General features: G+C 56.1%; 7 protein-coding genes and 1 pseudogene across 12 annotated transcripts in view; 5 read left to right on the forward strand and 3 right to left on the reverse strand.

The window, feature by feature from the left end:
* The first annotated feature begins 3,942 nt into the window (after window positions 1-3,942).
* Window positions 3,943-21,206, forward strand: COL1A1 (collagen type I alpha 1 chain). Its single transcript, XM_079724921.1, has 51 exons — window positions 3,943-4,120; window positions 5,604-5,798; window positions 5,926-5,960; window positions 6,060-6,095; window positions 6,184-6,285; window positions 7,147-7,215; window positions 7,450-7,494; window positions 7,654-7,707; window positions 7,889-7,942; window positions 8,461-8,514; window positions 8,632-8,685; window positions 9,015-9,068; window positions 9,156-9,200; window positions 9,317-9,370; window positions 9,486-9,530; window positions 9,682-9,735; window positions 9,985-10,083; window positions 10,171-10,215; window positions 10,313-10,411; window positions 10,541-10,594; window positions 10,739-10,846; window positions 10,925-10,978; window positions 11,246-11,344; window positions 11,502-11,555; window positions 11,642-11,740; window positions 12,350-12,403; window positions 12,594-12,647; window positions 12,765-12,818; window positions 12,918-12,971; window positions 13,417-13,461; window positions 13,553-13,651; window positions 13,925-14,032; window positions 14,467-14,574; window positions 14,782-14,835; window positions 15,047-15,100; window positions 15,327-15,434; window positions 15,522-15,575; window positions 15,695-15,748; window positions 15,888-16,049; window positions 16,138-16,245; window positions 16,375-16,482; window positions 16,589-16,642; window positions 16,741-16,848; window positions 17,273-17,326; window positions 17,441-17,548; window positions 17,883-17,936; window positions 18,228-18,335; window positions 18,427-18,709; window positions 18,816-19,006; window positions 19,293-19,535; window positions 19,651-21,206. The coding sequence occupies exons 1-51, from the start codon at window positions 4,018-4,020 to the stop codon at window positions 19,795-19,797; spliced, it is 4,392 nt and encodes a 1,463-aa protein (XP_079581047.1). The 5' UTR covers window positions 3,943-4,017; the 3' UTR covers window positions 19,798-21,206.
* Window positions 21,207-29,839: 8,633 nt separating this feature from the next.
* SGCA (sarcoglycan alpha) lies at window positions 29,840-38,768 on the reverse strand (the record flags this gene model as incomplete). The annotated part of the gene is made up of 10 exons (XM_079724619.1): window positions 29,840-29,939; window positions 30,244-30,436; window positions 34,720-34,746; window positions 34,947-35,155; window positions 36,059-36,221; window positions 36,651-36,849; window positions 37,193-37,265; window positions 37,453-37,607; window positions 37,711-37,833; window positions 38,732-38,768. The coding sequence occupies 9 exons, from the start codon at window positions 38,766-38,768 to the stop codon at window positions 30,256-30,258; spliced, it is 1,167 nt and encodes a 388-aa protein (XP_079580745.1). The 3' UTR covers window positions 29,840-29,939; window positions 30,244-30,255.
* Window positions 33,466-33,984, forward strand: LOC307067369 (histone H1.9-like; the record flags this gene model as incomplete). Its single annotated transcript, XM_079724857.1, has 1 exon — window positions 33,466-33,984. One exon carries the CDS (start codon window positions 33,466-33,468, stop codon window positions 33,982-33,984), a length of 519 nt encoding a protein of 172 aa, XP_079580983.1.
* Window positions 38,769-43,179: 4,411 nt separating the features above from the next.
* Window positions 43,180-49,828, forward strand: LOC307067467 (small ribosomal subunit protein eS17-like; annotated as a pseudogene). Its single transcript has 2 exons — window positions 43,180-43,594; window positions 49,737-49,828. The product of its transcript is annotated as a small ribosomal subunit protein eS17-like (transcript).
* Window positions 49,829-51,746: 1,918 nt separating this feature from the next.
* Window positions 51,747-66,940, forward strand: PPP1R9B (protein phosphatase 1 regulatory subunit 9B). Its single transcript, XM_079726320.1, has 10 exons — window positions 51,747-53,815; window positions 57,763-57,895; window positions 59,204-59,324; window positions 61,212-61,316; window positions 62,354-62,489; window positions 63,077-63,229; window positions 63,340-63,393; window positions 65,916-66,145; window positions 66,480-66,576; window positions 66,780-66,940. Exons 1-10 carry the CDS (start codon window positions 52,442-52,444, stop codon window positions 66,831-66,833), a joined length of 2,457 nt encoding a protein of 818 aa, XP_079582446.1. The 5' UTR covers window positions 51,747-52,441; the 3' UTR covers window positions 66,834-66,940.
* Window positions 66,941-76,106: 9,166 nt separating this feature from the next.
* On the forward strand, window positions 76,107-85,578 carry SAMD14 (sterile alpha motif domain containing 14; the record flags this gene model as incomplete). 4 transcript variants are annotated; one of them, XM_079726322.1, is made up of 9 exons in its annotated part: window positions 76,107-76,149; window positions 80,684-80,856; window positions 81,281-81,569; window positions 82,282-82,369; window positions 82,462-82,536; window positions 82,643-82,802; window positions 84,014-84,133; window positions 84,221-84,376; window positions 85,221-85,578. In XM_079726322.1, the coding sequence occupies 9 exons, from the start codon at window positions 76,107-76,109 to the stop codon at window positions 85,374-85,376; spliced, it is 1,260 nt and encodes a 419-aa protein (XP_079582448.1). In that variant the 3' UTR covers window positions 85,377-85,578. The 4 variants fall into 4 exon arrangements, with proteins under 4 accessions (XP_079582448.1, XP_079582449.1, XP_079582450.1 ...); XM_079726323.1 differs by having other exon boundaries at window positions 80,684-80,850; XM_079726324.1 differs by having other exon boundaries at window positions 80,684-80,850; window positions 81,284-81,569.
* Window positions 81,819-103,353, reverse strand: PDK2 (pyruvate dehydrogenase kinase 2; the record flags this gene model as incomplete). Of its 2 annotated transcripts, XM_079726326.1 has the most annotated exons (12): window positions 81,819-81,969; window positions 88,064-88,266; window positions 88,859-88,972; window positions 89,643-89,750; window positions 89,922-90,020; window positions 90,111-90,187; window positions 92,799-92,876; window positions 93,081-93,170; window positions 93,630-93,814; window positions 94,163-94,234; window positions 101,259-101,400; window positions 103,227-103,353. In XM_079726326.1, the coding sequence occupies 11 exons, from the start codon at window positions 103,342-103,344 to the stop codon at window positions 88,126-88,128; spliced, it is 1,224 nt and encodes a 407-aa protein (XP_079582452.1). In that variant the 3' UTR covers window positions 81,819-81,969; window positions 88,064-88,125. The 2 variants fall into 2 exon arrangements, with proteins under 2 accessions (XP_079582452.1, XP_079582451.1); XM_079726325.1 differs by lacking the exon at window positions 81,819-81,969 and having other exon boundaries at window positions 86,864-88,266; window positions 93,597-93,814; window positions 103,227-103,344.
* A 5,061-nt stretch (window positions 103,354-108,414) lies between these two features.
* ITGA3 (integrin subunit alpha 3) overlaps window positions 108,415-137,016 on the reverse strand; it is a gene marked incomplete at its 5' end in the record, with an annotated part of 31,051 nt that continues 2,449 nt past the window's right edge. The window contains 24 exons of the mRNA XM_079725804.1: window positions 108,415-108,669; window positions 109,936-110,061; window positions 113,693-113,791; window positions 114,752-114,865; window positions 115,606-115,728; window positions 115,911-116,093; window positions 116,200-116,302; window positions 120,093-120,170; window positions 120,280-120,359; window positions 120,976-121,056; window positions 121,326-121,473; window positions 121,773-121,870; window positions 121,962-122,111; window positions 122,708-122,844; window positions 122,920-122,987; window positions 123,933-124,019; window positions 124,186-124,322; window positions 124,449-124,537; window positions 126,203-126,399; window positions 126,849-127,056; window positions 127,418-127,504; window positions 129,033-129,282; window positions 131,263-131,342; window positions 131,663-131,790. Of these exons, the coding sequence (XP_079581930.1) occupies window positions 108,514-108,669; window positions 109,936-110,061; window positions 113,693-113,791; window positions 114,752-114,865; window positions 115,606-115,728; window positions 115,911-116,093; window positions 116,200-116,302; window positions 120,093-120,170; window positions 120,280-120,359; window positions 120,976-121,056; window positions 121,326-121,473; window positions 121,773-121,870; window positions 121,962-122,111; window positions 122,708-122,844; window positions 122,920-122,987; window positions 123,933-124,019; window positions 124,186-124,322; window positions 124,449-124,537; window positions 126,203-126,399; window positions 126,849-127,056; window positions 127,418-127,504; window positions 129,033-129,282; window positions 131,263-131,342; window positions 131,663-131,790 (3,007 nt within the window). The 3' untranslated portion in view covers window positions 108,415-108,513. The remainder of the gene's footprint in view (window positions 108,670-109,935; window positions 110,062-113,692; window positions 113,792-114,751; window positions 114,866-115,605; window positions 115,729-115,910; window positions 116,094-116,199; window positions 116,303-120,092; window positions 120,171-120,279; window positions 120,360-120,975; window positions 121,057-121,325; window positions 121,474-121,772; window positions 121,871-121,961; window positions 122,112-122,707; window positions 122,845-122,919; window positions 122,988-123,932; window positions 124,020-124,185; window positions 124,323-124,448; window positions 124,538-126,202; window positions 126,400-126,848; window positions 127,057-127,417; window positions 127,505-129,032; window positions 129,283-131,262; window positions 131,343-131,662; window positions 131,791-137,016) is intronic.

Consider the following 137,016-nt stretch of genomic DNA (forward strand, 5'->3'; position numbering starts at 1 on the left):
AGCTAAACTCCTCCCCTGAGCTGTCTGCACTCTGACCCCGTTTCCGGGCCTCCCACTCACTCCTCAGCCGGCTCCAGTCCAGCCAGGTTCCTCGTCCGTCACTCCACCAAAACAGCTCACACTTAGGGCACCGATCACTGCCATGTTGCTTAACGCAGTGACCAAATTACTCCCTATCATACTAAGTCTCTCTGCAACATACAGCTCTCCCTCCTTCTAGAACAATCTCCCCCCCGCATACAGGACACCCCCAGTCCTCTCCTCCTGGCCCTCCTACTTCTCCCACTCTCGTCCTGTCTCCTGTGCAGGCTCCTCCTTCCCTTCCCAACCCTTAAACCCTGAGGGTCCTCAAGGCTCAGTCCTAGCCCTTCATATCCCCCGCCCACCCCGCTCCGTACTTTCTCGGGAGATAACTCCGTCCACACCATCACCCTATGGAGGCGGGGGTCCCACATGTGTCTCTCCTCTGGACTCCAGACTCAGATACCTAAGGGTTCCCTCCATGTGTCTGACTGGGTGTCTCATAGGCACCTAACACTCAGCACGGACAAACTTAATTCATCATCTTCCCTCTAAACCTGGAAAGGATGAAGAGATGAAGGGAAATCTCAGGCCAAAGGACTTGGGTTGAGGCTGAGGCATAGAAAGCTGTGCCTGGAATCTAAGGACCCAACGACCCAGAGAGTGCAATGCTGAGGAAAAGGAAGAAGAGAGAACCCCCCACGCCTGGGGTCTGTCCCCAGCTCTGCCTGCAGGGGTCCTCAATACAAACCGTGCGGGCTCCCTGATGGGGACACATGGAGACCAAGTTCTCTACTGCAGCCTCACTCTTACACCTCCTCCCCTTCCCTGTCCTCAACCCCTCTCCCAGGGACCCTCCCAGTCTGGGGCAGGGCATTCTGAAGGGTCAGATCAGGGAAGGAGGGCAACGGAACCTCAGCAGGGGGACCAGAGAGCTGGAAAGGGCTGACCAAACTGCTCACCAGGTACACCAACACCTGGGCTGCCTCTTCTCTTTTACCAGACACCATGCAGTCCAGACTGGGACTTGAGGGGCTCCGGGGGGAGGGGGAGCTGGGGAGCACAGGCGCATTGAGGGAGGGCACTTGGGGAAATTTGGAGAAGGAGCGAACTCAGAGCTCAGCACTTTCTTCCTTCTGTTTTTCTTCTTGAGGAATTTTTTTTTCCCTAAGTGCTGATGACTTTACCATTTCTTGGGGGTGGGGGGGAGGAGATTTTGGCTTTTCCTCCCCCCACTCCAAATGCCAGACAAAGTCTTACATTCCACAAGAAGCCAGAGCTTCAGAGTTTCCTAAAGATGAGGTGGCGTCTCCTCCCGCTCCGGCCTCAGCTCCTGCTCTCCCTCCTCCCCCACCAAGTCTCAAGCCCTCAGTTCTGGCCAAGGAGGCCCAGCCAGGCTGGGAGGAGACCCCAAGCACATTCTTCCTCTCACTGTCATGCTGCAGAAATTAAAGACACATCTTGGGGCTGGGTGCCCGCCAAGCGTTTCAAGTCGAAAAGTGGCAGAGGAAGCCCTGGGCCTCAGCTCTATGCCACGTGTAAAGGATGCTTGGAAACCTTCTGCCCACAACCCCTGGGATGGGGGTCTGAAACTGGACATTGGGGTGGTGGCTATCGCACACCATGCGCACAAAGCCCACCCCCCAATCCTAGGGGTCCCCAAACATTCTTCAGAACCACAGGCCCGTGATGTAGCAAGTCCCAGTCCACGTCTCTGAGTCTTAACCTCCTTTAAGGTGGTCAAGTGAGCACGGCCTGAACAGGGAGCATGTGGGGAGGGGGCTGTAGGTGGGAGTACTTCTGGCTGCAAAAACACAGCAAGCAGGGAGGTGGGCAGGTCGCAGCAACCCTCACCTCCAGCCTGCGACTCTCCACCCCAGACAGCCATTCCAAAGGGGTGACCACTCTGAGGGGCAGGGCCCGTGTCCCCCGTTAGGGAGGGGGCGCTCCTTGTCCCTGACCCACACTGGAGGGGGCAGGAACTGCCATCTCAGCACCTCAGCCCCCAGTCCTGCCCTGCAGTAGCTGGCACCAGACGGGGGCAGATCCTGGGCCACAAGTTGCTGCCACATGGTGGGGATAATTGATGAAGGCCTGTCGCTCCATTGCTGTCTCCAGCCCTGCCTCTCTGGAAACTCTATATTTTCCCTTTAATTATAGCCCCTGCAGTCTCCCTCTGCTGCCCCACCCGCACGGCTCATCCTGGCTGCCCACGGCCAGCCGGCAAGCCGACGTGGCTCCCTCCCCTTCTGTTCTCTTGGTCTTTTTTTTTCCTTTGCCTTCGTTGCACAAAAGCAGCTGCGGGAGGGCGTGGAGAGGGGCAGGGGGAGGCAATGGAATCTTGGATGGTTTGGGGGAGGCGGGACTCCCCACTTCCACGTTTGCAGCTCTGGAGTGGTGGGGGTGGGGCTCTGCAAAGGGATCCTCATTGCCTTCTCTTGGGTCCACAGATTTTGGCAGGATCAGCGGCCTGGATAGGTTGGGGTTGGGGTCGAGCATGGGTAGGAGGCTGGGACATGGAGAAGGGAGGACACTGGCTTCTGGAGGCATCTCCTCCAAATATAGCCTGTTGATGTTGGGGTCCCCACTGCCTTTCAGGGTGTAGATGATTCTCTCCTGGTTCCAGGGACAAAGAGCAATGCCCTGGATTTTCAGGAAAAAGGTGAGGCTGTGGGAAACATCCTCTAAAATAAGGTCACTCACCTGCAGTCCCATCTCATACTCCCAAGGCAAGTCTCCCCCAGACACCCAGATTCTCCCATATGTTCCCAACCCTGAGTCCAGGTACAGACAGAGACAGAGCTTTAGGCAGCCCCCAGAAGGAGAACCCTCTCTCTGGCCAAGTGCTCTCCAGCACAGTTCTCTCCCATTTGGCTGTGCCGGGTAGAAGGGTCTCTAACCAGGGCCTGGCCACTGGCCATGACAGACCCTAACACAAGACCCTTTTCTAAGTCGCCAGTGACCACAGCCCTCCCCATGCACACGTACTCCCCCCCACCCCGGGGTGGACGAGTTTTAGCAATTTCCCCGCCACCACACCGCTGCCCCATCACTCAACACCAAAGCTTCCTTCTGGAGAGACCGCGGAGTCACATTTCTCAGCCAGTGCCTCAGCCTCCCCACCCCATCTCTCTCAATCATGCTGAGGTCTGGGGAGAGCATTTCACTTCATCGTGGAGCCTCGGGCATGGCCGAAGAACTGACATCCTCAAATAAAAACCCTCTTGCTAGCACCCATCCCCAAGTATCTGATCCTTAACGTCTACAAATGAGTCCCTAACTTGTTCCCCCAATATTCCTAAGTTCCATACCCCAGCCACACCAGAAGACACCCCTAAACAGGCACATCTTTTTTTTAGGTTCTCCTGCTTTAGAGGGGTGCCCGGCTGGCCTCTTCATGCCCATCCCCTAGCTCTTGCCAACGGTGTCAGGAGGGTGAATGAGGCATGGCCAGCAGGACTCCCTCCCAATCACCCCCAATCCTTCCATCTTTGAAAGGTTCCCTAACCAGCTCCCCAATTCCAGTTCCGCCCCCCAGGTCGGGGGTCCCAGGAAGAAAGCCGAAGAGGCGCCCCTACCCACTCTTTAGCCCACACTATATTGAGGACCTAGCCGCATCCCAGCGGCATCATCTCCGGCCCTGGCTGGGCTGGGGGGCTGGGGAGGCAGAGCTGCGAAGGGGGGGAGATGTGCGGTGGACTCCCTTCCCTTCCCTTCCCTCCTCCTCCCCCTCGCCGTTCTCACTCCCAAATTGGGGGCCGGGCCAGGCAACTCTGATTGGCTGGGGGACGGGCAGCCGGCTCCCCCTCTCCCAGGGGCAGGGTTCCTCCCCGCTCTCCATCAGGATGGTATAAAAGGGGCCCGGGCCGGTGGTCGGAGCAGACGGGAGTTTCTCCTCGGGGTCGGAGCAGGAGGCACGCTGAGTGTGAGGCCACGCATGAGCGGACGCTAACCCCCACCCCAGCCGCAAAGAGTCTACATGTCTAGGGTCTAGACATGTTCAGCTTTGTGGACCTCCGGCTCCTGCTCCTCTTAGCGGCCACCGCCCTCCTGACGCACGGCCAAGAGGAGGGCCAAGAAGAAGGCCAAGAAGAAGACAGTAAGTCCCAAACTTTTGGGAGTCTAGGGCTGCTTGGTATCTTGCCCTGCGTTTGGTCCCAGGGGTCCGCGACTTAAACTGAGACTCGGGATGCTCCGGAGGCTCAGGAATGGAAGGAAGTTGGTGAGGGCTCGTCCTCGGCGCCCTGGGATAGAAGGGACCGCACTCTGGGTCAGGGTGTAGATGAACGCCCCCCAGGAGTGAGAGGGGAGGATGCTGCACGGCGCGAGTTGGCACAGGAGGAGTTCTGAGCGCGCACTGTGAAGTACTGCGGGGAAAATGGGGTCTGGACGCCGGGTGGGGGGAAAGGACGTCGAAGATGGGATGGGGGCGCCGAGTTGGGAGTTTGGAGCCCAAGCTATGAGTGATTAGAAGGGCTATGAGATGATTCATAAGGAAAGATTGTTTACCCTCTCTGCAGGCTAGACAATGTTCCTGGGGCCGCGGAGGTGCTGGGCGGAGCGGGGGAGGGGGCGCGGAGCGTGGGCGGGTTGAAGGAAGAGAGTCTTCGGCGCGGACTTGGTCAGGCAGAGTCCTTGCGCCCTCTGCTGACCTACACTGGGCAGTGCGCCTCCTTATCCAGCGCTTCCCCGCGCAGGAGCCGGAGCGGGAAGACCGGGATTGTTGCCCGGTGTGGACCCCACCTCTAGACCCGGAAAATAAAGTTGGAGATAGGGTAGCCCCGTCTCTAGAAGAAGTAGCCAGTCGGGGGAAATTGCTTAGTGTCGCCCGCCACCTAGTGGCCGTCTGGGTAGACGATCCGCGGTGGGCGTGGTTAACTAACTTCATTTACTATTTGCGGACTTTCTGGTTCTTTGGCTAAGGAGTGACCCAGAGGCACTGGCTGGCTTTGGGAAACGGGGGTTGTCACTGAGAGAGGCCTTTTGAGATGTCTGGGCGCTGGAGGTTAGGGCATATCCTACTTTTACGGTACGCTTCAAGTCTCTGGGCGGGATCCCACGCCAATCAGCCCCTCCCCCATCCTCCTAGCCCCGCCCACGCCATCCCACCTGCGCCGGGAATGGGGCGGGATCCGGGCTAGACCTCTTGTCTCTCCTGCCGTCCCCTCCTCCTGTCTCCACCCAAACCACGCCCCACAAGCCTGCCCTCTGGTTGGGGAGCCTCTCTTCCCACTCCTCCACCCCCCACTCTCCCACCCAATGGCTTTTTATTTCACTTGGCTTCAGCGCAAATGGTCTGGGGTTGGAGTTGGAAGCAACCCCGGCCTAAAGCTCTGTTCAAATTCCTGAGAACTGGAAGAGTTATAGCCGCCCTGGCCAGGCGCCTCGGCCCTGTCACTGGCGCTGATGAGGAGCAGATGGGCGTTTACGGATCGGGGGAAAGGGAAGGAGAGGCGGGAAAGGGAAAACCTAAACGTGCCTCTAAGACCGAGGGGAAGGGACGGTGGGGTTGGGGTACCTGGAGCCCCGAGGGGGGGGACTCGCGCGCCGCTGACAGCCCCCATCTCCCCCTCTTGCCCCAGTCCCACCAGTCACCTGCGTTCAGAACGGCCTCAGGTACCATGACCGAGACGTGTGGAAGCCCGTGCCCTGCCAGATCTGTGTCTGCGACAATGGCAACGTGTTGTGCGATGACGTGATCTGCGACGAAATCAAGAACTGTCCCAACGCCAAAGTCCCCGCGGGCGAGTGCTGCCCCGTCTGCCCGGAAGGCGAGGGTATAGCTCGGGGCCTGGGCCGGGGCGGGGGCGGGGGCTCTCCCTTGCCCCGCGCAGGGGAGGCGTCTGTTGCCGGAAGCACCTAGAGCAAACCTTGCCTCTAAGCCGCGTCTCTTCCCCCCCCTAGCGTCACCCACGGACCAAGAAACCACTGGAGTCGAGGTAATCCTCTGCCCTCGACTTTCGCCACCCCGCCCAGGACTCTGCACGGTTCTCCTTCTCTAACCCGCTTCTCTTGTTTCTTCTGCCCCAACCCCATAGGGACCCAAAGGAGACACTGGCCCCCGAGGCCCAAGGGTAAGCGGTGCCCTCTCCCGGCTGTTGGGGCTGGAGGTGGGCGTGGCTCCTGGCCTGCGCTCACCCGGCCCGCCCTCTCCCGCTGCAGGGACCCTCTGGCCCCCCTGGCCGAGATGGCATTCCTGGACAACCTGGACTTCCCGGACCCCCCGGACCCCCAGGACCTCCCGGACCCCCTGGCCTCGGAGGAGTAAGTGGAGAGTCGAGGCGTTCGTGGAAGGCCTTACGTCACCTCACCCCCACCCCCACCCCCCCACCGTGGGGTTTTTAGTTTGTTGGGGTTTGTTTGTTTGTTTGTTTTGGCAGATGGCATACTTCATAGTATGAAATAACTTCAAACTTACAGGGAAAAAAAGAGAGAAAAGTTGCAAAAATAATGCAAAGAACTTTAACATATCCTTCACGATTTGTCACATTTGCTTTATCAGTTTCTATGTATAAATATAATTATCTGGGGTTTGTTTTTTTTTCTAAACCATTTGAGAGTAAGTTGCTGGCATTATGTCCCTTTGCTCCTAAATACTTTAGCATGTCTTTTCTGAGAGCAAGAACATTCTCTTAACATGAGCATTGCACAATGACTACATTTTGGAAATTTAACATTGATACAGTACTATTTATTATCTAACATGCAGTCCATATTCAAACTTCACCAATATTCCCAATAATGTCCTTTATAGCTTTTTTTTTTTTTTTTCCCTGTTCCAGGATCCAAGCCAGGATCGTGAATTGCATTTAATTGTCATGTCTCTTTAGTTTCCTTTCACCTGGAACATTCCTCAGACTTTCTTTGTCTTTTATGACACTGAAATTTTTTGAAGAGGCCTGTTGTTCTGTAGACTATCCCTTAAATTGGGTTTGTTGGATGTGTCTTCATGATTACATTCCAGTGATATGTCTTGGGCAGGGCTATGCCACACGTCATGTTGTTGTCCTGCATAGCGCGTCACATCAGGAGGCACATGATATCAGTTTGTCCCATTACTGGTGATATCTTCTGCCTTTCAACTCACTGCCCTGACCCTGCTTTCTCATGCACTCTCTCTTCTAGAACTTTGCTCCCCAGATGTCTTACGGCTATGATGAGAAATCAACAGGAATTTCTGTGCCTGGCCCCATGGTGAGTCACCAGCGAGGGATGTAGAGGACAGGAGAAGAGCAGATGAGGATCCAGACAAGATAGGCCAGGGAAGGGCTATGGGGTGGTGTAGATAACTTAGGAGCTCAAGAAGACCTTTGGGACCTCAGAATCCAGAGAGGATGCCAGGCAACTGGGTGGTCTGAACGGGAACCATGGGAGATAACCTTTCCTACAGAGGCTTCATTATGGCCTCCCTTTCTTTTTCTTCTGTAGGGTCCTTCTGGTCCTCGTGGTCTCCCTGGCCCCCCTGGCGCACCTGTGAGTATCCAGGATGTCTACACCGCTTTGGGCTCTGGGCTTTTGGAAAGAGGCTTGGCATGAGGGCAGGGAAGGTGCTCAGAGATCTCTTGGTGAGATGGGGGACAGGTTGGCAGGTACCTACTCTTCTAACCCTACTCCTCTCTCCCTGTCTGCCAGGGTCCCCAAGGTTTCCAAGGCCCCCCTGGTGAGCCTGGCGAGCCTGGAGCCTCAGTAAGTGATCCCCAACTTGTACTCTCTATGCAAATACACACTCCCTCTACAAATACATGGATTCTCCTATTGAAGGACCACCATCTGGGGTCTTTCTTACCTCCTTCTTCCAATGCTAGCCTTCCCCTTCTTTTTTCCTTATCCTGGCCATTCTAACATCCTCTCTTCCTGTCTCCTCTAGGGTCCCATGGGTCCCCGTGGTCCCCCTGGCCCCCCTGGCAAGAACGGAGATGATGTAAGTAGCCCTGGTAAAGAGATACCATCTGACCCCCACCACCTCTCCATGTGTTAGGTCCCTGTAATCTCTACCCCAGTGCCCCCACCACCTTTGGGGGTGATACCCAGAGAAAGGAGGGCATGTTCTCCTTGATGCGTGGGACTGCCCTTGAACAAGGAGCCTCCTGGGATGTTTCCCCATCTTCCTAACAGAGGTGGCTGTCTCTACCCTCACCCCAGTCACCTTAAAGCAGTCCCCAACCCCATCCCCTGATGTGAATGGCTTCCCTAGGCTTAACCACTCTGGGTACCTCAGATTCTCACTCCACGTGGTGAGATTAAGATGCTGGTGACAGAAATAAACAGAAATTCCTTTGGAGGGAAGCAAAATTCAAGCAAGGGTTGCATGGTAGATTTAAACTGAGATAAGATTCTGGGCCCCTAAGCCTGACCCTCAACAACCCAGGAAGACCCAGGCCTTCCATACTTTTCCAACTCAGGGGGCACGGGCACGATGGCCTTTTCTCTTTCTCTCAGGGTGAAGCTGGAAAGCCTGGTCGTCCTGGTGAGCGCGGGCCTCCTGGACCTCAGGTGAGCAGGATGGTGTGGCTGCCTCCAGGCTTTGCTGCATTTGGGCTTCATTTGGGAGCTGTGTCCACAGTGGTGTCTTCTAACAGCCCTGCCTTTGTCCTTTTCTTTTCTCTCCAGGGTGCTCGAGGATTGCCCGGAACAGCTGGCCTCCCTGGAATGAAGGGACACAGAGTGAGTCCCCTTTGTGTCATCTAAGTTCCCAAAGTCCCAGAATCTCATTCCAGCCCTTTCCCCAAAGGATCCTGGTGTGCGTCGTGGTGGGTGGCAGCTATATAAGTTCCAAGGGATAGAGAGTAGACATCAAAGAGAACTTCCCTCCATTGGGAAAGAAATCCCAATAAAGGGATGCAGTGAGATCTTGGGCCAGTTGGGGTTTAGTCTAGCTCAGACACAGGGAGATAGCTGTGATGACCTCCTGAGGCTCCTCCTCAGGTCTGGGTGGCTGTCAAGGTTGTCCACAGTCTCCACAAGGTCTCATTTTGGCCATCTTCCTATCTTAGGGTTTCAGTGGTTTGGATGGTGCCAAGGGAGATGCTGGTCCTGCTGGTCCCAAGGTAAGTGGCTGTGTGACTGTCATGGTCCTCCACCTCCCCTGCAGTCCCACCATGAATGAATTTCTAACTCTATTCTCTGCTCTGTAGGGTGAGCCTGGTAGCCCTGGTGAAAATGGAGCTCCTGGTCAGATGGTGAGTGTGTCCAGGTGTAGAAGGAAGAGAGGGAACAGGACGTAGGGGCAAGATGGGGGCTTGGGGAGAGGGGTGTGTCTCCTGTCTAACTTGGCTTCTCTTGGTTTTGTTGTCAGGGCCCCCGTGGTCTGCCTGGTGAGAGAGGTCGCCCTGGAGCCCCTGGCCCTGCTGTAAGTACTCCTGGCCCCTTGGGGGACTCCAGGTTCTGGAAGGGGTTCCCCAGGAGCTAAAGGGACTGACCAGTGCTCAGTGAGTGTAACCGGGGCTTTCCCCTCTCTCCTGCAGGGTGCTCGTGGAAATGATGGTGCTACTGGTGCTGCTGGACCCCCTGTGAGTCCCAGCCCTTAGACCTCAGTGCCTGGGATTGCGGAGGGGTCTCAGTGTCAGCTCTTGGGTCTGATAGCAGGGGCAGGACTGAACCCCAGGGTGTGACTTGCAGCTGCCATCTTCCTTCTCGCTAACATCTCCCTTTCATTCACAGGGTTCCACTGGCCCCGCTGGTCCTCCTGGTTTCCCTGGTGCTGTTGGTGCTAAGGTGAGACCCCCACCCTCCAATGAGCAGAGCTCCCGCAGGCCAAGGGGTGGGCATCTCCCTGCTCCCCAAACCAGAGGGACCCAGAATCAAGAGAGAAGCCCAGTCCCCAACACCTTTGTCCTGGGGTCCCCTTCTCTGATCTTGGAGTCCTGACTCTTGGCCTCCTGTCATGGCCCTTCACCCCCTGCCATCCAGACATGAGGGTGGACTCCCAGGGTGGCTCCTGACATGTTCTTTCTTCCAATCCAGGGTGAAGCTGGTCCCCAAGGATCCCGAGGCTCTGAAGGTCCCCAAGGTGTGCGTGGCGAGCCCGGCCCCCCTGGCCCTGCTGGTGCTTCTGGCCCTGCTGTAAGTGTCACCTCCTCAGTACCCCCCGTGCCTCTCCCTAACTCAGAGTCCTTGCCTGTCACTCACCCACCTCTCTCTGTGTCACAGGGAAACCCTGGTACTGATGGACAGCCTGGTGCTAAAGGTGCCAATGTAAGTATCCTGCAGGTTTCAGAGCCGCCCCTGGTACGCACCTTCCACCCACCCTGTGCCCTCCACTCCTGGACTCAACTTGTTCTGCCTCCCACAGGGCTCTCCTGGTATTGCTGGTGCTCCTGGCTTCCCGGGTGCCCGAGGCCCCTCTGGACCCCAGGGTCCCAGTGGCGCCCCTGGTCCCAAGGGTAACAGCGTAAGTACTGCTCTCTCTTTCCTGCTCCACCCCACGAGCTGCCTCACGTGGCCCTTGTCTGGGAAGTAAGAAGATCCAGGCCAACCGAGCATCCCCACTCTCCACTCATCTTCCTCTCCTCCCACTCAGGGTGAACCTGGTGCCCCTGGCAACAAAGGAGACACTGGCGCCAAGGGAGAGCCCGTAAGTCCCCCAGCAGCCCCTTGGGGGAGGTCCAAGGAGCAATGGGAGCCCCTGGTGCTGGACACCCAGCCTCAAGCCCGCTCTGGAGCTGGTACCAGGACAGCCCCTCACCACAGGCCGCCCCCTCCTCTCTGCCCTCTCCAGGGCCCCACTGGTATTCAAGGTCCCCCTGGCCCTGCTGGGGAAGAAGGAAAGCGAGGAGCCCGAGGTGAACCCGGACCTGCTGGCCTGCCTGGACCCCCTGGCGAGCGTGTAAGTGCCCCCTTCTCAGCCCCAGTGCCGGCCTGGTGCCCACGTGTCTGAGCTCACTGACCTCCTCTCTGCCCACAGGGTGGACCTGGTAGCCGCGGTTTCCCTGGCGCAGATGGTGTTTCTGGTCCCAAGGTAATCTCTCTTCATGGGTGGGAGGCTCGCCCTGCTGCTCCCTGGACGTGACCTTCCTCTCCCAGATGTGGTCAACCGCCTCCCACTCCCACCGCCCAGTCGTTAGTGCCCATACTGGGGCTGCAGACCTCTCTCTTCACACTTAGCCTCACCTTGACCTTCCTACCACCACCAATGCCTCTCAAAGCACCCCCCACAGCCCAGGAGGAAGCAGAGGGCAGCCCGCGATAAAGAGACCCTAATTGTCGCTGTGACTCCCCCAACCAGGGTCCCGCTGGCGAACGCGGTTCTCCTGGCCCCGCTGGCCCCAAAGGTTCTCCCGGTGAAGCCGGTCGACCTGGTGAAGCTGGTCTGCCTGGTGCCAAGGTGAGACCCCGGCCCTCTGCCCAGCTTGGCCCATGACCCTGCCCATCCTGTGAGGGTTCTGGAGCAGGACCACAGATCCACCTTCTAGAATGTCCTCCACCCCAGCCTCCACTCTCCTTCTCCCCCTCCCCACTCACGCCTCTCTGCCTCCCCCTAGGGTCTGACTGGAAGCCCTGGAAGCCCTGGTCCTGATGGCAAAACTGGCCCCCCTGTAAGTATCACTCCCCCAGGCCCACATCGGTCTCCTGACCTCTCACCCGCTGTCCTCACCTCCGCTTTTGTACCTTCCATCCTCAGGGTCCTGCTGGTCAAGATGGCCGCCCCGGACCCCCAGGCCCTCCTGGTAGCCGTGGTCAGGCCGGTGTGATGGGTTTCCCTGGGCCTAAAGGTGCTGCTGTGAGTATTCAGTGAGGCGTATCACAGGGACAGACACACTTGGGGCGAGGGTGGGGGTGGGGGGAAGAGTCCTCGCTGTGGGGCCAGCTCTGCCTCTGACTTGCTGTGTGGCCTCAAGCCACTCATTGCCCCTCTCTGGGCCTCAGTCTCCCTATTCCATAAAATGAGAGACCTCTCCTGGCTTTACTACCATTGCTCTATCCCTGGAAATAAGTATCGTTGGTGCGCGCACACACACACACACACACACACACACACACACACACACACACACGATGGGCCTTTTGCATGATAGTCAGCCCCAAATCTTGGTGGGTTCTTTGAGGTTCAAAAGGAGATATCAGAAGAGATGAAAGCCCTTTGCAGCTCAGGTCACCAAAGGCATACAGTGGAGAGAGGGGCCTAAGGGGCAGGTCGTCTGGGAGGAGAGGGCTCAGGGAGAGGCCAAGAGATGGAGCAGTCGAAGCCAGCAAAGGCCTTCCTCAGGGGCCAGAGCTGATTGATAGATTAAAAAGCTCCTCAAAAATTCCACCAAAGTAAACGGGAGGGACCCAGGAGGCCCAGGTTTTCCACTTCAGCTTCCTCAACCCTAACTCTCTCTCCCCACAGGGAGAGCCCGGCAAGGCTGGAGAACGAGGCGTTCCTGGACCCCCCGGCGCTGCTGTAAGTATCTCCTTTTGGTCCCTGTCCCCTCCCTGCCTCCGCCCATGTCTCGTCCCTACATCCTGCAGGAGGCTCCAGCCCATCCCCAGGGCGTCAGGACCCCCAGCCCTCAGGCCCCCTACCTGTGCTCTCTTCCTCAGCTGCCTGCCCACCTCACCACCCTGGCCTCTTTTTCACTCTCTCCCCATAGGGTCCTGCTGGCAAAGACGGAGAAGCTGGGGCTCAGGGACCTCCCGGACCTGCTGTGAGTGTCCCTGACGGGGAGGCCTGGGGAGGGGGTGCTGTGGGGCAGGAAAGGGGAGATAGCCCCCGTCCCTCTTCTCCTGAGCTTTCCCATGACCGCAGCATTTCCCCCGTGCAGGGCCCTGCTGGTGAGAGAGGTGAACAAGGCCCTGCTGGCTCCCCCGGATTCCAGGTGAGGCCTCACGGCTGTCAGGTGTTGGGAGAGGGGCATGAGGAACACCTCTTCCAGATTCTAATCCCTCGCTTCCCACCCCCCACTTCCCACCTACAGGGTCTCCCTGGCCCTTCTGGTCCTCCCGGTGAAGCAGGCAAACCCGGTGAACAGGTAAGAGGTAGCAGCCAGCTGAAGAGATGGGGAGTGCAGGGAATACAGAGGGAGAGTCCAGCCCCCCCTAGCGAATCAGACTACCTTCAACTAGAGGGATCAAGGTTAGACTTGAGGAAGGACTTCCCATCATGAAGGGTGCTACACAGAGGGGAGCAAAGAGCTGCACCTCTGCATGAGAGGATCTGGAAGGAGCTGCGTGGCTGCTGGTCTGGATGACTTCTTTTTAGAGCTGCTGGAATACTCTGGCTTTCCCTCAACCCCACGTTTGGAGAGGGTGACGCATTCACGCAGAGGAGCAGAGGGATAATCCCGGTTCAGTGCTGAGGAGGGATTGGTCTCCAGTCACAGACCCCAAGGGCTAGCCCCCAGGGGGACACGTATTCTTTCTAGTTGGGAGGACCAAGGTGGGCTCTGCTCACTGGTGTCCCTCCCTCCCGCTCAGGGTGCTCCTGGAGACGTTGGTGCCCCCGGCCCCTCTGGAGCAAGAGTAAGTAGAGCCTCTTGCTGCTTCCACCAACATGCCCCGTGCTTGGCCCCGTCTCTGCAGCCACCTCATGGGCCCTGTCCTTCCCCTCCAGGGCGAGAGAGGTTTCCCCGGCGAGCGTGGTGTGCAAGGGCCCGCCGGTCCTGCAGGTCCCCGTGGGTCCAACGGTGCCCCTGGCAATGATGGTGCTAAGGTAAGGGCAGCACAGGGACCAGGTCTCACCCTTCCTGTGATGGGGGATGCCTGGCTGTGACCAAAGCCAGCTGGATGTTGGGGAGGGATGGGGGGACAAGACTGGGGTGGGGTCCATGTGCAGCCTGCATTTCTGGGCTGTGAGCCTTTCCTCTTAGCTAGTACCTGTCTTTGGCCTCGGAACCAAGCCTGGGAGAAATTCAGAGGGGGCTCAAAGCTGTGACCCACTTCCGAGACCCCAAGCCTCACTCGAGTCTTCTTGGTTGTCATACAGGGCGATGCTGGTGCCCCTGGAGCCCCTGGTAACCAGGGCGCCCCTGGCCTTCAAGGAATGCCTGGTGAACGAGGTGCAGCAGGTCTCCCAGGCGCTAAGGGTGACAGAGTAAGTTGAACTCCCCCTCCCTCGAACCCTGTGTGGTTCCCATCTCTCGCTGCTTCAGATCCATCAGCATCTCTTTCTACTCCCTTGGGTCTCTCCCTCTTCTCCTTAATCCTCCCTTCTTCTTCTCTGGCCTCTTGGTTGATGAATCCTTACCTGTAGTCCAGGCCCTACCCTTCCCATGTGTTACCATGGCAACAAGAGGTGGTGGTGGGGTGCCTCCTGGACGAGGAATCCCTCTACACAAAGCAGGAGCTTCTTAATCTAAGTTCCCCGGAATCCCCACACAGACACCTTTCCCCTGAAAGATCTTGAGTCCTTGGCACACATGGGGGCAGGGCAGACACAAACTGGGGAGGGGTCCCAGACACAAGTGGGATGCTCTAGGTCACCTCCTTGCCCCACACTGGAAGTCTCAGGCTTTCCTATGTCTTTAGGGCGATGCTGGTCCCAAAGGTGCTGATGGTGCTCCTGGCAAAGATGGCGTCCGTGGTCTGACTGGTCCCATTGGTCCTCCTGGCCCCGCTGGTGCCCCTGGTGACAAGGTGAGATGGCTGCCTCCCCACCTTCTTCCCTAACACACAGCTTCCCCAGCAAGCCTGGGCACAGCTCTGCAGGGGAGGCAGCTTCTGCCATTCCAAGCTGGTGCTCCAAAGGTGGGGGGCCAGGAGGGAGGAGGACTCTCCTGGGTTATCTGTCAGGAGTATTCAGCATGGGCCCCTGACCCTGAGCCTCTTGTCCCTCCCTCTCAGGGTGAAACTGGTCCTAGCGGCCCTGCTGGTCCCACTGGAGCTCGTGGTGCCCCCGTAAGTACAGAAGACCCGGTTAAGGCTCCATGCTCCACCCTTCTCTCCCTCCATACTACCCCTGGCCCTCTTTCTGGCCCTCCACCTTGGCTCCCACCTGCTCTGGTCCCTGTGGAGTGCTCCTCAGGCCCTCCTTCCCCACCCTCCAGCCCATCCCACCCCACCTTCCCCCAGATCAGGGCATCTCTCCATGTGCCTCCTTTTCTTCTAGGGAGACCGTGGTGAGCCTGGTCCCCCCGGCCCTGCTGGCTTCGCTGGCCCCCCTGTGAGTACCAAGATCCCTTTCATCTTCCATCTCCAGCTAGGCCCTGGGGCCTTGAGTGACCGGATGAGGACAGAGGCATTGGCCTGATTCAGAGAAGGAGGGTGGGGCCGGGGGGGATTGTCTCCCATTCAAGCATCTTCCTGCCTGGACTTCCTGTCCTTCCTCAGCTGACTTCCTAGGCTGGCACAGCCCTCTCCTCCACTCACCACACTCCCTCCTCCCCCAGGGTGCTGATGGCCAACCTGGTGCTAAAGGCGAACCTGGTGATGCTGGTGCTAAAGGCGATGCTGGTGCCCCCGGCGCTGCTGGCCCCACTGGACCTCCTGGCCCCATTGTGAGTATCTCGCCATCTAGGCCCCGAGCTGCCAGCAGGCTGGATCCAGGACTGGCCCAGCCGTGACGCCTCTGTGCTCTCCTACAGGGTAATGTTGGTGCTCCCGGACCCAAAGGTGCTCGTGGCAGCGCTGGTCCCCCTGTGAGTACCTCACTCTGATTCTCTGCCGAGGCTCTCCCCAGCCTGTGCTTGGAGGGGGGGCAGCTGGGCCAGGTGAGGGGCTCTTCTCCGTCTGATTGCTTCTTCGTCCTCTTCTCCAGGGTGCTACTGGTTTCCCTGGTGCTGCTGGCCGAGTCGGTCCCCCTGGGCCCTCTGTAAGTGTCTGTGGTGGAGACTCCACCGGTCTGGGAGGGTCTGGGGCACAGGCCGTCAGGAGCGCGGTGGGCCCGACTACGGCTCCCGTAATGCTCCAGAATCCGATGGATTCTGACAGCCCCAATTCTCCCCAACCAGGGAAATACTGGACCCCCTGGACCTTCTGGCCCTGCTGGCAAAGAAGGCAGCAAAGGGCCCCGTGGTGAGACTGGCCCTGCTGGGCGTGCTGGTGAAGTCGGTCCTCCCGGTCCCCCTGGCCCCGCTGGTGAGAAAGGATCCCCTGGTGCTGATGGACCTGCTGTAAGTGCACTACGCTCCAGAGGGGTCCAGAGTGCGGGCAGCATCCCTGGCCACCGGAAGTCACCTCACCCCCACCTGTCCCCCACAGGGCGCTCCCGGCACTCCCGGACCTCAGGGTATTGCTGGACAGCGTGGCGTGGTCGGCCTGCCCGGTCAGCGAGGAGAAAGAGGCTTCCCTGGTCTTCCTGGCCCCTCTGTGAGTGCCCCCTCACCTTGAGGATCCCGAGAAGAACGGTCGCAGGACTTGGAGGGCGCAGGATAGGGGTGGCGGGTCCTAAGGCCCTCGCACACCCCATCCCTGGCCTGACTGTTTCTTCTCCCTCAGGGTGAACCCGGCAAACAAGGTCCTTCTGGAGCAAGTGGTGAGCGTGGCCCCCCCGGTCCCATGGGCCCCCCCGGATTGGCTGGACCCCCTGGCGAGTCTGGACGTGAGGTAAGCGGTTGCCGGCCCCATGCCAGTGCCCTCAGTGTGGTCATCTTGGCCTTGGCCTGAGCCTCCCTCCCCTTGGCTGGCGCTCACCTTCCCCCGCTCTCTGCAGGGAGCCCCTGGTGCTGAAGGATCCCCTGGACGAGATGGTTCTCCGGGCCCCAAGGTAAGACGGCTGCACCCTGGGGCCACAGCCCCACCTGCCGCTCCACCTGGCCCTCTCAGCTAGGGCCGACCCGGATCCCCCTCCTCTTCCCCTCTCAGGGTGACCGTGGTGAGACCGGCCCTGCTGGACCCCCTGGCGCTCCTGGTGCCCCTGGTGCCCCCGGCCCCGTTGGCCCTGCCGGCAAGAGCGGCGATCGTGGCGAGACTGTAAGTAGCTGGGCTCTGGCTTCACCGTTTCTGCTCAGGCCAGGGGCTCTCCAGGCGGGCCGAGGGGTCTGCAGATGGACACCTGACTTCACCTAAGCAGGGGGGAAGAGGAGGCCTTGCAAGATGTCTGGGCCCTTGGCCTCCCTGAAAACACTGAGCCACAGCTCAGCCTCGAGACCCCTCCTCCAGACAGTCCCGTTTCCCCCGAGGAATGGGGTTTGTTCCCAGCGGCTCGCCCCAGCTTACGTGAGGCCTGAATTTACATGAAGATTCACCTGGGGTCAGGAGAGAGTGGATATGGTAGGAAAAGATGAGAGGAAAGAGGGATTTGGCCAAGGGGAGGCCTCACCTGCAGCTCAGGCCGTGCCAGCCCTCAGCCGGGCTCTCCCTGACCAGGATCTAATGCTCTCTTTGCTCTCCCCAGGGTCCTGCTGGTCCTGCCGGTCCCATTGGCCCCGCTGGTGCCCGCGGCCCCACTGTAAGTGCCCTGCTCTGGCCGTTGTGTCCTCAGAACCCTTGTCCAGATGTGGACTGCACCCCCTCAGTGCTAACAGAACTTCCACCTGACAGCCTGTCCCCACCTCTCTTCTAGGGACCCCAAGGCCCCCGCGGTGACAAGGGTGAGACAGGCGAACAGGGCGACAGAGGCATTAAGGGTCACCGTGGCTTCTCTGGTCTCCAGGGTCCCCCTGGCCCTCCCGTGAGTATGCCCAGCCCCTCCCCAGCCCCCAGCTGCCATCTTGTCTTCTTTTATCGTCTCCCCAAGTCCTGCTGTGTGATGGGGGGACACTTTGCCTCGGTTTCCCTCTCTGGACCGTCCTTCTCCTCCCTGGTGGGGACTGGGGTCTGAAGACTAATGGGTATTTCCCAGTAGCCCCTGAGACAGTGAGGGGTGCACAGCGAGGGGTCGTGGGAGGGGCCTCAGCCTATGGACACCCTGGGGCTAGACTTCCAGAATAACAAGGTGGCCGGCAGCGGGGCCGTGGCTGGCCCCATTTGACCTACACTCGGCTGTCTTCGCATCTCTCCTTCAGGGCTCTCCTGGTGAGCAAGGTCCCTCCGGAGCTTCTGGTCCTGCTGGTCCCCGCGTGAGTTGTGTCTTCCATTTATCTGCTCTTCCTGGGTCCCTCGCCTCTCTGGAGAAGGGTCTGGGGCAGGGGATGAAAGAAGGGAAGGGGGTTCTGGACAACCTTACGCAGCCCTCGCCTCCCCCTCCCCACTGCTTCCTCCCACAAAATTTCCTGGCCCAGCTGTGGGAGTGAGCCATGATGAGGCTGAGGAACCAGAGCCAGGCAGAGTGGGTTGTGGGCTTCTCTGCCAGAGCTGGGGTGGGCCCGTGCTTTCTGGCAGGCTTTCTCCAACCAGCTTCCTCTCTGCAGGGTCCCCCTGGCTCTGCTGGTACTCCTGGCAAAGACGGACTCAACGGTCTCCCAGGCCCCATCGGTCCCCCTGGTCCTCGTGGTCGCACTGGTGATGCTGGTCCTGCTGTATGTGGTCCCCCACCTTGTCTGCCCATGGCCCTCCAGCCCTGAAAGCACTGAACCCCGGTAATCCCCCCTCTCCTCCCTCTCTGCGCAGGGTCCCCCCGGCCCTCCCGGACCCCCTGGTCCCCCTGGTCCTCCCAGCGGTGGTTACGACTTCAGCTTCCTGCCCCAGCCACCTCAAGAGAAGGCTCAGGATGGTGGCCGCTACTACCGGGCCGATGATGCCAATGTGGTCCGTGACCGTGACCTCGAGGTGGACACCACTCTCAAGAGCCTGAGCCAGCAGATCGAGAACATCCGGAGCCCTGAAGGCAGCCGCAAGAACCCTGCCCGCACCTGCCGTGACCTCAAGATGTGCCACTCCGACTGGAAGAGCGGTAAGGGCTGGCCCAGCCGTGCCTCCTCCTGCCGCGACGGGGCTGAGCCCTGAGGTGCCCACATCCCGTACCTCCCCTGACGCCATCTCACCCTGCCCCACTGCAGGAGAATACTGGATTGACCCCAACCAAGGCTGCAACCTGGACGCCATCAAGGTCTTCTGCAACATGGAGACAGGTGAGACCTGCGTGTATCCCACTCAGCCCAGCGTGGCCCAGAAGAACTGGTACATCAGCAAGAACCCCAAGGACAAGAGGCACGTCTGGTACGGCGAGAGCATGACCGGCGGATTCCAGGTGCGTGAGCTCGACCCTGTAGCCACTCTTAGGAGATGGGCTGGCCCAGGGCTCAGAAGGGCCCGAGGGTAGGTCCTGGGTGGACCAGACCTCTGCTAAGTGTGATCAGCTGGGAGGCAGGAGACCTGGGTCCTGGATACGGCGTCAAACACAGGGTGCCTGGGGGCAAGGGGTGCCACCTCTGGATGTAAGGTTCACTAGGATGCTCTCAGGGGACCCCAGGGAGGGAGGCCAGGACTGGAGGCTCCAACACAGCCGCTCACTCCTCGCTCTTCCGCTCCTACAGTTCGAGTACGGCGGCCAGGGCTCCGATCCTGCCGATGTGGCCATCCAGCTGACTTTCCTGCGCTTAATGTCCACCGAGGCTGCCCAGAACATCACCTACCACTGCAAGAACAGCGTGGCCTATATGGACCAGCAGACCGGCAACCTCAAGAAGGCCGTGCTCCTCCAGGGCTCCAACGAGATCGAGATCCGGGCCGAGGGCAACAGCCGCTTCACCTACAGCGTCACCTACGACGGCTGCACGGTGAGTCCAGCAGGGCCCCCGCTCTGGGCTTTGGCTTTCCGGGCAGACCCAGTCCCCCCACCCCCTCACTGCTGCTGGGTGACACCCCTCTCCCATTGTCTCCCTTTCACCCCAGAGTCACACCGGAGCCTGGGGCAAGACAGTGATCGAATACAAAACCACCAAGACCTCCCGCCTGCCCATCATCGATGTGGCCCCCTTGGACGTTGGCGCCCCAGACCAGGAATTCGGCATCGACGTTGGCCCTGTCTGCTTCCTGTAAACTCCCTCCACCCCAACCTGGCTCCCTCCCACCCAACCCACTTGCCCCTGACTCTGGAAACAGACAAAGAACCCAAACTGAACCCCCCAAAAAGCCAAAAAAATGGGAGACAATTTCACATGGACTTTGGAAAATATTTTTTTCCTTTGCATTCATCTCTCAAACTTAGTTTTTATCTTTGACCAACTGAATATGACCAAAAACCAAAACTGCATTCAACCTTACCAAAAAAAAAAAAAGAATAAATAAATAACTTTTTAAAAAAGGAAGCTTGGTCCACTTGCTTGAAGACCCACGTGGGGGTAAGTCCTTTTCTGCCCGTTGGGCTTATGACACCCCAACGCTGCCCTTTCTGCTCCTTTCTCCATGCCTTCCTGGGGCCTCCCCTCCACTGCTCCCCAAATCTAAGTCTCCCCAAAAGACACAGGAAACAATGCATTGTCTGCCCAGCAACCAAAGGCAATGTTGAAACACCCAAGTGGCCCCCACACTCCCAGCCCACTCCCTTCACCCAGAACCCCCAAGCCCTGGGGGGACCCGGAGTTCTCAGACTGCCAACGAAGCCTTACCATCTGGCATCCCTGTTGCCCCGGCAACATAACCCTCTTTGTTTTTGAGGGGCGCGTGCCAGGGGCACCACTGGCCCTTCACCACCGGGTTTGGAGAAAAGTCAGGAGGGGCCAAGACAGAGCAGAAACGTCGGATTTGAGAAACGTGCCAATCCCCCCGCGCTGCCCGGCTGGGTGGGAGAGACTGCTCTGTTCCTTGTGTAATTGTGTTGCTGAAAGACTACCTCGTTCTCGTCTTTACCGGGGCAACTGCATGGGGGGCGGGATGGGGGCAGGGTGGAAGGGGCTCCCCATTTTATATCAAAGGTGCTACATCTCTGTGATGGGGTGGGGTGGGGAGGGAATCACTGGTGCTATGGAAGTGGAAACGCACCCCCCCCTTAGGCCAGCAAATGTTCCTTTTTGTTCAAAGTCTTTTTTTATTCTTTGTTTTTTTTTTTTTTTTCTTCTTGTGGATGGGGACTCGTGAATTTTCTAAAGGTGCTATTTAATGTGGGGGAGAGAGTGCCGGCTCCAGACAGGGTCACTTGCTCTCCACCCTCTCTTCATCCCCCTCAGCGCCTCTCACCACCTCAGGCCTCTCTCCTCTCTCTCCCCACCTCTCCCTCCTCTGAAACCCTCTCCTCAGCTGCATCCCGTCCTCACGGCCTGTCTTTTACTCTGTTCTGCGTTTCTCTCTCGCTGGGTTTCAGAGCACAATTTCCCAAAGCACAAAGCAGTTTTTCCCCCTAGGGGTGGGAGGAAACAAGAGACTCTGTACCTATTTTGTATGTGTATAATAATTTGAGATGTTTTTAATTATTTTGATTGCTGGAATAAAGCATGTGGAAATGACCCAAACCTATCTGCAGTGGCCTCCTAATTTCCTTCCTTGGAGTTGGTGGAGGGGCGTCCTGGGGAGGGAGCTTTGGGCGGTGGGCGGGCTCTCCCTCAGTGTCCGCCCCTTCCCTCCCCCTGTTCCTCCAGCCCCTGGATGGACCCTCCCCCTCCCTCTTGCCTTTCTTAGGCCTTTACCCATTCTCTTAACTCTCTCCTTCCATCTTCCTTGCATGTCTCCCATACCCTCTTGTCCCTTACAGTGCCAGACAGGCAACCCACTTGTGCATCAACACACACACACACACACACACACACACACACACACACACCCCTCCCTGCAGATCCTGCCCTGCCCAAACCTCATGCCCATGCCCATCAGTGCCATCAACTCTCGCTGCTCCCCCCTACTGCTGGGGGCATCCTGCAGGGTTGGGGGGCTGTGGTCAGGGCTCTGGGAGGCCCGTGGTTGGGGGAGGGAGGTGGGACGGGGGGTGGTCCCTGGGAGCCCCCCTGGGCAAATGCCTAGGGTCATCTGGCCTCTTCTCCGTCCTAGCCCCCTCTGAGCTCCTCCAAGGGAGCAATCAGCAGTACAATGTGAGACAGGGTCGCTGAGCCTGCCCTGAGGGCCAGAGGAGACCTGGAGAAAGCATGGCTTCCTTCTCCTTCTTCTGGTCTCCCCCGGGAGGGAAGGAGGGAACCACCAGCCCTCAGGAAAACCTCCCCAGGGCCTTGGAGAGCTGCAGTCCAGGTACTTACCAGCTGCAACCAGGAAGGTGACAGGCCTTCCTGACCATCCCTCTCGGCCTTCTAAGTCCCCCAAACATGACCCCTGGGTGTGTGGTGGCCTGGGGAGGTCATTTTGCCCAGCCCCTGCCTCCTGCCCTTTCCTTCTGTTTTAGAAATTCTTGCTTCCTCTTCCTCCTTTCTCTCCCTCCCTTCCTTTTTCCCTCACCCTCTGCCTACCCCTGCCTGCTGACCTGAGAGCCTGAGGCCCCCACAAGGAAGGTGACTGGTCAGCTCCCCAATCTCAGGGAAGAGGGACAGCCGTGTGCCGTCCGTGGGCACATAGAGGATCCAGGGAGTCAGAACTCCGGAGCAGACCAGGCGCCCAGACACCTAGAGACGGGGAGAAGTTGACAGCTGTCCCATTCCTGCCCCCCTCCCAAGGTCTCAGGACCTAAACCTTTGGGCAGGAAGGGCCCTCATCCCTCCCTCAGGTGCACAGAGAGATGGAGCAGTCCTCAGAGGCCATTGCCTGCAATACTAAAACCTTGGCTGTCCTTCAGTAGTCATGACTGTTAATTATGGCCTTTAATAATTCATCATTAACACTTCTTCCACATTCAGGAGAGTGTAGTACTGGAATTAGCCTAAAGAGGGCAAGAAATTGTGGCTTGTAAACAAAAGTTTATTCAATATGCAAATTACCCCAAGTTACCTCGGGATCCTTTGATCAATCCATGGAATGATTGATTGCTGATGCCTGCCTGACACCAGCCTAGGCAACTCCCACCCACCTGGACCTCCTGCCCCCTGAGGCCCTTGGCTGTCGTGGTCCCATTCCTATCTGCCCCCACAGGGGTTTCAGAAGCAAGTCAAGCCTGACATCCAAGCTTTACCTGGCCGCTACCCACCTGTTCATTCTCACTCTCTCCTGCCCTGCCCACACCTGTCGCACCGGCAGGTTCACCACGCTTCTCAATTTCCAGGCCTTTCTTTTTTTTTCTTTTTTTGCAGTACGTGGGCCTCTCACTGTTGTGGCCTCTCCCGTTGCGGAGCACAGGCTCCGGACGCGCAGGCTCAGCGGCCGTGGCTCACGGGCCCAGCCGCTCCGTGGCATGTGGGATCTTCCCGGACCGGGGCACGAACCCCCGTCCCCTGCATCGGCAGGCGGACTCCCAACCACTGCGCCACCAGGGGAGCCCCAGGCCTTTCTTATGTTTCAAATGTCTCATTGTCCCCTCATTCTCCTGCCCAACCCAGGCTGAGTTTGACTTGAGTGTCCAAAGCTCTCCATGTCTGTGGAATTCATCTCAGCCTTAAGACCAGACATTGTTGCCACTGTCATGCTGTCATGTTTTCACCCTGTTATTCTTTCCAAGCCAAGAGGAGCTGGCTGAGGCCGGAAGCCAGGGGCTGAGACACAGGGCTGGGTGCAGGTCTGGGTGTAGATGCCCGGGAGACTAAAGAGAGAGACCATGAGGTTAAGAGGTGGCCTTTCTAGGTGAGCGTGTGGAGTGTGACATCGCTGTGAACAGGAGTGAGCAAGTGTGAGAGGAGGAGCACGTACAGACCAGGCCCCGTGTGCGAGCAGCCAGCGGTGGAAGGCTGTAGGCTTGGGCTTGCTGCAATGAGAAACTAATTCTCTATCTGCTGTCCAGTACGGTAGCCACTAGCCACCGTGGCTGGAGAGCACTTGACATGTGGACAGTGCCACCGAAGGACTCCATTTTAAATTTTATTGTAATTAATTTTATTTTTATTTATTTTTGTGGTACGTGGGCCTCTCACTGTTGCGGCCTCTCCCGTTGCGGAGCACAGTCTCCGGACACGCAGGCTCAGCGGCCATGGCTCACGGGCCCAGCCTCTCCGCGGCACGTGGGATCTTCCCGGACCGGGGCACGAACCCGTGTCCCCTGCATCGGCAGGCAGACTCTCAACCACTGCGCCCCCAGGGAAGCCCTGTAATTAATTTTAAAAGCCACCTGTGGCTCATGGCTACCGTACTGGGAAGTACGGTAAAGGAGGGCCTATGCCTCTCACTACATATGCTCAACTCTACACGTGGGTACGTGTGTGCACGTGCCATGTGTGCACACGCACGTATGAGGGCACGCCAGGTGACGCCGAGTGTCAGGGCGGTGGTGGTGGCAGAGCCCCGCTGTGCAGCCCCGCCTGTGTCATGTGGTTTGGGGCCAGAATGTGGTTCCCAGAGTGTGTGCAGGACAGGAGGGGAGGGGGACAAAGGGGCCATTGTATCACATTCCCAACTCGAGCCCTCCTCCCCGCTGACATCACAGCTGCCCTAAATACAGCTGCCCAGACCCTCTCCCCCAGACCCGCTGCCTGCACGGAGGCACAGCGTGGACTTCCCACCCTGCTGCTCCGTGGGCTCACATTTGCTTCTCTGTGAGGGACTGGGTCATGCTCCTGCAGCTGATTTTTCAGTCAAATCCAGACCGAAAATTCTAGACAGAGGAGGCTTCATTTGGATTTTTTACCTGTTTGCTCTCTCTCTCGGAATCGTGGGTCCATTTCGGGCTCGCCCCCGTCTCCTGGCAGGATTCTCTAGAACCGAAACGTGGCGGATTTTCCCTCTTTTTTTTCCAGCTCCTTAACTGTCAGCTGCCCAGGTGCCTCCAAGACATTCCTAGACAGAGCTGGCTGAGGTTGAGAGGGGCTTCCCTGTTGAGCGTGGGCACCTCGGGCCAGGGGCACACAAGGCCCGGTGGGGCTGAATGTGGGGCTCTCAAAGCCAAGACCCCCAGGAAGAGGGAGGGCCAGGTGGGCTCCCCCGGCCTCCCCTGAGCGGATGAGAATGCGCCCACCCACCGAGGAGTAAACTGCGTCGGTGTCCAAAGGGGCCCTGTACCTGGGCGGGGTTGGGGGGGGACGGTGGGGGGTATGTGTACGTGCGGACTGCTTCCACACACAGATGGCGACCTGAGGGACGGGCCTAGGTGTTTGAGACGTGTGTACATAGGCATGACAGAGGGCACAGGAGAGTCTGTGTGACGAGGATGAAAGGGGGGCAGTAGAGCAGAGAGGAGTGTGGGGGGGGATGAGGAGAGGCTGGAGGGGTGGGGCACCACCCTCAAGTCCAGGGCCGCAGGGCTCTAGTGCGGGTGAGCAGCTGTGTCTCTGTGTCTCCTCCCAGGTGTGTGATCCGGAGGGTACCAAATAGGGCTGAGAGGTGTCCGTGGATCAGGAAGCAAGACCCTGGAAGAAGGATGGCTCTTGTCTCGGAGGGTAGTCAGGCCCTTACACACACAGAGGTCCAGTGCTTTGCAGAGGATGTGCATGGCAAGGCCCGGAGGGAGGTGAGTTTGGTGCACGTGGGTGCTGGAGAGAGTGGGGTTTTTTCTGCATAAGACAGCGGAGGAAAAGGAAAATGGGGGAGGGTGGGGACCAGAGCACATTTTATTTTATTTTATTTTATTTTATTTATTTATTTTGCGGTACGCAGGCCTCTCACTGCTGTGGCCTCTCCCATTGTGGAGCACAGGCTCCGGACGCGCAGGCTCAGCGGCCATGGCTCACAGGCCCAGCCGCTCTGCGGCATGTGGGATCTTCCCGGACCGGGGCACGAACCCGTGTCCCCTGCATCGGCAGGCGGACTCTCAACCACTGCGCCTCCAGGGAATCCCCAGAGCACATTTTAGAACAAGGAGGCCACATATTCAAGTGCTAGGTGACTTCACTGCTGTGAGGCAAACGCCTCCCACTCCTCAAGGCTTCTGAAAACTCTGACACATGCAGAGGCCTGGTGTGAGGAGGTGTTCTGGAAAGTGCCTGAGTTCTGGGTTTGGGTCGATCTGAAGTGGAGATACAGGAAGGACCATGAAAACAGCACTGTGGTGGTGGGATGAATTGGGAGATTGAGATTGACATATATACACTAATATGTATAAAATATTAACTAATAAGAACCTGCTGTATAAAAAAATTAATTTAATTTAATTTAAAAATTAAAAAAAGAAAAAAAGCACTGCCCGATACAAATACAAAGTGAGGCACACATGTGATTTTTCATTTTCTAGCAGCCATATTAAAAATATAAAAAGAAACAGGGGGGGCTTCCCTGGTGGCGCAGTGGTTGAGAGTCCGCCTGCCAATGCCGGACACACGGGTTCGAGCCCTGGTCTGGGAAGATCCCACATGCCACGGAGCAGCTGGTCCCGTGAGCCACAATTACTGAGCCTGCGCGTCTGGAGCCTGTGCTCCAACAAGAGAGGCCGCGATAGTGAGAGGCCCGCGCACCGCGATGAAGAGTGGCCCCCGCTTGCCACAACTAGAGAAAGCCCTCGCACAGAAACGAAGACCCAACACAGCCATAAAAAAAAAAAAAGAGCTGGTGACACGTACGTGCGCCGAGACAGCGCGAATTGGAGAAAAAAAAAAAAAAAAAAGAAACAGGGGATGTTAATTTTAATAAGATATTTTATTTCACCTAATATAATCCCCAATATTATCGTTTCATCAGTACATTTGCAGCACATCTCAGTTTGGAAGCCACATTTCAAATGCTCAGTGGCCACAGGTGGCCAGCAGCTGCCTTACCAGACAGAGCGGGATTGGACAGCAGGTCAGAGCCAATGAGCAGGCGAATTTCAAGCTCCACCCTAATTCACAGGGAGAGCTTGAACTTTTCGTAGAATGGAAATTGAGTCCATTTAATCCGGATCTTAGGGGACAGGGAGATCTCACAGACCTCTGGTTTTGGGGTGACCATGTGAGTGTTTGTATGTCATAAAGTCTCCGTTCTTGGGAGCTGCCAGATGCCAGGCGCTCACCTAGTTCTCCCAAATTCTCACAAAAGCCTCAAGACAGTTATAATTAATATCTATGCATAAAATGTCAGAGCTGTGATTGGAACCCTGCTGTCTCTGGCTCCAAATCCCAGCAGATACACCATGGGAGCCCTCTATAACACGGGGTCTAAGTGTGTGCGTGCATGTATCTCAAGAATAAGGAAGAAGTGTGCAGGTGGGGGCTGAGGCCAGCTGTAGGGGTCCCTGTGTGCCCACGTCTGGCAGAGGGCCTTCTCGCCAATTTGAGAGAGAGGTGGTGAGCTACCATCTGGAGTCAAGCCATGCGCGAGGGCTGTGTCTAGGATACAGGTGGAGACACTGGGTCCTGTGGGCATTGTGGGTGTGGCACTGGAGAGGATCAAGTCTCAGGGTGGAGGGGAACACAGTGGCTATTTGTCCTCGGCGTGAGGGGCTGGGGTGTGACTGCCAGGCGGAGTCTTGCCCCCTCGCCCTCCCCGCGAGCTGCCAGGATGGCTGGGAGCTGCTCCGCAGTCACGCCATGCCCCCAGCCCCTGTCTGGGCCACTTCCTCCCAGCCAGCAGCCAGGCTCCCGTGTGCTCCTGGTAGCTGAGCTGGGAGGGAGGCGCTGCCAAGATCCCAAGGCAAAGTCGCGCAGCAAAGGGAAGTGTGGCGCGGGCCTCGGACTCTCCCATCCTGGCCAGCACAGGAAGAGCGCCTAGGCCAAGGGTGGGAGCATGAGACTCGGAGAGGGCGGTCCCCTCCTCACGGGGTGGGGGTCAGGGATCAGGGAGGAGCCACCCCAGACAGCCGGCTGACCGAGTGGAGCTTCCAATCTGAGCGGATTCTGTGCAGCTCCAGGTTTCAGCCAGATGAGGGGCCCCGGGGAAAGGAAATTGCACATGAGAAGTCAGAAGGCTCATGTGGTTGGGGGTTGTTACCTACAGAGTTCTTCAGCCAACAAACGTTTACTGAGCACATACGCTGTGCGAGCTCGGGGCGCCTTCCTGCCTCCACAGACGCTTCTGGGATTAACTAACTAACTAATGGGTGTGGGGTGGCCAGCAGGGAAGGGGGAGGCACCCACAAGATCATGGTAGAAGCTTTGGCAATGGCCTTGCTCACCTCCCCGCCTTTGCCCAGAGAGGAGGAGAAACCTCCGTTAAGAGCTCGGAGTGGCCCAGACCTGATGGCTTCCCTTCACGTTCCTTCGGAGCAACCTTCCCGAGTGCCTACTGTGTGCGGGCACTGCACCCCCTGGGGGCACACGGAATCTTGCCCTCCTGGAGCTTACATTCTAGGGCCAAAGCGGACCCCAACAAGGTGCTCATACAGGGCACATCCTATGGGAGAGCAAGGAGGCTGGGCAGAGGGCTCTCTCTGAGCAGGGGAAAGCCCTCTGTAAAGACCTGCCATTTGGGCAGAGGCCAAAATGACTGCACCAAGGGGAAGTTGTGTGGACATGGGGGCTGGGGATTCCCGACCAAGGGAAGAGCGGGTCAAAGGCCCTGAAACAGGGGTGTGTTAGGAGGTAGCGCGGCTGGAGCACGCAAGCAGGAGGAAGGGTGGTGATGAGGTCAGAGGGGTGGACGGGGTCTCTACGCCTGGCCAAGAGTGTGGATTTACTCTCGGTGTCACGGGAAGGCAGAGGAGAGTTGACAGCAGAGGGGCGAGACTCCCTGATTTCTCTTCTTAAAGGCTGGGCCCAACTGGTGTTGGAGGCGAGACTGAAGGGGCACAGAGGGGGCAGGGAGGCTGTGTGGGGGTCCGGGGTGAGATCCTGGAGCTGGCCTGGGAAGGCCGTTGTGGAAGCCGTGAGATGTGGAGGGATTCAGGGCAGTTTCTGAAGGTGGGGATTCTGGGAAGTGAGAGAAAGGAGAGGGTGTCCAGGAGCCCCCTGGGGTCCTCATGAGCCCCGTGCCTATACGTGTCTGAAGAGCGGGATGCAGTGTTCAGAAACTCGGCCCTCCTCTGGGGTCCTTGGCTCTGGGGGCACCACCGTTATACTGGGGGCTGCTCTGGCTGTTTCAGCCTCCCCTCAGCCCCCAGGTTGGGCCCTTGCCTCCAGGTGAGAGAAAACTCCCATGCATCCCCCCTACCTTCCCCCTCCACACACACACACACACACACACACACACACACACACACACACGGGGAAAAGGGGTGATTAAGCATCAGCTCCAGGACAGTGGGTGGGGCCCAGGCCTAGTGTGAGGGGCTTAGAAAGGGGTGGAGAGGCCTCAGGGTGGGCTTGTCTGAATTCTCTTGGAGCTGCTCCCGGGGTCAGGGGCCTGGGCCAAAAGGCCCTGCTTCTCCCTCCCCCTCCTTAACTGGGTCCCCTCTGGGGCTTAGTCTCTGGCCTGTCCTCCCCAGGGAGCATGAGATGTGAGACTGGATGGGCCCTGGATGGTAGGGGCTGGGGTGGAGCCGGCCTGCTTTGGTTGCAGCCGCCTGAGAAGAACAAGCTGTGTCTGCTTCTTGGTCAGCCAATCTCTCCAGGGCTCACGTGGGGACCAAGCTAAGCTGGTGACACCAAGCTCAACGAGGGCTGTGCAGTGTCCTGCGGACCTCGACCCTGTCCCTGAGGAGCGCACCGGGAGGGGTCGCTGATCCGGGTCACTGATCCGGGTCACTGATTCAGGGTCCTGCACCCCAACTCCCTCTCCATATCTAGGTTATGACTCCCAAAGGGGCCTCCCCCCAGGAGATCTAGATGGGTGAGAGCCTGGATCTCCTGCTTCCAGAACCCCTCAACCCTCCAGAAGGCAGCGTGGAGGTGGACATGCCAGGTTTGAATCCAAGCTCTGCCACTTGCCTGCTCTGTGACCTTGGGTAAGTCACTCATTCTCTCTCGGACTCAGTGTCCTTGTCTATAAAATGGGGATAGTGATCCAGTTATCCCTATTAGGCTCATGTGAGGATTAATATCAGGGCTGCATATGCAGGTCCTTACCTCTTACTTTCAGAGAATTTGAGAAACGGTAAAATGCCAAGAGTCCAGAGGGCAAGCTGGCAGCTCCTGGCTACCTCTAAGGGCTCCCACAAGGCAGAAAGGGAGACAGGGGCAATGAGGGTTGGGAAGGAGGCTGCTGAGACGAGTGCACAGCAATAGACGAGCAGAACAGCAGGTTTTATTCTGGGTGTCCTGATCCCAGATCACCCTCATCCCATCCCATCCTCATCTCTCTGCTTATTCCAAGCCGGGGGTCCACTGGGACAGGAGCTGGAGTCAGAAGGAAAGATGTGGCCATGGGTCGTGGCTGCTCTGTGAGTGGGGAGAGAAGGGAGGATGAGGCCAGTGCTGGAACTGGAGCAGCAAAGAGAAGAGAGAGTGGGGGTCTGCGAGGACCAGGCCCCGGTTCTCCTGCCTTCCCCACCCTGACCCTCTGACTCCGAGTGCTTGGCACTGGGGGCCACACACCTGGCACTGCTGAGCACCCCCACCACTGCCTCGGAGGGGCAGACAGGTCTGTGTGCCCTTTCCCATCCGCCCCCCTCACTGCCCCAGCCTTGAGATGGAGGCCACCTTACTCCCAGAAAAGAGGCTGGCACTGCCCAGCCGGACCCACCTGTGTGGGCCCTCAGTGCTGGTCCAGGATGAGAGGCACCCGGGCGCTGTCCACTTGCGGGGGCAGCCGCTCGCCTGTGCGCACGTTGAACATGGGCAGGGTAGAGAGTGGCCGGGGCACCTCTCGGCTGGCTGCCATGTGTCGCAGCTCCTCTGTATTCCCGCGGATGGTGCAATGGTGGACCATCTGGATACTGGGGGCACAGGGCCAGCAGAATCATCAGCTCTGGGAGTCAGCACCCACTTTGGGGTCCAGCCTGGCACTACCTCTGAGCCACCCTGCAGTCTTCCCCACCTACAGTGTGTGGGGAGACACACGCGGGATGGGTGGGGGAGGACAAACAGGAAGTTCTATGGTGTCAGCTTAGTGTCCAGTGACTGAGGCATGGGGTCTGGGTGCAGACATCCTGAATTCAAAGCTATGTGTCCTTTGCAAGTTGCTTAACCACTCTGTGCTTCAGTTTCCTCAACTGTAAAATGGGGATAATAATAGAACCTACTTCCTAGGATTGTTATGGAGATTAAATGGGAAAATGCAGGCTGGGTGTTTAGAAAAGCATCTGGCACGTGGTAAGGGCTCCTGAGATGCTAAGACATGAACAGATACCTACAGTGGTATTTATTACCAGAAGCCAGTGTTTGCTGGGCTCTATATTGTTTTTATATTCTGATGATGATCCCCCGTGTCCCTTCTAGCAATCAGTTCCCTCTTCTAATACTCTCTCCCAGCACCGAACATCCATCCCCTCCCCATCATCCCCATCTTAGTCGGGCAAATCTACCTCCTCCACCTTTTCCTAGCTTTTGCCCAAGTTCTTTCCTGCTGGGCTTTGACTGCCTATATTTTGGATCCTCAGACCTGGGCTCCACTCCCTCTGTAACTTGACCCCCTCCCACCCTGCCCCAGGTTGTCCCCAGCATTGCTTAGCTCCAGACACACACACAGTCTTGCTTCCTGTCTGTGTTTCGAACCAAGGCTCCTTGAGGCTGGAATGAGGCCCCACCCTCACCAGGCTAGAAGCTCCAGCAGCGCCCAAAGGACTGACTACCACACCCTTTAGTAAGTCCTACCTGAGCTCTAGCTCCAGTTTCCCCTAAGAAGGCTGAGCCTCGTTCTCATCTGACATTCTCATGGGCTTGCTTTCTGCTATGCAGGAGCAACTTTAGTTCATTTTGAGAAGCAGGGTAGCACAGTGGTTAAGCATGAGAACCTGCTTTGGGTCTGAGTGTGAGTTCCACTGCTTACTGGCTGTGTTACCCTGTGTAAGTTACTTAACCTCTCTGTGTCACCGTTTCCTCGACTGTAATGCAGTTGTTGTATAAATTAAGTGAGTTGATGCAGAAAAAACATTTACATCTACTGGTCAGCATGCAGCAAAAGATAGCTATTATTGTGGGGATAAACTTGGCCTCCAGTGGAAGGATGTTTCCGAGCCCTTTTACATGAACACACCCACATTTGTGGGCTCCGCCTGGAGACCTTTTCCCAGACTACCTGGTTGCTGGGTCAGACAAACAACAGGGACTTTTCAGTACAGACAATAAGAACTGGTTTTCTTAAAGGGGTGGGGCCCCCAGGCAGGGTGGAAGCAATCCTACTTACTGCTGGATTACTGATCAAATCCGGGAGGGGGAAATGATCCCCACCCATGCCCATGTCTCAAGTAGTGGACACAGACTCCAGCTAGAGCCTGAGAGATCAGACTACAGAAAAGATTTTCTAGCTTCCTACTGAATGTGCTGGGGAGGGTCAAGATGAGCTATTGAGTCTGGAATTTGGCAAGCAGAGTTGTCCAAAACACAAGTTTCCATTAGCAGGCAAGGGGAGGCTGAGAGGGGAAGGGAGCAGGAAGCGTGTGGCAGTGGAGGCAGCCGGGCAGGTAATGATCCCTCGGGTGGGGGAGGCCTTAGCTGATGGGCCTCCTCCCCACTCCCAGCCCCACATCTGGGTCTCATTACTCTAGTAACACACACAGGTGGAAAAATGTTCTGTGGACATTTTTCCAGAGCAGGAGCAGAAGTCAGACCCGTGGTGCCCTCCTCCGCAGTCCTTCCACATCAGCACTTGGGCAGAAAAACCAACTGGCAGACATTCTCACACACACACACACACACACGCGCGCGCGCACACACAGCCCCTTGAGCCCTGATTCTGACACACAGATCACAGGAGAGTGTCGTTGGGCTGGAGGTTGGGCTAGAGGATGTTCTGACCAATAAAATCTGACGTAGGTGAAAAACAGGCAGCAGAATCACAATTTTGGATCATTTGAAAAGTGAACCTGAACAAGCAGAAAGAAAAAAAAATAGGATTTTGTAGAAAAAAATCAACACAAAATCCAAACCAACAAGGGCTAATATCGCGCACACACACAGGGTAAAGTTGGTTATTGACTCGAAATTGATGGAGGAAGCATAGTTTCCTGACACCAGCAGAGCTAGAAAGTTGACCCAGGAAAGGCAGACCTGGTGGAAGTAACTGGCCAGAAGAGAATACCCGCAGTGGCAGGAGACGACACTCATCAAATTTGGCACAGGCCCCCAAATTGAGGAATAAAATCCTCCTTGTAAAATTTACATAGAAAATCACTGATCCCAGTGGGGGAAAATTCTACCAAATAAAAATGAAAGCAGAAAAAAAAGCAAATCTTTTTCATTGCCTTGTATTAAAAGTTGATCAAGGAATTCAATCGACTTAGATAGATCAAGGAATTACATTTTATGTTCACTCTGGAACATTTATTCCCCATAAAAATTCAAAAATGTTGGTATAATTCTGATTCTAAAAATGTTTGTATTGTTTAACCCAATAGATTTATATGGTGGGGTCAAAATGGTGGGTTTAAGGCACCCTAACACCAGCTGGCGAGAACATACGCACCACGTGGGTCCACCTGCTCGGCTCACTCAGCCACAGCCCTTCTTCCAGGCTCCCTGGCATGTCAGATGCCCACACTACCTGCCCCACCCAGGGGGGAACAATGGGGCTACTGTGACCCTCACAAGATTCTGGTGGCCTCACGATGTTCCCCTGAGGTCACCACAGGTATATAACCTGACCACCCCCTGCACCTGAGGCACAGCTCTGCTGAGGCCAGAGCCCTACAAGGAAGCCTCTGAGGGAACCAGGAACTGGGACGCACCTCCCCCAACTCGGGGGAGACTTCCAGCCGCCATCCTGGAGGTCCTCGCACCCAGTTCCCTTCACCCACCCCAGGAAGAGATGCAGGAAGACACTTCGCTGCCAACCCCATCTGGGCCCTTGGCCTCAAACACTGCCCTGGATGCAGTCCAGCGGGCCAGCACGTCCGGACTCCCGAGCAAGAGAGGGACTGGGTGCCATGCCTCCTCCGAAGACCACGGGAAGCCCAGCATATCCAAGGTGATCCTGGGGGTCATGGAGAACAAGGGGGCGCGCAACCACGTGTCCCTCGTTACCCTGAGGAAGGCCGTTGCCACCAGTGGCTACAACATGACCCGCAGCACCTGGCACTTCAAGCGAGCGCTCAAGGGGCTGGTGGACAAGGGCATGCTCAAGCACGTGACAGGCAAAGGGGCCGCAGGCTCCATCACCATGGGCAAGAAGCATGCCTCCAAGTTCAAGCTCAAGGCAAAGAGATGGCAACAGCAGCAGCAGCGGCAGTCTGGGCAGCAGCGGCAGTCTGGACAGCGCCGGTTGCCCATGGGCTCCAAGCAGGGGCCCAAGAGGCTCACCAAGGGGGTTCGCGGGGTGGCCAAATGATGCCGCAGTTAACCAGGCAGGCTGGGCAAGCAGGGAGGGGTGCCATGCCCGCCACAGGCTCAGGGCAGTGGGAATAAAAGGAGCTAACTTACTTCACACCTGCCTCCTGGAATCTCTGGGGTTCAAGGGAGAGGGAGAGAAAGAGGTCTGGGGGCACAGAGGAAAGGTAAGGCCATGGGTGGGGAAAACCTGGGCAAACTAAGAGTGAGATAGATTTGGGAAGGGCTGGAGGAATTGAAAGCATCCAGATATTAGCTGGTCCAACCGCATCATCTTGCAGGTGAAGAAACTGAGGCCAGAAAGAGTCACAGTAATTGTGTGGCAGAAAGCAGCCTAGAACCCAAGTGTCTGACTCACAGCGAATCGTGGTTGTGTGCGTGTGTGTGTGTGTGTGTGTGTGCGAGCGTGCACGTGCACGCACTGGAAGCCTTTTAAGTTGCTTTGTAAAGTTGCTTCTCAAACCCTTTCTCCCAGGGTGGCAGCAGATCCCTGAAGCCTGGCTAGGTCCCCGCTCCTGTCCCACTTTAGACTCCTCCATGGAGACCAGAAAATGAGAAAGCCAAGCCAGGATAGGTTGGGCCCAGCGCCCAGCCAGCCAAGGGCTGGAGCTCCCAGGCCAAGGGTAGCTTCATCATCCCAGAGTAATTTGGTTTGTCTGCTGCTCATGGAAGTTGGAGGGTCCAGCGTGATAGTCTAGGAGGCCTCCCACCCAGCCCACAGATTTCCCGTACTCACTCAGAGGTGGCCAGGTCTCTCTTCAACCTGGAAAAACAAGGGAGGGGATTAGCTATCATCCACAACCCCTCCTGGTGCCAGGCCAGGCAGGGGCCCTTCCTCCTTCCCTGGCTGAGGACTCTGCTCCCTGAGGGACCTGGGTCTCCACGTGGCACAAGTGCCACAAGGAATCCCACAATGTGAGCACCAGCCCCAGTGCCCTCCCTGCCCTCGGACCCCACACTCACCGTCCCTCCCGCCGGCAGCACATAACATAGGCCAGCAGCAGGGTGAACAGTAGGGCCACCAGCAGGGGCACCAGGAGGGTGACCAGTGCGTCGGTCAGGAACTCTCGGGCTGTGGCCTCGGTGGGCGGGCAGAAGAACGGGTCGTGCTCCAGGATCCCATCACCTGGCGTGGGTACCTCATCTGCAGGCTCTGGCACTGACTTGTCCACCTGCTCAGAGAGCCCAGGGCTGACCCAGGAGTGGATGGCTAGACACAGAGAACCTCAGGGCGCAGGGCAGGAGTTCTGGGGCCACCCTGCTCCGTGCAACTGCAGGGATCCCCCCTGCCTGGCCTCCCCCAGCTCATGTGACTGAGCAGCACAAGCACTGGTCTAGGTGCCAGGAAAGAAATTCTAGGGGAGGCAGGACCATACAACGGTTAGAGCACAGCTCTCAAGTCTGACTGCCTGGGTTTGAATCCTGTTTCAGGCAAGTGCTATGCTGCAATGACTTACCTCTGGGTGCCTCGGTTTTCTCATCTGTAAAGTAGGGACGCTAATGGTGGTACCTGTCTCCTGGGTGGTTGTGAGGATAAAACATCTTGATTGCATAGTGCGTCGCCCATGGCAAGTGCTCAAGCATGTTGATTACCAGTTCCTGCCTGTGCTGTCGGTCAGGTCACAGGAAGGGCTCCTAGCCCTGGGAATAAGATCTCTAGGGACCCTAGACACCTCAGCTCAATATCCCAAAGAGCAGTAGTGAGCATCTTTGGTTTATAACATGGGGGTGAGAGCTATCTGTCCCTTATTTTAGGCCAATTTGCTAAGTGACACCTTAGAGGAAATAGAGCTGTCCCACAGAGGCCCTAGGTGGAGAAAGGAGTTTGGAACCGTCCTGTGGGAGTGATTGTTCTAGCTGTTCCGTCGGGCACAGCTGGGGCTCCAGGAGCTGGTGATCCCTTGTCTGGATTATGGGCTCTGCTGCCCTCTTGTGGGAGAAAGTAGAACATGTGTGTGCGCACGCGCGCGCGTAGACAATTGAAGAAACAGGGAAATGGGATGGGATGGGGATGGAGGAGACCGTGATGGGGGCCATGCCCCGCCCCCACCCCTAGAACCAGGGTCCCTCCTCACCAATGACACATGGCACCAGTCAACTCGGAAGTGAGGCGCCAAGGTGTCATAGCAGGACAGCAGTGGAGGCTGGCCCTGGGCACAGCGAGCTTGGCTGTCGGGGGATGCCACCATCTTCAGGCAGGTGGAGAAGGGTGAGGCGGAGCCCACCTTGATGTACACCCTGGGCCCAGATAGAAACCACCATCAAAAAGTTGGGGATATCACTGGGCACTGGAGATTTGAGGGTTATGGCCACCCTGAGATCGGGGGTTCTGGTGAGAGTACACAGAGTACCCCAGTCTTCTGGTGGCCTTGGCCCCGAGGAATGTCCTCTGATGGATGGATCTATCGTGTCCTTATGGGCACCAGAAAGTGCAGAGTTCAGGGTAACTAGGGTTTGGGCCCAGGAAGGGCAAGAGGGAGGAGATGAGGGGGTGGCCGGAAGGAAGTGGACAGTGATGTGATGCTGGGAGGTGAAGATGCGCATGGGGAGCGTGCAAGTGGTAAAGCCCCACTTGGAAGTTAGGGAGACCCATGTTCTATGCCCACCACCTAGACACAAGGCAAGCTGCCCCCTCCTCCAGGAAGCCCTCCTGGGCTGCATGCCTACCCTTCCTTGCGGCCCTCGATAGGAAGGGGGACTCGGCCCCCACGGTCCAAGGCAGAGGTGATGTTGAGAAGCTGGAGTTCCCCTGGCTCCCAGAGCCCCCCCAAGGCTGTGAGGAAACGGCCGGCAGGTGTCGAGGGCAGCACCTCCTCTACATCATGGCTGCGCACAAGGAACTCAGCCTGGTATGGTAGCAGGGGGCCTGGGAGGGCCAGGTGGGCACCTTAGGCCTCACCCAGCCCCCAGCCCTGCGTGGATCCTTCCTAAGCCTCCCCCCATCCAAACTGGTCCCCGTGTCCCCTCAGCTCCCTTCCTTCCTCCCTAATACCCCTTATATCCCAGGCCTCAAATGCCCTTGCTCCACACCCACAGCCTCAATCACTCGCCCAAGGCTCCACCGTCTATCAGCAGAGCAGCCGAGAATACAACTGCAGAGTCTTTCCAGGGTACCCTGCTCCCCACTACTCACTTCTGCACCCGCCTTCCAGGGGAGATCCCCCAAGACGGGCATTGCTGGGGTAGGGGTGGGGCGGGGCTGGCGGTACCTTCTGGGTCTCCAATCAACAGCACCAGCCTCTGCCGGGTGGTGGCAAAGCTGTCCCGATGGTAGGCTGTGACCTGGAGGACGGGTAGAGGGCTGAGAGGTGGGGTTAGGAGAGAACCTAACTCCTAAGCCCGGGTGGTGCGGCTGGGCCTGGCGGGAGAAGGCTGAGCCCACCAAATTAGAGGCATGTGAGTCATGTACATGAGTGAACACTGGGTCCCTGTTGCATGCGACACAGCCCACTGGGGCCCCTACTGGTACCTCGATGACCTGGCGTCCGCGATCTGCTGGGGTGGCGGTGCCGTAGAGAAAGCCAGGCTGGTGGGGGCTGCGCTGGGCATAGCGGAGCCACCTGGGCAGGTCTGGGTGTCCCTGGAGGTGGGCGTGGTAGGTGATAGGGACGGTGGCTGGGACAGCTGGTGGAAGGGAGGAGAGGGCATTGGAGACACAACAGGAGGCTTCACCAGCCCTGGGCCAGGCGCCCCCAGCCCACCCCGGTGCCCCTCAGGCCCCTCTCACCGACGACGAGCTCAGGAAGGTGCAGGAAGTTTTCGCGGTCCAGGGTGTGTACAAAGACGCGGCCCACGAGTGGGTGCAGGGTGGTCTGCTGGGCCTCGGTGTGCCCCAGACCTGCCAGGAGACCTGGGGGGACCCACGACCCCCAAACACACGGCCCAGCCTCAGTCCTGGCCAGGGAATAAGGTCCCCTTTTCCACCCAGCCCCTAGTGGCCCTGAGGGAGTGGAGAAATGTGTGAGAGGAGGCGGATGGATTTGCTGGCTCCCAGGAAGGATGGGTTGGGGCCCTGGCTGTGCCGCACACTTTAGTCAGTGACCAGACCCAGACCTTAGTTTGGTTTGGATTCACGGAAGCCCCTCACTCCTCATTTTAGGCCTCCATCGAGGGTCACGATGGGCAGGGACTGATGTCTGGCTGAAAGGGGTGTGGGGTGTGTGAGAGTGTGTGTGTGTGTGTGTGTGTGTGTGTGTTAAGAGCACTTGGAAAAGAACCCCAAGCTGACTGTGGGAGGCTTTTTGTGATGATCTTTATTAGTGGGTGTGTTTTTCGAATGTTGAGAGGTAAGCACCCCTTGGAGGATGCAGGTAGCCACTCTGGGGCCCCCACCCGCCTCCCCTAATATACAGAGGGAAGAGGGCCCACACTAGAGGCCACTAGGAGCCGAGCAAAGGGGAGCCTGAGCCCGGAGCCCCAGGGAGAGGACCTGCCCCAGTGACCCTCACACTCTCCCAGGGCCAAATTTAGCCTGGACCCAGACAGAAGCCAGCCCATTAAAGGGCCCATGGCACTCTGGGCCTGTGCAGTTAGGCCCGGCCTAGCCTAGGACACCTCACCCCTCAGAGTTCCCAGCCAGCCCCCCATATCCCAGCTCCCAGCCCCAGTTCCCTAGAGCCCCATCGGCTGTGGAATTTACACCCCAAAATCCCTCTGGCCCCTGCCTCACCCCGACCCCCAACCCCTCCCCTGAGGAACTTCTCACGCCCTCAACCTGGGCCTCTACCCTGAGGAAGACCCCAACTTACCCACAAGGAGAGAAATCCAGATTAGCACTGCCGCCATGGCTGTCCCAACCTGGCCCTGCCTGTGAGTGACAGAGACAGGAGCAGGGAGGAGGGAGGAGGGAGGAGGGAGGACGGAGGGGGAGGGACGGGAAGATGTCCCAGAGCAGCTGGGCCCGGCTTCAGCCAGCGGGACCCTCCCCTGCCCCGCCCAGAGCAGGCACTAAATCTAGGGTGGACACCCTCCTCACAGGGTGAGGTCCCTCCAATCATCCCCTTCTTGGGGCCAGAGTATATTTTCTAAACCACCAACCTGACTGCCTGAGGCCCCCCTTAAAACCCTAATGGCTTCCGTTGCCCTGAGCTCCGCAGCGGCTGATGGCTTTCAGGCCCTGCCTGTACCTGGCCATCCTGTCTAGAATCCCCTCTCTGCCTCCTTACCCCCTCCCCGCACACACACACTACCCCAGGCGTCCGCCCTGCCTCCCTCTGCTGCCCCACAAGCTGATAATCTCTCCCGAGTCTACACCCCTTTGCGTGAGCTCTTCCCTCTGCCTGGAGCTCCCTTCCTGCCCTCATCCTACCTGTCATCCTACCTTCCACTCACCTTTCAAGGCGCAGCACAGGCATCCTCTCCCCTCTGAAGCCTTTCTGCCCTCCCTCCTGTGGGGCACAGCCAAGCCCACAGTGTTGCGGGGTGGCCTGGAATCTTATGATCTTTGCATCTCTGGACCTGGCACAGGGCCTGGCAACTAGAAGGTGTAGGGGGCGAGGTGACAGCTTCATGAACAGCACATGAGGGCACCCATTCACCCAGCCCTCTCCTCAGACTAGGCACCCCCAGCATGCCCCCCAGGTCTGGGGAGAGAGAGAGCCTTGGACAGAACCAACCAGGTAGAGACAGGGAGTAAAGGAGGCCTACAGGCCTGGACATGAACCTCACCTTGACCCATTCACTGGAGAATATGGCCTTGAAAACGTCATCCGCCCTCTCTAGGCTCTGTTTCCACAGCTACAAAGTGGCAAGAACGGGGCTCTCCTCTTGGTGTCCTTGTGAGGGATCCACAAACTCATGAGTTCAGCACATACTTACGGAGCACCTGCTATGTCCCAGGCACCGAAGGGCACGAGCAGCCCCTACTCAGGTGGAGCTTCCATGCCAGCAGGTGGTGACAGCTACCCTCTGCCTGCGACTATGCTGAAGGTTTTACATAGATTTACATATAGTAACTCATCCCATCCCCACGGCAGTTCCATGAAGCAGGTATTATCTTTGTCCCCATTTTACAGATGAGAAAACTGAGGCATGAAGGGTGGATAACTTTCCTGAGGCCACACTATAGACAGCTGAATGCATGTAAAGACCTCAGCCCGGTGCCTGACTCAGTCCAGGATGCCGCCGATGTCCTTGCCGGTGGGGTACCACTTCCCCTTCCTTCCTGCATCTGCCGAAGGATCTCAGGACAGGTGTGATGGAAGCGGCGGGCTCTTCTTCCCCTGGACCACCCATTCAGAACAAGCAGAGGGGCACTCTCCCCAGGTGCCCTGAGAAGGAGGCAGGGGACTGTGGGTGCCAGCGTTCCAAAATCCTCGGTACCTGTGTGAGCATTCTTCCTGGGCCTTGAGACATGGGGGGTTGCCACCTCACCCCCATAGGCGAATGCCCCAGGCAAGGACATCTGGGACCTGCCCTGAGTCAGCCTGAGAGGGAGGGTGTTGGCCTTCAGATTGGGGTGACCAGTGGGCAAGTTATTCAGTCCTTGTCCCTTCCTGTCTCTCCCCACATGACCATCCCATCTGTCCTTGGATAGCCAGCAAATTCCAGAATGAGTGTCCACTTAGGCTCTCAGACAGGGCAGGGTATGTCCCAGAGTCACCTTGGTACCTCTCTGCCTTCTCAGAGATGAAGGGCAAGAGGAAGAAAGGAGGCAGAGGAAAGTCAGAGGGCTCTGGGGGAGCAGGCAGAGGTGCCAGAGCCTGGCTAGCTGCCCAGGACTCAGCCCCTCAGTGGCTCCATGTGATTCCCTCCCTCCCTGGCTTCTGCCTCTCTTGCTATTTTTAGAGCCACCCAATCACACCCTCAGCTGTCTTAAGGTGGCATTGCCCAAACCCAGTGTCACCAGGCCCACTGAGGCCAGCCTTTCTTACTGATCCTTCTCTGTCTCCCCAAAATCAAGGGAACCAGGGACTGGGCCAGGAGCCATCTGGAAGTCCCTTGACAATCTCCTCTGCCCCACAGATGACCTCCCCACCTCAGAGCTGTCTGGATTGCAATCTGCTGCTATAACACCGAGTGCCTTCTGTTCCTTGAGGCTTAAGGGTGGTGGTGGTGGGGGGTGTCACAGGGTCTTTAAACCTATTCTGGAAATTTTAAAATAAAACTAAAGTATATAGAATAATATAATGAGCCCCCATATATCAATCAGCCAGCTTCAACAATGATCAACTTATGGCCAATCTCATTTCATCTAGAGCCCTCCCAGTTAATTTCCTCTGTCAATATTTCAGTGTGAATCTTTGAAAGATAATGACTTTTTAAAAATATAATCACAATTAAGCTACCCAATGACATTATTTTACCATAAGGTTAATAATAATTCCTTAATATCAGATCTATAGTGCTCAAATTTCCAATTTCTCATAAATGTCTTTTTTTTTTTTTTTTTTTTTTTTACAATGTGCTTGTTTGAATCAGGATCCAAATAAGATGCACACATTGCAACTGATTGATAAGTCTCTTTGAAATCTCTTTAAATCTTTGGAGTCTCCCTTCAACTAACTCTCTCTCTCTCTCTCTGCCCTTGGGGTAACCAGGTCATTTGTCGTGTAATTTCCCAGTCTGGATTTTGCTGATTGCATCTCTACTGTGTTCTTTAAAATATTCCTCTGACCTCTGTACTTCTTATAAATTGTATTTCCTGGACATTGTTTTTTCTTGTAAATTGTAGTTGGATCGAGAGTCCTGATCAGGTGTATATTCCACTTTCTTTGGCAAGACCACTTCATAGGTGGTCATAGGAGCCCATCTTGAGCTCCTGATTTTGTCCAATCCAGCTGGAGCATCCATCTGGGTGAACTGGAGGGTCACTTCTGCATCTGGGTTTTTCTCCGCCTTGTCTCCAAAAGCCCAGCCCAGGTTCCCATGCCTCTGCTTTACTCCTGCTACTCCAGCCCTGACCTCAGCTAGCTGATTCTCTGTCCCTGCTGCTTTGCCTTCCGCACCTGTCTCCCCAGCTTTCTGTCCCATCTTGGCCCGTCAATGTCTCCGTTTAATCCCTTTGGTCCTTTGTCCCTGTCTCTCCCCATCTCAATGAATGTTTGCTGAATAAACGAATGATTGATTGAATAATATATCATCTCCCCAACTCTCTCATTCCACTTCCGTCTCTATGAACCTGTTTTTTTTTTTTTTTTTTAATCTCTGAGAGCCATATTTTCTTCATCTGCATCTAAAACGGAGGGTTAGATGTTGGCATGAGGGACAAAGGAAAGGGCTTCTCGTCATTGTGATCTGACTGTCGCATCTGCCTCCCAGACTCCACCCACATCTTTCTCCTGCATCCTCTTGGCCGCCTCCAGCACTATAACAAAGGGTGCGATCTGACAGTCTGCCACGAGAGGGCGCATTCGCCGGTTCCAGCCCGGACTTGCGCCTGCGCAATATGGGGCCCAAGCCGGGTGGCCCGTTGGAATGGCAACAGAGAGCCCCGCCCCAGGCGACGGATACGCGTCAGAGGTGCTTGCTGAGCTCGGCGGCTAGAGGGGGCGACGGAAGAGGGGACCCAAGGCCTCTAGCCCTTCCTCGTCCTCCCCTTCCGGGTCCGGAGGATGTTCTTCCAAACAGGGAGGAGAACCCGCGTGGGGGCAGGGGACTGATCGCAATGCCCTGTTTCCCACTCTCCCCATCATTTATATCATTTCTCCGACTTGAAACATTTCCGTTTTTCCCCACCCCCACGACGTTTGGGGCGCCAGCCTGAGGACCTAAGTGTTCCCAGAATCTTACCCCCCTTTTATCGGTGAACTTCAGTCTTCAGAGGGGTTCCTTGAGCCCCGTGGCCGCCCAAAGCTATCAATCATGAGTCTGAGAATGCCAGAGACCATCCCTGGCCAAACTTTTTAGCTTAGAGGAGAAACACAGAAGGAGAGGGACTGTCTGAGGCTTCACAGCGGAGTATTCCGCACAGCTAGATTGCTGGACTTGGAGCTTACAGCCCTTCCCTTTCTGTAAAGTGGGGGCAATATGGATCCATGAGAACGGAAGCAAAAGTGCTTTGTAAACTGTAAAGCTCTGGAGAGAGTAAGGGGTCTTTTATTTATAACTGACAGTGCAAGGCAATAGCTGCCCAGGGCCAGCCCACTGGCACAGCCCAAGAGCTGGGAGAGGTCAGATTTAGAAGCTACCACTCAGTGATAGAGGATTAGGAAATAAAAGAAACAAAATCTCACTCTTTTACCAAGGACCTGCCAACATGGGCCACGTTGGCACCAAAACCGTGAAGAAGGTGGCCCGGGTCATCAATGAGAAATAATACAAGTTCCTGGGCAATGAATTCTGCACCAAAAAGCGTGTGTGCGAGGAGATGGCCATTATTCCCAGCAAGAAGCTTCGCAAGGAGAAAGCAGGCTATGTCACACCTCTGATGAAGCAGTTTCAGAGAGGCCCAGTGAGAAGTGTCTCCATTAAGCTGCAGGAGGAGAGAGAGGGGAGAGAGAATTATGTGCCTGAGGTCTCAGCCCTGGATCAGGAGATCATTGAAGTAGATCCTGACACTAAGGAAATGCTGAAGCTCTTGAACTTTGGCAACCTGTCCAATCTGCAGATCGCTCAGCCCACAGTTGGGATGAATTTCAAAACACCACGGAGCCAGTTGACTCTGCTGTGCTGTAATATTTTCACCCTAAACCTTGGGACCAAAAAAAAAAAAAGGAAAAAAAGAAAGAAACAAAGACTCAGGCTTTTTTTTGCAGATGGTATGATTATTTATATAGAAAACCCAAGAGATTCCATAGGCATGTTGTCAGAGCTATTAAGAGAGATCAGCAAGGTTGCTGGACAAAGTTTAACATCCAAATACAAATAAAATACAAAATTCTGCAGTGTTTCTATACACAAGCAATAATTTATTAGAAACTGTAATATCTTTTTAAAAAGAAATCCTTCACAATAAAATTACAATTGTACAGAACCCAGAAAACTATTAGAAAAGATATTTGTGAAGAAAAACTTTAGGCTATAAAACGATAAAAACTATAGGCTAAAAAAAGAATAAATTGAGAGATGGAGAGATGTATTAAGTTTAGGGATAAGAAGCTTCAATGTCACTAAGACAGTTCTCTCCATAAAAATATGTCGATTCAAGGCAAGTCCGCTGAATATTCTAACAGGAGTTTTCAAAGAGCCAGGCAAAATCATTCTAAAATTCATATGGGAGAGCAAAGGACCAAGAATAGACTAGACAATTCTGAAAGGAAGACTTATTTGAAAGAGGTAGTAATTAAAACAAGGTGGTATTGGTGCTGGGCTAGACAAAGAGATCAATAGAATAGAGTGCCCAGAAACAGATCCAAGCATATGTAGGAATGTGATTTATGATGGCAGTGGCATTGCCACTTAATGAGAGAGAATAGGCAACTCAATAAAAAGTGTTGTGACAGTTGACTTTTCATCCATAAATATTAATTCCAGATGGATTAAAGACCTAAAAGTGAGAAACAAAACTTTAAAATAATTAGAAGAAAATGTCGGAGATCTCAGAGTAGAAAAAGATTTCTTAGATGAGAGACACAACTCACCAAAGATTGATTTCATTACATTACCAAAAAAAAAAAAAAAGCTTTCTTCTATGAAAATGACATTATAAACAAAGTTAAAAGACAAGCAACAGCCTAGGTGATAATATCGGCAGCACATAAAGCAGATAAAAAGTTAGTATCCAGGATATATAAAGACCTCCTGCGCATCAATAAAGCAAGCACAGAACTTTTGAGTGCCACCCCAAATGTCAGTCTTTCCCTTATTCCTTGCTAACAGAATCCTGATTCAAAAGTCAGGGGTCTAGGCTTTGGGTGAGGCTGGGCCTTCCCCATCCCCATCAGGTGAACGGTGATTGGTCTAAATAGAGCATGATAATACAGTTCCTCTGGTCAACGATTAGTTTAGGTGTGGACATGTATGCAGTTCTGTCCACTGAGACCAGAAGGAAGAGCTCCTGTGGGCATCTAGGAAAAAAGACACTGAGAAGAAAGCATCCACTTTCTTCTGCCTCTGGACATTGTTGTCTGCGTGAGACACCCGGAGCTGAGGCAGCCATCATGGACCATGGGGGGGGCCAGTCTAGGAAGCAAACCAACATGATGAGGAGGGTCTTATAGAAAGATGGAAAGAACCTCTTCCTTGATGTCATAGTTGAGTCTCTAAATGAACCAAACCTAGGACTCCTTGTTATGTGAGATAATAAAATTCCCTTTTTTGCTTAAACCACTCCTAGTTGGGCTTTCTGTAACTTGTATCAACAGCTGCACTGGAGAGCAAAGGATGTGGACGTAAGCAATTTGCCTGGAGGAAACCCAGATGGCCAATAAGCATGATAAGATGCTCTACCTCAGAGGCAGGGAATGCAGATTCAAATGAGATACCACTTCACACCCATCAGATTGGCAAAAATAGAAAGTCTAACGAGAGCAGATGTTGGCAAGGATGTGGTCAGACAGGACATCTTGTACAAATGCTGGTGGTGAAAGCATAAACTGGCTGAGAGAGCAGCTTGGCAGTACTAGTCTAGGTGACAGGGCGCCTGCAACCCTGGCTTCCTGCTCCGAGCTGTACACTCCAGAGATGGGTTAGACAAGCACAAGCGTGTCCATCGCAGCCCTGCTTATAACAGCAAAACATAGAAACAACTAAAAGGCCCATTAGTAGAGGAACTGGTAAATAAGTTGTGGCTTATTCATATGATGAAATAGAAAACAGAAGTTGATATGAATGAACCAAAGCCACATGTATTAATGTGGCTGCATTGTGGAAGACACCTCAAGTGAGAAAAAGACACAGAATGATACACACAGCATGATGGTCGTTATATACATTTTAATAATACAGAAAGCATTACCATATGCTGCTTTATGAATACTTAAATGTGTAGGGAAAATATGAAATTATGGGCTAGACTTAAAAGGTAAGGAAATTCTGACATATGTTACAACGTGGGTGAATCCTGAGGACATTATGCTATTCGAAATAAGCCAGTCACAAAAGGACAAATACGGTATGATTCCATTTATATGCTGTACCTAGAGTAGTCAAATTCATAGAGACAGGAAGTAGAATGGTGGTTGCCAGGGGCTCGGGGGTGGGGGCCTGGGGAGTTATTGTTTAGTGGGTAGAGAGTTTCAGTTTGGAAAGATGAAAAAGTTCTGGAGATGGATAATGGCGATGGTTGCATAACAATGCAAGTGTACTTAATGCCAATGAACTGTACACTTAAAATGGTTAAAATAGTAAATTTTATGTTATGTATATCTGACAATTAAAAATGGTAATTTAAGAATTATGGGCTAGGGACTTCCCTGGAGGCTCAGTGGTTAAGAATCCGCCTGCCAATGCAGGGGACACGGGTTTGAGCCCTGGTCCGGGAAGATCCCACATGCCGCGGAGCAACTAAGCCCACGTGCCACAACTACTGAAGCCCGCGAGCCTAGAGCCCATGCTCTGCCACAAGAGAAGCCATCGCAATGAGAAGCCCGCGCACCGCAATGGTAGCCCCTGCTCGCCACAACTATACAAAGCCCACGTGCAGCAACGAAGACCCAATGCAGCCAAAATATTAATTAATTAATTAGTTAATTAATTTTAAAAATTATGGGCTATAAAGGATGCATTCCAAATTTGTGAGAGTGGGTAAGGTGGGCAACAGGACTGGGGATAAAGAGAAAGGGGGTTGGGGCTTCCCTGGTGGTGCAGTGGTTGAGAGTCCGCCTGCCAATGCAGGGGACACGGGTTCGAGCCCTGGTCCGGGAAGATCCCACATGCCGCGGAGCAACTGGGCCCGTGCACCATAACTACTGAGCCTGTGCGTCTGGAGCCTGTGCTCCACAACAAGAGAGGCCGAGATAGTGAGAGGCCCGCGCACCGCGATGAAGAGTGGCCCCAGCTCACCGCAACTAGAGAAAACCCTCGCACAGAAACGAAGACCCAACAGCCAAAAACAAATAAATAAATTTATTTAAAAAAAAAAAAGAAAGAAAGAAAGGGGATTGAACCTGTGCCCCCTGCATTGGGAGTGTGGAGTCTTAACCACTGGACCATCAGGCAAGTCTCTGATAGCATTTATAAATTCTGTTTGTTATGTGATTCTCTGAACTTTTCTTTTTTTTTGGCCCCTACCAGGAATCAAACCTGAGCCCATGGCAGTGATAACACCAAGTCCTAACCACTGGACTGCCGTGGAATTCCCTGAACTTTTCTTATTTTTAAAGAAACTTTTCAAACCAAAAGTAAAAAAGTAAGTGTAAATTCTTTTTCTTTTTTTTTTTTCTCTCAGAAAGAAGAGTTCTCTAAAGTAGAACTGCCCTGAAGTGGCAAGATTTGTCACCCAACCCTCACCCTCAAGGCCACCTGAAGTGCAAAGGATTGAGTGTGGAGCCTGAAAGCTGGCTTTGCAGACAGTACCTAGGCCAGGCGCATGCAGCCTGGCCGAGCCCGGTGGAACCAGTTGGGAGGGGAGCTGGCAGAGCCAGGATTCTCTCTCCTTTGATCTTGGGCAGGTGAGGCAAAGGCTGGTGGGAAGGTGACTCTGAGAGCCAGTCTCTTCCCCAGGCATCCACTGCAGATCCAGAGAGCAGATGAAAAATAGAAACCAACATCAAAACACAGGAATGTGTAATAATAGCAGTTGGAGCAGGCAGGAGAGAGTTCTTCGAATCTGCGGATGACAGAATAATATTGCTCAATCTTTCCAGTTATTGTTTTTTCTTTGACCTCCCTGTATATCTCTGGAGCTCCGACGGCTATGGCTGTCTGCTTTGCAAAATACATATTTACAAACCCTCTATGTCTAGCTAAATATAGGCTTTCTTTTAAAGCAACTGATGATCTGGAGAAATCTTTCCTCTGTCCTAACCCTTCCCTGCCCCCAACACACACACACACACACACACACACACACACACACACACACCCTGACTCTTCCTTCTTGGTCTCCTTCCTGAATCTCCAAGAGGTATCTGAACTTTCCAAGTGACACTAGAATGAAGCGTGGAGGGTGAATGAAAGACAGGGGGGCCGAGCCGAGGGACCCAGGCAAGCCGGTCTCCCAGCTGTGGGAGGACCCCAAGGGGCACTCTTTCTGCAGGGGCACTGGGGGACTCGAGACACTAAGAGGTAGGAATGAAAAACACTTTGGGAGGTAGAGAAGGAAGGTCACCTTCACTCCAGGGATGATCCCAAAAGCTTTGGAGGAGCTGCAGGCAGGGGGTGCTTATATTTCAGAATTTCATATAAGAGACCTTAAAAGGAAACGAGAGGCCCTATAGTCCAGTGAAGGCACACGTGGAGATGCAAGTACCCATGCCCACTTTCAGTCATACCTCCCCACGCATGTACACGTGTGCACACACACCCATACATGTTCAGATGTACATGTAATCAATAACAGCCAACACACCAAGCTCCTACTTTGTGCCAGGAGCTGTTCTAAATGTATTTAATTCTCACAACACTATGAGGTTGGTCTGTTATCTCCATTTTACACATGAAGAAATTTGTTGAAGTCCCTTAACTGGGCAGTGGCAGGTTGGAGATTCTAACAAAGATGGTCTGGCTGCAAAGCCCATGTTCTGCTCTGTTCCAGAATTGGGAACAACCAGGATCGCCTATGCTCAGGAGACACACTCAGACATTCAAATTTGAGCAAGTTGAGGAAACTGGGGCTTAGGGAGTGGAAACGACTAGCCCAAGGTCACTCAGCAAATGGGTGGAGCTAGGGCTCAGTTCAGACCTTGTGAACCCTGGTCTCTTTCGTCCAAAACTGGTAAGTCACTTCCCACTTCAAGTCTCAGCCTTCCTCATTCCCCCTGGGAAGGGGTCAGCCAAGGGCCACTAAAGGCCCTTCAACACTGACGTCCTGGATTCGAGCTCTCCTGTATATAAAACATGTACACATAGGCAAGCCTTTCCAGCATCCTTGGATTAGCCCAAGTCCCCGGCAGAGGAGGACAGATGAAGGAGAGTGATTGGGGCAGGGGCCACTGGCTCACTACAAAACGACCAAAGAGCGGGGTCTAGGCCAGCCTTTGCTCAGATGACCCTAGCCACGGAAACACCACTTTCCGAGGCTGAGTCTCAAGGCCCCAGGGCTGGGAAGAGAAGGCAGCCTTGGCACCCAGCCTGGATGTGAGCCCAGGGTGCTAAGAGCTTGGGATTTATCGCAAATCAGGTCTCTCCCTGCCTTCATCACCTTCATCACCTGTCTTTGCAGTTACCACCTGGTGTTTAAAACTATGAAGCCTCAAAGAACAGTCTCAGAGGGCCCCCATCACATTTGAGGGTGGCTGGGAAAACAGGGAGGGGCTTTATCTGAAGAATAAAGATTACCTCTCCCTATAGACGCCTCCAGGCTTTTTAGCAAGAACTGGGAAAGGCACACACCCTATTTTCTGTGTTCCATCCACTTTCACCTCAGTTTACCCTTTCAGAGCACAGAGAGGCTAAGGTATTTGTCCAGCGTCACACAGCTAGTAAGTGGTGGAGCCAGGATTTGAACTCTGGCAGCCTGGCTCCTGCGCCAGCTTTGGGAACCACTCTATTCCATGTCAGAGGTAAGGAAGGAACTTCCATTCAAAGACCATCAGGCAGCTCCACAAAGGAAAAAGGAGAGAGAAAGAATGGCTAAATTACCCCGGGAGATAAGTAAGGATCTGAGGATCACAGCCTGAGGAATGAAAATTAGGTGCAAACCCTTCAGTTTGGGCGTAACCCTCCCCAAAGTAACCGCCCTCCTCACCCTTGCCCTCCTCACCCTCCCTGCAGGTGTGATTACTGCCTCAGGCAGGCAGGGACTGGGTGGAGAAGATAACGGCCATTCCCCACTCCTCTCACAGGCCAGCCGGCCTGGCGCCTGACCCCAGGGAAGGAGTGAGATGCTAAAGCACTCATTGCTCCATAAAAGCTTCTTCGGGAATACTGGCAGGGGGCGTCGCCCAGGAAATAATGATCCCACTCTTTAGCCTCAGTCCTCCGAGCTCTGGGCTTGCTCCAACTGTCCTGCATCTCAAAGTACTTAAGAGGGTTTCACTCTTGGAAGTCTCAGGACAAGGGGGACGCAAGCATCCCGATTCTAGTCCGCTCCAAGCTGCTGCTGGAGATGTTGTTGGGGGTTGGGGTGGGGAGCGTCCACTGGGCCTGACTTGGTTCCCAGCTCCTCCTCCCATCCTTTAGAAGCTGGCTTCCCCACCTGGCCAGAAGTATGGGCACAGACCCCTTGGGCTGGGACCAGTTAGAATGACTCACCAAAGGGTGTGGGAGATTCTGGGCGGAACCCCCAGGGGCCTGTGCCCTCCCCCAATCCACACAAGAGCTTCTGAGGACACCGCCCAAACCCCCAACTAGGTGAGACTTCTGTCTCACGCAACTTCCATAGTGAGGTTGAGCGGGGGCGGGGGCGGAGGGCGCTGTGGGTGGGGAGGTTCAAGTCCCAGACTTGAGCTTGGAAACCCAAGTCCCAAAGCTCCTGCTCAGAACCCAAATCTTCCCTCTCCGTTAGCCTCAGGATTGCCAGCCTCAAGATCCAGTCCTGTGGTTCCTGGCCCCTCCCTGTCCCAATATTCAGGGTTCCCAGGCGGCTTCCCACACCCCATCCCCCACGCTCTTTTGCACGTGCTAACCAGTGTATATCCCACAGAACCCACGCACATCCCAACAGTGGAGAGGTGAGAGGATTCCTTTCGACAGCCCTTCCAGGCAAGGGCAGTGGGTAGTGGGAGATCGGGGAGAAGAGGAAGAGGATGGAAGGGAAGAGGGCGGGGGAGGAGGCAGAGGCTGCAGGAAGGCCTGAGATGCAGGAAGCAGCTGGGAGTGGGGGGAGGCTTTGTGCCTGAGTTGTTCTCTGGGTCCTAGGGTCCGCAACGTTCCCCATTTTCTGGGATCTGTGGAGTGAAGCCGTGCATCTGGATCTGTCATGGTCTAGGAGGTGGACCTTCACTCCCAGGCCCTGGCACCTGCGGAAGGGTAGAGGGCAGCCCCAGGCCCCTTGTTGTGTATGTGGGGGTTGGGGGGAGCATCAGAACAGCTGCCAGGACAGGGAACGTATAGGTCACTGCCCCCTTCCCCCTCCCTCCCTACACACACTTGCACACAGTGGCCAGAATCCTTTAGATTAGAGATACAAGCTAGAGCTCTCCCTGGTGAAACTCTGGCCCCAGGCCTCCAGGATTCCTCCCCCAAAACTCCCTCCTCCTGTTTGAGAGGCAGGAGTGCTCTAGGACGGCCATGAAGGCAGGCATACCACCCCTTCTTTCCCAGCCTGGGTGCAGGGCAGGCAGGTGACAGGTCACCCTCTTCAGAATTCCAGAGGGCAAAAGCCAGCTTCGGACTGCCACCTGGGTGCTGAGGACCGTCTCCTTTCTCTCTTCCCCTTCCTCCTCCACCATAAGGCCAGCAACGCGCTGGGCCAAGGTTTCACGCCGTAAAGGGTGCAAAATGTTCCCTATGGGAAATTGTTAAAATGCGGATTCCAGGGCAATCTGAATTTTTTAAATTTTCAAAGTGAACTATGCTAGGAAGCTCCAAGGACCTTGAAGGAAATGATCCTCTGCCCCTCTCCGCTCTTCCCCCTCCACACCTCGGGGAGAGGAGGGCCACACTGAGACCACAGTGGTTGGATTGCCAACGCCCAGTATTTAGTGGGAGTGCGGTTATGCGGGTTGTGAAAAGCCACAGTCAGAGGTTGGGATGGAAGGGCTGAAGTGTACAAGCCAGCGTCTGGGGTCAGTGGAAGGCTGTGGCGAGGCAAGGCCAGGGGAGGGGAATACAATCGCGTGGAGGGGAAGGGGAGGGCTCACAGGCCCCGGCCCCGGAAATCCGATCCCTTTAGGACCCAGAGGTGCCAGTCCCCAGCGGCGGCTGCGAGAAGGGCAGCCGCTCGGTCTCCGGCAGCCGCCGCTCCGGCAGAGCCAGAGAAAGACCGAGGCTCGGGGCGCGGGGGGGAGGGAGGGAGGGAGGGTAGTACAGCGGCGGAGCGGCCCGGGCCGGCCGAGCAGCCATGGGCGCCCTGCTGCCGGGCCCCCCAAGAGCCAAGGCCCCCGGCCGGGGTTGGGGGTGCCGGGGCTACCAGCCCCGCTGACACCGCCTCGGACGATGTGAGCCGGCGCCTCCGCTGCTGCTTCGCGGGCAGGGCTCGCAGTCCCACCGGCCCCGGCCGCCGCTTTTCTAATTTGGGTGGGGGCGACCGTTCCAGGCCGCTCGGTCCTTGGTAGAGGGGCTGGCTGTCTTTGGCAGCTTGACTGGGGGAGGCGACCCACACAGGGCTCTCGGAGATATTTTTTCCCTTTTTTTTTTTTTTTTTTTTTTTTAAGCGAGGTTAACTGTTTTGGGCAGCTTGGTTTTGGGGGGAGGCTAAAAAAGGCCTTTCGGGGTTCCTTTTCTCTGGGGGAGGGGGCGGTGGTCCCGACTTGGCCAGCCGCCTGTTGGAAGGGGGGAGCGGGAAGCGTGGGGATGAGAACCCGGCTCCCCCCACTATGATGAAGACGGAGCCGCGGGGGCCCGGAGGTCCCCTCCGGAGCGCTTCCCCGCACCGCAGCGCCTACGAGGCGGGCATCCAGGCTCTGAAGCCGCCCGACGCGCCCGGGCCAGACGAGGCACCCAAGGCGGCCCACCACAAGAAATATGGCTCCAACGTCCACCGCATCAAAAGTATGTTCCTGCAGATGGGCACGACGGCGGGCGCGCCGGGCGAGGCGGGCGGCGGCGCGGGCCCCACTGAGGCCTTGCGGGCGCCCGAGCGCGGCGTGCGCCTGTCGCTGCCGCGGGCCAGCAGCCTAAACGAGAACGTGGACCATAGTGCCCTGCTGAAGCTGGGCACCAGCGTGTCGGAGCGCGTGAGCCGCTTCGACTCCAAGCCCGCGCCCTCCGCGCAGCCCGCGCCGCCGCCGCACCCGCCGTCCCGGCTGCAGGAGACGCGGAAGCTGTTCGAACGGAGCGTCCCGGCGGCCGCGGGCGGCGACAAGGAGGCCGCGGCGCGGCGGCTGCTGAGGCAGGAGCGCGCCGGCCTGCAGGACCGGAAGCTGGACGTCGTGGTGCGCTTCAACGGCAGCACCGAGGCGCTGGACAAGCTGGACGCCGACGCCGTGTCGCCGACGGTCAGTCAGCTCAGCGCCGTCTTTGAGAAGGCCGACTCGAGGACCGGCCTCCACCGCGGGCCGGGGCTGCCCAGGGCCGCGGCCGCCGGGGCGCCGCAGGTCAACTCGAAGCTGGTCAGCAAGCGGTCCCGGGTGTTTCAGCCGCCCCCGCCGCCGCCCGCCCCGTCGGGGGATGCCCCAGCCGAGAAGGAGCGCGGCCCCGGAGGGCAGCAGCCCCCGCAGCACCGCGTGGCCCCCGCCCGGCCGCCCCCCAAGCCTCGGGAGGTGCGCAAGATAAAGCCGGTGGAGGTGGAGGAGAGCGGGGAGTCGGAGGCCGAGGCGGCGCCCGCGGAGGTGATCCAGGCTGAGGTGACGGTCCACGCGGCCCTGGAGAATGGCAGCGCCTTGGCAACCACCGCCAGCCCCGCGCCCGAGGAGCAGAAGGCCCAGGCGGCCCCCGAGGAGGAGGCGGCGACCGTGGCGGCGCCTGAGAGAGGGGTGGGCAATGGCCGGGCCCTGGACGTGGCCCCCGAGGAGGTGGACGAGTCCAAGAAGGAGGATTTCTCGGAGGCGGACTTGGTGGACGTGAGCGCCTACAGTGGGCTGGGGGAGGACTCTGGGGGCAGTGCCCTGGAGGAGGACGACGAAGAAGACGAGGAGGAGGGTGAGCCCCACTACGAGCCCGAGTCGGGGTGCGTGGAGATCCCTGGGCTTTCGGAAGAAGAGGACCCGGCCCCGAGCCGCAAGATCCATTTCAGCACGGCGCCCATCCAAGTAAGTGAACCCCCTCCCCGCCCCCGCGCCGCCCCTGCCACGTGCACGCAGTCGCCCCCACCTCGCCAGCCAGCCGGGTTTGGCAGGCTGAGTCAAGCCCTGTCACCCAGCCCCCTTCCCAGAAGTTACCACCCTAAGGGGGGCGTGGGGGACTTCCAGCTGTTTGTCAGAGGGGGAAGGTTTTTAGGCCTGAGCCAGGGTGGCCTGCTCTGACCTGCCCTCAGGTTCCTGTGCCCGCTGCCCCGCCCAGCCCTGGGGCTCACCTGCCCTGCCCTGCGCGGGTCCTGGGACACCTGCTTTCCCTTCCTTTCCCAGACCTTCGTCCTCCAGAGGCTGCCAGAGGCGTGGACTTGGGTGGTGGGAAGGTGTGTCTGTGTCTGTGTGTGCGCGTGTGTATCTGTGTCCTCAGGAGAGCCTCCCCACTTTGGTCCTTACCCCACTCTGGGCTGGAGGGGCCTGGGGAGCTTAGAAACACCCCTGCTTTCCCCCTGCACCAGAGCTGCATAGGGGGATGGAGGAGCTGGGGAACTTCCCGAAAGGAACGTGCAGTGGCCTGCAGCCCTTCCTCCAAAGTGTCTGTATCCCTCACCCCAACTTTACAGAACTGAAAGAGGGAAGCTGAGCTCGGGCCCTGTGACTCGGGCCCTGTTCCCTGGGGTCTGTGCTGGGCCAGCTCCCGAGGTGGGGGTACAGGGTTCCACAGGGAGCAGGCACTTGCTGTGGTTTTTGAGGAGGCTAGGCCTTCCGAAGGGTATGGAGAAGAAGGGAGGGGGTGAGGCTGGGAAACCCCCAGGTGCCTGGCAGCAGCCTCCTGCTTTTGCTCTTGGCCTTGGCAGGACCCAAGCGTTCTTGCCTCACTCTCTGGGTGCCCTGAAAGACGGATGGGAGCTGCCTCTTTTTTGGGGACTCAGCTGTGCGCACACACACACACACACACCCCCACTATTGGTGATTGGTTTGTGGGTTGTGCCGGTGCCCTGACATCCTCGGGAGAATGTTGATGGTGAGACCCCTGGGAGAACGAAGAACCACAGCTCTCCGACTACCCCAGCCTTTCGTACTACCCTCCATTCTCGGCTGGCACATTCAGCCTAAAGGCTCTTTTTCACCACGCCAGGCTCAGCTGTGCCCGACTCCAAGTCTGCTTCATGGGGGTGTCCAGGCCAAGGAAAGGCCAGCCTTTAGCCCTCACCAGTCAAACCCTCATCTGTTTGACTGAAGTTTCCGTAACTACTCCTGGACACTGAAGCCGCCCAAGTTTCCTCTCACCTGCCCCAGCATCTTAACTTCTGTTCCTCTCCCACCTCCACCCCAGGGGGCCTGAAAAGTGCTGCTCCCCGCCTGGGCCAGCCCGTCCCCCAGCTGTGACCTCACAAGCCCTTTCCCGTCCCCTCTCCTCTTCTGAAGGTGCTGGCATCCTGGAGGGAGAGAATTGAAGATTATGGGGTGTTTCTTGGGACACTGAGGACAGGTGGGGACCACTGAGGCGGTCAGGACCTCCCCCACCACCACCACCGGCAGTTCTGAGCTGTCTGATCCCCTCAGTTGGAGTTTGGTCTTTCAGTCCTGGGCCTCTGACTGTCTATATTTGACACCTTACCCTGATTTTTGGGTAAAAAATAGCACATGATTTGGAACAGTGCTCTCTGACTCCCTGGTGACTGTTGCTCGCCTGTGTGTGGGAGCCTGTGGTGTGTGGTGCCGCCTGTGCGTGTCTGACTTTTGACCTTACTGGGAATTTCCCCCCCACCCCACCCCCGGTTTTTCCGTCTCTTTGCCGCGCCCCCTGCATTGATATTAAGTCCAGGTCTTGTGCCCCTTGGATGACCCAATTGTTGCCTTTATGGAGGCTTCTGCTGAGGACAGAGAGCTCAGTTCCAGATTGTCACCTGGAGAGGGGGGACTGGGTCCAGGGTCCTGAGATAGGCTGGGCACATGGTGGTGGGCAGTGGTGAGTGGTGGTCTGGGACCTCTGAGCCTGAGGCCTGGGTTTCCTGCAGGGGGCAGGATTTGATAGGCTGAGAAAAGAGGGGCGGGCAAAGCCCAGGACAGGCTGTGAGGGTGTTATGGAGGTCAGAGAGAGAGAGAGAGAGAGAGAGAGAGAGAGAGAGAGAGAGAGAGAGAGAGAGAGTGTGTGTGTGTGTGTGTGTGTGTGTGTGATTGCGTGATTGCGTGTGCTTACGCAGTGGGGTGCGGGCGGTTTTTGTTGACCCAGGCCACCACATAGACTGGGGGATGAAGGGACCATCTCTGCTGGAGTACAGGGTGAGGGTCAAAGGGACTCAGATATAAAAGGGGCCAAAGCCAGTTTGCCGGGTCTAGGCACACACCAGCCCCTGTCCCAGCGCCTGGGGCATTTGTGCAAAGGGGACAAAGTCTCAGTAACCCACCCGCCAGTCTCATCCCGCCCTGTCACAGGCTAACCCCCATGACCTTGGGCAAGCGGACCTGGCATCTTGCACTCTGTGTGGATGAGGTAGCCCGTCCCTCCCAGGAGCCTGGGGCTGCTGACCAGGTGTCAGGGGGGCAGTCGACTACTGCACAATCGACAAGGAGCTTTTAAGGGTTTGTCCTCAACTTTCTCTGATGCTGTGAAGTTGAGGGCAGTGAGTTAAGTGACCACATGGACTCCTCCAGCTAGGAGCCCCCTTGTGGGAGTGGTGGGGCTTCGGGGGGGTGGGTGGCACCAAACCAAGGCTGAGACACAAGAGTGCCGCTGCCAGCCTGGGTGTCCGTGGAGCCTGCTCCTGGAGGAGTGGGGCCCTGGCAGGGGCTTTGGGGGAGACGGTGCCCCACTCCAGCTGCTCAGGCCTCAGGCCCAGCCATCTGATGGAGCTGCTGACACCCTTCGTCGCCCCCGCTTGGCTCTGAGTGGTGCCAGCCTGTCGCCGCAGGCAGTGAAGCAAGGACACGTCCTGGTACCCCAAATGGTGCTCATTAACCTCCCACCAGGGGCACCCTGCCTGGGCCCAGAATTAGGTCCTCCTGCAGAGCCCTTGTCCTACCTTCTCTGTTCTTTGGAGGAGGGTCAGGCTGGGGAATTTCCCTTTCTGCTGAGAGACAGCAGAGGGGTACAGGGGACAATAAGGCCAGGTTCGCTGTGGACAGTGTCAGAGGCTGCCACCTTCCTGCTCTCCTTGCTTTCTGCAGGGCACTGGGCCCAGAGCCTCTGCCCAGGCCTCCTAGTGCCCTGGGGATAAGGGTTGTACCTCAGAGAGCTGAGGTTCTAGAGGGAGACTGAGGCCCGGCTGTGCAGGCAAGGCCATAGGGGCTCCTCTGGCCGCCCTTTCTCCATGGGGGTAGAGGTGGTCCTTCCCGCCTCCCCCCCTCCACCCTGGCCTCCACTTCAGGTCCAGGTCGGCTGGGTCCTGGGCGCCCCTCTGCCTCTTCCCACCCCTCTCTCTCCTCCCTTCCCCCTCCCTGCGTCTCCACTCCCGCCCCCCCCACATCTGGCCTCCTCCAGCACCTCCTGCACTCTTTCTCCTCTTCCCCTCTTCTACTCAACCTGTCCCTTTCTCTCTCCTGCCGTCTGTGTCCGTGTCCACCCTCGCCTCTGTCTGGGACGGGGGCTGTCTGTCGATCTCTCTCTGACCTGGGGACCTGGGTTCCTGAGTGGGACAGCTTCTCCGGCAGTGACCTTCCTTGCCTACTCCAGTTGGCCACGCTCGTGTGGTCGGCGCTGCAGGGGAGTGATGGTGTGGATGGGGCGAGGCTGGGTCCCCTTCTCTCTTGCCCCACAGTTCCGGAACTAGAAGGGCCCCCACTCTGAGCTGGGGTCATTGTGGGCTGGGGGAGGCCTCATCTCAAGGGAGATGTCTGGGGGTGGGAGAGGCCTGTGGCAGGAGGGGAGCGCGGTGGGTGGCGCAGCCTGCCCTCTGGGCTTATCCTCTCGCCGGTTTAGCGCTCGCCCTCCTGTGGGCTCCTCTGACAGGCGGCCTCCTCCCCAGGTGTTCAGCACCTACTCCAACGAGGACTATGATCGTCGCAACGAGGACGTGGATCCCATGGCAGCCTCTGCTGAGTACGAGCTGGAGAAGCGGGTGGAGAGGTTGGAGCTGTTCCCTGTGGAGCTGGAGAAGGGTGAGCCAGGCCCCCTGGGCCTCCTCCCTCGTGCCAGCTTCCGCCCTGGACCCTCAGGCGCTTCCACAGAGACGTTCTGCTTCTCCCTGTAACTGGGCCTCTGTCAGAGCCCCACAGCCCCACAGACTCAGCCCAGCCCAAGCTCCTACCACCACCACCCCTGTCATGCTGCACTATGTGCTCCTGAAGTCATCAGGCCCCCCGGGAGCACTGTGGGCTGGGTCCTGGGCTGTGTGGGCCAAGCCTTGATGGGAGAGCGACGGTGGAGGTGGGGGGCAGGCCTGGGTGGAATGGTCACGTCTAGCTACGTCCTCATGTACAGTGAGGGGGCCGGGAGAAGAAGGGAGGGGCCGCTCTAACAGCATTTAACAGGAGACCTGACCAGACTCGGGGGGATCCCCAAGGAAGTGATGCTTGAGCTGAGCTCTGAAGAGGAGATCAGGGGAGCGTGTGGGAGAGAGGAGAGACCTGGTGGATTCAGAGGGTGGGAGAAGACAAGGCCTTGTAGACCACTTCTTTCGGAGATGGACCGGAAGTCTTGCAAGGCCTGGGAAAGGTATTCTAGAGAGACCACACCAGGCTGTGCTGTGGGGTGAAGGGTTACAAGTGGATGGAGAGGGGCCACTGTGGTGTGGACAAGATGATGGCCATGCAGGAAGTGGATGAGCAACTTGAGAGGTTCTTGGAAGGTGGGATCGGCAAGATTCGGTGGTTACTTGGCTTCCACAGAGGCTACGAGGGGGCGGGAGGAATGCAGGTGGCTCCCAGGCCCCATGAAGGAGTGGCAGACAGGAAAAGCCTGTCTGTGGGGGAAGATCATGCGTTTGGATGTCAGAAGCCCGTTAGACAGGCGGGGGCAGCTGTGGAGAGAGGAGTGGGTCTAGGGGGAGGCAAAAGCAGGAGGTCTTGAATTATAAAGGCTGTGAGCAGGGATGAGACTGACTGCTTAGGGAGGGGAAGATCATCCCCATCGTGGCTCCCTCACTGGTCCTGTGGCCAGCACACACCTGCGTCTGCATGCAGACAGGACCCCTCAGCACGCCCTGCTGCCCGTCTGTTCTTCGCATGGGGCGGAGGGCAGCCAGTGACCCAAGGGCATCCTAGTTGGCTTGGCAGAGAAGCGGTGGACAAATCCATGTCCCTCCCCAGGTGTGGGGCCTCCCCACGTGGAGGCTGCTTCTTGAGGTGAGGCCATACCTCAGCGTGAGGGCAGGGGTGGGGAGTCTCTCACTCTGTCCCCTGCGAGCCCCAGGCTGGAGCTCCTCTCCCCACCCCCCTACCTGCTTCTCATCACCCTCTGCTTCACAGATTCCGAGGGCCTGGGCATCAGCATCATTGGCATGGGGGCCGGGGCAGACATGGGCCTGGAGAAGCTGGGCATCTTTGTTAAGACTGTGACCGAAGGCGGTGCGGCCCATCGGGACGGCAGGTACCGCCTCCCCTTCCCTGATCAGCCACCATCTGTGGGGCGGGCCCCTGGACGAGGGGGGCGGGCCGCTGCCTGCGTGGGGCTCAGGTGCTCGCGCAGCACTACCGTGCCGGGTGCTGGTCCAGGCCCTGGGCGTGCAGTGAACAGAACAGACGGGCGCTCGCCCTCATGGCGCTTGCATGCTAGGAGGCTATGTGTAGGTGCCGTGTGTCCCGGTTTTGAGTGTGTGTTGGGCCATGGTGAGGAGAGCACGGGTGTGGAGGCTCTGTCCTAGTAGAGTACCTGTGAGCTTTGTTTTCGTTGAGCAAACACTGAGCCTCTGACACTGTTGTAGGGCTGGTGCCAGGCGCTGGGGAGTCAGTGTTGAGGCCTTGCCCTCAGGAAGCATGTAGTGTGGTGAGGCAGATGGATGAATAGTGGATACACAGAAAATGGTGAAACAGAGAAAAATACAGGGTGCCACTAAAGCCTAAAACAGGAGGGCTTGACCTCTCTGGGTACCAGGGCAGTCTTCCTGGAGGAAGTGATGTTGGAGTTGAGACCCGAAGCATGAGCAAGAGTCAGCTAGGCTGAGGGAGCGGGGCATGCAAGGCATTGCAGGCAGGGCCCCGAAAGCAGGCAGGTATGGCTGGAGCTAGAGACCACGAGGGATCAGGTGCGTGGTGAGGCTGGAAGAGCCAGTGGGGGCGTGCCAGGGAGGGTGCTGCTTCTTGCCTGTGGGCCTATGTTTGGCCTCTGAGGCTGGAGGGTGTGAGTTCTGTGGGTCAGAGGGCTCAGGAAGACCCCCTGGAGTTATGGGCAGCCCAGTGACCCCTCTGGAGCCTCTCTACTGTGTGTGGATTGCAGAGGGGGAGTGGGAACAGCTGTAGGGCACCCCTGGGTTATTATAAATTGAAGGTTGATATCAGGGGTACCTTGTGGTACCTCTAAGCAGAGACCCCTCCACGTGACAGAGGTGAGTCGGTGTCCTTGTGAGGACTGGGGTCATGATGCTGGAGGTGGGGTTGCCTCATTCAGGGAGTTTCTGTCTGCTGCGGCCCAGGTGGCATGGCGGGCTGGGGTTGGGGGGTCAGAGAATAGGAAGGAAGGCCATCCCTGCTCTTTCACTTACCCCCTCATTTGAACTTTCCAGAGCCTTTCCCATGGTCTCTTGTTGGCCGGGTGGGGAGTGTGTGTGCATGTGAGAGTGTCCCCACATGGGGCGTGTTGGTGTGAGCTGTTTACAGTAGGCTGCCTCCTCCATTTCTGTGTGGGAGCCCTGCGAGGAGGCCTGGCCCTCAGGGGGGGAGGTGGGAGTGGAGGAAGGAGGTGGCCGAGGGTCCCTCCCACGCTTTCATCCCCCTCAGCGGCCAGTCTGGACCACCCCCATCTCTCTCCTTGTGTGGAGAACAGGGGCTTCCAGCACCACAGCTGGAGCGTGTTGGGGGCTGTGGACCTGTATGGGGGCAGGGGGTGACCCTGTGGGACTGTGTGTGAACACAGGTCTCAGGCATTTGGAGGAAATCTGCGGACTCAGGTCTGCACGGAAATGGATGTATAAGAGGGCTGTGTGTTACGTGTGTGCTGCAGGCCCTTGCTGGCGTGCATGGCCGTGATGAGCTCTGTGGACGTCACACGGGTCTGCCGAGTGTGGTGGAGGAGGGGAAATAGCTGTGCTTGCCCCCATTCCTGGTCCTGGGTGCCTGTGTCTGGTGTGCTTGCCTGGGTCTCACTGCCCATGGGCCTGGCTCATACCTGGTCCTCCGGCCTCATGCATCTTATGCAGGTGGACAAAGTACCGGGTCCCTGTGGGGACTGAGCCTCGAGTTACTGATGGGAGGGGGCCATGTCTACCCCAGCCCCACCGTTCACCTCGTGACCCCCCCTAACCAGTGTCACCTCCCTTAGGATCCAGGTGAATGATCTCCTGGTGGAAGTGGATGGAACAAGTCTGGTGGGAGTGACCCAGAGCTTTGCAGCCTCCGTGCTCCGGAACACCAAGGGCCGTGTGCGGTGAGGCCCGGGAGGGTGGGGGCGGTGGGCAGTGGGAGCAGACAGGAGGCCCAGCCCTCATCTGGCCACTTTGCCCAGCTGCCCACGCCTAGCTAAGACTCTGGGTGGCCCAACTTACAGAGAAGCTTTCACCACCTCCCTGTCAGAAGGAACTGCTGTGTGCATATCCCCTGCCCTGTCTGCCTTCACATCTCTAGCCCCTGCCTGCTGCTAGCCACCAGCGCTCAGGCTTCAAGGCCCGTTGTCCACCATGCCTCCAAACTGGCCTCTTGGGCTTATTCTCCTTTCTCCCTGCCTGTCCTGACTCATTCATTGAAGATCCAAGACACGCAGGGAGAATGCCATCCAAGTTGCCGTTTATCCCTCCCTCCCCTCCAGCCTGGTGATGCCTGTGAAGACTCTCCTCCCTGGGTCTGTCAATTAAAGGGGTTGGGTTAGAAGCTCCCTATGTTCCTCTCTGGCATAACGTTCAAGGACCACTCCCTGCCCTCTCCAAGAGGGGCACTGTCCCCAGAAAAGGGTGGTAGAGAAACAGGATGTGGGTGGCCACGGAGAGGAGGGGCTGGTGCCTGGAAGTTCCACTATTTCCTCTCCATCCTAATCTCTAGTTGCCATCATCCCGCCCCTTCCTGAAGCTCGGGGCCTTGGAGTGCGCACAAGACACCCGTCTACAGCCCCAGGGTCAGCTTCGCCAATCCCCTGCCTCGTTTTCTCCCGTGTGGTGGGGGAAGAGCCCCTACGCTGGCACCTCCCCGACTCCTGTCCCCTGCAGCCTAGCCTGAAGTTTGGCGGACATCTCCCCTCCCCGCAAACTGGCCAGAAGGGCTAGTGGGCCTCTGCTGCTCCTGGGAAGGAAACCCAATCAGGGCCCCCTGCTCCCCCATTCATTATTAACACTCGGCAGTCTCTGGACTCAGTTCTTTCATTTCACCTCCCTGGGAGGACCTGGATGTGGAGAGGGGAATACCAGCGGGGAGGATGGTGGCACTTTCCAGCCAAGGACAGAGACAAAGGGAACGATGCTGGTGCCTCTGCAGATTTATGATTGGCCGGGAGCGGCCGGGTGAGCAGAGTGAGGTGGCCCAGCTAATTCAGCAGACCCTGGAACAGGAGCGGTGGCAGCGGGAGATGATGGAGCAGAGATACGCCCAGTACGGGGAGGATGACGAGGAGGTAGGGACTCCGCCTGGCTGGCAGCGTCATCGCCCCCTGGTGGCTTGATGGAGTATTATAGCCGTCCTCTGCCTCTGCCACTTTCCAGGCCTTGTGAAGAACCCCAGAGCAACGCTCCTATCCTGGGGGAGCCCCCAGTCTGAGGGAGGCGATGCAGACCTTTCCCTTAAAGAACCTCTAGTCTGATGGAAGAGTCACACCCTCTGTCTTCAGAAAGCCTTCCTGGTCCTACAAGAAAAACGTAGTTCCCTCTAAGAGCCCCCACTATGAGGGGACCTAGTCTGAGGAAGGAGACAGTCCAGACCTCAGGGGACCTGCTGTGTGAGGGGGAAAGCAGAGGCTGTTTCTTCAGGGCTCTCAGTCTTACAGGGCAATTACGCCTGTCTTCTGGGGACTCCCCAGGCTGTTGGGGGTAGACACAAACCATACCCCTGGGTGGCCCCCAGTCTGACGAGGGCGGCGTGAACCACACCCCTGGGTGGCCCCCAGTCTGACATGGGCAGGCTGCTGCTGGCCTAGGCCCCAGTCCTCAGGGCTGAGGGAGGTTGTGGTGGGCAGGGTGCACAGCCTCCTGTCTCCCTTCGCAGACAGGAGAATACGCCACTGACGAGGATGAGGAGCTGAGCCCCACGTTTCCGGGTGGCGAGATGGCCATCGAGGTGTTCGAGCTGGCAGAGAACGAGGATGCCTTGTCCCCTGTGGACATGGAGCCTGAGAAGCTGGTGCACAAGTTCAAGGAGGTGGGCAGAGGGGTCCCTGGGCTGGTGGAAGGCAAGGGCAGGCTGGTATCCAGCCCCGCAGTACTGCCTGCCCCAGCCCGAGCTGAGTGTCTGCGCCCCTGCCCCCACAGCTCCAGATCAAGCATGCTGTGACTGAGGCAGAGATCCAGCAGCTGAAAAGAAAGGTAAGAGCGGCGGGGAGTGGAGGCGGGGCGCTGGGGGAACAACCCCTCCACCCTCACACTGCACACGCCGGCCCTTGCCCCCCACCCACAGGTGCGTGCAGAACCAGCTGCTCTGAGGTGAGGGAGGGTAGTGTTAAGAGCGCAAGCTCTGGACCCATCTCTCCACTACTCACTTGCTGCTCTGGGTCTCATCCTCCTCACCTGTAAAATGGGTTGATAACAGTGCCAACACCATAGGATCACTGTGAGGATAAAATAGAATAATACGCGTAAAGTCCTTAGTACAGTGTCTGACACATAATAGGTGCTCAATAAAAAGTTGCGCTATTGGCCGTCAGCAGTCTCACAGCTGAACGTGGACGTCTTCACGTTCACACAGTCCCACACGTGTCCTCTGCATACAAGCCCAGTGGTAAACGTAAACCATCCAGAGATCCGTGCACCAGCCCCGAACCCAGGCACATGGTACCCACAGACTCACCCAGACACCTACTTTGCTCAGACATAACACGGGGACAACGGACCCATGCTTCACATGGCAATACCTCTGTGTCCGTCTGCTGTGTCCGTCCGCTGTGAGACACAAGAAGAGTGTCACAGGACATGCGCATTCTCACAGAGATGCTGATGCTGCCAGATGGTGCACACACGTGATATCTACAAACACACATACGTGCTATGTACAGACACCCACACAAGCACACTGGGTGCCAACACCCTCACAGGCATAGATACACAGACTTCTGATACACAGTCTGTACTGGGTCCCTGCTGGGCCTGGACATTAGGAGTCCCAGTTCCCTTCGGGCTTCCAGTGTGGCAGGGAGAGGCGGGGGCACATAGGGACTGTGCAGACATGGTGCACCCAGGTACACACATGTGCGCTCCCATATCTGGGCTTAGACCAGCACACCTGGAGAGAGGAGGGTGTGAAGCTGAGCCCCAGGGGGAGGGCAGGGTTTAGATGACTGAGGCAGAGGAAGGGCATTCCTGGCAGGGAGACCAGCGTGAGCTTGGAGGCTGGCTTTGGAAGGAGGCCCACAGGCTGTGGCAGCTGTTCCTGTGGGGCAGAAGTGGGAGACAGCTGGACTGCCAGGGTGGGCTACGCTTGCAGTGTCCTGACACCCCGCTAAGGGCTCCAGCCTTGATTCTTTGGCCACAGCCATGAGGGGGAAGGTCACGGCGGACAAAGTGGGAGGCATGAGGGTGAGCAGGACTTGGAGGCCGGCGAACCAGTTAGAAGCCCGGGTGATGTCCTGGCAGGGATGGGCAGGGCTGCCCAGGGCACAGGCAGAGGGAATGGATAGGAAGGGCGGGTTTGAGTTGCATTTTCTAGGGTGCGGTGGCAGGCCATGCCCCTGGGTAGATGCAGAGCATGAAGGGGGGGACCTGCTGGGCGCCTTCTGGGTGCTCAGCACCGGCGAGTGCCTGCGACGGGCAGAAGCAGATGTGATCCTTGCCCTTGTGCGGCTTAGCACCGACACTGGTATCATAGAAGCTGACACGGGCTCTAGGGGAGAGGACAGGGCCGCTGAGCTCCTAGAGCCGGCAGAGCCTGATGCCGCCGGGCTGTGTGTGGGCCGTGCTGTCAGAGGGGAATCACGGGAGACTTCTTGGGAAGTGATGCACTAAGCAGAGGGCCTAAGGGTGAGCGAGTGGGAAATGACGAGGCAGTGGGAGGGTAGGTGTGGGCATTCCAGGCACAGGGAACAGCGAGGCAAAGGCCCTGCAGCAAGAGGGAATGTGGCAGGTCTGAGGATGTGCAGGAAGGCCCGTGTGGCTGGGACACAGGGCAAGGGGTGCTTGCAGCCAGCGAGGTTTGAGGGGCAGGCAGTGGGGCTTGAAGCTGAGCGCTGGGGTGGCGGTGAGATGATGGCACCTTTGGATGGAGGTGGGCTAGTCAGAAAAGGAGGAATAGGTTTGTGTGGGTGGGGGCAGGGAGCCTCTGAGGAGCTGGGAGTGAATTTGGGCTGGAGATGCGGGGCTCAGTACACAGAGGTGGTGAAGGAGGTGAGTGGAGAGAGAACAGAGTCCCCAGGACTGGGCTGTGGGCGCTGGGAGGTCTGCACTGGGGTGGCCAGGGAGCTGGGAGAGGAGCCAGGACTGTTTAGGAAGCCACAGAAGCCAGGGCTGCAGAGAGGGCATAGAGGGCAGTGGTGACCCTCCCCTGCCCTGTTCCTTTACCTCCACTGTCTCCCTGCAGCCTCTGTGAGCTTGGCAAGGAAGGAATCAGTCCTGCTTTACAGATGGGAGGACTAAGGCTTAAGATAGAAGTGGCCTTACCCTAAGTCCCCGAGCTAATCGGCGACAATCCTGGGCCTCTGGCCTTCTAGGAGTGTGGCACGTGTCAGGGCCCCTGGCTGGGAAGGCTGAGGTTGTGGTCCCACCTCCTCCCTCTCCAGCTTTCGGTTCTCAGGCTCAGCCAAGGAGAGTCAGTAGTTGGGGGGCAGTGGGCTCCATATCTGCAGGAATCATCCAAAGACTCTGGCCCCCGCCAACCCAGGGCTGTTTCTTCCTCTCAGCTGCAGAGCCTGGAGCAGGAGAAGGGGAGGTGGCGGCTAGAGAAGGCCCAGCTGGAGCAGAGTGTGGAGGAGAACAAGGAGCGCATGGAAAAACTGGAGGGCTACTGGGGCGAGGCCCAGAGCTTGTGCCAGGCTGTGGACGAGCACCTGCGGGAGACCCAGGCCCAGTACCAGGCCCTGGAGCGCAAGTACAGCAAGGCCAAGCGCCTCATCAAGGACTACCAGCAGAAGTACGTGGCTGGGGGCTGGGATTCCTGGGCCTAGGGAGGGCTGAGAGGCCTGTGGTGGCATTCCCGCCCCACCCCAGCCAAGTAGGGAGGCAAGGAGCACAGAGGTCGGAGGCCCCTATGGTGGGGATGCTTGGGTTTGTAATGACTGGGCGCCAGAGGCAACAAGCCAGGCCCCAGAGGCTTTGGGAAGAGCTGGGACCTCCTGACCGGAGAACAAGGAGCCAGCAAAAGCTGCCCAGGTGGAGCCGAGGACGGGGCTGAGGACCCTGAGACTCTCTGGGTGGAAGCTAGACCAGACACCCTTACCCACTGTCTGTCTCCCACTGGTACCCAGGGAGATTGAGTTCCTGAAAAAGGAGACAGCACAGCGCCGGGTTCTAGAGGAGTCAGAGCTGGCGAGGAAGGAAGAGATGGACAAGCTCCTGGACAAGGTAGGCCCAGGGGTGCCCTAGGGGCAGGCAGGAGCCGCAGCAGGTCAGCCCCCCTCTGGCACCCACCCTGTGGATCCTGCAGGGAGAGAGAGGAGTCATGCTGCTGCCTGGGAGCTCAGGGTCATGTCTCCTTCAGGGGGGCCCAAAGGGCAGGGACCATGCCCAGTGCCCAGGCCTGACTCCCTCTCCCCTTTGTTTTTCAGATCTCGGAACTGGAAGGAAACCTGCAAACACTGAGGAATTCCAATTCTACTTAACAGGAATCATTCCTTGACCGGACAATAATTAATCCCCTCCCACTGTCCTCCCTCCCCTGTCCTCAACACTTCACCCCGCCCCCTACCAGCCTGGGGACAGGTGCCCCGACTCCCCCACCCCTCCACCCCACCTCCCCCAGCTTCAGGGACCAGAGGGCCCGTATTACAGGCCCCCTTAAGGTGGCCCGGGCAGACAGGTGGCTGGAAGGATGGCCTCCTTCTAGCCTTTGGGGCTGAGGCACAGAGGCCATGGGATGCCAAGGGCTGGCCTGGGTGGTGGATGGACACAAGGACCTGCAGACCAAACTGCCAGACTTTACAACCTCCAGCCTTTGTCTCTGGACTGGAAAGGGGCTGGGGGCTCTCCCAGCATCTCACCACCTGGAGGCTGCTCCCTGCTCATGGGGCTCCTAGGTGGCCCCTGGGCCTCTTAAGTCACTTGAGAGTCTACCTTCTTGACCATTCCCCGCTCCCCCGTCATTGTGCTGTTCTGTTGCATTCTGACCCTCCCGCTGGGAGGGGTTGCCTCTACACCTCTCCTCCCATCCCTGTCTGCCCTCCCAGGATGGGTGGAGTCTACCCAGAGCCTGGAGGCTGGGCCTGGCCCTGCACTGATTTCTCATGCATCCTTCGTGAAAAGGGGAGAGTCCAGGACACCTGATGTCCAGCTCCCCCTTTTCTTGGGGCGGCAGCCCTCAGTTTCTCCTGTGCCTCCCGTCCCCCAGGTGCCAAATAGCCATAGCCTCTTCCTGGAACTGTTCCACGGCCTCTTTGGGGACCAGGTTTCCTGGCCAACCCTGGGAATGAGAGGGAGGAGAGGAGGTCAGCTTAGGGGGCCTGGTTTTAGGCAAGGGGACCAGTTGTCACTGGAGAGCCGGGCCCCGTCCTGCCCTGCGCAGGGCCGCACCCGGAAGCCTTGTACCAACATCGCAGAGATTCAGCCTCACCCCACCCACACCCACGGTTTTCCAATGTTTTGACTGGAGGGCAGAATTTTACTACTTTTCATCTTTTTGGAGACCAGGGCTGCCCTGCTGGCAGCCTGCTTTCTAAGTGAAGTCGACTCCGTTTCCCCACTTCAACCCCAAATTGGGGCTTGGACCAAGGGAGGTGAGACCCCCACCCCAGGTCCCCTCCCCTTTCAGATTACATCTCGCATTTTGCCTCTTCCTCATGCCCCTGCCTCAGCCTGGGTTTTTGTTCTTTTTTTAAAAAACAACCCTTGTTCCATCCATCTCGGCTTGTCCTCGTCCCCTGTAAATAGCCCATGCCATGGGTCAGTATTTCTCAGCACCCACTTCCTGCCCCCAGACGTGCGCCTACCCCCGAAGGAGCTGGCTGTCTCAGTGCCTGGGCCCATGCACTTCACCTCCTTGGCCTCAGCAGATGGAGGGGGCGGGGCTGGGTGGGCGGGGCCCTGGGGGGTGCTTCTGGTTTCTCCGGCCGGGGCCACCTCTGTCCCGCCTTCCACAGGACTGCGTCTCTGTATATAATATATATATGTATGTATTGTTCCCGGTTTTGTACGGACCATGCCCTCTGTCAGGTCGTCCCCATAAAAGCAGCCCCCAGAGCCTTGCTTTCTGGTTTCTTGATTCAAAGGGGGGGGGCCGAGATGCCAGTCTGAGCCCAGTGGTCTCCCGCTAGTGCTACCTCTGACCCTGAGGATCTTTATACTGAGAACCCTTGTTCCCACGAACTCCGTCTGCCACCATCCCCCGCCCCATCCCTTCCGGGGAGGGCTGGGGTTTCTAGAGCTTTCCTTAGGCTCATCGCTTTCCTCTTTTTCAAGGTCTCTGATGGAATTCAAAGGATGGGTTAGATATAGTAAGGTGAACCCTGAGCCCCTTCCCTGAGAAGTCTAACCTGATGGGGATACCCAGCCCCTAGTTTTCTGGAGGTGCAGCTGGGGGTGGGAGATGATACGTCAGAGCAGTTTTGTCGCCAGGGTTCTAGAGAATCCCTCTGGCAGTAGCCAGAGAGGCCTTAAGTTGTCCTAGACCTCTGCTCTGTGCCAGCAGGTTTGGTTGCTAACTCACCAGTTCTAATACCAATGGGTCTGGGAGTCCAGATGCCAGGGTTCCAGGGACAAACTTTAGTGAAATCCCAGACAGAGATGAGAGCAGGGGGCAGTGGGGCCTCTCCTTGCTCTGGGAGCCGTGTGCTATGTGTGAGAAAAAAGTACAAGACACTTGTGTTCAGTGGCCTGGCCACCAAGAGGATTCTCACAGTCCCCTTTGCCCTAAGGAATGGAAGTCCCAACAGTAGGGCCCTTCAAAGTCACCTTGGTGGGTCCCTGACAAACCCGAGATGAGTGTCCTCCACCAGAACTCCCAGGGGCAGTCAGCTCCTGTGGTGGCCACTCCCTTCTGGATGGCTCTGTCACACAAGTCTCCTTCATGTCGAGCCAAATTCTGGCTTCGCACAGCTTCATTCCCAAAATCCTGGTTCTACACCTCAGGGCCATATATAACCAGTCCAGTTCTGCCGCCCACTAAGAATCACCTGGCAACCTGGAGACGGTGGCCATGCCTCTCTGGGCATTTTCTCTTACAAGTGGATCTTCCTTGGAACACTGCCGGGAAGACAAATCCAGGTGGCTGAATCCCAGGATCAGAAACCACCAAACCACAAGGTCACAGGTCATATCTCCAGAGTTACAGGTGACTTGGGCCCTGCTCAGGCAACCTGGCCAAGAAGTCCCAAGGAGGACCTCCCTGGTGGCACAGTGGTTGAGAATCCGACTGCCAATGCAGGGGACACGGGTTCGAGCCCTGGTCCGGGAAGATCCCACGTGCCGCGAAGCAACTAAGCCCATGCTCCACAACTACTGAGCCTGTGCCCTAGAGCCCATGAGCCACAACTGCTGAGACTACGTGTTACAACTACTGACGCCTGTGCGCCTAGAGCCTGTGCTCCGCAACAAGAGAAGCCACCGTGATGAGAAACCCGCGCACTGCAACGAAGAGTAGCTCCCACTCGCCACAACTAGAGAAAGCCCGCACGCAGCAACGAAGACCCAACGTGGCAATAAATAAATAAATAAATAGATAGATAGATAGATAGATAGATAAATAAATAAAAAGAAGCCCCAAGGAGTGAAGTGGCTGGATCTTCCTGGGTGGCGAGGCAGACATGGGGGTTGTGATGAGGGCTTCTGTTGATCTGACCAGAGCAGAGTATCCCGGGTGGGGTCCTGCCCCCATCTGTCCTGTGTATTAGGTGAGGGGCTTGCACCCCGTATGTTCCAAAAGGTGGAATCCCTTTGGAAAGTAGCCCAAGTCAAAGCCTGAGTGTGGTGTGTGGCTGGGGATGGCGTGTGTAGCTTTGCGAGTTCCTCAGGCCTGAGAGGTGACTCACCTGTGAGCTATGTCCATGTTTGGGGCTAGTCAAGTGGCCATGGGCAAGCCTGTGTGAGGCATTACCCCAGCCCTGCCCTGCCACCTCCCCAGTTCTTAGGAGCTTGCGTGGGTTTGCCACAGCCCCAACATTTGCCACAAGGGAGGGAAATCAGATGAGGGGAGTTTCCCAGCTCCCAGAAATTTAGGGGGTCCTCCTGGGTCCTATGGTCTATAGACACCCTCCCATAGAATGTGCCCCCAACATTGACATTACATACCTATCATCTCCCCACTCCCTATGGGGGCTATATAATCAATCCCTCCTACCTACTCCAGCCTACCACCCAGATTTCACCAAGTGCCCACAAACTGTGATCCCCAAACAGCCCCAATAGGACCTCCAGAGTCACCACTCCCTCCCCAGATCTCCACAGTCCAGCCAGCAACCCATGGCTGCCAGCAGATTCTAAAGACACCCAGAGATGTCAGAACTCCCATGATCTCATTGGATCTTCAGCCCCTAAAGGTTATGAATTCTGTCCTTACCTATGGTCCCAAGACCATCCGGGCTCAACATGCCACCTCCCAGAGCCCCTCAGAGACCTGGGACTGCAGAGACTCTGGCCATCAGGGAACTCTATCCCTACAGGCTGCACGCCGCTCCCCTGAGCTCTGGACCCCCTTTACCCAACCTCACCACTTGCTCTTGAACAAACAAAGGGGGTAACAGAAACACCTACTTCATGGGTTTATCGTGAGGGTGACATTAATCATCTGAGAAAAGTGCCTAGCACAGTGCCTGGCACCCCCTGCACCATCTCGGGACCGTAGCTAGCTGTTGATTATTGTATTCTCTCCCCTGGCTGGCCTGCCACCACCTCCAGCTCACCAGGTCCAAGGCTGACCTCATCCCCCCATGCCCCCTCCACCTACAGGGCCTCAAGCCAAGACCTGCAGTCATCTAGACCCCTCCTTCTCCCTCTGTGGCCAGCCAGGCCCCAAATCCTGTCAATTTCTTCAATTCTACATCCTTAATATTCCTCATCATGATCTTTGATCTTCGTGCCCACTGCCATCACCTCTCAACAGCCTCATGAGTGGTGCCCCCGCCTTCAGGCAGCCTTCTCCAAAGGAGCCGAGGGGTTCTTCCTAAAATGCATATCAGAGCCCCTCACTCCTCTGTTACTTTTTCCCCTATGGCTGGTAGGATAACGTGCAACCCCCCGCCCCATCCTTCATCTTCCTCTCCTTTCCTCCCGACCCCCACAAGTCCCACTAGCACTTCCACCCTGGCCTGGCCTACAGAAGTAGCCAACAGGTCACCTCCTCCAGGAATCCTCCTGGATCACTTCCACACACAGCCCCCGCCCCGATCCTCACCCGCCCCCAGGAGAGGCCTGGCCCCCTCTGGTGTGCTCTCCCCGCGCTGAAGTGTCCTCTGTGGACCAAGGCTCACAGCACCCGCTCTCTTGGGGGCCTCCCCACTCGTCTGTCCCCCTGACAACGCTGCGAGCCACGACGGCCCGGACCAGGTCGGCTCTGTTCTCCGCGGTCCCCTCGGGCCTCGGCGTATCCGACTGCTCTGTGGACGTCTGTTGAATGGATGAATCAGGAGCCCTCACGGGCCTTGCAGAGGAGGCAGAAGCCCCGTAGGTCCTAAGGTGGGGCCGCATCTCCGTCGGCTCACACCCGCCCCGACTCCCGCGGGCCGAGGAGTAGCGGTGACTAGAATCCCCTCGCCCGGCTCCGCCAGCCGGGGCCGCCTCCTCCCTCCCCCGTGCTCCCGCTGCCTCCGCCCCTCCCTCCCTCCCTCCCTCCCTCCCTCCCTCCCTCCCGCTCTTTGTCTCCCGGGCGCCCGGCCTCCCCGCCACGCGCCCCCTCATCGCCCCTTCCCTGGGGACCCCCGCGGATCCCCGTTGACACGACGCTAAGAGGATCCGCCTGCCAGGCGGGGGACCCCGCGTCCTGCCGGGCGGGGCGGGGAGACGGTTTCTCTCTCTCTCTCTCTCCCTCCCTCTCTCCTCTCTCCTCTCCTCTCCTCTCCTCTCCTCTCCTCTCCTCTCCTCTCCTCCCCTCTCCTCTCCTCTCCTCTCCTCTCTCTCTCTCTCTCTCTCTCACACACACACACACACACACACACACACTCGCACACACACGCACACACACGCACGGAGCATCCTCCCGTCAGGTCTCCTGGTCCAGCCCCTCCCGCCGTGCCTCCAGCTTCCTGCAAACCTTCTCCTTCTCCCTCCGAACTCCCCCACCCCCACCCCCACCTTCCCTCCGGCTCCAAGACCCCCCTCGCTGACCCCTACCCCCTACTCCCGGGATGGAGCGGATGGAGCCAGCCCGGAGTCCGCCGAGGCCGGGGTGACTGTCCCCCGCCCCTCTCCCGCCTGGCCCCAGCCCCAAACACCATGGGCCTGAGGGGTTTCTGAGGCACCGGACGCTGAAGATGACAGATGCTGGAGGTGAGGTATTGGGACCCCAAGAGCCCCAAGTTGGACGGGGAAGCGGAGCTGGGGGTCTCCGGCTTGCGGTGGGAACCCGAGTGGGGTTGGATAGGGCGAAGATACAAGGACCTTGCTTCCCCTGTCCCTAGGGGGGCCCCGCACAGAGCTAGGGTTCTGGGCTGTTAGGAGGTGGGGTGGAGGTAGGATTTGTGTCCCTAATCCTCTCCCTCTGCCCGAGGTCCGGAGAGATTAATTTTTTAAAAAAACTGGTGTTGGGGGAGGGGGGAGAGCTTAACCCCTTGTTGCCTGGTGCGGAGTTGGACTCATGGATCGGAGAGAACTAGCCACTTGGCTCTGATTGGGCGATACGGGCCCCGAGAGTGCAGAAGGTGCCTGTCCTCCACCCCCACCCCGTCTCCGCGGTGCTTGCTGGATGCCCCCCGCTTGGGCCTTATGGGAGGGGGTCACCCCTTTAGCTCCACACTGCCTCCGTCTGCCCCGGCCTCCTCTCCCAGCCATCCCTCCCCAGCCGCACTTCTTTCTTGGGCTCCTTCTCCTCTTCCAGGGCCCCGTTCCTCTTTCCTTCCCCACGAGGGCCGCCTCTCTCCTGGCAGCCGGTCCTGCTCTCCTCCACGCCTCCCCTGGGCCTCACTCAGGGCTGCTGGAGCCCTGTCTGTACTGCTGCTTCCCCTGGCCCCGCCGCCGCCGCCGCCGCCGCCGCCGCTGCTGCTCTCAGGCTCAGCGCCTTCTTGCTCTTTCTTCCTCTTCTCTGCAGCTCTGTAGACTGACTCTCCACCAACCTGTCTCTGCCCTGCTGCCCATTTCCTCTCCAGGGCTTGTGTACCTTTCTTTGTCTTTCTCCTTCCCCTGGGCCCCAGGAAACTTAAGAGTTCACTTGCCTCCCTTTCTCATAGGGAAGGGTCAAAGGTTATTGGTGTTCTTCCTCCGGGAATTGGGAAGTTTGGGGAGGAAGGAGTGGCCTGGTAGAGTCAGAGCCCAGACTGCATCCAGAGAACAGGTGCATTTCCACCTTGGAGCGGTTACCTGGTTTGAAGGTGCACGTGTGAGTGGTGTGTGTGTGTGCGTGTGTGTAGGAGCGTCATGTTGTAGGAGTGTAAATGGGGGGGGTGTCTAATATTCCAAGGTTCAGTGTTGGAAGGGGGTGGTGGTGGGAAGGGCCTGGTGACATTCTGATGTCATGCTTCCCAGAGTTCCCCAAGGGACAGCGCAGGGAGGGTTCCCCATACACACCCCAGGGAGTTAGTTGTTGAAAAAAGCAGTTTGTGCTGAATCAGAATTCATTCGGCACTGATGTGAGCCGGAAGCCCCAGCCCACCCCAGAGGGTACCTGAAAGAGGACGGCATCCACAAGAGGGTCTCCACCCTAAACTGGGACCTTGAATAAAGAGCACATGGGCTCTCCATTCTCAGGTGGTCTGAGAGAGGAAGCACCCTCAGGGAGCCTCCGTTCTGATGGGAGAGGCAGTTCTTAGCCTCAGAGATTCCCTCTTCTGATGGGGAAGACTGCCCCTCCTTCTCAGGAGCTCCCATCTGATGTGCGGAGATATGACCCAGTTAGGGACTCAATGAAGTATGAAAAATTACTCATTTCCTAGTGGTGGGGAAGAGTGGATTTAGAAATTATATAGACAAATGAGAGGAGTGAGGGCTACCTAGGACAGCTTTCTGGAGGAGGTGGCAGCTAGGTCCTGGTCAGGTGAGCTTTGCGACTGAAGGAGGGAATTTGGTTCATTCTTAGGGGCAGCCTCTCTTCCCATCTAACCCCTTCAGGACAGGAAGAGAGGTTCTAGAACTTCTCTGTTCCTAGCGCCCAGGGTTGAAGAACGGCACGAGGGTTCCTGGAGGGCCCACATCCCTGGCTCCTCCTCATACCTCATTTCCTGCTTGCAGCCCCAAGCATCCACAGAGCCTGGGGTGGAGGTCGTTTTGAAGCGTATCCGGTCCGAGCGAGCGAGCGTGGATCAGCTCCCTCACCTCTACCCCGTCCCTTCTCCCAGCAGTGTTCTTTCCTCATGAGCAGGTTCCACAACTGCAGATCACCACCCAGGAGAGAGCTGAGGGGCAGGAGACTGGGCTCAAGGTTGAGTTCTGCCTCTTATCTCTTGCATCTCAGTGTTCCCATCTGTAAAGTGGGGATACTAAGAATCCCAAGCCTGGACGGTTCACAGTGAGATGATATCTATGTCATAACAGAAGAGGAGAATCAGAAAAGACCAAGCAGGCCTGGGGCCTAGCTTTCCTACGCCTGTCAAATGTGTGGTCTAATGCAGTGCTCTGCCCTTCTCATGGGGACCTGAGTGTTAGAAGGAACTGGAGAGCGTGTCCCAGGCATGCAGCATGCCCCTGACCCCGAGCTTCCTCCTCCTCCCCTCATCTGGTATCCCCCTGCTTCTCTAACACCCAGGCTTTGGTTTAGGGATGCCGCCATCCTACATCTGCTAGGAAGCCTGCCCAGATTGTTTCAGCTACGTGTATCCTGCTTTCCCAGCTGCCCCTCCTTTCTTACTTCCCACAAACAAAACAAAGCCCCTATCCATCCATATTTCTTCCCGGAACATATTTGATGCATCATAGAGATCTGGCTCCACACTGTTCTGCTATGGGTACTCTTTATACCCTTCTGCATCTGTGACTCTGTCTTGAACTGTGAGAGCTGTGACTTTGTCAAGAACAGTGGCCCTGTTGATGATGCCAGCTTCCTGAACAGCTCACGTTCAGGAAGACAGGTGGTGAGTGCACCAGTGATGAGAGGGGGGAGGCGGGACTGCGTGGCGGATGGGAAGATGGGTGGGTGAATGGTATAAATTGACGGATGTAAAGATGGGTGGATGGTTGCACGGGGTGGATGGTGGATGGATGGGTGGTTGGACGGATGATGGATGGGTGACTGAGTGGACGGCGAATGGGCAAGTAGATGCGTGCATCAGTAGGGAGGTAAGTAGGTGGGGGGATGGAAGAACCTGGTCTCTCATTCTGACCTTGCCATTAACTTATTATGTGATCTTAGATCAGTCATTCTCCTGTCTCTTTCTTTATTTGTAAAATGAGAGGATTGGATTTGATAGTCTCCAAGATTTCTCCCAGATTTGATATTGGACAGCTGATGATGATTAAAAGCTTTTAGGGAATGCTAATGACGGAAGGGCCCAAGACAGTGACGGGGAGAAGTTCAGTGACCCATGTGGAGGCACTCAGCAAATCAGCTTGGACCAGGGCTGCAGGACAGCCTGTGTCTATACCCCGCACTTGCTCCTACCTCCCGCCTGCCCCAACAATCTGGGCTGTGGTTCAGACGATTTCTCTTTCAGGGGCCAGAGAAAGAGTTGTAAGGAGAGGTGAGGGCCAGAAGGCTGGGAGCAGGGAGCCACTGGCCGCTCCCTTGCCTGCACCAACCTGAACCTCTCATCCATGGTCCTTTTTTCCTCTTTCTCCTCTTGTCCTCACAGCTCTCTTGAGTCATGGCTTCTTCAAAGCTCCGAGAACCTGCGGATGAGGTTTTTGGTAAGTTCTGTTTGCCTCTATCTCTAGCCAAGGCTATCGGGCTTTGGGGAAGAGGAGTCCTGGTAACTTCAGTGTGTGTGTGTGTGTGTGTGTGTGTGTGTGTGTGTGTGTGTGTGTGTGTGTGTGTGTGTGTGTGTGTGTGTGTGTGTGTGTGTGTGTGTGTGTGTGTGTGTGTGTGTGTGTGTGTGTGTGTGTGTGTGTGTATTTTGGCCTTACAGGCTGATTTTTTGTCACCATTATCTGAGTAGATATCCAATTACAACAACAACAATGATAATAAGGGTCCCCATTTATTAAGTGCTTGTCTCATGCCAGGTACTAGGCTAGCACCCCCATTTCACATGCACTGTATCATTTAACCCTCACAACAAGGCTAAGGAGTGTGCCCACTTGTCCTAAGCCTAGGACACGGAGCACAGAAGTGACTTGCTTTAAAGATCACACTGCAGGTTTGTGGCAGAGCTGGGACTAAAACTCCAGACTGCCTAACTCCCCACTGGCAGCCACTGTGCTGTACACCAGTATTCCTCAGCACAGGTGACACAGGTTACCTCCGAGCTGCATAAATAAGGGACCTCACCTGCATGGATGTGCAGGGAAATCAAAAATGCATAACACACACTCAGCATCTACACCCCCGGGGCACCCCCAGACCTACCCCCCCTGTTCTCACTGGGGTGCATGGACACCCCCCACACCCCATCATTTACCCCCTGCAGTCTTTCTATTGTGTGGATTAGAGAAAGACCACTGACAGGGCAGAGTTCCCAGCATGCGCTGGGGTGGAAAGGCTGTTTACCAGCTGGGGTCGGTGGAGGAACGTGGAGGGTGAGGTGGAGGCCTCAGGACTCTCAGCTGGGAGGGGCTCCTAGCTGTGGAATGCCACAGGGCCTCCAGTGTCTCCTCCCCTGCCTCTCATCCCTACCTTCCTCGCCCTCTCCTCCTCCCACTTCCCTGCTCACCTCTCTCTCCCCTGTGGCTGCCACAGGCCCTGGCAATGCCAACGCCGGCCGTCAGAACTGCTGCCTCCCGGCTCCTGGGGAACTGCTTCCCGGCCTGGCCTCCCTGGGGCCTGTGCATGGAGGCTTTGCCTCAGGGACGCCCCGAGCCTCCAACTGTCTCTGGGCCTCAGACTCTGAGTCTCTCCGTCCCCACGCAGGCCCAGCCTGACCCCTGGCCTGGCAGAGGCGAGCTCCCCATTCCTTGGCCTTTTTGGCCTCCGCTCCCCCACCCCCCACCCTTCCTGTTTTCCTTCTCCCTGACCTGCTGAGGTAGCTGCCTGCCTGCGGCCTTCCTGAAGAGAAGGGAGATGAAATATTCATGACTTCCCACTGCCCAGGGCCGGGCTAACTCCCAGGGAGAGAGGGAGAGGGAGAGCTAGATGGTGGGAGGGAGGGACAAGGTGCTGAGGGCCTGGTAGAGGAAGGGACCAGAGGAGAGGCTGGCCCCACCTTGCCTCAAAAAGCCCCAAGCCCCTTAGGAGTTCCTTTGCTCCCTAGACCCTCCACGGTAAGATGACCACAGTTTTGATGTGGCCCAGATTCAGGTGCAGAGAGCCCTTCTCCATGGCCCAGGGCGGCTGGGCACCAGCTGCGCGCTGGACTGGTCGAGGAGGCTCGTGAGCTCCCTTCCAGGAGCCCTGCCTACTGACCTTAACTCCCTCTGCACCCTGGGCCAAACTTTCCTCTCCAAGGAAAGTAAGGGCCTGTAAGGTGAGGGGCTGGACTCACAAGTCACTCCCATCTCTGCCTCAGAGGAGGTAGAGAGGGCTTGGTAGTTACACACTGGGCCTCTGGAGCCTGAGCCCGAAGGCCTATAACCCTGGCCTGCTCTTCACCAGCCCTATACCCTCAGGCAAATTAAGGCTGCCCTGGGGATTCTTGGAGTCTCTTCCTCCTTGGGTTGTGGGGAGGTTTAAATGAGCTAGTAACTGTAAAACACTTAGAACACTCATATACACATACACTCACACACGTGTCACACACACACCATTCTATGCCTGTGTTAGTGCAATGAACAAAATAGAGAAATGTCTGCCTTCACGGAGCTGACGTTCTAATGGGTGGAGAGAGACAATAAACTAAATTAGTAAAATATATGGTATGCCAGAGAATGGCAAATGATATAGGAAAAAATTTAGCAGTGGGGGTTTGGGGGGTATTCTAAACTGGGTGGTCCCTCAGTGAGAGAAAGCATTTAAGCAGAGACTTGAAGGAGGTGAGAGAGAGAACTGTGCAGAAATCTGTGGCAAGAGCCTTGCAGGAAAGGGAAGAGGAAGTGCAAAGGCCCTGAGGTGCAGGATAGCTGGTGTAAGGAAGAGCCAGGAGGCCAGGGTGGCTGCAGCAGAGGGAAGAAGAGGGAGACAGTCGCTGAGCTGCCTGAGGCTGGAGGCCGTGGTAAGAACTCGGCTTCTTACTCTGTGAGAGATGGAAGTCACTGGAGGGTTCTGAGCGGAGGGAAGAGTGACCCGGGCTGACATGTTTTATCAGGATCACTCTGGCTGCTGGGTTGAAAATAGACTGTAAGTGGGAAAGGGAGGAGGAGGGAAGAGCAGCCGGGATGATCCGTAATAATGGAGGCAAGAGGTGGTAGTGACCTAGACCAGGAATGCTGTGTGTTCTCCCTCTCCTCTCCTCTCCTCTCCCCTCCTCCTCCTCCCCACATGTATGCATGTATGTAAGTGTGTGTATATACAGACACATATACACAATATTTTACTGTGGGAAGTCAAAAGTAGAGACTAGCACAATGTACCCCGTCTTACACTTACGCACTCATCTCTCAGCCTCAACCATCATCACCTCATGGACAGTCTTGTGTCATCCACATCCCCTTCCACTCTCCACTCCTAGTCTCCTGGATTATTTTGAACCTAACCCAAAACATCATGTCATTTCACCATAAATATTTCAGCATGTCTAGATATATTTCCAAAGTAGAGCTAACAGGAATTGTGGATGGATCCGTTTGCAGGCTGAGAGGGAGAGGGAGGAATCACGGGTGACTCCAGGGGTTTGGCCTGGGCAGCTGGAAGGATGGAGACGCCATTCACTGAGATGGGCGGACCGGGCAGCTTAGGGGGTGGGGAGGTCAGGAGTCCAATTGTGACATATACGTTGAAGATGCCCATTGGACATCCAAGTGGAGGTGTCACGTAGGCAGCTGGACACATGAATTACCAACTGGGTCTGAGAGGAGTGACTGGGTGGATAGTGGGGCCTTTCAGTGAGCCAGGGACAGAGAACCAGTTTGAGGCAAGGTGGTGGGTTCGTTTGATGGGTTGAGTTTGAGGTCCCTGGGTGATTTTGACATGGTAAGTTCCCTGGCAGGTGCTGAGGTGCCCAGACTTGGAATTCAGCGGAGGGATCAGAGTTGGAAATAGGTATAGGTAGTAGTTCAGCCACTGGGGTGGCTTAGGGGGTGTCTGCAGACAAGAGAAAGAGGAGCAGGCAAGGCAGGGCCTTGAGTGACGGGATGGGGTCCCTGAGATCACGAGGGGTGGAGTGGTGAAGAAAGGTCTTAACCCATGCTGAGGTCTGGGAAGAACCTGTTCTGCCTGGAGAAGCTCAGGGTCACTGCAGAGTGAAGGCTGCATTCTCCGGTGGAGCAACTGGAAAGGGAAACTTGGGGCAGGAGGGTCTGCGCATAACCTGCTGGGTTTGCCGCCTCTTCCGCCCTGTCCTCATCCAGGACCTAGCCCCGGGCCACGGACCCCAGGACGGGAGAGCCAGGCTTCAGGGGTCTGTAGGCTTTCCTCTCTGCCACCGCCACTGGCTTTTGGGGGTCCCTCTGCACCAGTTAACTGTGAGCCCTCTAGGTGCTCAGCAGTGCTGTCTCTGAGTGTGACCTTGAGCATGGCACAGCAAGCCAGGGTCCCCAGCAGGGCCAATCTCTGGAGCTAGACTAGCCAGGCTCAAATCCCAGACCATTGCTAGCTGCTGGCCTCAGTCAAGAGACTTAACCTCTCTGATCCTCTTTGCTTAGCTGTGAAATGTACATAGCAGCTGCCCCCAGCCTGCGGGTTGTTCTGAGCAGACAAGGCGATGGACGTACGTTCTGGCGTGTCGTTGGCACTTCTTCAGTGCAGCCATTACAGCCATGCTCCCTATGGCCTCAGCCCCCAGTCCTTGCCTCCACAAACCTGCCCTCCCATTGCCCTGGAGGTGCCCCGCCCCCAGCTCCCCTTCCTCCCAGCATTGCGTAAACCAGTTTTGCCAACCTCCTCGCTTGTAAACTCCCATCCAGACCTTAAGACCCAGCTTTGGTGTTTCCTCCTCCAACCCATCCAAACAGAGCCATCCTGCCCTCTGTGCCTGTGAGAGGCTCCATCACACGCTGTATGTATGAGCTGATATGTCCGGCTCCCTGCGAGACTGTGAAAGACCCGGCTCTCCATCTCATAGGACTATCAGTGCCCTGCGCTTGGAGACATTTGTTGAACGCCTGGGTGCGAGTGCAGGTGGCCACTTGAGGTGGGCCTCCGGGACTGCTGTCCTCATGTGTCTGGTCTCTGCCCCTCTTCCCCGGCTTGCAGACCTGGACTTGGCTGTGCCAGAGACCGTCAGACTGGACAGCAGTTTACACAAGGCCCGAGCCCAACTACTGGCCAAGGGCCGGAGACACAGGCCCTCCCGCTCGAGGCTTCGGGACAGTGCCAGCTCTGCAGAGGACGGTGAAGGCTCCGATGGGCCCGGAGGCAAGGTTGGGGCAATCCACCCAATCACACATACCCCGCCCACCCTTCTTGCTCCTGGATAATCCCTCCAAACCACTCTTCCAGGGAAACCACACCCCTAGACTTCTGACATAATAAGGCTAACAAATATTAGCTGCAGTTCAATTCTGGCTCATCTCATCCTTTCAAGGAAGGTATTATCCCCATCTTCCAGACGAGGAAATTGAGGCTCTGAGAGTTTCACTAACAAAGTCACAGTTAGTAAGTGCAGGAGGCGGGATCCAGCCCCAGCCTATGTGACCGGAAGTCCCATTTCCCACCTCTCGCTGCCCAGCCACCTCTCGGCCCAAGGCACGAGGAAACCCTCCCTCCAGGCCCCGGAAGGACCTAGGAGCCCGGGCTCCCCTCCGGGAAGAGGGGAGGAGGGTTGGCGGTGAGCGGCTGCCCCTTCCCCAGGTGACCGATGGCTGCGGGAGCCCCCTGCACCGGCTGCGCTCGCCTCTGCACTCGGGCCCGGGGTCCCCAGCCGGGAGCTCCTTCTGCCTGGAGCCCCCGGGGTTGCGGCGCAGCCTGGACGAGGACGAGCCGCCGCCCTCGCCGCTCGCACGCTACCGGCCCCTGCACAACGCCGCCTCGCACGAGGGCCTGGCCGCCGCCTCCTGCTCGCCGCCGCGCTCCGCGCCCTCGTCCGACAGCTCGCCCAGCTTCGCGCGCCGCCATCCCCGCGCCGAGCCGCACAGCGAAGGTGAGCGGCGGCCGGCGCGGCGCCCCCTGCTGGCAAGGGGTCCCTTGGGCGCCGAAGTCCGTGGCGGGATCCGAGGGGCAGGGTGGCTGGGGAAGGTGGGGAATAAAGACCAGTCATTTCCCGAGCGCCTTAATATGTGCCAGACACTGCTGGGCACTGAGACACACAAAAGAGCAAGCAGATGCAGTTCTCGTCCTCACGGGGCTTATAGGTTCGAGGAGAAGCAATCAAATCATCCATTGATTAAACGTATAGTTACAAGGTGTATTAAGTGCTATGTGAGAAACAGTGCGCGGGGCGGGAGAGCATATATCAGCGTGAAAGCGTCCTGGGAGCAGTCGGGAGCATCCTGGAAGGCTTCTCTGAGGAAGTGACACGTGAGCCAGGATTAGAAGGTTGCCTACAAGTTGGACAAGATAAAATTAACAGTAAAGAGTAGTGGTCCCTACTTTTTCAGAGTGGTTTATGGTTTGTATAAGGCTTTCATCAACATCCTATTAGGTCTCATGAAATAGGCAGTGTCATTATCCCCGTATCTGAGATGCAGGAAGCTCAGAAGGTAGTGACTTGTCCTAGGTCACATAGCTAGTGAACGGCACCAGAGCCAGGTTGCCTGATTCCAAGTCGAGAGAATTCCTACCGCCTCACTGGCAGCTGGAAGAGGCAGACAAGCCACCACACAAGCTATTTCCTTCCTTCTCTTCCACAAAAGATGACAGCCGGGATGCCAGCCCACCTGAGCCCGCCAGCCCTACCATTGGCCTGGATAAGAAGACTCGCCGAAAGTTCCTGGACCTGGGGTGAGTGGAAGAAGAGGGGCCGAGAACAAAGGCTCGGGCATGGGGCAGCATAGTGGGCAGCACTGTCCCACTGCCCCTTGCCCTCCCCACAGGGTCACCTTACGCCGAGCCTCCACTAGCAAGAGCCGGAAGGAGAAAGGCAGCAACCGTCTGTCCATGGGCAGCAGGTAAGAGGTACCCACAGCTCCGCAGCCACAGCTTGTGCCCCCAGCTCCCGGTGGGCCCCAGCCCTTGCCTTGGTGCCCACACCCATGCAGGGCACTCTCTCCACAGGGAGTCGGTGGAGGGGTCCGGCAGGTCAGGGGGCTCCCCGTTCCTGCCCTTTTCCTGGTTCACAGACAGTGGCAAGGGCTCGGCGTGTGCTGGCAGCACCACCTCCCCGGCCTGCTCCCCTAAACACGAGCGCTTCAGCCCTAAGAAGTCAGCTTCTCAGGTGAGTCCGTGGCCTCCTGGCCCCCATACTGGCCCCCAGACTCAGGTGACATGAAGACATACTTCACCCTGGCTTGGGCTGGGATCCAGGCATTCCTGGAGTCCATCTGTCTGTCCATGGAGCCATTCAGTGATCCATTAATTCATCCAGTTTCTGAGTTCAGGCATTCACTCATTCACTTGTTTATATGCTGAGTGGCTCCTTCATTGATTCGTTCATTGCTGCCTCCATGATCCCCTAGTACACACCCAGCCTGAGGGCTCCTCTGTCCCCGCTAACTCTTCTGCCTGGCTCAGTTCTGGCCCCATGTCCTGTCTTAGGAGCTGGGCTACATGTGTGGTGTGGAGATGCTTGGGGGAAGCAGAGATGAACAGGACCCCAACCTAGCTAGTGCTCAGAAAGTTCACAACCCTGTGGGAGAAATGAGACCGAGTAGCAGAAGCAAGAATGAGCATCTGTTTACATTCACCAGGACTCCGCAGTCTACAAAGCTCTGAGTGCACGTTTTCGCTTTACTCTCACAAAGGCTCAGTGAAGTAGGGAAGGCAGATACACTCACCCCCATTGTACAGATGAGCAAATGCAAGCCCAGAATGAAGGGATTTGCCTACAGACTCAGTTGGATTTAGGGGCCAGGCGCTATGACCCCCAGCCCTGTGCTTGTTCTGTGATTCTGTTCCTTATGTGCAGCCGGGTCAGAGGAGAACAGAAAACTGGAAATTCAGGGGAGAAGGGGTCCCTCCCTTTCTTGCTTCCCTTGTGCTGGGCCCTGGTGAACAGACACAGCCCAGGCCCTCACAGAGCTCACAGTCCAGTGAGGACAAGGGCATCTAACCAGGTTCTTACAAGCCAGGGCGCTAGAGGCCACGCTGGGGAGGCACGAGGCAGAGACGTCTGACCCAGCGCGAGGGAACCCCAGTCAGCTGTCTAGAAAGCGACACCAGTCTGACCCCCTCCATTCCCGCTAACTACTCCGCCTGGCTCAGTTCTAGCCCCACATCCTCCCAGAGGCCTCAGATCCGATGCCTCGCACGAGTCACCATGCCCTGTGTGCCCGCCTAGCTCCTGGTTCATGTACAAGGGCCCTGAGCAACTCCTGGTGCCCAGCCCTGGACTTCAGCTTCACCTGGATGGGGGTGGAGGGTCGGGGATGACTGCCTTGCGCTTGGAGGTGAGACCCCTCCTCAGCAGCATGCCCCCCTCCTGTCTAGGAATCCACTCTGAGCGATGACTCCACACCCCCCAGCAGCAGCCCCAAGATTCCAAGTGGTCCCCGGCAGGCGGCCAAGTGTTCCTACCCCTACCACACACTGTCCCAGTCTTCGGACGAGGTAAGCAGGCCCTGACGTCTGACGCAGCCAGGTGTGCGGGCCACAGGCCACGCCTTCCCCCCTCACGCTCCTTGGTCTCCGCCCCAGTTTCTGGATGAACCTCTCCCCACCATCTACCACTGGACCAGTCAGCAGGTGGGCCAGTGGCTGCACAGCCTCAACCTGGAGCAGTATGCCGCTGAGTTTGCTGCGAGGCAGGTGGATGGGCCGCAGCTACTGCAGCTGGATGGAAGCAAACTGAAGGTGGGTCAGAGTAGAAGGGTCACGACCCAGCCAGAGTCTGAGGCAACCTTCAAGAATTAGGATCCCCTCATCCTGACCTTTCCACTCCCTTTAAGACCACTGCCCTGGCCTCTGACCTCTAGGCAGATCGTTGCTCTCTAGCATGGGTTCCCAGTCTGACTCCAGCCCAATTCCTCAGTTTGACCTTCAAGCTCCAGCCCGTCTCCAGGTTGACCTCTGACCTTGAGGACCATCCTATCATCTGACTCTTCACTCTCATCAGTCTCCCCTGGTCATCTCATCTGATTCTTGGAGTCTTAGTCCCCAAGACTAAGAATCTTGGAGGCTGGTGGTTGTGGGAGGGAACAAGTTGGGGTGGGGGGCGGCAGGGGGTGTCTCTCTGATCTCTGTACTGGGGGTTTCCGGCCTGTTGTGCACCCTCTGCTGAGCTGCTTGGGGAAGCGGTGGTGCGAAGAGTCCCCCAGGAAGTCTCTGGAATGGAGAGGGGACTCAGCTACTGACTAGCTGTGTGACCTTGGACACTTTGCTCCCCGTCTCTGGGCCTCAGGGGATCAGGCAGGGTCGTGCCAAGGTTGAAATCCTGAGTGGAGGAATGGGAGCCAAGGATTGGGGTGGGGAGGGGGCAGAGGCCCTGGAACCCTCTACCCTCGTCTCTCCCAATCACTCCCATTTCAAATTCTTGCCCTGAGGGTTCTGATCCACCAGCAAGTCTGGGAGGTGGAGGCTGAGGGCTGGCAAAAGCTCCAGAGAGAGTACACCTGGGGCACAGAGGACCCGGGGCTTGGGCTGGCCAGGCCTGGGCGGCTCCGGGGCTCTCCCGCTCACCCTTGGATTCCTCCCCCAGAGCCTGGGGCTCAGCAACTCACATGACCGGGCGCTAGTGAAGCGGAAGTTGAAGGAGCTGGCGGCGGCCGCTGAGAAGGAGCGCAAGGCCCAGGAGAAGGCTGCGCGGCAGCGTGAGAAGCTCCGGCGCAGGGAGCAGGCGGCCAAGAGGAGCTAGGGAGACGGGCGGGCAGGCACCGGCACCTGGCGCGGGCAGCTGCTGGACTCTGAGGGCACAGGCCGCCCGGGGAAGTGGGGCCTGGGCACCAGGCTTGGGCTGGCCTGGCCCCATGCTCTCAGGAGGAACAGCCCTCTCACCCTGTCTTCTGTCTGGACCCAGATTCCTCAGAAAGGGAGACCCCAGGGGGAGGACCCAGTAATAAATCCCATTTCAAGGACTTGTGTGGCACAGAGTTCCTGGGGGAAGTGGCAGGTTATGGGCAGAGAAGCCAGGGCTGAAGCAAGTCTGGGAGCCCAGAAGTGCCTGAGTCATTCTGACCCTCTGCCCTCAGGCCATGGTGGTGCTGGGACCAGCAGTGAATTAGGAGGCCTGCTTACCTCCCAGAAGCCCTGGGCTCAGAGAGGTGGGCTGGGCATCTCTGCAGGAACAGGTAGATAAAGCAGTTCCTTTCCAGCTCTCCCAGGTGACTGTGTGTCAGGAGAGCTCTGTTCTGCTCCGCAGGGAGGCTGGTGGGCCTGCAGCAAGTTGCATGCAGGGTAGGCTCCCAGTCTGCACTCCTCAACAGGAGAGCAGAGAAAGCAGCGCGATTACCCCACATCATCTTTGCAAGGACTTTAGAAGGGAGGAGGCAAAGCTCCTCCTTTTCCCTGTCCCTGTCCTGTGGGTCTCGGTGGTGAGATAATGCCCCTGCAGGTCTGCCCCTCCTGGGGCCCATTCAAAGCCTGGTCTTTGACCCACTCTCCAAGCTGGGCCCGCTTCTGCTGCTCCCTCAGAGGCCACCTGGGCCCTCCCCGAGGACAGAGCAAACTTGGGAGCTGGTGGCCACAGAAGACACCCCCTACCAATGCCTAGATGGTCCTGAACTGGTGAATCCTCATCCCAGCCAAGCAGAGACGCAAAATCTGGGAGGTCCCCCGGAAGCTGCTAAATCGGAAAGGTTCATCAGCCATCCCCCATCTGCCCTGGTCCCTAGCGAGGCCTCAGTGGGTTCCAGACCTGGCAGACGGTGCGGGCTCCAGTTCCTGGGCCACAGGGAGGGGTGGGGCCAGCTCCCTGGGTGGGGGTGGAGTCTACCCCAGCAACCCAGAGCAAGCCATCTGTCCTTATAGGGAGGGAGTGTGCAGGTACGGCGCTGGCCAGCGGCTAGCCCAGCTTCTGGAGCACTGGCTGGAGTTACCAATGAGGCCAGGGGCCTCTGATTAGAGACATCCCTCCTCCTCCTCCTATCCGCCTGGAGCACTGGACAGGACCCGATGCATGCCTACTCCCCTCGTTCCAGCCCAAGCGCTGTGGCCTGAGGGCTACCCCTATTCCTGGGTCTCAGTCCTTTCCTCCTCTCTGCTATCTGTGCCGGGAGAGGGGCTTCAGAGAGGGGACTGAGATACGGGGGCATCAGAACCATCTGGGCCCAGAGGAGGGGCCGGTGGGGAAGGTGAAAAGTTCCCAGGTCCTTGAAGCCATGAGGAGTTATCTGGGTGCCCACCTGCATGTGAAGGGGGAGGCGGTACTCAGTTTATTTCAATAAACACTTACAATGTGCCAGTGACCTTTCTGTCTGCCCCAGCTGGGGGCTGGGCTGGGCCCCGCATGTGGGAGGCCACAGTTCTGTCCCTGGGTGCTGCACTGTCAAGCGCTCTGAATGGACAGCTGTGGCCGCTGTTATACTCGGCACGCACTGAACCATGTCCTGAGCTGGGATCAGGTGTCCCGAGCGCGTCATGTGTTGGTCACGGGGGCTGCAGTCTGTATGCGTTTATACGTGAGGATCTCCCTCTCCCAGGAAAGCAGCGGGGCTGCAGTCTCATTCGATCTCCTCTTTACTGTGGATGTCACTGTCACCATCACAGCCACTGGGAGGAGCACACAACTTTAACCCCCTGTGTGCTAAGGGAAAGGGTGGGTGCATTCAGGGCTATAACACTAGCTATGTACACACAACATTCTAGGGAGAGAGACACCCCAAGCACATGTGGGCACAGTGGGAATTGGGGTCTGGAGCTCAGTGGGGGACCGTGTGTGGCAGGCAGGTGTATGCACGTGAGGACATGCAGGGGAAGGGCTCGGGAGGTGGCAGAAACATTGCTGGGGCCACCTGCAGCCTTCAAGCAGCTGGTTGGATGGCCAAGCTCTGGGTCCTCCCAGGTTCCTCGGCTTTAGGGGTGAGCCCCAGGTGAGAAACCCCTCCCTCCTGACTTTGACCTTAAACTCAGAGTGGAGGAAGAGACTGTAGGACCAGGTCCCCAACCAGGGATCCCCTCCCACTATGCCAGATGTGGCGGGTACCTGGCCCCTTCCTAACACTGACACCAGACCAGGGCCAGGGTACTGGCACGGGCCAAGGGAGTAAGGCAAGCAGGGGTGTCCACTTGGAAGGCCAGGGCTGTGGAAGGCAGTGAGGGGGACCTAGGACCCCCAGCAGAGAAGTGGCAGCTCTGGGCTCAGAGAGGAAGAATGCCATGGAAACGTATCTCTGGGACACACTATCAGGGTGGAGACATCCCCCAATTCTCAGGCATTGCCCACAGAGACTGGACCCAGGGAGATCACATAGGAGTCTCCATAGGGACAGAGATTGGCACTTAGGGGCCACCAGAGACCAGTCACCGCAGTGATTTCCACAGAAACAAGAAGCTGGTCATCAGGGAGAGCCGCCTCCAACCTGGGGTGGGGACAGGGAGGGTCACCATGGTGGCCGGATCCAGAGACAGCAGTCCATCCTCTTGGGTACAGACGAGTGGGGTGGCCTCTAGCTGACACGGTACGTGGACGTGTTCTTAGGCTCCGTGCTGGGCACACACCAATCACCGGCCTCCTGGATGGTCTGGTAGTGGCGCCAGGCTGACTTGTTGTAGACGGGCAGGCGTTCCACCGAGTCCGTGGACAGGGCCTGCAGGGCATCAGGGTCAGCCTCTCCCGCTTCCCTGCGCCTTGCCCACTCCTCGGCAGAGCAGCCTTGCCCACTCCTCAGCAGACCAGCCTCGCCCCGGCACGCCCTGGTGGCCACTGACGGTGGCCCACATGTTAGCCCAGCCAAGTGCCAGACGCTGGCTGAGATGAGTAACCCAGAAAGACCCATGAGAGGGCCTGTCCCTTCTGTGGCTTGCTCCTGCCCTTTCAAGGCTGTTCACTTAAAGGTCAGGGAGGGATAGGAAGGAGGCTAGGCTCTGTGACCCTGAACAAGGTCACCAGCTCCGGGCCTCAGTCTCCCCTGAGCTGAATCAGGAGTTCTCTGTGGTCCCCCCCTTCCTTCTGAGTCTAGCAAGTCAAGGGTTCCCAGAACGGGGTCTTACTCATGCAAACCACGGACTCCGTGAAATTGCCTGCCAACTTAGGAGTGCCTGGTGGCTGGGAACTATAGCTTTGCTCTGATTCTCAGTCTGGAATCAGGAAAAGATTGGAGGGATGGAAAAGAAACCTAATAACAGGCCCGACCTATCAGCAAACTCCCCCAGCCAGACTCTGCAGGCAGGGGCCCTCACCTTGAGATAGATGACAGCGTCCGTCCCAAAGCCCTCCATGGAGAAGAGCTGCAGGTCCCCCTGGAAGTACTTGGCATACAGGCGGGAAATAGGGAGCCCATACCCGAAGCCAGCCTGCAAGGGGGTGAGAAGGGATGAGTGTGATGACACACTGGCCCTGGGCTTCCTGGAACTGCAGGGACCCGATGTGCTGAGTGAGGAGGGCCAAGCTGGGGTCGTGCACGGGGACTCCCAGAACTGGGGTGGGGAGGGGACATGAGAAAGGGACAGCTCTGAGGCAAGATGGGGACCGTGGGATAAAGGAAATCGGTCTGGCAGAGGGAGGAAGGCTGCGGAGCACGGGGCGGGTAGGGAGCAGCGAGCAGGGCAGGGAGAGGGTCTCAGGACTGGTAGCCAGGGGTCTGGGCAGGTCACGGGGCACCTCTGTCTCAATTTCCCACACCCAGCTCTGCCTACTCTGCTGGGAATGGACAGGGAGGTGTTGGTAAGCTGAACAACTCCAAGAGAGAGGTAGTTACTTGTGGAGAGAGAGAGGGGAAGGGAGAGTTGAGGAACAGTGACAGACAGACTCCCACAGACAGGTAGGCAGGTACAGGCTGGGAGAGACAGGAGCAGCAGGGAGGCCCAGACTCAGACTCACACACGGCCACACGAGGACGGAGGGACCATGGGAGGTAGGGAAGCGGGAGATGGGCAACAGTGACAATTTGATAAGAAGAGACCAGAAGACCGACGGGCCTTCTTCAGGAGGCCAGTGGGGGAAGCCAGAGTGAAGCCATCTCACCAGTGGGGTTCCCCCGGTGCCAGGCTGAGGCGTGGGGGCCGTGGAGTACATGTAGCTGAAGAGCCGCTCAATCTTCCTCAAGGGAACACCCCCACCTCGGTCACTCATCTGGGGGACGTGGGACATGTCAGGGTCTCCAGACCTCAAGTTTTCTCCACACCCCACCCCTGACCTTCTCTGCTCTTCCTCCCCGCCAGGGGCTCCCCTGAGCCCATCTCCTGGCAGGAGGGAAGTCTCCACGCCACTGCCCTCTGGCCCCCAAAGTCAAGGGTCACGTACTTTGATGGAAAGGTCTTCCTCGCCCAAGGCCACCATGACCTTGAGAGGCGGGAGCGTGAGGCTGCATTCGTGGCTTTCCACAGTCGCTCGCATGGCATTCTGTGGCGGCAAAGGGGTGAGACTCAGTGAGGACAGACCAGACCTCACCACTCCCACCCCCCACAAAGGACCGCCCCCCAGCCTCCTCACCTTGAAGAGTTCAAAAAGCATGTGGTAGAGGTGGGAGGGGACATAGACCATGTGAATTGGCTGTTTGGAGTTGGATGCTGCCAGGGAAGTCCAAACCAAAGATCAGGAAATTGTCAAGAGGTCACCATTCAGCATTCATTCACCGGCATCGAGCACCCAGCACTCAACCACCAACCACTGTCCATCCGTCGTCCATCCGTCTGCTCATGCGTTCATCCATCTAGCCATTCATCCAGTGTCCATTCATCCATCTCTCTCCCTGTGTAATATCCATCCATTACACAGTGTCTGTCTGTCCGTCCAGCCAGCCATCCGTTAACCATCCATTCATCAGTCATATCCATTCAATACCTATTCGTTCCTCTATCTACCCAGTGTCCATCCAACCATCCAACTGTCCCTCGGTCTATGCATCTGTTCCAACACCTATCTTTCCCATCCATCCATTCATGCAAAGTACAGATCCATCCTTCCATTCGTCCACTGTTTATCTACCCATCTATCCATCATGCATCCACCCAGATAATATGTCTATCCTAAATGTAGCCTACTAGCATTCACCTTGATACCAGAATCCCCTGTAGCGCTTTTTCACCCAGAAGAGAGGGGAGGGGGCTGCCCAGGTGATTCTGACACAAGCACCCACTTCCCAAGAATCACTCTATCCCGGAGCGTTTTCTCGGTTTTAGAGACTGAGTGTCTCTTCCTGGTGCCTGGCACAGAGCTTTGTATGTAGCAGAAGCTCGGTAAGTGTGCAGTGGATCCATGAAGGAAGGAAACTCAGGCCCTGTGCTGGGCAGTGGAGACATAAAGTTGAATGAAGTTCAATCCTACCCTCTCAGAGATTCACGTCTAGACAGAGAAACGCACAACTGACTTTCACATCAGGCGCTGTACCCAGAGCTGCGTGCTAGGCCCTGGGCTCGACCCCAGGGATCCTGAAGTAAAGCGGCCTGTCTCTGCCCTTTGGTCTCTGCCAAGTAATTCTAAGTGCAATTTAGAGGTACATCTGGGGCAGGCGGTGCCTAACTCTTCCTGGGAGGTCCGGGAAGGCTTTTCAGAGGAGGTGGACTTGAACCGGGTCTTAAGGCAAGACTAGGATGTGGGCACAGAGGCATGAACACCTCAGGTTTCTGGCCCACAGGCCAGGGTGGCTGAGGAGCAGGTGGGTGCAGGGGAGGGTAGAGGCCCTGATCCTCCTCACCCCTCCACCTCCGAGGTATTTATCCAGTTCACCCCCTTCTTTTCCTCTCTGCTGCCTTCCCGTCCCCTTGCCTGAATCTGCAATGACCTCCTAACTGGTCTTCCTGTGTCCTCTCCTGCCTCCTCCAACCTCTAAATATCTTTTTTTTTCTTTAATATTTACTTGGTTGCACTGGGTCTTAGTTGTGGCAGGTGGGCTCCTTAGTTGCGGCTCACTGGCTCCTTAGTTGTGGCATGTGAACTCTTACTTGTGGCATGCATGTGGGATCTAGTTCCCTGACCAGGGGTCGAACCTGGGCCCCCTGCATTGGGAGCACGGAGGCTTAACCACCGCGCCGCCAGGGAAGTCCCCTCTAGATACCTTTAGAATGTGACTCAGATCCTGTCATCACCGTGCTTCAAACCTCCAGTGGCTTTCTGCTGCTCTCAAAATCCCAGCTCCTATCTGTGGTCCACGGGCCCTGCATGCCATGGGTGGGAGAGATCCCACCCATCACCCCTTTAATCTCCTAACCCCACCACACTGGTCCTTCTGGTCCTTGACTACCCCATCCAAAGCAGGACCCTTGTAGCCATCCTCTTGTATCCGTTATTCCCTTTCTTCCTTTAGTAATAGATGCCTCCCTCCCCCAAAGTTTTGACTAGCATGTGACTACCCAGCTAGAGACTAAATTCCCAGCCTCCCTTGCAGCTGGGAGACTTAGGAAAGTGCTATGTTCAGCTCTTGGGCCCTGCCTTCCACATCCTCTTTCCCTTTCTCCAGGCTGGAACTGAGACATGAGGGTGGGTAGCCAGCTTTAATTTTTATTTATTTATTTATTTTTTCTTGCTGTATGCGGGCCTCTCACTGTTGTGGCCTCTCCCGTTGCGGAGCACAGGCTCCGGACGCGCAGGCTCAGCGGCCACGGCTCACGGGCCCAGCCGCTCTGTGGCACGTGGGATCTTCCTGGACTGGCGCACGAACCCGTGTCCCCTGCATCGGCAGGCGGACTCTCAACCACTGCACCAAGCAGGGAAGCCCGGGTAGCCAGCTTTAACCATTATACCCCGGGGGCTGGGGAGAGGGAAATCTCTCTCTCAAATTAAACCAGTTTTTGGATTTGGGGAAGACAGCCAAACTCATATCCCATCTAATACACGCTCCTATCCATCACTGTCACGCTACCCCACTGTGTTTCCCTCCTGTCACTTATCATGACCTGAGTTATCTTGCTTGTTATTTGTTCATTGGTTAAAGGTCCCATTCCCCAACCTCCCCAGTACCGAGAGTGTAAGCTCCGTGGGAACGGGGACCTTGCCTGTTGTGTTTACTGCTTAATAAATATTTACCAGATAGATTAATAATAATAATCACAACACAATAATAGCTCTGCTTCTCCCTCATCCAGGTAACAGTTCACTTCCTGAGTCCCACCTCACTTTCCTCTCCCATGTGCCCAGCCCTTAGACAGACAGACAGGCAGACACACAGCCTCACTCCCTCACCATTGATCTCCTGGATCTCCAGGTCAGGTGAGGCCATGTAATACTTGTCACACAGGAGCTTGGCCATGTCGTAGGCATCTGAGAGAAGAGAGGGGTCATCAGGGAATGGGGTGACCTCCCCCCAGCAGGCAGTCCTCTTGGCACCAACACTGGGCTTCACCAACACTGAACCCATGGGGACGTGGCCCCCACCCAATGGGGAATGGGTCACCGTCTGGCCAGGCAAGATTGGGGGGGTCACTGGGGCTCCTCCGTGGGCCAGGCATGGTGGGGACAGCTCACCTTTCACCACCTCGGAGACGCTGCAGTTGGGGTCGATGCTGCCGATGTGTTTGGGGTGCGCTGGGTTGGTGCTGCCCTCAAAGATCAGGGCTGCGGGCGGGAAGGGAGGGCGCGGTTAGCGGGGCTCCCTCTCCCCCCGGTTCTCCAGTGCTCCACCTCTACTTCGGACACTTCTGACCCGGGTGCCGCACCCCCTCCCCACACTCCTACCCTCTCTCCCCTGACCCCTGGCCCCTCCAACCCTGGCTCAGGCCAGTCTTGGACCTTTGTAGGCCTGAAGCATCCTTCTCAGAAGTTTCATCCCCATACATTCTACATTATATTTATTCTTCTCTTTTGCTACACATTTAAAATAATTGTTACCTTCTTGTGTAAGTAATGACTGGCTACGATTTCTCAACAATCATAGTTAATACTCCTGGAGTCAGAAACACTAAACAACCACCTGTGTCCTAACATAACGAGACTTTTATGAATACCACGTAAAGAGGCGACACGGTTTTGCATCCGGTACACATCTGAACAGTGAATGGCCCTGCGCTCGCTCACTGTGCTGGTTGATGAGCATGCGGATGGAGATGCGGCTGAGGTAGAAGCGGTCCAGGAAGTACTGGATGTTCTGGTTGGAGACGGGGTCGTCGCCGTAGGCGTCCTTGTACTCCAGCACGCCCTGCGCCATGGTGGGCACCACGTCATTGTGGCGGTTCCGGATGGTGACGAGGGTGTCGGTGAACCTGCGACGGGGGGAGATGCTGGCCCTCACCCCGCCCCAGCCCTGGGACAGCCCTCAGACGCTCCCCGCTTCTCCCCACAGTGCCTGCACCCACTCGGCTCTCCCCAGTCCACTCCTCCGGAAGCCCACCCCAAATCTCCCACCGCCTGCCTGACAGCCTGGGAGCTCCACAGGGGCGGGGCCTGGGTCCCCCCACCAGACTCAGGGCACACCAAGGGTCGGGGGCTGCCTGCCCCCTCAGACTGGACACCCCTGGGGGTGGGGGCATTTCCTTCATCCTGCTGGCACTTCTGCCCCCGGGGCTGCGGCCCACACCTGCCCTCCTGCCCCCAGCCAGGGCCTCACTCACTGGCTCAGGGTCCGATGGTCCTCAGGGTCCTTGTCCAGGAACTCCATGATGTCCAGGAGACTCTGGACATACCTGTGTGTGGGAGGGGGCAGGGGACGCCTCAGCCCCAGGCCGGGCCCCGGCACACCTGACTCTGCTGACCCTACTTCCGTCCTGCGCCTCCAGTGGGCGCCGCCCAGAGCTGGGCCGCGTGGGTTCATAAACTGCGTCAAAAGTTCTCACTGTGCTCCCTCCGTATGTGAGGCTCCCCAACGACACCACGAGTTATGCAAGGAAGTCTCTCATTTGTTGGTTCCTAGAGCGCCTTTGCTTGATATCCCAGGATAGCAGTCCTCAAAGGGGGTTGGTGACCACCCCACCCCCAAGTCTCCCGGATTAGCAGACTGAGGGCCAGACCGGGGAGGGGGCCTTGCCCGAGACCAGCAGTGAGAGCAGCCTGGGGCAAGGCACTTAGCTCCCCAGGGCCCGTCATGGAAGCAGATCTTAGTGTTTGTCCCGCAGGGTTGTTGCTGCATCCCACGGGCGCAGGTGGCAGAGTGGCCAGCCCAGAGCTCTCACAGAGCAGGGCTTCAGGGAGGAGGAGGACAGCCTCATACTCCCGAGTCCAGGCACCAGGAGCTGTGCAGTCTCCTAGGGAACTGGATTTTAAATGGTGGGTGGGAAGCACGCGGGGTGGGGTGGGCATGCCCAGCTCTGACACTGGGTAGGGCTGGAGCCCACGGAGAGCCTGAAGGGACCCGGGCTGCCCAGATGGTGCCAACCTGGAGCCACTGTCCCCCCGCCCCTACTGCGAGGCGGGACGCCACTGCTTCCCTGCTAACACCTCAGCCCGAAACAGCCCATTCTCCTGGGGAAGGCAGAGAGCTGAGCCTCTCTCCAGCAGAAACACTTCCAGCCGGCAGGAAGGAGGGGCCACCGAGAGCTCTGACGGTGGGTGCCTAACAGTCTTTCTAGAAGAGGCCCCCACCACAGTCGGAAGCATTCCCAGGTACACAGGGCTTTGACCCTGACAGGTAAGACCGGCAGTAATTAGCCCCGTTTCACAGTCTCCTCAACTGAGGCCTGAAGCAGTTCCACAGCTGGGAGGTCGCACAGTGAAGATGGGCCTCCAGCGCTCCTGCCACTGTACAGTGCTGGCTGCTCAAAATGCTCGGCCCATGGGGCCCGCGGTTCCCTCTGCCTGGAATGCCCCGCCCCCTCCACCCACTAGCTGCTACTCGTCCCTCTGTTGCTTAAACCAGTAGAGAAGAGGGCAAAAGAGCTAGCTTTGAAGCTGGCTCTGCCGAGTTCCAGGCTGGCTTTTTCCACTTTGAGCTGCGTGGCTCTGGGTAAGTCATGGAACCTCTCTGGGCCTGAGTTTCCTCCTCAGAAAAGGGACGGTTTTGTACCTACTGCTGTCACTGCTTGTTGGTGAGAATTAAACGTGATGATTAACACAGCGCCTGGCACACAGCGAGCGCTCTCTAAATGTTTGCTCTTGTTCCGAACAGTGGTTCAGACACTGTCAGCAGCTGAGTGCACCCTCGGAGTGCCCGGGTGGCACATGACACGCTCCTCCTGGTTGTACTGGGCAAAGACTCTGAATCACACCATGTTTGACTCTGTCATGCTCTGGACGGCCGCCGATGGCAGGAATGGGGCCGTGCTCGCCCTGCTGCGCCGCCTGCCTGCCCTCCCCACCCAGGGCCCGGCATGACGCCTGGCAAGAGGTGGCGTAGTCACTGGTAGGGGGAGCTGACAGAGCAGAGGAGATCGGATCCCCCTCGGCACCCCCGCAGCCCCGGCAGACAGTCAGAGCGGCCCTCCTTCGGCCTCACCTCGGGCTCCCTGGAGAGTAAGAACAGACGACACTTACCCAGTGACCGTTAGAGCTCACAGTCTACACAGGGTCTCTCATCTCCCAGCAGCCTTCATGAGCATGTGGTATTTCCCCCCTTTTGCAGACAAGGAAACCAGCTCAGAGAGGGCAGGTAATATGCCCCAGGCCACACCTGGGATTCCATTGGCATTCGCACTGGGATTCCAACCCAGGTCTGTCTGATGCCAAGTCTACACCACATGGCCAAGTACTCACTGTCTACACTGGTCCTAACAGTGATGCTGATGGTGAAGGTGGCCCAGCATTTACTGGCACCGGCCTTGTGCCAGGGCTCTGCTCTGTGTTCCCCTACTTTAACCTCCACAATGACCCTGTGCTGGGGGGGGGGGTGTGCTACCGCTAGACCCATTTTACAGATGAGGAAGTTAACATGCAGAGCTGGGATCCTCTCTCACAGGCCTGTGTTACTCCAAATCCCTCATTCCTTGACAGTACCCAGAAGAAAGCTTCATGCTCATGTGATTCTTAGAGGGAGTGGGGATTTGGGAGGAGAACCGGCAAATATGCAACGGTGGGGACCAGCTGAGGGGTGGGAGCCCTGGAACCCCTTCCCAAGACCCTGGGGGCAAGCAGAGAGAGCCAGGGGCCCCTGACCAGCTTGGCCAGGAGCGGGGGCAAGGGTAGGGTGAGAGCTCTGGCTGCGGGCCCCGCCCCTCTGTGGCTGCCTAATGAACCATAGAGGGCGCTGTCACGTGGCCAGTGAAGTAGAACAAAGGGCACCAGGATGGACTGGCAATGAGCAGCGCCGGCCGGCAGGGCTCTGGGGAGAGCTGCAGCCTCAGGCCTCAGTCTCCTGACTGTGAAGCAGGGTTTAGAATCCCTGCCTGCGTCCCTCGCAGGGCCATTCCTTCAGGGGAGAGGAAGAAGAGGAGAGGATGACAAAGATTCTCCCAGGGGAACCTGGACCCCGGCCTGAAGCCCCCCAAGGGCCTGGCAGACCAGACTCACCCTTGGGCCAGATCTTCGTCCTAAAAAGGGAAAGACGCTGGGGAAGGAGTGACGCTGGCTCTTGGGCTGCCCACCCCCGAGGGCCAGAGAAAGAGCTGGGCTTAGACACAGGCGGTCTGGACCAGTGGTGCAATGACAGATACGCGACCTGCCCTGGGCCTGGCAGAGCAGGCAGCAGGGCCAATGGGACGCCCTAGGGAAGGCCTGGCCTGCCAACCTCAACAGTAAGCAAGGCCGCCCAGGGCTTCCTGGGTGCGATCTGGAGCTTCTTTCGCCTCCCCTCCACCGAGGTAATCTGGAAGCCCCAAACCCTGCCTTCTGGGGCTTCCTAGCCATTCCAGAGCCCTGGATTTAGGAGCTGGGAGGACTGGAAAACGGGGAGCGAGACAGCGTGTGCGTGTGTGTGTGTGTGTGCGTGTGTGTGTGTGCGTGTGTGTGCGTGGGTGTTGGAATGAGTGCCTGGCAGCTGGGGAGGAGGCGTGTGCAGCCTTGCGTGGGGGCAGAGGAGTGGGACGCGTGTGTGGGTCTGGGCGCCTGCGGGTGTGTGCGCACCACGTACTAGTGTCCACAGCCGCTGGGGACCAGGGGTGTGAACAAGGCAAAGGCCCTGTGAGGAGGGGAGAGGGGGCAGACGTGCCCTCCATCTCTCTGGAAGCTGCCTGTGGGGGGGCAGTGGGCACGGCCCTGATCCAGGCCGACCTGGGTCCCATTGCTGGCGGTGCCACTCAGGTTCCCGTGTGTGAAGTGGGCTTCGTAGCAGCAGGCGTGGATTAGAGGAGATGATGCTGGTGGCCGGTCTCTGCTCTGATTACGTAAGTGGTGGCTGAGGGGTTCAATGGCAGGGTTTGGCCCTGGGCGCCCGGAACCTGTGAGGCGGTCATTCTTTTCAAGGACAAGGCCTGGGTTTGGGGTCTGCACACCTTTTGCTGATGCAGCGGAAGTTCATAAGAAGGTGCTGGTGATACCCCCTGCCATCCACTTCCCTGCACCCCTGCAAAGGCTCTACTGGTGACAGGAGTGACTCGCTGTCATGATTCTACTCTGCAATAATCACTCAACCCTCCATTTTCTCGAAGTACATCCCCACCGACTGCACGCCCTTCCTCAGGCTGTCTTTCTCTCCTGAGAGGAGGCAAGGTTGCCCCTCTGTGCCCCCACAGTACTAGCCATCAAACAATCTCTGTAAAGGAAATCTACTCTCCCACTGACTTGCTCTGTGAGCTTAGAAATCTCTGACTCCTGGTCACTGTCCCAGAATGCAGTTCTCTCCCTTCCCTTCGAGAACGCAGCCTCCAGATCACACAGCCTGGGCTGGAATCCTGGCTCTACCAACTATTACCTGAATGAGCCCACACAAGTTTCTTACTCTCTGAACCTCAGTTTCCTCATCTACAAAATGGGGATAATAACAAGGCCGACTTCATCAGGTTGTTGTGAAGTTAAGTGAGTTAATACGTGGACACGCTTAGAACAGCTCCTGACGGCCAGCAGGCCCCCCAGGCATGTCTGCTTCTGTCATCGTCATCACTATTATTACTACACTGTGAAGAGGACCTCCGCCACAGCACATCATCTTTGTCCTGGAGGTGCTCTCGCCAGAAGTTCGCAGACATCACTCACGCTTAGAGAGTTCCGTGTACCTTCACATCCAGCAGTGGCATCTGACCCTTAGAAACAGAACGGATCCCCATTTTACAGATGAGGAAGCCGAGGCTCAGAGGGGCCATGTGGTTGGCCAAACATTAAGTGTCTAGCAAGCAGCAAAGCCAAGCCTCAGAGTCAGGCATGCCGGCGCCACACCCAGGGCTTTCCTCTACCTTCCAGTCACTTCCAAAACCAGTTCCCACGACACCCAGTCTGTCCGGTTGAAATAATACATCAGGTTTGTTTAGAGCCAGGACTTCTCCACTTGCCCACAGTGACTCCTGCCTGGAACCTTCCCCAGCTGAATAGAAACTCCATTAGCTGTTGCCACAGATTAACTAGTACCTCTGCTCCTACCGAGGGCAGGTGCTCAGGGCTTGTCCATTTCCAAAGGGGAGGTTTTGTTCCTCACTCAACAGACTGAGGCTAGTGGGCCTCTTGCCAGGCTCTCTGATAGGTCGTCCCCCTCCTCTCCTGCAAACTCTCCCCACCTCCGCCGCCTCCATCATCCAAGCTGGCAAGGGGGTTCCCCTGGATAGGGAGGTCTGCCCTCCCCCACAGGCAGCCGCCTCAGAGAGTCCTTCCTTCCCTCAGACCACAGTCTCTCTTGCTGCAGCTGATGCCCATCCTCTGGAAACAATCTCAGCAGGCGGTCTCTTCAGTGTGTCAGCACACTGGAGCAATACCTTGGCCTGCCCCCCTCTAAGTGGGTCATGCACTGGGAAGTATTCCCTTTCGTCTAACTTCACTCCCTCCTGCTGTTGCTGGACATGACTTCCCAGCTTCGAGGGAAGAATAACGTCAGGCCAAGCCCCCCACGCGTGTAACTGAGTTTCAGGAAGGGACTCTCTGGGCCTCGGGGGCATCGCGGGCAGTTCAGCAGCTCCCTGCCCTCCCTCCCCACATCCCCTGACTCTTCTAGGAACATGGTGTCCAGGGAGGGGCCTGAGAAGCCTTGTCCTGCAGTCAGGGACCAGCTGGAGAGGCAGCCAGGTCACTCAGCTGGACAGAGCTGGAGGAGGGCTGGGGAGAACAGATGGCACCTTCCGTCCCTCCCCATGCCTTCCACACTGCCTGGTGGCAGGAAATGCCAGTTGGCTCAGAGGTCTTGGATCTCTAAGGGACAGGGCCCAGCGAGGGGTGACCTTGTTGGGCTACATGCAAATCAGGCTCCGCCCTCTGTGCCCCCATCCCCCTTCACCGCTTGCACTCACAGCACTACACCCACCAGTGAGTGCTCAGATGCCCTGGCTGGGCCCTCTCCGGCCTCTGCACCTTTGCACAAGCAGTTCCTTTGGCCTGGAACACCCTTCCCTCCCTTCTAGGTCAGGGTTCAGTGAGGCGCCCTGTCAGGCCCAGTGACACGTCACCTCCTCTCTGCGTCCACTTCAACGTCCCCACAACGTTCTGGTTCAGCTGAAATTCACTGTGCACAGAACACGTGCCTGGTCCCTCCTTACCTTACCCTCGTTTAATCAGAGTAAGTCATGCATATGCATATTCATGCATAGAAAAAAGCTGGAGGGGCATGAAGAAAGGGCACTTACAAAACCTTAACAGTGTTTGCTTAAGGGGTGGAGTAGTGCTTGGCATTCCCTTTTATCTACTTTTCTGTGTTCTCCAAATGCCAACGTGAACACGTCATACTTCTGCAACAAGGGGAAAAAACCCAAATCAATGTTACTTTAAACTAATACTTTGCGTTTAATTTAAATAAAGTTAACTTTTCAGCAGCTTTACTGCTCCTGCCACTATGTAGCTCTTAGTTGGCCCTCTTGTACCCTCCCCGTGCGATCACAGGCTCCCTGAGGGCAGCTGCTGCCTGTTTAACCTCACACGGCCCTGGGCTCGAAGTAGGTGTGGATGCCGCGAATCCAAAAGGAAACCACAGCCATGCCCCACCTGCCACAGCCAGAAGCAAGGGCAGAAGATTTCTGCACACATGCCACTGAAGATCAACCATGATTACGCATTTACATACCCAGTTACACAGCAACTTCTTGTTCCTTCTTCATGTGACTGGCCTCTGGCTAATGTCATTCAGTTACTTATCCCTGGACAGAATTTTTGAGTAAACTTTACTGAGGATTTCTCTCTGCTACTGCTGCTCTGTGCAATAAACGTTTGGTCTTTGCCCATCCAAAGCTCTTTGGAGTTGGTACTGTGCCATCATTGCGTCTATTCGAGTGTTTTCCAACATCCAAAACACGCTGACTTGTTTGGATTATATAATTTGAAGATTAGCTTCTTCCTGTTTCTGCTTCCCACAAAGTTGCCTCAGGTAAATACTATCCAATAGGGGCTAGATTTTCAGGACCAGGGCTGGTGGCAAATGCTGACATTAGCCTGATTTGGGTTTTTGGCTGTGAAAATGGTGATTTCCTAGGCGGATCCTATGTTTCCAGAGAATGGAGGGTGGTGAGTATAGGGCTGTCCCATAGACATGGAAGCCGAGCTTGATCTGAGTCCCTGCTCTGGCCTAAGATTCCCACTTGACCGTAGGAACTCCCCTACCTCTCGGAGTCCCTGTGCCTCTCCTCTTTCCCCACCTCCCTCAAGGTTCCTGGGAGCAGGGGGCATCTGACAATGGGGTGGGAGGTGCGGGGACCTATTCAGGGGTCTCACCAGCTCTGTACCAGCTGCACCGAGGGTGTGCTCAGCACCCGGTCGGGAAGCAGGTTGATCTCTTTCATGATGTTGGCCAGGCGCACAGGCAACTCCTGCCTGAGGAAGGTGAATGAGGTTTTCTCACAGGCATTGCTGGACCCTGGTGGGAGAGGGAAGGGTGAGCTCACAGAGTTACAAAGCACTGGAGCCAGAGGACATCTTGAGGGGGGGCGGGGTCAGGTCACTAAATCCTTCATTTCCTGAGGGTTCAGAAGAGAAGAGATGGAGGCATGGGACAAGGAGCCTTTCCTGACCCCTGCACTGACCACCACACCACCCAGCCTAACCCTTAGGGAGGTTGCATCCTCTCCCTGCCCCCAGCTGAACCCTGCTTGCCTTCAGCCACAGGGAAAAGGGCCATCCTGGGCCCACTGGGAGCTGCCTCCAGCCCAAGTTATCTCACTTCTTCTCTTTCTTTCCCTCCTAGTAGATACTCACTTTGGGGGGGTTGATCCAGGTGGGCGAAGGGCCTGGGAAATCCATCCCCACCTTGGGATGAGCTCCCCCTGGCTGAGGGAAGCTACGCTCGGACCACCGCAGCTGCAGGGTCCCGGCATCATCTCTGGCCCAGCTGGTCTTTATGCCCATTGTAGAGCTGCCCTGTGTTAATGCCCGCCCACCTGTGAGGTAGGCAGGGCCTGAGAACTGGGGCCCAGATACTTTGATCCTTGGTGTGGCTTGAAAATGAAGAGGGAGTAGGGGACTGAATGACGCCATGGCCTGGAGTCAGGAGACCCGGGTTCTAAGTCCAGGTTCTGCTTTTAACCGTCATCCAGTGCATGTCACCATCCTTCTGGAGGTCTGTTTCCCTCACTGAACTCCAAGTGGGGGACCAAACTCTACTGTGAGCCCCTCCCTGCTGTGACAGTTCTGTTAACTGGGGTCCAGTCTGGACTGGACAGATGCTGGGGGCTGGGAGTGGGCTCAGGAGGCTTTCCTACATGGGGGGAGCTCAAACAGGGAGGGGGGCAGGCGGAACAGGTGCCCTGTGTCCTGGCTGCCACCTCCCCGCCCCGTCCCATCAGTGACACAGCTGTAACCTAAGCCAGGCTCTGTCTCCTCAACGCTTGAGAGACCTGGGCAACCCCTCTTGATCTCCAGCTGGCACCATGGAAATTCCGTGTGAACAGACAGGGTCCACACAATGCCTGTTTCAGTCCCCACGTTGGCACAGCCTTGCCACCCCCAGAACACTGATGGTAGGCGACCCTGGCCCAGGAACCCAGGGGGCAGCCAAGGATGGGTACAAGCTACCTGACTCCATCTCATGGTGCCCCGGACCCCTGCCCAGCTGGGGTAAGACGGCCAGGCCACAGCAGGTTTGATCTGCAAGTGTCCGTGCCCTCTAGGACAGCCGGGAGCCAGCTCCTTCAGTGGGCGGAGGTGTACCGGCCAGGGCCTCTCTCCTGTTGACTCATCTGAAAGAGCCCCCTCCCCCAAACGACCCCTCCACGCCCACCCCCGCGCAGGTCTCCTTCCAGATGGCTGCACCTCCCGGTGCTGCCCTGTTACTCCCACCAGCATCCTCCTCATTTCCTCTCTGACCTTCGCTTTTAGAGTCGCCAGGACAGCCCCCCCGTAACCCTCCAGTGCCTGGTTACAGCCTCCTGCTCCGACAGCACCGCCTCCCTGCCCTTTCCTCTCCAAGACCCCTCACAAAGCCCGGGAAGACATCTTGGACCCTTCCTTCTCAGTGCCCCCCCCCTCCCGCTAACAGCTCAGTCACGGTGCCCTTAACTCTTTCAAGCCCGGCGGCCGGCCCCTGCCTCCCCGTTAACCCTTTCCTGTCTGGACCCCTGCAAGCAAACCTTCCCTGTCACTCGGCCTCCCTTACCCTCCTTGTTAATCCTTCCGGGCCAGGACTCCTTCACTCCACCCCCACCCCCCGCGGGCCCTCGCTGCCAGCCGCCTCCCGCCCACTTGTACCGAAGTCCAGAAACTGCTTCATGGAGAGCGGGGACGGGGAGAACTTGCTGAAGTGCTCGATGTACTTGGGCGCCCCTGCCAGGGACGCATTCTTCAGCAGCGCGCGGAGCCAGCGCATGGCGGCGGCGGCCGCGCCTCGGGCTCGAGCTCCGGTCCCCGCGCGGGCAGCGCTGGCGCTCCGTTCGGCCCAGGTGGGCCCAGCGCCGCAGCAGCCGCCTACTCCCCACCCTGGCCCTGGCGGGGCTCCGAATCCCGGCCAATCGGCTCGTCGCGGCGCCCCGACGTTGCCAATGGCGGCTCACAAACAACTCCCGGAGAGCCAGTAGCCTCTCGCCCCGGCACGTGGCTGCCCCTGGGCCCACCCCCTTAACCCGTTGTTTACCTGGAGCGGCCTGGTGTTTTCGAGAGGCCGCGCCGAGAGCCCGCCTCCCGGGCGTCACCACGCGCTCTCCTCCTCCACGCCTAGCCCGGGTTAACCCCTCCCTCCCCAGAGGCCCGTTATTCCCTTTCCTCTTACACTCCTTCCTTTCCCCGCTCCCTCCCTGAATCTCCTTCACTTGCCTTCCCTGAGATTGTCCGGGTAGCTTTCAACGCATTCCTTTCCTCCCAAAGGGGTCTGATTCACCTGTCCCGAATTCCACACACCTGCTCTCCCTCAGGGGGTCTGGTGGGTTTCCAGTCCTGATGAGTGACCCAGACTGTGAATGTTTGCTAACTTCGGGTTCGGGATGCAAGCCCACGCTAACCCTCATATAGATGTGCAACCCACCCACTTCCACAAATATCCAAGCGCTCAGGAAAAGGCGGCATTTTGCTCTTCCAGTTAAAAAACACCCAACCCCCTAACTAACGCCTAGCGGCGGCTACAATAAACTTTTCAAAACACTTTTATTTTATTACTCCCCACTCATTTGACCTGAGAAAGCAACCTTTTCCCCACTGGGCTTCCTTAGAGAAAGGTCCTTTAAGGTGATTTGTGCTGGAGGCCGAGAGCACACCCTTGCCCAGCAGCCTGGCTCTCTCGTGGGAACATAGCGCGCCCTCTTGTGGCCGAACGCGGTAAGTCCTGTTCCCCCCACCCCTCCCGCTTGCCCCTTTGAGGCGTTTTTCACCCTTCAGTCCTTGTCTGGCACTCACCAAGTGCCTAATAGGTGCTAGGCTTATATGCTGGGAACGGGAAACATAGACAGGATTCGGACATGGTCTTTTTCCTTGATTATTTCATTTCTCAGTTTGAGAGAGAGCTGCATAAGTAAATAATAGTTATAACAGAATGCAATTACAGCCAATGCAGAGCTATGTGCAAGGCTTCCCAATGGAAGGGACTCTCTTAGCTGAATGAATAATAACCTATGTGCCAGGCACTGTTTGCATGCATCATCTCATTTAATTCTCCAGACAGCTCTACTGTGCTACTATTATCCCCATTTTATAGATGAGGAAAGAGGTTCAGGGCTCATTTTCAACTGCAAATCTGAAGGTGTTACTTCTCTTGCTCACGGCCTTTTGATGGCTCTCCACTTCTTACTGGAGCCTTTCTAGCTCTCACATGATCTGATTTGGCTTAACTCTCCAGCCTCATCTCTCCACATTCCCTGCTCAACTCCCCGCCATACTTATCTACTGCCTTGAAACAGCCTCCAATCTCCCCGCTGTTGCAAATGCTGTCTCTTACCCATGGATCATTCTTTCTTCTCACTTTCACCTACCCATTCTTCAGGCCCCTGACCCCCCAGGCTGGGTTATGGGCTCTCTCCAAAAGTTCCTTAGGCCTCCTGATCTAGCACTATTTTAGCTCTTATCACACCAAGTCGTAATCATCTGACTCATCTGTCTCCCCAACTAGACTTTAAGCTCCACAAGGGCAGGGCTGTATTGGTCTTATTCACCACTCTGTCTCCAGCACCAGGCACAGCACCCAGCACAGTGAACGGAAAAGAAGGAGAAAAAAGAAGTTGGGGTCACTGGGAAGACAGGCCACAGAGGTATCAGGGAGGACCACAGAACATCCCTCAGGCTAGCAATTAGGTCATTGACAATGTTGGTGAGTGCAGTCTTCAAGCTGCCCAGAAGAGTGTATGAAATACTATATGTAAAAAGCCAAGCCCTGTGCCTGGCACACAGTAAATAGTTAATAAATAGCAGCTATTACTATTATTATCAAAATTAAAGTAACAAGGAAAAGGCCATGACCTCTGAGGCTACATGTAAGCGACAAAAAGAGATTTCCCATGATCGTCCCCTTAGAGCTGGACTTCCATAATGGGGCTCTGAGCTTGGATTAAATTCCTCCTGCAGAGATCGCTGAAGGGTGGTAATGGGAGTGGTGTGGTGTGGTGTATCAGTCAAGCTAGGTTAGGTGATGCGACGTAACAAAACCCCCCAAATTCCCAAATTTCCCACTAAATGTACAACGTGGGTTGGTGGGGGGCTCTCAAGGACTCAGACTGACAAAGCTTTATCTCAACACAGGCTTCCACAGCAGCAGAGTTGGGAGAAGCAGACCTGGGAGAGTCTCACCCAGCAATTAACTGTCTCAGCCCAGAACTGAGCCCCTTCCCTCTGGCTGACAACCCATCGGCCGGAATGGCCTCATATGGCCTCATCCAACCAGGAGGGCCCAGGAACTGCAGTCCAGCCCTGTGACCAGAGAAGAGAATTACCTTATGGATTCTTTTAGTGATATAAAAGCCAAGACCCTCTTCTGAAACTGTTCAGAGGTGCTGCAGCTCCAAGGAGCTCAAGAAGCTTGGCATTAGAAAGGGTCCTTTTCTATAAAGTGGACATTGCTGCATCTCTGCCAGTATGTTTCTTTCATGAAAGGGTAGCTGCACCAGTCCTGAAAAATGACTACTTATTCTCACAACTGTGTGTGTGAGACAGACGGTGTGTTCTTATCCAAATAGGTGCTCACAGGAGGTGGGGGGGCTGGGCCTGGGCCTGTGAAGCTGGCCAGAGGGATGTGGAGATCCCACTTCTTTCTTCAGCAGGAAGTGGTTGCAAAGGACTGGACCGAGCTGCACGGAACTCTGCTCAACCTGAGCTGGGCTTTGGCAGCCCACACGTGTATTATTCCTGGCCCAGTGAATAACCCAGATTCTAGAAAACAAACTGAGGTCTCCAGTTACTGGTTCTGAGAGCTCTGGGTAGGGGCTGGGGTTTTCCTGGAGGAATTGGACATTTCACTGTCAATGAGGGGGTGGGCTCTGGTAGGGAGTGGGGAGGGCAGACAGCTGGCACAGGAAGGCAGACATGTCAGGAGGAGCCCGAGACAGCGGCTGGGTCTGAGGGCTCTGAGTAGCTGAATTGAAGATCTGCCTCTAGGCTTCTCTGGGTAGTAATTTCCGGCCTTCTTTCTTGCCAAAGGCCACCACCTTAGGGACAATTAACAGAAGGACCTGTGCCACAATTTAGGACCACCTTAGCGCAGAGGAGGCAGCAGAGAGCTTGACCCAGTGCTGTGGCTGTGGACTCAGGACAGAAGCACGTCCAGAGGAGCTGCCGCAGACTAGGGCTCCAGGGACTCCTGCCCAGAGGCTAGGACGTGGATACTACGACCTTTCAGTTTTTCCGGGCTTGGGTCACTGGTCCACCTTCTGCTCGACTCATCATGGGGCCTAGGGCTGGTTGTGGGGACTGAGGCAGTAAAGCAGGTTCTTGTCTGAATTTCGCCACCAGACGAGGGCTCTCGGCTCTCCACCTGTGCACCCAGCCTCACTCCACCGTTACCCAGGACTACCTGCTTCTACAGCACAGTAGCCTCCTGCTTCTTCCAGACCCTGCACTCCACCACCTCTTCCCCAGGCCCTGCGCACTCTCCACCAAGAAGCCATTTTGGATTCCATCCAGTCTACTCAGGTCTTTTCGTTCATCTCATGTCCTGGATCTCAGTTATGTGACCATGACCATCCCTTAGACTGGGACACCCCTGAGAACAGGAGCAGGTATCTCCACCATAGAGCTTCACCCTCCCAACCTCTATGAGCCCTGCACCTGGCTTTGTCCACCTGGGGGGTCAGCTAGGTAGCATGATCCGTCAGACCGAACGGCGTTGGTGAGGCATGGGGGTGGATGGAGGCAGATGCAGTGTGTACAAACGGGGAGCTCTTTACTGGCTGCCGTGAGAAGCCTATATACAGAGAAGGCACGAGGAGGGGGAGGGAGTTCCCCTGCTACAGTACCATGGAAGTGGGGAGGGGTGGGGGAGGGGGCCTGCCAACAGGCAGGGGTCAGGAGAGGTTTTCTGGAACCAGCCTCAACTTCTAGAATGGGCCACAGGGGAGAGGGCAGAGCTAACCTGGCTCTGAAAGCCAAGGACAGCCAACAGCTTCACTTCTAGGTCTCCAACCCGTGGTCAGTGGGGGCAGAGTGGGGTCTGGCTGATGTGGCATCTTGGGGCTCCCTCCCCGTTCTACATTCAAGTGTCGCTCCCTCTGTGATCTTGTGGGGGGTCCCTCCAGGCCAGGATGGTAATGTGGCTGAAAAGTGGTATCTGCTCTGTATCCTTCCAACATCTCCTTGGCCCAGGACCAGTCCCCTCTTCTGCTGAGGATTCCATTGTGCTCCCAGGGCAGTCCCAGCACAGTGTGTCCTGGCTGCCTGGCACTGTCCATCTTTGTTTCTTAGGGCTGAATTTCCTGCTAGTGCATGGAATGGCCATGGCTGAGGACAGAGGTTTCGCAACGATTCATGAAAGAGAGCCATCCTGGGGACCTTCCTTCTAGTTCCTTCTGCTCTTGGGTCTGAGCATGCCAGGTCCTGTGAACACCCCCTTGGACAACCTCAGGCAGGCTCCGGCTCTCTGGCATGGGTACTGGGAGCTGCACCGGGGGCCTGTCAGTAGTTTTCATCTTGAGGACAGAGTCAATCCAGTGACGACGGGCTCACGATGGGTCCAGTGTGAACAGAGGTGTCACCATATTGGGGGCCTCTTCCTCCTGGCTCTGGTGGAGGCCCTTTGGCTTGGTTATGGCACAGGCAGAGGCTGGGACACGCGTGTCCATGCACCATCTGGGGTGCACAGTCCACAAGCAGTGGAACCCATATGTGCTCATATGTGTCCAGGGCACAGGGCTGCAGTGCTCAGCAGTGCAAGTTCCACGGCCCCAGCCCTCCTTCGGGGAGAAGGCCATGGCCGGATGGCACGTGCATACACTTGAAGAGGTGTGTGTGCCCGAGCCTGCTGGTGCCAGCCAAAGGCAGTAGCCCCTGTGGACTGTCAGGGCATAACTTATGATAAATAGAACAAGGGGACACTAGGGGAGCAGGGGTGGGATCAGGGAGGATGTCAGTAGTATCGGTCCCGAGTCTGCCAGCTGGTCACCCAGTGCTTCTTGGTGGGCACAGTGCTCCCTGGAGGTGGGTAGCGCTCCTCCTCCCGGATCCGCACCCCGTGGTACTTGGGCATGATCCGGTAATAGCGGGTCCGCTTAAAGAAGTCACACTGGAGAAGGGGAGAAGAGAAAGGCCCTTAGCATCCAGCTTTTGCGCCAGTGGGAAGATGTGCCCAGCCCCTTCCTTCGCCGCCCGGAGGTCCTCAAAGCCAGGACCCCTACCCAAACACAATGCCATCTCCCTGCGCTGAGACGGGAAGGACAAGGTTCCCCATCCCCAGAGGGCCCCAGAGGAAGGAGGAGCTGAGGAAGGCAGAGAGGAGAAGGAGAGGCAGATGGAGACAGAGGGGCAGTGGCTCAGACTGCTGACGGAATGGCCGGGAGGGGTGGTGATCTACCCTGACCACGATGTCGGGAGGGGTCAGTGTGTCACCCCAGGGGACTCCCAAGAGGAAAAGGGCTGGTTCCCAGAAGAAGGACTCTACTAGTCCCTTCCTTCTCTAGAAGTGGGGGATGGGGTTGTGGAATCACTCTGAAGTTTGTCTTGTGGCCTACAAAGATGGGGCCTAGCCTTGGCCTTGACCCTTTTCCAATCCCCAGAAAGCAGAGGGGGCACAGGGAGGGTTTTATGGTTCCCTCTGGGGGTCCCAAGTCCTTTAGGGGCTCAGCGGGGAGGCTGGTGAGAGCAGACACCCCGAGCTCTCCCGGGGTACGGAGAAGGAGGCCGACAGAATGGCCTGCTCTTTGTGGTGGTGCTGGGGACAGAGTGAAGTGCAGAGAGGGCCCGTAAAGGAAGAGGAGCAGATAGAGCAGAGTCAGAGGCCCCAGCCAGCTGGGGGCTTGGGGAAAGGGGCCGGAGGCCGCGTTACCCAGGTGGACCGGGGTGGGGGGCTGCCCCCCTCAGTAGTCGTCCGTCAGCCTCTCTGTCTCTGACGGCTGGCTCTTCATCTCCGCCTTCTGCCTTTTAGCTTCATACAGGGCCCGAGTGCGGGCTCGCTTGAAGAAGCCGCACTGCGGAGGGGAGGAGGTGGGGAGGGGCCATCAGGGGGGGTTGGGGGGTCCTTGCCAGCAGCGCTCATGAACTGGAGCTTAGGGCTAGGGAGCCCGGATGCCTGGGTCCCAGCCCCAGCTTGGTGATGTAGCAGGAGCCAGAGCTCCTGGTTCCCCTTTCTGGCTTGCAGGTCCCCCCCATTAACCTAGGCAGGAGCATCCTGGATGGGGCAGGGGGTGCGACTGGGAGCTGGGAAGAGGGTGGGGGGACTCGGGGGATGGGGGGTGAGATGGACGTGAGGACTGAGATGAAGGGAGACTTGGTGAGGGTCTGCTGGCAGGAGGTCCCAGAGTAGGCGTCCCAGTGGCGGGTTGGGTGTCCTGACCTTCCACAGCAAGAGGATGATCAGCCCCAGCAGCAGCAGCCCGGCGCTCACGGCCACAAGCACCAGCCACAGCTCGATCTCGGCTGGCAGCTCCTCCACCAGCTCAGAGTCAATGTCCACGGAGAACTGGAGGGGGTGAGAAGGGGCTCAGCCTTGTATCCATGCCCTTAGGCCCAGAGCTCATCCCTCCTGTTCCAGCTGGACCCACGACCCTGCTTTTTTTTTTTTTTTTTTTAGTTGCACATATATTTTTTTAATTTTTATTTATTTATTTATTTTAAGCATCTTTATTGGACTATAATTGCTTTACAATGGTGTGTTAGTTTCTGCTTTATAACAAGTGAATCAGCTATACATAGACATATATTCCCATATCTCTTCCCTCTTGCATCTCCCTCCCTCCCACCCTCCCTATCCCACCCCACTAGGTGGTCACAAAGCACCGAGCTGATCTCCCTGTGCTATGCGGCTGCTTCCCACTAGCTATCTATTTGACATTTGGTAGTGTATCTATGTCCCTGCCACTCTCTCACTTTGTCCCAGCTTACCCTTCCCCCTCCCCGTGTCCTCAAGTCCATTCTCTAGTACATCTGCGCAGGACCCTGATTTTTGATCTACTGCCAGTAGGGGGCACTCAGGGACTGGAAAAGCCCCTGCCCGCCCACTGACAGCCGCAGATTCCTCCATCCTCCCCTTTCTCCACAGGAGCAGCCTCAGATCGGGGAGGCAGCCTGTAGTCTGGCTTTGTGACCCACACATCTGGGCTTGGGTGCCAGCTCCATCCTTGACAAGCTGTGGAATCTTGGACTAGTAATTTCATCTCTCTGAATCTCCATTTCATGCTCTCTGATAAGGGGATCATAATGCCTCCCTCATAATACAGTAGAGAACCAAAAGTAAAACCCAAAGCATGGGTTCTGGAGCCAGACTACCTGGGTTCAAGCCCTAGCTGTGTTATTCACTAGTTGTGTGACCTTGGGCAAGTCGCTTAACCTCTCTGTTGTTCATCTATAAAATGGGGATTATGCTAATAATACCTACATCATCATAGGTTGCTGGAGAGGATTAAATGTGTTTAATATGAGTAAACTGCTTTGAGCAATACCTGGTACACAGCAACACTCCGTAAATATTTACAAAAAAACAAAGAGTGCCCAGCATATAGTACAATTTTTTCCTTCCCCTACAATGAAGATATATATATATATATAATATATGTTTTATAATATGAAGTTATTTCATATATTTTAAATATATACTTATATATAGAAAAATATTTTTTCTGACGCTACATTATTATTTCTTAAAAAGTTATTCTGATTATTTTTTTTTTAAAGATGACATGAAGAAAATTAAAGGTTCCCAGTAATTTTACTCCATAGAAAAAGCTATCTTCAACATTTTGTTGAATCTCTTTCCATATATATACATAGAGAGAGAGAGAGACACAGAGAGAGAGAGAGAGAGAGAGATTTTTTTTTTTTTTGGCTGTGCTGTGCAACATGTGGGATCTTAGTACCCCGACCGGGGATTGAACCTGCGCGCCCTGCATTGGAAGCGTGGAGTCTTAACCACTGGGCCGCCGGGGCAGTGCTCTTTCCATGTTTGTAAACGTATGTGTTCAACATATATATTGTTTCTTCCACATAAATGGGATCTGTGTGTACTGTACGCACTCTTCTGCGACCTTTTTCATTATCTTTCGATGTCAATTAATAAAGATCAACCTCATCTCTTCTGATGACTGCATAGTCATTGTAGGAAATGTACCGTAATTTATCGAACCAATCTCCCGCTGAAAGACGTTTAGATTGTTTCCAATCTTATGCCATTATAAACAATGCTTTAAAAATATCCCCATATATTTATGTTTGCAAACTTGGCCTATTAGCTCCTTAAGGTATATTATCATGTGCAGGATCAAAGGAAATGTGCAATTAAAAATTTAATAGATATTGATAAATTCACCTCCAAAAAGAATCCATCAATTTATATTCCAGTCAATAGCATTTCCTTCTACCTCAGCAGCACCGGACAGCATTATTCTTTTTAATATTTTCTAATATGATAGGAAAAAAATCTTATTGCTATTATTTTTATTTATTATTGAATTGAACATTGGTATTTCACTCTATGTACACTGCCTGTTTATCTCTATGCCGCCCTTTATCTTTTTTCTTTTCTTTTTTTTTTTTTTAATTAATTTATTTATTTTTGGCTGTGCCGGGTCTTCATTTCTGTGCGAGGGCTTTCTCTAGTTGTGGCAAGCGGGGGCCACTCTTCATCGCGGTGCGCGGGCCTCTCACTGTCGCGGCCTCTCTTGTTGCGGAGCACAGGCTCCAGACGCGCAGGCTCAGTAGTTGTGGCTCACGGGCCCAGTTGCTCCGCAGCATGTGGGATCCTCCCAGACCAGGGCTCGAACCCGTGTCCCCTGCATTAGCAGGCAGATTCTCAACCACTGTGCCACCAGGGAAGCCCCGCCCTTTATCTTTACATATTAAAAATATGTCGGGCTTCCCTGGTGGTGCAGTGCTTGGGAGTCCGCCTGCCGATGCAGGGGACACAGGTTCGTGCCCTGGTCCGGGAAGATCCCACATGCCGCGGAGCAGCTAGGCCCGTGAGCCATGGCCGCTGAGCCTGCGCGTCCAGAGCCTGTGCTCCGCAATGGGAGAGGCCACAACAGTGAGAGGCCCGTGTACCGCAAAAAAAAAAAAAAAAAAAAAAAAAAAAATGTCTATCAATACTTTGTCACGTATGCTATAAACTTTTTTAAAAAGCAATACATCATTTGCCTTTTTAGTTTCCTTACCGTCTCTTTTGCTGTACACAGATTTAAAATTTCATACAGTCTCTTATAACTGATTCACTTTGCTGTACACCTGAAACTAATACAACCTTGTAAATCAACTATACTCCAATAAAAATTTAAAAAATAAAATAAAATAAAATTTCATATAGTCTAATTTGTCAAATTTTTCCTTTGTGACTTCTGGGTTTAATAACTCCCTTTTTCCATAATTAAAGATTATTATTAAATTATTTCCTGAATTTTCTTCTGGTATAATAGATTTTATTTCCGATATTTAAATACTTAATCTAACTCAAATGTGTTTTTGTTTATGGTGGGAGGCAGGGGTTTGCCTTTACTTTCCAAATGTGTTCTCCCAATACTACTTGTTTACCTTTTTCTCCTGATTAAAAATGCCATCTGTATAATAAAGTAAATTTCTATCCTGTTCCATTGATCTTTCTGGCCCTTCCTATACTACCTTTATTTTAGGAAGTGTGCCATAATGTATTTAACTAAAACTTCATTCACCTCCTATACCTATCCCCTTCATATCTCCACTTATATCCTTTTCATAACAAATTATTAGCAATTTTGTCATATTTATTCTTCCATATGTAACTCAGAATCAAGTTTGGGAACTTTCTTTTCAAGTTTCCACAGAGATGGAACATCTTCACAGAGATGTCATGCAGATCAAATGAGCTCAAGCAGAGGTTCTCAACCCTGGCTGCACAGTAGAATCACTGGGGGGTACTTTTTAACATACCAACACTGGGGTCCCACCTCCACAGACTCAGATTTCATTGATCAGGGGTGTAGTCCAGACACCAGAAGTCCTCCAGAGGATTACAATGTGCTGCCAAGATTGAGACCACATAGCTAAAGTGTGTGAACATGCTCTGAAAAGATGCCCTGTTCTCCCGTGCCCTGGCCAGGCACTGCTGTCTCCTTAGCACGGTCACTCACCCGCACCGTCTTGTTCTCCATGTTGATGGTGGGGACGCCAGTTCGGAGGAACAGGGTGGCCCAGCTGGCTACCCTGACTCGGTCAAAGTCTTTGTAATCCTGGAGGGGGGAAGGATGGGTCCAAAGAAGCAGCTGAAGCCCCTCTGAGCCTCTCTCCTGATCCTCCCTCAGGGTCAACAACAACTACCAGGACACCATCCCCCCAGCCTTAAGCAGCGCCCAAAAGGACCTGACACCAGGCCTCTCCTCCACACACGAACACACGTCATTCATTCATCTGTGCGTCAGGTCCTGTGTTGGATGCTGGGGACAGCAGAGACAATGAAGGTCACAGTCTAGGTCCGGCCTGTGGGCTAAATCTGGCCCATGACCTGCTTTTGTAAATAAAGTATTTCTGGCACATAGACACGCCCATTCATCTATGTATTGTCTGTGGCAGCTTTGTGTTACTATGCAGAATTGAGTAGTTGCAACAGAAAGCACGTGGCCCACAGAGCTGAAAAGATGTTTAATCTAGTCATTTACAGAAAAAGTTTGGTCTAGGTGGCACGAGATGGCTGGCGCTGCAACCCAGAGCAGAGCATGGTAAGTGGCATGTGTGGTTTCTGAGAAAGTTCTGTGCGTGTCCAGAGGGGAGAGGTCATTTTCAGCTGGAAAAGTCAGAAAAGACCTCACTCGTGGTCTCTTGAGGGACACTGTGAAGCCTGAACAGAAGTTTACATGCAGAGATGACAGAGGGGAGCTGGCATCCAGGAGGAAGGAACAGCATGGGCTAAAGCAGGGAGGTGGGAAAGCAATGGACTCATGACAGAATAATGAACATGTGAGAGAAGGTCATCTTGGCTAGAGACAAAATTGTCTCATATCCCCCACACAGATGCACAGACTAGCACTGATACAGCACCACACAGTAACAGGTGCACAACCCAGCACGTATCAGTCTCCATGCAGTCACTGACACACACTCGGGCACACACATGCCCTCTGGCCTCATCCTCTCCCTGTTGCTCTCCCTGCCTGGGCGGGTGGCAGTGGAGACCTCCAGACCCCAGCACTGACCTCGATGAAGGTGCTGTTCCACACTCGTGCCTGCACTGTCACGTTGGTGATGACGGGGGCATCAGGAATCCGGCACTCCAGCCACACACAGCGGGTGTGGTCACCGCCACAGCTCTGAGGTGGGCAGGGAACACAGAACACGAGATGGTCTGGGTCTCTAGATTCTTCAGGCTTCGCCCCTGGCTTTGTCCCACCCATGGCTGACCTGGAGGGGCCTGCCCTAATCCCTTCACTCAGGCACACTGCACTTACGTGTTTAAGGCACATTCTTTGGGCCAAGCATACATAGATGCTAGCGACAGGGAGAACGGGAAATCTGATCCTTGTTTGTGTAAATGGGGCCCAATCCCAAACGCCACCTTTCCAATGCCTTCCCACGCTGAGCCTCTGTTCCTGCCAGCTCCGTCTACTTGGAAGGCCACTTCTCCCTCTCCACCCAGCTAGACCTCAACCTGCTGCCCAGGCCTGCTTCCCTCTTCCTTCTGACAGAGGGTGCCCTGCCCCCCATCTTCATCTTGCCTCTCCCCATTCCCAGCCCTAATGATCAAAGCTGTGAACAGCTGTATCACCCCCAACAGGTTGGGGCTCCTGGGAATAGAATCAGTATTTCTTCCTTCAGTCCACTGTACTGGCTGCTCCCCAACACAAGGCAAGGGCAGCGGGGTCCCTCTGAGGGCAGGAGATGAGTCCCTCTCCCTGACTGGAGGCTCCTGAAGGCAGGGGCCACATCACCTCATCAGACGGGGTTCTCCTGGAGCGTAGCACCTATCTCCCTTGCTTCGTGTGCCCCCAGGTGCCCACCCACCCTGTGATGGGTGGGCGCAACCCCCTCCAACCTTGCCCTGGTCACTCACCAGCTGGATCTCAGACTTGGCTTTTTTGGCAGCAGCCAGAGTGACAGGCAGGGGGCCCTGGCCTCCCCCGGGGTCCAGTTGTCGCCGCCTGCGTCGTGGAGATGGCGGCCTGTCCCCAGGAACCTGAAGGGGGAAGAGGCGATTTGTTGGCGGGAGGATCAAGGGTGAGGAGAGGAGGAAAGGGCAGGTGGAGGAGGCAGGTCCCGGAGATGGAGGAGGCGAGGGAGAGGAAGACGCGGGCCTTTCTGCCCTGCAGCTCGCAAAGGAAATGAGACGCGAGTGAACGCTTCCCCTGGTGTCCTTACAGAGAGAGTGAGGTTGAGAGGGTTGACAAGGTCTCCAGGTGGCCGGCAGCGCCAGGACCCATTGCCGTGGACTGTGATCTCCGTGGGGTATAGCAGCCACTTGCCATTGCTGACTTCATAGGGCCACTCCAGCCCCAGGACCAGGGTACCAAGGGCTGCCAGCCCTTCTGCCACTGGGCCCACCTGTGGGTACAAGGGCTGTCATGGCCACTGTCTCCTGAAAAACCACCTCCATCTCACCAACCCCCACCCTCACACCCTCAGACCCTGGACCCAGAGGTCCCCTTACCTGGAACTCATACTTGAGAGGGCTTCCCACATCCTCCACAGTTTTCATGCCAGACTCACCCATCACTGTCCCCCCAAAGAAGCTTTGTAGCCGGTGGCTCACCCTAGGAGTAAGAAAGATGTTGGAGTCACAGGGGATGGGAGGGGCCTTTGCAGCGGGGGGCGGGCACCAAGGTTAACTACAGCTCCTCTGATATCAGGCAGACCTGAGATAAACCCCAGCTCTAGCATTTACGAGTTGTATGGCCTCAAACAAGTTATTGATCCTCTCTGAGCCTCAGTTTCTTCATCTGTAAAGTGGGGTTAATCTGTTAAGCAGGGTCACTATATAATGGGGCTGTGTGAGAAGACAATGAGATGATGTATATAAAATCCTTAGCATTGTATATATGTGCCACATCTTCTTTATCCATTCATCTGTTGATGGATACTTGGGTTGCTTCCCCTAGAGTCTATCATACAGAGTGAAGTAAGTCAGAAAGAGAAAAACAAATACCGTATGCTAACACATATATATGCAATCTAAAAAAAAAAAAAAAAAAGTGGTCATGAAGAACCTAGGGGCAAGACCGGAATAAAGATACAGACCTACTAGAGAATGGACTTGAGGATACGGGGAGGGGGAAGGGTAAGCTGGGACAAAGTGAGAGAGAGGCATGGACATATATACGCTACCAAACGTAAAATAGATAGCTAGTGGGAAGCAGCCGCAGAGCACAGGGAGATCAGCTTGGTGATCTGTGACCACCTAGAGGGGTGGGATAGGGAGGGTGGGAGGGAGGGAGATGCAACAGGGAAGAGATATGGGAACATATGTATATGTATAACTGATTCACTCTTTTATACAGCAGAAGCTAACATACCATTGTAAGGCAATTATACTCCAATAAAGATGCTTAAAGCATTTAGAGAAGAGCTAACACCTATCCTTCTCAAACTCTTCCAAAATATAGCAGAGGGAGGAACACTCCCAAACTCATTCTACGAGGCCACCATCACCCTGATACCAAAACCAGACAAGGATGTCACAAAGAAAGGAAACTACAGGCCAATATCACTGATGAACATAGATGCAAAAATCCTCACCAAAATACTAGCAAACAGAATCCAACAGCACATTAAAAGGATCATACACCATGATCAAGTGGGGTTTATTCCAGGAATGCAGGGATTCTTCAATATACGCAAATCAATCAACGTGATACACCATATTAACAAATTGAAGGAGAAAAACCATATGATCATCTCAATAGATGCGGAGAAAGCTTTCGACAAAATTCAACACCCATTTATGATAAAAACCCTGCAGAAAGTAGGCATAGAGGGAACTTTCCTCAACATAATAAAGGCCATATATGACAAACCCACAGCCAGCATCGTGCTCAATGGTGAAAAACTGAAACCATTTCCACTGAGATCAGGAACAAGACAAGGTTGCCCACTCTCACCACTCTTATTCAACATAGTTTTGGAAGTTTTAGCCACAGCAATCAGAGAAGAAAAGGAAATAAAAGGAATCCAAATCGGAAAAGAAGAAGTAAAGCTGTCACTGTTTGCAGATGACATGATACTATACATAGAGAATCCTAAAGATGCTACCAGAAAACTACTAGAGCTAATCAATGAATTTGGTAAAGTGGCAGGATACAAAATTAATGCACAGAAATCTGTGGCATTCCTATATACTAATGATGAAAAATCTGAAAGTGAAATCAAGGAAACACTCCCATTTACCACTGCAACAAAAAGAATAAAATATCTAGGAATAAACCTACCTAAGGAGACAAAAGACCTGTATGCAGAAAATTATAAGACACTGATGAAAGAAATTAAAGATGATACAAATAGATGGAGAGATGTACCATGTTCTTGGATTGGAAGAATCAACATTGTGAAAATGACTCTACTACCCAAAGCAATCTACAGATTCAATGCAATCCCTATCAAACTACCACTGGCATTTTTCACAGAACTAGAACAAAAAATTTCACAATTTGTATGGAAACACAAAAGACCCCGAATAGCCAAAGCAATCTTGAGAACGAAAAATGGAGCTGGAGGAATCAGGCTCCCTGACTTCAGACTATGCTACAAAGCTACAGTAATCAAGACAGTATGGTACTGGCACAAAAACAGAAAGATAGATCAATGGAACAGGATAGAAAGCCCAGAGATAAACCCACGGACATATGGTCACCTTATCTTTGATAAAGGAGGCAGGAATGTACAGTGGAGAAAGGACAGTCTCTTCAATAAGTGGTGCTGGGAAAACTGGATAGGGACATGTAAAAGTATGAGATTAGATCACTCCCTAACACCATACACAAAAATAAGCTCAAAATGGATTAAAGACCTAAATGTAAGGCCAGAAACTATCAAACTCTTAGAGGAAAACATAGGCAGAACACTCTATGACATAAATCACAGCAAGATCCTTTTTGACCCACCTCCTAGAGAAATGGAAATAAAGACAAAAATAAACACATGGGACCTAATGAAACTTCAAAGCTTTTGCACAGCAAAGGAAACCATAAACAAGACCAAAAGACAGCCCTCAGAATGGGAGAAAATATTTGCAAATGGAGCAACTGACAAAGGATTAATCTCCAAAATTTATAAGCAGCTCATGCAGCTCAATAACAAAAAAACAAACAACCCAATCCAAAAATGGGCAGAAGACCTAAATAGACATTTCTCCACAGAAGATATACAGACTGCCAACAAACACATGAAAGGATGCTCAACATCTTTACTCATTAGAGAAATGCAAATCAAAACTACAATGAGATATCATCTTACACCAGTCAGAATGGCCATCATCAAAAAATCTAGAAACAATAAATGCTGGAGAGGGTGTGGAAAAAAGGGAACCCTCTTGCACTGCTGGTGGGAATGTGAATTCGCACAGCCACTATGGAGAACGGTATGGAGGTTCCTTAAAAAACTACAAATAGAACTACCATATGACCCAGCAATCCCACTACTGGGCATATACCCTGAGAAAACCATAATTCAAAAAGAGACATGTACCAAAATGTTCATAGCAGCCCTATTTACAATAGCCCGGAGATGGAAACAACCTAAGTGTCCATCATCGGATGAATGGGTAAAGAAGATGTGGCACATATATACAATGGAATATTACTCAGCCATAAAAAGAAATGAAATTGAGCTATTTGTAATGAGGTGGATGGACCTAGAGTCTGTCATACAGAGTGAAGTAAGTCAGAAAGAGAAAGACAAATACTGTATGCTGACACATATATATATGGAATTTAAGAAAAAAAAATGTCATGAAGAACATAGGGGTAAGACAGAAATAAAGACACAGACCTACTTGAGAATGGACTTGAGGATATGGGGAGGGGGAAGGGTAAGCTGTGACAAAGCGAAAGAGAGGCATGGACATATATACACTACCAAACGTAAGGTAGATAGATAGTGGGAAGCAGCCACAGAGCACAGGGAGATCAGCTGGGTGCTTTGTGACTGCCTGGAGGGGGGGGATGGGGAGGGTGGGAGGGAGGGAGATGCATGAGGGAAGGGATGTGGGAACAGATGTATATGTATGACTGATTCACTTTGTTATAAAGCAGAAACTAATTTAAAAAAAAAAAATGCTTAAAAAAAAAAAAAATCCTTAGCACAACAAGCTCTCATGAAATGGTAGGGCCACACCAACACCTTAGTCCCAGAGGTTCTGATTCCTCCACTGCTGCCTGCTTTGCAAGGAGAATAATAATAATAGTAAGAATAATGATAGTGATGCTGTTATGTCTTGGCCTAAGGATACCAAGCCAGGAGAGGTGTCTCAGAGGAGCTTGAGAGACACCTTAGGGAGCGGAGACCCTAGCTCAGGCCCAGCAGGCTGGGGTTGGGGGGAGTGGTACCCACATGCTGAGCGAGGCCTGGAGTGTGTAGTCCACCAGCAGAGTCAGGGTCATGGGCCACAGGTCATCCTGGTGACTTGACCTGGGGAAAGAATGCGGAGGATAGGGGAGGTACGTGTCAGCTGAGGCTGGGGTGGGGGCGCCCAGGACATCTCAACCCCGACATAGCCTGGCTTCTCGAGGTCACTCACGTGGAGAGCTGCAGCTGTGCCTGGAGTTCCCTTGTGTGCAGGGTCACCCCAATGACCTCGAAGGCAATGAGCAGCTCCATCTGCCATGAGGGTGAGGGAGGCAGAGAGGGGCGTTTGGGGCCAGGCAGGGGTGACGCCATGGGGAAGCGAGGGGCTGAATGCTACACTAAGGAGCTGGTTCTCTGGCCTCCTCCTCCCATTCAGGGTGCGGTCTTCCTCTGCCACCTGTCTCCACATGTCCACCTTCCTGTGGCCCCGCGTCTGTTTCCCTTTTCCCATTCTCTTCCGTTAGTAACATCTCTACTACTTTGGAGCCACATGATCTTGAGCAATCACTGAAACTTTATAAGCCCATGTTTCCTTTCTGTAAATCAGCATCTACCTCCTCAGAAGGTTGTGAGAATTATATCATATAATAGAAGCACAGCCTTGGGGTCAGGGCCTGGCACATAGGAGGTGCTCAGCAAAATCGGTTTCCTCACCTCCACCTGCTCTAGCTTTGTGCATAGCTCCCTAGTGGCCCCATTTTTCTGTCTCTGGGTCTCTCCCCACCCCCTACTGTATCCCTCCCCCCCCTCCACTCTGGCTCTTTGCTTCAAGGAAGCCTGGGAAGCAGGCAGGCAGAGTGAAGATAAGGAACTCAGCAGAGGAGTACCCTGGGACCCATAGAGTTGGGAGGGTGTGGTCGGCGCTCACCCTCTGGTTCCGTTTGAAGGGGTTCCCCAGCTCGCAAACGATGGTCATGGTCTCGGTCTCGTTGGCTTGGCAAGCACCAGGCTGAAGAAAGAAGACAAATCAGGTCTGGGTGGTCAGACTAGGGCTTGTCCCGCCCCTCTCCTGTGGTCCAGGGCCTGAAGCCCTAGAGGCCTGAGAACCGATGTGTTCCCCTAGCAGCAGAGACGCTGCAGGCACCTGAGGGAGCCCAGCCTAGAGGAGTTGGAGGGGGGAACACATGGCAAATGACAACACATGCACAGGACATGTATGAAGGATACATATACGTGGTGGAGCTGTGACTGGGCTCCGAGGGGGCGGGAGGCACTCACGGGGCGCACTGCGGACAGCAGCAGGGCGGGAGGCACCGCCAGGGTGAGCAGCGCCTCGTGGGCGTCTTCCCCAGCCCGCTCCCGGCTTGGGGTGTTGGTCAAGTTGATGCTCAGCAGCAGTTTTCGGAAGTCTCTATTGTACTGGAGCCTGACAGGGGAGGAGCCCCGGGCTGAGCCCAAAGCCCCGCCCCCGGGCCCGCCCCAGACCTGTTAGGCCCCGCCCCCCCCGAAGAAAGCCCCTTTTCTGGCCAGGGAAGGCCAGTCTTAACAGCTCCCACCCCGCTAAGTAAGGTCCCTCCTCTCCGACTCGCCTCTCTCTGAGACCCCTCCCCTCAGATCTTACCAGTTCTCTCCCCTCTTCCAGACCAATAGGGCCCCGCCCCTCACTTCCCCAAAGCCAGTGAAGTCCGCCCCACCCTTGGCCAGTCCCCGCGGTCCAGAGCGCACCTGCTCAGCCGCTGCCCCAGCTCAGACACGAAGGCCGCCTGCATCTGCAAGTTGCTGTCGCACTTGTTGTCCGGCCCGCACTCCTTCTGGAACTGGACCTGGGGGTGGTCGGAGGCGTGGAGGGCCCACCACCCACAGCGCCCTCTCGCCCCACAGCTCTCCGGGCCCCTGTCCTTCGGCCCCACCCACCTCCGTGTGGTTCTCCAGAGCCTGCGCCTGGTTGAGGACTGGGTAGGCGTCCAGGGACCGAAGCCCCAGTCGGGGGCGCTCAGGCATCCGCAAAGGTAAAGAGTAGTTCATGGAGATGATGATGGGTCGGAGTTTGTCACGGACGTTGTCCTGGGAAAGGAAGGCGAGCTGAACCCAGCTCTGCACTGCCCTCCAAACCAAGTTGAATCCTCACGCCATCCTAAACCCCTAGGGAGGAGCTGAAGGCCCCCACCCGGCCTCAACCCTGAAAACCCCCTGTAAGGCTGAACCCCCTCCCATGCGATCACCATATTGACCCCACTGGTACCACCTTGACCCACAAGTGAGAAGGTGGGGCTCCTCCTCTCCAGGGATCCCTCTGGGGGGAGGGCTGAGCTTCCCTTCATCCCTGGGGTCCCCAGGTTGAGTTCTCCCTTCTCACCCTGATGTCCCAGAGAGAGCCTGAGCTCGCCCCTACTAACGGATGCCTTTCCCCCAGAGGTGAGCTGAGGCAAGAATTTCACACCCCTCACCGTGGCCCCCATCTGCACTCCAAGGGTCTCCTCTCTCCTCTACCATGGGCTGGGTGCTGTGCACTGTACCCCCTACTTACCTATGGCCTTCCAGGCCGACCTGCCACCTCTGTCTCTGGGGAGACCTCATTCCCTCACCCTTGACCTTGGGGGCTCTGGCTACCTCCTCCTGGGACCACAGAGCCCATGTGCCACCCCTCGCCCCTCCCTCACCATCAGGAGCAGCTCCAGCGTCTGGCAGCGCATCTCGGGCATGGAGAAGAAGCCATGGAAGGTAGCTGACTGACTGCGTGCAAAGCGGAGCCGGGGTGGGCGGCGGTCCCGGTCGGCCTCCAGAGTGTAGGCCAGGGCTGCAGGTGCACAGTGTGGTCAGCAAGTGACCAGGTAAGCATGCCCTCCCCCTCGTCCTGCAGCCCAGCACTCACTGATGTTCCGCCTGTACTTGGGGTCCCCGGCACTCTGGTTGTAAGCAAAGCACAGCTCTACCTGCACACTGTTGAGGGTGGGGGACATGGAGGAGGGTCTGGTCACAGTGGGACCCAGATATCCAGGCCCTGGCTTTCACCTCCTTTCCTGGGCAAGGCGGAACAGGGCCCTTCAGGGAAAAGGCAGGGACAAAACTGGGGAGTCCACAGGGTTGGGCTGGGGTGTCCCTGGCCCCTTCCCTCCCCACTCTCATCAGAGCCATAGAAAACAGGGTTAGAGGGCACCAATAGGGAAACGGAGGCCCTGAGAGCAGGAGTTGCCTGAAGTCATTAGTCAGTAGTTGGCCCAGCCCAGTCTCGGGCAGGATCCCCAGTCCAGATCTCCTTCCCCACCCTGCCCCCCACTTCGCCGCCCTGTCTCCCCCTGCCTTCTGATCCAGTACCCTCATTCACACACAGACCTTGGGGTCATCACCATCATTATTGTAACCATCTTAGCAACTAACATTTTTTGAGCACTTAGGGTTTATAGAGAGCCATGCTAAGGGCTATTTGCATATTATCTCATTTGATTATCACAGCAGCCCTGTGAATTGGTTATTAACTTTGTTTTATAGGCAAGGAATCTGAGATTCAGAGAGATTAATTTGCTCAAGGTGGCTCTCTCTCCTTCCCCACATCCCATCACCTAAGTGTCTTTCTCTTCCTTCCCCTTCCAGGATCTCACTCCCCAGAGCCCATCCCCACCACTGCAATGGGCATAGCTGGAATTTGAACCAGGCCGTCAGAGCTCCCACTCTCAACCACCGTGCCCTATTGCCCCCACCCCCAATTCACCCGTGACCTCCTGCAAGGAATTTTGCTTTTTAATGAGGTTGGGTAGGGAGGGCCATGCTTACCCAAGAATCAACCCTTTAATGGTGGGATACCAGGAGTTGCCAGGGGAGGGTTTGGGGGGAGTCTTCCCAACATCGGGAGGAATGGGTGGGCAGGGTGGGGCCTGAGGGTCTCACCAGGAGGTGGCTGTGCAGAGTGCGGGGTCCAGGACAGAGGGCCTGGCCACCAAGGTCCTGTGGAGGATGTTGATGACAGGCCGGGCCCTGCATAGAAAACCCCCAGACATCAATGCCTCCGGCCTGTCCCAGGCCAGGCTGGGGTCGGGGCTCAGGTTTGCACGGACATGGTGCTGCAGGTTGACAGAGCTGGGCTCCGTGCAGACAGGGGTGGGGGAGAGGAAGGCCCCCGTCCACTGCGGCCCCGGCTCACCGCAGCAGCACGATGTGGTCCGACAGGCTCCCCACCAGCAGGTCTGGGTAGAGGTTCTCATCCACATCCATCTGCCCGCTCAGGGAGTAGCCGAAGGTGGCCAAGCCAGGCAGTCCCAGCTTCTCTCCGTGTATTACCTGGAGGCAGAGGGAAGTGGTGGGGACAGGCTCTGGGGTGGGCTCCAGGGAGTGGGGCCCAGGGGGAATAGGGAGGGGTGGATGAGGGAAAGGAGGAAGGGCCCCTCCGTCCCTGTCCATCCATACCTGCTGGGGCTGTCTGAGGAGCCCCCTGGAGCTGCCGTGGTAGAGGTACACTTTGCCCAAGCCCTCGAAAGGGGCTCCCACAGCAACGTCTGGGGAAGAGGGACAGTACAGGGTCACCCCGTGTACTATGGGCCCCACAGTTCCCCAACCCTGTGCCCCAGGCCACAGAGCCCAGCATGGCATTGACCTCCCTGTCAGACAGTGCTCAGAGCATCAGGGAACAGAGCTCTGTGGCTCAGGATTAAAACTGGGACCACTGGGCGCCCAACTGCCTCTTTTATATGAGGGAAATTAGGCCCAGAAGAGGGAAGTGACTTACCCAAAGTCACAAAGCAAGTTAATGTCTCCAGCAGGCCTAAACCCCAGATTTCTGACCACTGGCTGTTGTTTGTTTTCCCTTATTGCAGTGCCTTCCTTCTCCCTCACCAACCGCCCCTCCAGACACCTGGTTCTTCTAATGACATTTACCAGGAGGGTCACAAAAGCAGGTGTTCTCCACTGGTGACTTTGCCAGGCAGTCATCAAGCACTCGTCTCATCCAATCCTCACAAGGGTACTGGCAGTAGGTACTACTTTTTTTTGTTTTTTCTCTTGGCAGTAGGTACTACTGTCCCCACTTCATAGATGAGGAAAAAAGCTCAGGAACCCCAAAGTCACACAGCTAAGGAGCAGAGAAGAGGCTCTAAGCCCATGTCTGTCGCTGTGTGGGGGCTGGGATTTTAACCACAACACTCTAGTGAGCTTTACTTGTTAAAACGGCTTTTTAATTCTAACCATTATTTCCACGAATAAATCCAAAACGTTTTGTCTTCTTTAACTTTCTAAGTTTTCTGCTTTTGATCTGATATGGTCTAGGTAACCAGAAAGCCAAGCTTGTTAGAAAAGGAAAAGTAAGTAGGTCCTGAGTGACAACGGGGCAACTCTTGTATCAGTAAGTGCTTGGGCTTCATTGACTAGACTTTCTAGCACCCGTTTTGTCTCTTTAGCGGCGCCTCTGCCTTCCTTTTGGTTTTCAGGTATGTTCTGGGAAGTTGAGGTTGTCAGAGAAATGATTTACAGATACGCCAGGTGCTCCCGTGGCAACCGGGCTCAACCCCTTGATTTGTCCCTCTCCTTGATACACCAGGTGTGATTGGTCCCCAAGTCCTGCCGAGCACTAGTGACATCCCCTATATCTGGGACGTCTACCTTGTCCCAGCGCTAATGTCCCACACCTGATACGCTATATTTTTGATCTTAACACCCCCAGCCTTGCTCCCCGCATCCATCCATCCCACATCTCCCTCCAGAATCATCTTGCAGGGTGCCAAGCTATCATATCAAATCCCTGCCCCCAAATCTCTTTGGACACCCCTCTGCCATAACCCAAATATAAAGCCCTAGTTTTTCTGCCTGGCTTTCAAAGCGTCCACCCCACCCCTACACTACCTCTCCAGCCTCATCTCAGATGTGAACAACCCACACCTACTAGATTTGAGCACATCAGGCAAGTGTACCACACTCATGTTGTGCCCCTTCTCTTCCCTCCGCTGTGCACACTCAGCCCAGCCTTGGATGCCCAGTGGTACGTCCACTCCTCCAGGAGGTCTACCGAGCTCGCCTCTGTGGGGGCTCCCTTTGCACGCTGTCTCTCCAGCATGGCTGTGAGCTCCCCAGACCTGAGCCCCAGCCTGTCTTCTCTTCGGACCCTGTCAAGCCTGGTATGCAGCTGGCTCTCAGTCAGTGGATGCTGGGGCAGGAGTGCTGGCTCATACCCTGGAATCCATCCTGGTTGATGTCACCGATGCTTGCCACGGAGAAGCCAAAGGCAGAGCGACTGGGGCCGTGAAGAAGGAGGGAGGGGTGGGCCGGGAAGGAGGTGCCTGCCTGGTTCATGAAGACATAAATGGCACCCCCTACCTCCTCTTTCCGCTCAAAGTAATAGGGGGCACCCACCAGGAGGTCCTGCCACCTGCACAGGGGAGAAGAAGGTGGAGATGGGACATGCAGCATAACTCTTATTTAGCAGACACAACTGTGCCAGGCAGGGCCCATGACTCTACAAATGGCGCCTCTGGCCATAGAAGGACAAGGGAGTGTCACTGTGACCGGTCTAACAGAAAACACATGTTGTGGAGAAGCCATGTAGACACAGATCACACCCAAACAGCCCACATCCACTAGAGCCGTACAAATGACAGGCATAGACGAGGAGATGCAAAGCCTCACGAAATTGACATGCAGACACCCAGAATCCCATAAAGTCTGATTGCAAATCAACATGCAATATTGACTAGCAAATCCCTGCAAACAGCATGCGAAGAAATGCACAATTGCAAACCTCCATTTCTCTGCCCTGGTGTGGGCAAGCCCGCCCCTCACCCTTCTCCCGGCCCCAGAGAAATGTCCCTGGATTCTCACCCATCATTGTTCAGGTCTGCCAGGGCAATGGCGCTGCCAAAATAGGCGCCCACCTGCCTGCCCTCCAGCACCTGCCTCCTCCGCAGGTCTCCACCTGTCTCTTGGCTCAGCAAAAAGACAGCGCCCACATGTTGGTGCCGAGGGGCACCCGTCACAATGGTGGTGTTCGTAGGGTGCAGGATGGCACTGCCCACCTGCATCGTGTAGCCTGGGAAGCGGGGAAGGTGGTCAATCAAGGCTCCAGTAAGTTTTGTCCCCTTCTCCTCTGGACCCATCTCCCAATATCCCCCCATTATCTTCTATTCCTCTATTCTAAGTTGGGCAAGAAGGCGGCCCTTGGATGCCCAGCCCCCAGTCCTGCCTGCACACTGGACCGTGAGCTCCATGAGGGTCATGACTGTGCATCTTGGGGGCATCCAGGTGGTGGGCAACAACTGGGCGCTAGCTGGACTAAGTGCCCCTCGTCGCACTGCACCCTGGTCTCACTCTTCCACCAGACACTGAAGGTGACAGGGCCACTGAGCCCCTCTCCTCCTCTCCACCCAAAGGGCCACCGCACCTGGACTCACCAATGTAGTGGTTGCCTTTGTCCTCCGGGTCCTTGTAACTGTATTCGGATAAATCCCAGTCCTTCCTCTGAATCATGTAGCTGTTTCCTTGACAAGGATTTGAGGAGGGGGAGTATAAGTCACCACTCCTTTCCTCCACTATGTCCAGGCCCCCCACCTCCAGATAAGGATAATAATAACCCCTTTTATTTGTGAGTACGTTGCCATTTGCAGAGCACTTCCTCTTTATTTTAACGATTCTGTGAGGTAGAATGATGACCCCCATTTTGCAGATGAGAAAAGTGAGGCTCGGGGATGGAGAGCCAGTTGTCCAGCTGGAATCCAGTCATCCAGGCACCCGGATACTAGATGACACCTCCCTCACCCTAGACACCGAAGCCAGACTCCACACCATTACGTCCTCCTAATCCTGCCCCAAACTTGGGCTGCCTACCCCGACCCTGCGCCCCAGGGCTGCTGCTGGAGAGTGCCTGGGGCCCTGCCAGGACTGTGAAGGACCAAGGGGTGGGAGGTAAGACTAGCAGAGGGATCAGAGGCCTCGGCCTCAGGCAAGCCCAGAGCTGGGACCACGCCCTGCGCTACCTGCTGGTCAAGAGGGCGAAATCAATCAATCATTGGGATGAAACACAGAGCCTCAGAAATACAGGCAATAATAACGTAATCACTTTGTATGGGGACAGATTGTTCCTTCCCTTATAGGGGTGAACATTCTATAATGTATTTAAATGTTGAGTCACTATGTTGTACACCTGAAACTAACAACATACTGTATGTCAACTATACTGCAATGAAAGAAAACAAAACAGGATTCTGGGTTCCCTCTGCCTGTTGATTCTGCAATAGTACGTGCAGTAAGGGAAGAGGGGCCACTGTCGCTACAGCCTGTGTGGTGGAGAGAGGCAGGTGGAGGGGGGGTGAGCTGTCAGACTCCTGAGAGGCAGTATGTGGTGGGGCAGATACAAGCATGACTTTGGATACCAGGAAATCTCTGCAGCCCTCCCAAAAGATTGCCCTGTATGTACTGAAATGAAAAGATGCCCACAGTTTATCGATATGTGAAAAGGAAGTAGCAGAACAGTATGTTTAATGTGGTTTTGTGTGTTGTGTGTGTGTTAAGAGACGTATACCTTCTAAAATAAGCCTGGAAGGATCCACAAGACACTTAGCGGTGTACACTGGGAAGTGGGACAAGGAAGATGGGAGAGAGGAAGGGCACTTTTCCTCTGTATTTTACTATTACCATTTAGTAGCTGCACCAGAAACGTGCTTTACTTTTTAAGTTTTTAAATGGTTAACCTGGAGTCAGATGGACCTGCATTCCAACACAGGTTTCAGAACTTACTGTTGTCCTTGGGTGATTTACTTCACCTCCCTGAGACTCAGTTTTCTGTAAAATGAGTATAAGAATACTCGTATTTTAAGATTAATTAAGATAATAGGTGTAAAGCCTCTGGTACCTAGTAAGCACTTTAAAGTAGCAGAGGTCGAGGTAGTTGCTGATGTTGGCAAACGAATGCTCTCCTCTGCCCTCTCGTGGGGAGGCTCTGGCAGGCTGCCCTCGGGCCTAACAGGGGTGGTGGCCTCTGCTTCTCTTCCCGTCCCCCACGGTCCCCACCTTTCCAGTTGTAAGCACCAGGAGCGCCAAAGTACACAGTGTTTTGGGTGAAGCCGCCGCTGGCGCCCAGCTGGCACATGCCGGTCTCCAGGTAGTCGGTGTTGCTGTTGCACATCTCGTTGTGGTAGGTCTGCCAGTCATCACTGGGGTCCAGCTCCAGGTCGTTGCCCCTCACGTAGCACTTGCCCACCATGCGCCGCTGGTCCTCCGACCCCGACCACAACACCTGGGTGTAGCGGTGGGCACAGACCTGGGGACCCCAGCCCCCACCAATGCACACAGCTGAGCCCGCGGCAGGGACTCCGGAGCAGTGTCTCCACAGCCCTGTCCGCCTCTGGCTTTGCAGGAGAGGAGTGGAAAGAGGTCTCCCAGCTTTTCTTTCTTCCCACAGTGGTGCCTGGACCTGCACTGCCTTTCCAGAATTCAAAAACCTGCTCTGAAGGCTGGGAACACTTTTGGAAGACCAGAAGGGACTGGATTTGAGAGCGGCTTAGAGATCTTGGCAAAAGGAAAAGGGAAAAGGATGAGGGAATGTGGGGTTCAGGCCCTTGGGTCTAAAAGGAGCTCAACACAGAGCAGGTTAGGAATTTGCTTCTCTGCTGTCCCCTGATGGCCTTGCCCTCTTAATGAAAGGTCAATATTAGAATAACAACAACCATAGCAGCAGCTGCTAACACTTACTGAGTGTATAGTAAGTGCTAACACTTACTATATGCCAGACACAAGTCTGAGCTCTTCACATATTAATTCTTTTAAGCCTCCTACCAGCCCTATGGAGTAGGGATAATTATCTTCCCCATTTTAGATAAGGAAACTGAGGCACAGAGAACTAAGAAACCTGCTTAAGATCTCACGTCTAGAGAGAGGCGGAGGACATTCAAACGAAGGCTGTCAGGCTCCGGGGTCTGAGCTCTTAAGTATCAGGCTGTGCTGTCTCTTTCTTTTTTTTTTTTTGCGGTACACGGGCCTCTAACTGTTGTGGCCTCTCCCGTTGCGGAGCACAGGCTCCGGACGCGCAGGCTCAGCAGCCATGGCTCACGGGCCCAGCCGCTCCGCAGCATGTGGGATCTTCCCGGACCGGGGCACGAACCCGTGTCCCCTGCATCGGCAGGCGGACTCTCAACCACTGCGCCACCAGGGAAGCCCTGTGCTGCCTCTCTTGAAGCTTCTCCCTGCACATGGAAGGTGCTCCATAAAGAGTTATTGGGCACATCAATCAGAATAAGGTATTTGTAAAACAGCCAGGGGCCAGGGGAAACCCAGAACCAGGCCTAGCTCTTGTTTGCTTGCCGTTTGTGTCCCCATCCAGCTGCGAACCAAACCCATGCTCGTGCTGGCCTGAGCCTGTCCCGGGTAACTACAAAGTCTGTAGTGCGGGCTCAGTGCAGGGGCCACACAGGACGTGCTCACCAAAAACGGACTGAATGAATGGATGGGTGAGCAGAAAACTGCTGAAGGACCTTAACAAAAGACTAGAAAGGGTGTTTCAGTGAACTGGTCAAACCCAGAGCTTGTGACAGTGTTCAAAGGTGACAGAAATCACAACGTGATTCAAAGGGGACGGCTATGGGGGTGACGGTTGGCTGGAAAGCAGTGGGCTTTCTGGAATGATGTAAATACGCCATTTCTTTAATGGGGGTTGTCACACAGTTGTATAATTCGTCAAAACGCAACTGAAACAAAATCTGTACATTCACTGTATGTAAATGTTACATGAATCTAAAGATGAAACATAAATTGTCTATCTGGGACTCAGAAATTGAGATCCCAGGAGCCAGCACTGATGGATGCGGGCAGGAGGTGACCGCTGACAGCGGGGGGCGGGGCCCAAACCCCAGCCGGGTGTGCGGGGGCAGCAGGGCTGTGCCTCTTCCGCCAGCCGGCCTCCCTGGAAGGAGCACGCCCAGGCCGCACTGCCTGAGGCCCTCTCTGCCCTTTCCATCTCGCAGTTCCCTCAGCTCATTCCTACGACGGGTGAGCACCCCCCGGGGGGGGCAGTGGGTGCTTCCGACAGGACCCAGGCTGGCCCTTGGAGAGCGCCAGACACCCTCCCCACCCCCACCCCCTGCTACAAGTGCAGGATGAAGGGACACACAGCCACAGAAATGGACATTTGCGAGGCTCCAGCTCAGGCACAACGGACCCTTCTCCTGCCCTCTGCTTCCCTCCGAAGCTCCTGGGAGATGAAGGAGAGGGCTGGAGGGGGTCCCGACGCTGAGCGCCCACTTACCAGGACTCTGCCTGCAGGGCCCTGGCTGGCCACAGTCACCCCGAGCCACATGTCCTCAATAATGTGACGGTCAGGGTCACCTGTGGGCGTGAGAGGGGTCATGAGCCAGGGCACCTCACCCCACCCTCCCAGCATCCAGAGCCTCCAGAGGGCAGGGGTTGGTCCCTCCCGGATCTTCCACTCCAGCAGGGCAGCCCTCCCTCCCCGCCCTCTCCAGCCCATCATAGTCTGAGCTCCACAAATCCCATCTGGTCCCACTCTAGGACTCCCTCTTCCCAGCTGGACAAGAAGGGACTAGAAGCTACCCAGGTGAGCCTTCTGTCTGTTCCAGTCATTCTCTCTGTGCTACGCCCTCCACCAGGCTCCTGACCCAGTGCCCATTCCCAGGCCCTCTGCTCACTTTTCTCCGCAATGTCCATCCGTTCACAGTCGTCCTTGTGGGCGGTGAGTGGGCACAGGTACACAGCACCGGTCTGGTTGGTATAGCCATCAGGCACAGCAAGGTCCCGGGGGGCGCCAGCCAGGAGCCTGGGGGCAAGAAGGTAGGTAGTCCCCAAAGCCCGCTTCAAACGACTCACTGCTCAGCGTGCATGGGCCGGGCATCTGCTCTGTGCCAGGCTCTGCCGTCGGGAGATGAATGGCTCCCCGCCCCTGCCCTCGAGGAGTGCCCAGGGTAGGGGAAGGCAGGCAAGGAGACAGACACCTGTGGTCAGTGCCTCATGAGAGGAAAGCAGGGAGCAAACCAGCCCAGACTCTGCGTGGGGGGCAATCAGGGAGGCCCAGAGAAGAGGGGACCCTGGCCTGAGTCTGATGACCAGGGCTTACCAAGTGAAGAAGCGGAGGAGGGGCTCTGTAGGCAAAGGTCTGGCATGTGCAAGAGCCGGGAAGCATGAGCAAGAGAGTGACTCAGGGACCTGCAAGGCCCTCGGTACAGCTGGAGGCCAGAAACCCGGGGAGGGACAAGAGGCAGTGTGGGCAGGGGAACCATGGAGGGATTTTCAGCAAAGGGAGCGACACGGCCAGATCCGGGTTTGGGAAGGAATGATTGGCCTCTGAGTGACATAATCAGATCTGGGTTTGGGAAGGAATGCTTGGCCTCTGAGATGAAGGCAGAGGGGAAGAGAGCAAGGCTGGAGGAGTCCTGGTCCTACCTCTTTGAGCCATCTGAGGACTTAGATCTGGGGCCGGGCACTGAAGAATGTGGGCAGGAAAGGGCAACTGACCCTAAACCAGAGCTGGGTGGGCCGAGGTCAGCAGGGCCCTTATGTGACCTGGGCGATGTCTACTCTCCCCCTCCCCCCCCATGTTGAGACAGACATATGAGATATAGGGGTGGTGGCAGGGCAGCTGGGTACCTGACACTTTGGACAATGTGGCCCCAGGGCAGAGTTCTTGGCTGGTGGGCGTGAGAATGGGGATGGGTGAGGACTATAAATCACCTTGTCCCCAGCCTGCCTGGAACCCATCTTTAGGGACACCAACTGCAAGTCCCTGCAAGCGTTCTTAGGGCTCTAGCAGCCCTTCCCATACCAGAGAGGTGACTAGAGGAGAGGAAGGCGGGTGATCAGCCTTGAAATATTATCTCAAAAGACAGTTCTTGGACCACCAGCATCAAAAATCCCTGCGACATTTGTTAAAAAGGCAAATTCCTCAGCCCACCACAGACAGCCTGGATTGAATCTGGGGGTGGAGCCCTGGAACCTGCTTATTTAACATGCATCTCACATATTCACACCACAGTTTGAGAACCCAGCTCTACCGCCCCTTGCTCTCCCAGCATCATCTGTCTGCAGCCTCTGGACATTCTGCCAAGACCACCTCCTCAGTCCTGCTGGACCCAGCCTCCTGGGTGGCAGGCACCTCCTAGGTAGGTACCCCTCCATCCGGCCCCAGCAATGCTATCACCTGGGGCGCCCAGCTCAGAATTTGGGTGCCAGGCCCCCTGCCAGTGTCTGGACGTGCAGAGCAACAGTCCTGCCTGCAGCTCCTGCCTGGGACCTGAGAGTGAAGGCTGCAGGGAGTGGGCAGGCCAGGGCCTGGTCATGCCAGGGCCTGGGTGCCTCGGCCCACTGGGTGTCAGGAATGCGCTGCCTGGGGGTGCCGGGAAGGGGACCTCTGCCTGCACCTCACACCTCAGCTCAGACCTCACCCTGGAGAAGGGTTCCTGGGGGCAGGGGTATAGCTTCTCTAAGCAGAGCAGGGCTGGGAGCTCCGGCAGGAAGGCTGGCAGGGGGCCAGCGGCAGCCAGGCCCTGTTAGTCACCCTCTGTCTGGGCTGGGTAGGGTGCCTAGCGAGTCCGCTGCCTGACCACCCATGGACATCTGCCCCCAGCCTGACAGGTGCGAGAGGGGAGCTGCTGCCTGTGGGAAAGGAATATCTCAGCCTCGGAGCTGAAGGGCCTGGTTCTAGGTTTGTTCTGCCTCAAGGGACAATTTCTTTTCCCTCTCTGAGCTGTGAGTGACTCACCTGTAAAATGGGACAGCAGCTGTCCCACCACCCTCCAGGGTTGTTGGGGGAAAAAGTGGGTTCATTCTTTGAAAGGGCCTCCTGACTATGAAGCCAAGGCCAACGTGAGCACTGTTGTTCTGCTTTCTTGTGGCACCAGGACTGGCCCTAGCACACCCCCGGGCCTTGCTCCGGGGACCCAGGAATTTCTGCCCCACTGGGTTAGGGGACCTGAAGCAGCGCGCACAGAGCAGACTAGTGCACAGAGCAGACTAGTTCGGGTGCTTAGCTGGGGCAGAGGATGAGACGGAACACTTCCATGGCCTGAGGCAATCAGTCAGGTGGGGGTGGGGCCCTGGCAGCTAGTCATTCTAGGGTGGGAGCTCAGATTTGGCTGGAGGTGGCAGGTGGGGGTTGGCTACAATGACCTTGCAGGGGTGGGTCCAGGCCTCAGTGGACAAGGGGTCCCTGGAGAGCCCAGGTTGCATTCCAGGGCGTGCAATGCAAGGGAAGCGTTGCTGTGCCTGCAGCTCTCTGGGCCCTAGTTGTCAGGGTGGGAGGTGGCTGAGGAGCAGGGTGGCCACGCCCTCCCCGCTCCCTCATCTTAGAGGGAGTGGCCTGAGGGTCCCCTCCTCTTTGCCTCCTGTGTTACGGAGCAGGCAAAGCTGGGCATGAGTAGCAATTGGATTGACATAAATCCCCTTACGACCTATACCCTCTCCACTCTCACCCCGCACCAGCCTTGTGCCCATTGATGGTCGGTGGGGCAGGGTCCTAATCCCAGCCCTGCATCCCAGGCCCCTCCCTCCCCAGAGATTCCACAGGGAGCACCTCCCACCTCCCTGGAGTATTTTTAGCTCCTACTTGGCCCGCTTAGAGGCCCTTTAAGGCCCTCTGGCTCCCAGCCCAGGATCCAATGGGTCTACGGCCAGAGGACTGGGAGTAGATGGGGGGAGGAGGGTGCACAGAAGACCGGGTCCAGCTTCCTCCAGCCACAGTCAGGTGTGGGAAAATCCAGAGGGTGGGAAAGATCTTACCCGTATGTAAATGAATGTACGTTACTATGCAAATGAGCACATTGCTCCTGCTGTTGGATCTGGTCCAGATCAAAAAGTCTGAGAAGCTGATCCCTCTCAAACCACCACTGAGGTCACCCTCCCAGCAGCAGCCAGAAGCGGGATGCTAAGTGGGATGCTTTGCCCAGCTCTTGGAGCAAGGAAGAAAGGAGACTGGACTGCCTCTTTCCTGGAGTCAGGCTGGGCTGGGTGGGAGCAGGTGTCTTTCCAGGAGGTAGGGAGAGGAATAAAATGACCTCGCAAGGGCTTTCAAACAGCTGCCTCTTCACCCTAGCCTCTGGCTCCGGCCAGACAGCCCCTCCTGGGCTTTGTGGAGGCCCCTGAGCTCCAAGTTCCAGAGAAGCACTTTCTCAGTCCTGCCCCATCACTCTTCCTGGGGCAGTTCAAAGCTCATGGAACAGCCAAGTAGAAAGCAGTAGCATCAGAGGAGGCAGGGGAATGGGGCCCAGGAGTGTCAGGGCACCAGGCTGGCTCACCCCAGAGAAGATGGCCCCCTGAGGGATACTGGGGTGGGGTGATGCTCAGAGAAACAGCCTGTAAGATTCAACTTCCCAGACTCCTCACCTCAGGGAGGCACTGGGTTAGCCCCAGTGGAAAGACTGCAGTTAACAAGGAGGGTCCAGCGGGTCCAGCACTCAGGCAGCGGGCCCCCATGCCTTACTCCTTAGGCCAGGAAGCCAGTTGGGGAGGGGGCCCACTCCAGCTCTGAGCCCTGGGGTGGGTTGGGGGCAGCTCTTAGATGCCTGGATCCCAGCTCTGTGCCGATCCTCCTGACTGAGTTAGCCATGTCCCCAGAGGCTTCTCCTGCAGTGGCTGAAACTGCAGCCCTCTCAATCCCCGCCTTACTCCTCCTTACGCTGCCCCCAGCTCCCTTTCCCCTCTGGTGACTCAGCCCTAGAATCAGAGCAACAAGCTGGAGAAAGCGAGAGAATGAGAGAGGACAGGAGAAAGAGGCCTTGCTCAAGCCTCCAGTAATAAAGAACAAGGCTGTTTTTCTCATTTCTTCTCCCTGTCCCTGGCTCCTTGGCGTTTTTTCCACATTTGATCCCTTAGGGCCTTCTTCATGTCATCTAACCTCAGCCTCCCTTGCTGTAACCGCCATCCTCTTCCTTCTTTGTTTAGTTCTGACCAAGCTCCTTTCACTTCATTTTCCACAAGATCAGGCTTCCCTTACCTCCTGCCCAGTTTTAAGCTCTCTGGCTTGGCCTGGTCATTGGAGAGAGCCAGAGAAAAAGGACACTATGCATCCAGGCCTTCTGCTTGCAGCCACAGCTGCTATGCCCATTTCCTCTGGCACGAGCTTTGGAGGCTGCCAGGTGCCTACCCTGCCCAGGGAAACATGTTTTAGGAGAGCAAGTAAGCCTAGTTCCTGCCTACCTCAGGTATGAGCTCATCTTCCAGGAGCTGCAGCCACCCCCGCCCCAGGCTTCCCAGACACCCTCATTTCCGGGCAAGAGCCCCAGAGGTATCTCCCATAGCCCACACGGTCAGGCCAGACCAGGACACCTGGATTCCCAGGAGGGAATGACAGAACAGGCGCTGGGGGAAAGTGGGGAGGTCAGTGGCCAGCTCCCCGAGGAACAGTCCCTCTGCTCCCCGAGGGGTCCTCATGTATCTCACCAAGAAGCCCAAAGAACCTTGGTTCCCTACCCTGCTCCTGACCCCTCACTCCAGGGACTGCGAAATTGGGGCCGGGGTTGCAGTAAGCCTCCGATGTTGTGGGCATGGTACCTCAGTCTAGAGATGAAGGTGATGGGGAACAAAGACACACCTGGGTTTTTAACCATTTCTGGAATAAGGCCTTCTTTGAGAATATAATGAAAGCTATGCTCTCCCCGCCTCCAGGCCCCAGAACAATGCACAAACACGCCAGACTTTGCATGCACTTTCCAGGATCCCTGCATCTCCTGAAAACCTTCAGTGAGCTTCAGGCTAAGACTTTGTTCAGGATCATGAACCCTCCCCCTTTTCCAAAGGGACTTTGAAGCTAACAGAACTGCCACTTGACTTGCTGGTTCCCCTGAGCTGTGCACTCAGACAGCTGTTTACATCTGGCTATACAGCTGGCTGCAGCTAAGCCCAGCTGGCCCAGCTGATTCTCCCAAACGGTCACGGGGCAGAATTCAGTGAGATGAGGAGATGACCCAAGATGTAGAACCACCCCCGGAAAAGTCTGAGGATACCCAAGTGAGTCACCCAGAACGCTATCTAGAACTACCTGCCTCTCCGAGAT

The sequence above is a fragment of the Hyperoodon ampullatus genome (genome assembly GCF_949752795.1).
Source record: "Hyperoodon ampullatus genome assembly, chromosome: 19".
Classification (NCBI taxonomy): Eukaryota; Metazoa; Chordata; class Mammalia; order Artiodactyla; family Ziphiidae; genus Hyperoodon; species Hyperoodon ampullatus.

Bases quoted from the DNA above. Each gene is read 5' to 3' on its own strand.
- COL1A1 (XM_079724921.1), top strand. From the start codon at position 4,018: ATGTTCAGCTTTGTGGACCTCCGGCTCCTGCTCCTCTTAGCGGCCACC. The intron at 10,216-10,312 runs GTAAGTATCCTG...TGCCTCCCACAG, and splicing joins CTGGTGCTAAAGGTGCCAAT to GGCTCTCCTGGTATTGCTGG. The intron at 14,033-14,466 runs GTAAGTTGAACT...CTATGTCTTTAG, and splicing joins CAGGCGCTAAGGGTGACAGA to GGCGATGCTGGTCCCAAAGG.
- PPP1R9B (XM_079726320.1), top strand. From the start codon at position 52,442: ATGATGAAGACGGAGCCGCGGGGGCCCGGAGGTCCCCTCCGGAGCGCT. The intron at 59,325-61,211 runs GTACCGCCTCCC...CACCTCCCTTAG, and splicing joins GCGGCCCATCGGGACGGCAG to GATCCAGGTGAATGATCTCC. The intron at 61,317-62,353 runs GTGAGGCCCGGG...GTGCCTCTGCAG, and splicing joins AACACCAAGGGCCGTGTGCG to ATTTATGATTGGCCGGGAGC.